This window comes from Battus philenor, unplaced genomic scaffold (assembly GCF_028537555.1).
Source record: "Battus philenor isolate CCGP_79_NKW_IND1 unplaced genomic scaffold, ilBatPhil1.0.hap1 SCAF_17, whole genome shotgun sequence".
In the NCBI taxonomy this organism is placed as follows: Eukaryota; Metazoa; Arthropoda; class Insecta; order Lepidoptera; family Papilionidae; genus Battus; species Battus philenor.
The window spans coordinates 8,548,467-8,663,592 of record NW_027181679.1 but is presented as its reverse complement, the minus strand read 5'-3'; the positions used below and the strand labels follow the sequence as shown (position 1 = coordinate 8,663,592).

General features: G+C 33.4%; 5 protein-coding genes across 10 annotated transcripts; 2 read left to right on the top strand and 3 right to left on the bottom strand.

Moving 5' to 3' along the window:
* Positions 1-2,551: 2,551 nt before the first annotated feature.
* Positions 2,552-46,035, bottom strand: Brf (Brf RNA polymerase III subunit). Its single transcript, XM_068762879.1, has 11 exons — positions 45,659-46,035; positions 43,610-43,834; positions 43,267-43,371; positions 10,320-10,469; positions 8,769-8,995; positions 8,277-8,406; positions 6,908-7,036; positions 5,915-6,145; positions 5,156-5,393; positions 4,605-4,771; positions 2,552-3,635 (listed from the first exon to the last, which is right to left on the bottom strand). Exons 1-11 carry the CDS (start codon positions 45,870-45,872, stop codon positions 3,511-3,513), a joined length of 1,941 nt encoding a protein of 646 aa, XP_068618980.1. The 5' UTR covers positions 45,873-46,035; the 3' UTR covers positions 2,552-3,510.
* Positions 30,915-42,725, top strand: lute (BTB/POZ domain containing protein 3 lute). 4 transcript variants are annotated; one of them, XM_068762882.1, is made up of 7 exons: positions 30,915-31,180; positions 38,959-39,113; positions 39,961-40,239; positions 40,316-40,463; positions 40,731-40,947; positions 41,497-41,862; positions 41,936-42,725. In XM_068762882.1, the coding sequence occupies exons 1-7, from the start codon at positions 31,074-31,076 to the stop codon at positions 42,428-42,430; spliced, it is 1,767 nt and encodes a 588-aa protein (XP_068618983.1). In that variant the 5' UTR covers positions 30,915-31,073; the 3' UTR covers positions 42,431-42,725. The 4 variants fall into 4 exon arrangements, with proteins under 4 accessions (XP_068618983.1, XP_068618982.1, XP_068618985.1 ...); XM_068762881.1 differs by having other exon boundaries at positions 39,958-40,239; XM_068762884.1 differs by lacking the exons at positions 30,915-31,180; positions 38,959-39,113 and adding an exon at positions 39,518-39,712.
* Positions 46,036-47,097: 1,062 nt separating the features above from the next.
* kay (transcription factor kayak) lies at positions 47,098-92,106 on the top strand. Of its 3 annotated transcripts, none has more exons than XM_068762958.1 (5): positions 47,098-47,498; positions 86,466-86,640; positions 86,870-87,425; positions 89,160-89,283; positions 89,870-92,106. In XM_068762958.1, the coding sequence occupies exons 1-5, from the start codon at positions 47,367-47,369 to the stop codon at positions 90,077-90,079; spliced, it is 1,197 nt and encodes a 398-aa protein (XP_068619059.1). In that variant the 5' UTR covers positions 47,098-47,366; the 3' UTR covers positions 90,080-92,106. The 3 variants fall into 3 exon arrangements, with proteins under 3 accessions (XP_068619059.1, XP_068619060.1, XP_068619061.1); XM_068762959.1 differs by lacking the exon at positions 47,098-47,498 and adding an exon at positions 56,169-56,424; XM_068762960.1 differs by lacking the exon at positions 47,098-47,498 and adding an exon at positions 83,675-84,081.
* Positions 92,107-95,253: 3,147 nt separating this feature from the next.
* LOC137920051 (sodium channel protein Nach-like) lies at positions 95,254-100,395 on the bottom strand. Its single transcript, XM_068763282.1, has 6 exons — positions 100,270-100,395; positions 99,286-99,452; positions 97,673-97,805; positions 97,422-97,558; positions 96,055-96,245; positions 95,254-95,381 (listed from the first exon to the last, which is right to left on the bottom strand). The coding sequence occupies exons 1-6, from the start codon at positions 100,393-100,395 to the stop codon at positions 95,254-95,256; spliced, it is 882 nt and encodes a 293-aa protein (XP_068619383.1).
* Positions 100,396-106,027: 5,632 nt separating this feature from the next.
* On the bottom strand, positions 106,028-112,919 carry Syt14 (Synaptotagmin 14). Its single transcript, XM_068763198.1, has 11 exons — positions 112,883-112,919; positions 112,630-112,812; positions 112,176-112,267; positions 111,023-111,229; positions 109,966-110,124; positions 109,392-109,500; positions 108,729-108,898; positions 107,376-107,576; positions 106,805-106,969; positions 106,273-106,447; positions 106,028-106,062 (listed from the first exon to the last, which is right to left on the bottom strand). Exons 1-11 carry the CDS (start codon positions 112,917-112,919, stop codon positions 106,028-106,030), a joined length of 1,533 nt encoding a protein of 510 aa, XP_068619299.1.
* Positions 112,920-115,126: the final 2,207 nt, after the last annotated feature.

Sequence of the window (115,126 nt, the reverse complement as noted above, 5' to 3'; positions counted from 1 at the left end):
TTGAACAGCCAAACATTCATGTAGCGACATGTTTGTGCGTTTAGAGTGTAATGTAGATACATACCTTAGTGTGATTCAATACTTTTTGGTAAATTAAGTCAACGTGATTCACTTTACTTTTTTATCTATAAATAAATGTTGTACGGAATAAAATAAATTAAGAGTGGAAAAAGACGCTTACACGATATAAGTAGTCAATAAAAACTGCAAAATTTGAATATCATTAATCGTTAATCTCTCTATCGTCTATTAGTCGTAGACATACACGGTAATTAATAATTAAAGAAATTAGGTAATGCAAATTGTAAAAGTTTGATGTCAACGAATTAGAATGTTACTATGTCTATATAGTATGCAGATCAAACAGGGTTATTCAATTTTTTCAATGAAAAGGAAATTGTAAAAGATGGACAAAAATACACTAGATTAATAAAATTAATTGAAAATATGGTGGTAAATTTAGGCCCACACAACCATAGTCATTCTCTGTTTTAGTTTCTAATACAGGAAGTGTCTTTATTCATACAGACCATCATATCCCTCACATGGTTTTTTTGTGCTTTTAACATATTTCATTCCTAGTGAGTATATTGTAAAAAATAACCTTAAACACATCTGCGTCTATCTAGCCTCTTGCAAAAGAGCATTTTGATTATTAATGAAGGTTTGTAGAACTATTGATGAATAATTTCATCATATGGACATTATATTGATTGTTCTAGTTGACTCACTTACCCCTCTCACCTTTTTCTAAAAAAAAAAATGTAAATTGATTGCAAACAAGCATATGCTTTATACAAGAATTTTTAGATTCTATTTGACATATAAATTAGGAAATTGATACATAAATATCCACATTACATTTTAAACTGTTAGATTACTATATTATTTTTATTAAAGAAAAAAGATAAAAAAACAAACAATTCATTTATAAAGGTTTACACACAAAATTTACACATTACTTAGTAATAATTATAAAGAAAGGTTAAAAAAAATGACCATGCAAACATATATAACTCTCATTTAAAACAAATTTACAATTATTGTTCTACATTTACAGCCATTCCAAATATATAATAAATATGTTGAAATTGTTCTAAATAATAAGATATAGGTATCAAAACCTAAATTTACAAATTAAAAATAAATTATCAATCAGCAGAGATGGTAATTACAACTAAATTGAGATCCAATTTAATTTGTTTTCGAAAATAATTACACTTTGTTTAGGTGTGTGCATAAAGAGCTAAGGATGTTTTGCCAATGACAACTTTTTTATGAATTTTCTTGTGTTAAAGAGCAAACTCGAAAAAGTGTGATATCATCATATCTGATAAACATTGCTGCTTGTACAACATTATTGTACATACATCTCAGACAATAAAACACCTAATCACAGTTATGACAACAAATTAAAAATAAATGTAAAATATATTACGTTTTTTTTCTGCTGATTTTAAATAAAATCCAAAACAAAAATCTTAAACGCCTCTTATCTTCTCAAGCTTGTTGTATATACACAATAAGCATATCAATTGTAAACTACCTTATAAAATGACTATAATTATATAGTAGGGCGGTCGACCTTCGGCTAGCATGCGATGATTCAGTTTTGTGCATATTTAAAAAAAAAACTATTGTCATGAAATTTAAACACCAGTCAGTATTAATTTACCAGCAAGCATTTAACAAAATTAATGTTGTCACCAGTTATTACATTTTGAAGGGTTACACGTGTTTTGTACTTTTAGTCATATATTGTAAATATAACATAAATTCTGTTATTTTAAAAATTTAATTTCATACATTTTTAGTATCGACCCGCGAAAAAAAACAAATGTTCGAAAATGGCTTGAACTAAAAGAGTTTGACCATCCCTGTTATATGGATACAGTACTTTCAATTCCGTACTAACTGGCACAGACAGCTGTACTTCGAACTAGTTTTAGGACATCTATTATCATTGTTAATAGTAATACTATGACTTTACATACTTCTATGGCCTATTATTGAATAGATCAAAAAAAATGTTGTTTTCTAACAACCTAAGGCTTTAAGGCTTTTGCTGCCAACTTATTTTGTTAACCAGACAGTGTTGCTATTAAGTTAATAGTAAGTTCATCCTTATTGGTTAGTAACAAATAAGGTTGTGCTTAAAATAAATTACATTAAGAATTATGTTCCTATGATAAGTATTTACCAAGAAATTGAGAAAACTAGATGAATATGATTATAATTTACTTGTTATATTATACATATGAATAGTTTCAATAAGCAAAAATTGTGATTTACACGATTTGACTAACATAAAATCTCAAGAGTAATTTTAAATTTATCCACTAAAAAATTCAAAGTTTATGTTAAGGCAAGATTAATTAATAAAATTATTATGTCCTTTTATAAAAGGAATTTATTAAATTGGCTAAATAAAAATATATACTTCAAATTACGATGTATTCAAATTTTCGGATGCTTAAATCTCTAATTAATTTTTTATTGACGAAATCAATTTTTTTCATAAATTTCCACAAAACATAATTAAACTACCATTACATCAAATTCAATTAGAATTTAAAACGCTTATAAAGAATAAATTGACCGAAAAGGCATAATATTCAATAAATGAATATTTAAATGACACTAATCCTTAACAAAGATGTTTTTTGATTATTTTGTTTTCATTAAAGTTATAACCGACACAAAATGTCTAAACATAAATTAAAATATGTTTTTGTGGAGTTTATACCTGCTTCTTCTCCACGACTGTAACACCTCGTTAGCAGCGTAAAGTGAAAAATGACAATCAATAAGACCTGTTAAATAAATTATTTTTATATTCAATATTTTATATTTAATAAAATATTAAAAAATTATTTTATATTTATCTAAATATCTTGACGATCGATAAGTGCTTTGCGAAGCTTATTTGGAAGAATATTTATTTAATTGGAATGCATTGTTACAAAATAGTACATAATCCTAATATGTTTAGTATTTTAAATATTTACTACCCCAAGAGCGTAGTAAAGAGGGGCAAGGTGGGTTTCATACCTCGGGCTCTTGCCAAATGGCCGGAAAAACGAAAAATTGCTTTTTAAAGAAAATTATTTCTGGAATATTTATTTTATATATGGTTTACATTCATATTTTTTAAATTAAGCCGGGGGAAGACTATCCAATAAGACTTTTTCCGTACTAATATTCTTAATCTACATTTTTATTGCTAAGTGACGTAATATTATATAATATTTCGCTAAAAAAATTATCTAAGCCTGTGACTATGAATGCATTTGAAGATTTTTTTCTTATATTCATACAAATATAGCTTCTTATAACTAATTGATACACTATTCTTTGTTACAGTAACATTAAGTACTAAGTGCACAACGTAATTGCTTTTGGTTTTATTGACGAACTAGTCGAATGCTAATGTTAGCCCTAAGCGAACGCTAAGTATAGTGTGTTTTACAACACACTCTAATGTTAGCTTACGCTAACATTCATTTGTTTTCAATATTCATCATAACCATAATAGTCGTCGTCGTCTCCATTCTGCAACATTGCGGCGAGCGACATCTCACTAGTGACCTCAGTCGTATCTGCTTCAAAATCTTCGTCGTAATCTTCAGCAGTTTCTGAAATAAATAGACTCATTAAAAATATTTCCATATAATATCACATATGATTACGACTTTAAATATCGTTATCATCATTACATAAGACGACCACTAATGGACACGGGCCTCCACCGTACCTTTCTAAAAGGATCTATGGGAAGCAACCTGCATCCAGCGTTTTGAAGACCCCAGTTACCATCTGTTCTGGGCATTATTAAAAAAAATTATTCTAACATGATCCGTGGGCTATTCGTGCCTGAATAAATCTCTAACGCTGATCTCTTGAAGAGTCAAGAGGAACAAATGGTTTAGCTTTTTTGGATTAGCTACACGTTTCGATTGGAAAGATAACATTAAATCTTTCTTAACAAACTAGGATGTGAAACGCATTGTCAAGTCATGGAGCATAATAAAACGCGGAGCCAAGATAAATCGACCAGGACGCAGGTTTATAAAGAAAGAACTAGTTGAAATATGGTTTAAAAGAAATATAACATTTATTAGGATTTAGTAGTTTCATACGAGAATTGAAAAAAGGTTTATGAAAACCTTTCATTTCTTTTTGAAAAAAAAAAATTAAAAAGTGACGCTTCTGTAATTAAAATTCGATATTTAAATAAAACCGTTGTTAGAGGAAGTATTAGGCCAGGCAGGAGTCTCACTGTTAGAGTTGATTTCAAACATAAGCGAGAAAAAATTTATTTCTGCTTGGTTACAATATTTTTATTGGCGGTTATGGCGTATTATTATAAGAATAAAAATAAACCGCGATGTAATCGGTAAAAAACATGTATTATGTCATGAATAATATTCGCGTAAATGTAAGATGTCATTATGTATATGTCAAATTAAACATTATTTACATTATTTGATTTTTTATTTTTCAACCTATCATTTGAAATTTATGGGAGAGGCTTATGTCCACAATGTGTGTGCTAGTCAGAAAAAAAGGTGTAATAAATAAACGAAGGTGAAGACCAAACTAACCAGCTTGTATTTGCGGAATGGTGGGCGCTGGCGTGGGCGTGGGCGGCGTAGGTACAGGCATGGGACTGCGTAACGGCGCGGGGCTGGGCGTAGGCGCGGCTTTCTTCTTACGCTTCCGTGGCACAGGAGATGCTGGCACAGTTTCTATTGGCGTCACTGGTTTTAGTCTGAAACAAATAAATAAATGTCAGATAACTTTTACGACGAACTTAAGTATTTAAATGATCTAGATTTTTAATAAGAACATCTTTAATAATTATCATGGGATAAAATATTCGGGGAATCAAAATAATGCTATTAGAGAAATATTAATGAAACCCTTATATTGAAAGTCTGTTGTTAAAACCAACTACTTTTAGTGTTTTAACACTACCGTCACTATTTATTCAACATATTATATGTATAACTGTTACTAAAAACTGTTAGTTTTTTTTTTTGCCAAATTTTCTGTTTTAGAATATTCAAAGTTCATGGATATCAATACGAATGATTGGATTTTGTTTAATGAAATTCTTAAATTTGTAACAAAACAATTGATAACATAAACATACTCATTAATAGGATTCTTCAAGGGAGTTGAGGGTATAGGCTTCGTGGCGAGTGTACCGGGCTGGTCTAGGCTCTTCAGTATGTCGTAGTTAATCTTGGAGCTGATTTTCTTCTCTGCTAGCATCTTCTCAATTGCCTCTCCGGCGGTGGCTGCATTCAGCGCAACTTTCTTCTTGTAAGAGCCGCGTACTTTCTTCTTTTTTCCTTCTTCTTTCTCGCGTGCGCGCATTTCTTCTTTTTCTGAAAGATATTGTACATAATTAAAACTGTTACAATTACATGTTACTTGAGGTACTTAAAAAAATTAAATATTTATTAAATATATACCATCCTAAAATAAATGTATTTTTTTAACTTGCAGGAGTTAATTGTTCTATATTATTTTTCCTTTATAACTGGGTTGTTATTTAATGGTTAATACAACCAGTGTTTAGTTCTAAGTCCTTTTGATGACAAAAGTGTATTCTTTTGAGTATATTTCTATTATCAACAAACTTAATAAGAATTGAAAATGTATTTATGGTTTTTTTTTAACTTTTGTCTGTCGGTTTGTTACAATTTCGACAGGAGTTATTTTGACAGGTAATGTAGTAAGAAGTAACTTGGGCATCTTTTGTTTCAAAAAAATCTTAATCGAAAATAAAAATAAACTAATTTTTTTAAAAAATCCACGCGGACAATGCGTTGCGGGGGTACAGCTAGTATTTTATAAAAATAATGACTTGTAAACAATTTATTTCATAAGGGAATTGTATGTTCACCTTTTTGTTCTTTCAAGTATCCAGCGTTGATTTTGTTCCACAACTTGGTCTTGTGCCGAGCCTCGTCCGGAGTCATGATGAGGGAGTCGATATATTCCTCATCTTTATCGCACAGCAACAACTCCTCCGCGCTGTGCAAATCCTTGCTAAACTGGGATTTCGGTTCGGGCTTCAGAAATTTGTCAGGCTTCTCGTCCGTTTGACCAAGACCTATCAGCGCCAAGTCTGGACCTATATTTTTATTTATTTATTAATTTAATCTTCATTGTAACCTTATTGGTTTTGTCAACCAATCAACTCAGGAGACAATTGATTTTTAAACTTAAAATAATACAGGATAATTACATATATACGAGACGAATGAAAGAAAGCGATATAGCCCAGCTGATTCGAAAGTGGCAATGCCTTAAGGTTCTTGAGTGGAGACCAAAAAGCGCAGCGTAAGACGTCCACCCATAAGGTGATCAAACGGCCTTCTGAGGGTCGTCGGAAGACGCTAGATGCAGGCCGCTTCCAACCGGTCTTAGCATACATCTGTTGAGGAGGTCATGTCCAGTAAAATGATGTTAATATATAATGGTTTTTACAATTTAAAAACCTGAGTTTAAAGCAGAACCTTGTTAGATGCATTTCATATGAAATATGGTAAAGTTAATCTCTATAACATAAGACAGTGCTACCGAGGCTTTGGAAGCAAATTATTGAGCACTATTATGTACGGGCGACTGTCGAAGTTATTATTTCGGTAGGTGTGTAAATTATCATGTAATATTATTAACACAAGAATTCTATAGAAGCATTGCAATGTAACAGACATTCAACTTGCTTCAGACTTTGCTTTATTTCAGTAACGGTATAGACAAGGTCTACTTCTAAAAATCTTTTAAAATATATATAAAACAATAAGTCAAATTCCATAGCTAACGTGATTATATTTGTACAATTTCTTTTAATTGAAACAATAAATTAAATTAAAAATTAGAATAGATTTACCGAGTCCTTTTTCCAATTTGAGTCTCTCCTGTTTGTCGGTAACTGTCTCCCGCGTGATCTCTCCTAGGAGGTTCAATGCGTTCTCTGTTGCGAATCTAGAAGCATCGACGTCTTCTGAAGACTTTTCCTCTGAAATAGGATATTTTTACAATTTTACTAGTTTCAAAATTCTCCGAACAAAAATTCACGTTTAAGAGAATTTCAATTCCACATATAACCACATTTAATCACCCAAATAAAAATCTAAGGAGAGGGAATAAAAACAAGTACAATGTAAATTATTAAGTAGTATTAATGTATGTTTCTCATCTATAGTGGATATGCCATAATTGCCGAGCTTGGCAGGCGGGTTAGTTATCGCAGAACGATGTTATGGTACGTAGAAGACATGTAGGCGTCCACCAGGTTGACCGACGACAACGTCAAGGTGGCGGGAAGTCTCTTGATACGAGCAGCGCTTCGAAAAAAGCCTGAACCTTGCAGTGGGCGTCATCGGCTGATATGATGATAATGAATTGAGAGATAAAAATGAGAATTCCTATTGTTTCTAAACTACATGTTATCAGGATGATTGCCCCGACGATCTTGTCAAAGGTCTTTTTTACTTGGTCTTTTTTACCGCTTCCTCGAACTCATGGCTGACGAATACGGAATCCGCGAGCTAATAAATAAATAAAAACCTATGTAAAATAAAAAAAAGACTTATATAGCTACTTCCGCTATGCAGCAGTAGTCGTGCAATGAAGTGCACCGCCCAGCCCGCTGATAAATGCGCATGCGGCAAATAATGCGAATTACATAATTACCACCGTTAATTCACTTAACACTTGTTTCATCGCTCCACGGGGCATCCTCGGGAGTAATGTTACACCAATTAGTGCCAAACACCCAGTGCCCTATGTCAGACGACTGACGTCTTGTAAAGACTAAGGATATGTACTCTGTTGCCGGAAGAAAGCGTGAACTTCTTCTCCGATGACCTTTAGCTGTATTGATGTCTGAGTTGAGAGAGGACTGCTCTGAGTCACGGGTGAGTTCTTAAGCCGATTCGGTTCCCGCGCATTCGTTCAAGTAATGGTTTCTCTGATGTTAGTCGTGTGGAAAGGAAGAGTCACACTGAACTCGATCGAACGGCATTCGAAGCTCGACTCACGCAGTAAACATCACGCATAGAAACGACCAAGCTTCATAATCCTCCAATCTAATATGTCTATATTTTTAAAATGCATCACAATATACACGGGATCCCGTAAACTGTTTTGACGTTTTATTTCAAATTATACATGCACAAACATTTGCTTTTATTTCAAAGAAATATCTAAAAAAAATTGTTACAAAAATTTAAAAGTAAAAGTTTGATATTTCGTACCGTTGCTGGTGGCTGGTGTCACACATGAAGCAGCAGCCTTTCTCCGTCGCGTGTTGTCTTTTTCCAATTGTAAATCTATTTCTTTCTGCAGCTCCGTTAGTTCTCTTTCGCCATCTTCTTCTTCCATCAACTAAAAATATGAAAATTGATCATATATATAAATTATACCAACAGATTCAGCTACGATAACGAACACAAATGCTGAAGGGTTCAACCAGAGACACTGTCTCATAGGCTCTTGCCTAATTACGCCATTGATCGTCTGCCTTAGCGAGCTACCAGTTTGGCAGTTTCCTAATTTGGTGAAACATTTATAGTATGGTCGAACCAAAACTGTTACAATACCGCTCGTTAAGTAGTTAATACAGGCATAGCAAAGGCATGAAAAATAAAATGGTAATCTTAACTATGCCGTATCGATTACATTTGTTAGCTACAATGTTTGGAGGTATAATAGATTAGAATGGTTGATATAAAAGACCTATAGAATACCTTTTGTAACCTATCCTTGTCTCTTTTCCGCGCAGCTCTGAAAGCAGGTGGGTCCTGTTCTTCCTCCAAGTCTACAGTCATGAACTCGTCGAGCGTCAGCGCGCTGGAAGGCGTGTCTCCGAATTCCAACAATCGCTTTCGGAGCGTTGACTCGTGCACCTTCACTATACGCACCACGTCAGCTGGGGTGCGGGAGAAATCGTGAAGCCGGGCGGCGATTAGCAGCGCTGAAAGTTTTAAACGTAAACTGTTAAGAAAGCAACGAGATTTAGTTAGTTCAACTGGAACTATATCTATCTATATTTACTTCAGAATTTCATATTGCAGATTACATAAATAATCCTTACCTTTCCCGGTTGAAAAAACATGTTCTATGTTTGTGTAACGTAAAAATTGTTCGAATTATTTTTTTTTATCTTTTGTTCAACTTCATTTTTCATTTTTATTTCTGTTTGCAATCACAATATTTTTATATCTAATTCTTTGTTTTGTTTTGTATAACGATTATAAATATTTTGCATATATCACAATGAAACTAACTTAAATTGCACTAGACTTGGTACATCGCAATATTATTAACTGTAATAATTGGAACCGAATACCGGATACACTCCTCTCTCAATTACGGAAATAAAAAATGAAAAACTGTTAGGAAAATAGTAAAAACAAGATTTCTCTTTTCCCTCGTAAAACACACAGTTAATTAAAACAACTATTATTACACAAATTATCGTGTAATATAACATTACAATGAAAATATAATCACATTATTATTGGTAGTGTAGTATTCGAAATGTATATTTAATATTTAAAGTCATCATTGTTTTATAAGGAAATTAAATCAGTAAATCAAGAGGAAATATGTTTTATTTAAAATATATGCTTTACATTTGGTCTGGGACATGTCAATGACTTTTGACAATAGGAAGTCTGCGGTACTATAATTTATTTGAATCTATCCATATTTAAATAAATACATATTCTCTTATACATCGAATTCGTAATGGTTGCTGATTACTAGATAGATGTTAAAACTGGTTTTAGTTTTATAATTAATTAATAAAATTTTCATTATTATTTGCGGTCCTCATTGAAACTAAGACAATTTCACAAAAAACACGTCTATTTCTAATTAAAGCGGGGCGGTAGAGACAACGATACGAACAACAAAATAAAAGGGACCACCAGAAAAGAAACGTGGGCTGATAACATAATCGACGTAGCAAAAGAAGGGTTACTGGTCAAAAGAAGCGACAGACAGACACAAGAAGGAATCCAATCAATGAGTTATATATCGAACTAAACACTAAATCATTATTATATTTACAATTTAAGAAATATTTTTATAAAACAACTATAAACATTTCAAATGTAAAAATAATGATATGGAATTTAAAGATCTCTTTATTATTTACATTTTAGTTATTTTTTATTTATAGTTTAACTTTTCACCTTTTTACGGTGAATGCAATGAATACATTGTTTAAAATAATAAAAATCGATCTCTATTCTCCATATGACGGGCAGAACGACATGAGGGAAGCTACTTACCGGCTCCACATATACCAGAGGGACGTCGCCCGGAGTGTATAGAATCCCTCTTCATCCTCTGCACTAGACGCAACGCAGTCATGCTAACTTCGTGTTGTTTTTCATCGAACTGAAGCTGCGAAGCGAAGCGAAGAATATAAAGGCAGGGGTCTGAAACATAATCACTACTGCATTATTATTCATTTAATTTTTTGGGAAACGCAAGACCGGTCATCATGGCGATTTATGCCTTGCAGAGGGCTTCTGTTGACATGATAATACTAACTACGAAGTATTTGCTTCCTTACATTCCTTCCCTTATTATTTTTTGTCTTATATTTAAACAATTTTATTGACTTAGATGCTTTCAAACGAGAAATGATATGTTTGCGGAAGACGGATGCGAAACTGTAAAACCTATTTGCTAGTTTCAAATTAAAATAACAACCAATAAAAATTAAAGAATTTGCAGCAAAATATTATGTTAAAATTAATGATTGAATCTTGTATTATGTTTTGATGATGTAAGCGGTATGCAAATTTATAATATACTTGCTAACCAACTAGTTGACCGATTGACTTGTTAAACGACAATATAAATTTAGATTTAGACAAACACAGTTGCACAGTTTTAATATATGCATACATTTTCTCTTATAAGAACTAAATAGATATATGAAATCGGTACAGTCATTGTCAAGTTCTGGCTTGACATAAATATTGATACAAAGAAAAACAACTTTTTTTATTGTACGTAACATTTATTACTCAGCAATTATTTATTGAGCCGTTATTCACACCTTAAATTATTTGCGCCTTCCATTACTTCATTTTCAACATGACCCTCAACTTCACTGTCGCTGTCTATATATCGATAAGATTTATAAAGAACAACAGTAAAGATTATATGATTCTTTCGTAATCCATAGGAAATCAATGCAAGCTTATTGTCAAAAGCGTAAAATCGAGTTCGTTCGAACTCGAGCTAATGCGATTTTCCTCCATATTTTTGGGGCTCAAATACTTCCGATTGCCAAATTTGCTGTCAAGACTGCCCCAACCGAATTCTACAATGAGTTTAAGTGAAGCGAGTGAAAGTACTTCCATAAAAAGGTATCTTATCGCAAATCGTAAATAAGATCGAATTACAAAAGACTATAGCGTCGTAGCAGTGCAAATCGGTCGGCCGCTGTATCGGCGCCGCTCGAGTACAAAGGGCTATAACAGTATTTTAATTTAACATAAGTACATTAATATGTATAAAACCTTTAAAATATACAAATCTTATTCGAAGTAGTCTCCATTGGCTGCAATACAGTCCTTGAAAAGTTAAGTTCAGTTATCAATAGCAACATTGTCTACATGGATTACTTTAGGGGCTCTAAATTATCATGGCTTTATAACCAGCTTCACTCTCTAAAACTGACCATAAATGATTATCTAAATGACAAGACTAGATGACTGCCAGTCTTCAGCTGTAATAAAGTCTGGAACGTTTATTTTTAACCAAGATTGGATTGAGCGAGCGTTATGACCAGACGCCGAGTCTTGATGAGAGGTCCATTCTTTGCTATTGGACAAGTTAAGTAAAGAGGCTTAACTACCTTCTCAAGAATAGTATCTTGATACACTTGTGCCGATGTTTTGATACCTTTTTCATAAAAACATGGCTCAGTCACTTCTTTGTAGTTAAAACCCCAAAAAAGCATCATTGAAGTCGCAAAATGCCTTCGCTGAACTCGGTCGACTAATTAGTACACTTTAAAGCTTTCAGTATAAACACGATAATTTTGTTTGTTAAAATATTGTTCAATTAAAAAAATTTCTCACACGTAAACAAAATTTTTTTGTGACCTTCCTTTGCGTTGCGCCTAAGTATTCTTTTTTTTTTTCATTTTACTACCGCATTTTAAAATTATCAGTTTAGAAATGACCAGGACATTTCTTTTTAGCTGCAAGTATCAAGTCATCTTTGAAAATACGCGACATGGTTCTAGATACTATCTTCACCGCTTGTGATAAAATCGTTTGCTTTCGAACAGGATTTCTTCGAATTCTTTAGCTTACTGTTTTGATCGCCATTTCGTACGAACACAACATGGACGGCCAGATCGTCTTCTGTCGCAAACTGAGGAGGTTTTATAGTACCTATTTATAGCCCAGTACATAAGCATTTGACTAATATCAAGCGTTTGAAGAATTTTAAAAATTGTATCTGGCACCATACCTATTTTATGTAATGTAAACACAGCGATTCGATTGTCTTTATCACGCCACTCCATTTTAATATCACAAAATATTTTACAATATATTGACGCGAAAATAAGAAAACACAATTAACACTTAACACAAGATAAAATGATTCCAAATTCAAAAATAGTATTTTGTTTATTTTTAATTGTAACAGTATTTATGGGCAGGCTAAGTACAAATTCAAACACCGTATAATTCAGCGCACAGTAGTATTTTATGATTTTTATTAATGACGATAGATAAAAATAGCATAAACGTTTCAAAAAAAAAACGTTATCTGTGTCTAATCAAATAATAATTAATAATATGATCTGTGAAACGAACAAGCAGAGTTCAGAAACGAATATTGAAATAATATTTCAAATTTATCTCTCTTTATAGTCTCTTTTAACCCTAAATATTCTACCATTTTGAAAATTATCATCTTAATGGATATATAAAATTTATGAGGAACTCAATAATCAATACATGTAATTACATAACATACTCACTAGAATACTCACATACAAATAAATTATATTGCATCGAGTTCTCTGTTAAGGAAAATAAGTTTGCCAAATGATGTCGCACACGATCATACTGGTTCACTGTTTAGAGAACAAGCGTAATCAAGAGTCCACGGGAATATAAATATTAAAACCACCAACGTAATGTACAAATCTCACTTCTTAAATTGCTTAATATTTCTTAAACAGTTTAACATATAGTATTAATATACAGCTTGATTGGTTATATGTGTAAAAGGTTTAAAGGCGTTAATATATAACTCATTTGCTACAATAACGTATGGTGCAGTTCTGTAATGGTATATCAGGAATAATAATTAATGTAACGATAATAAAATAAGGCACCACGTTTTCAAAATTTAGATTAATACATATTAAAATTATTATTATTTACTATACGTCCCTGCAGACAATGTTCTGCCAAAATTGATTGGCCTGTCGTATTACTATAGTTTTACAGTTATTGATTTATACAAAGAGGTAGTAGGTATTTTATTTACCCGTTTAAATCTTTTGCACCTATAACCTATTATTTTTATATATAAAGTATTATATTTCATAATAATAGGATTTTAAAGTTATTTCCAGATCATGGTAATGAAAACTAGACTCTCGAGAAATCATTTGAATCTATTATTATCTATGGAATCATATTAGATTATGGATGCAACATGCGTTGCTGGGTGAATTTAACGAAAGGTTTGGATTGAATAATAAGGTTGTATGTGTTACTTATTAACGTATTTACATTTCGTGAGAAAATATAATATTTATTAAATATAACGTACTTTGATTTTTACTTCGTGTTGTGCTGAAATTAAAATTTTTGTGTCTTTTATTTTATTTTGCATTTTTTATTAAATTTTTTCATTAATTCATGTTCATTCATGATCATATAGAGTGACCACGTGTGAACGTCATAAAAAGAATGGCAATAGAACCTAATTTCAAAGCAACTAGAACCAGATTGAGCTACGCATGATGAGATTCTTAAAAATACGAAAGCTCTAAACTCCACCCTGAGCTACCAGTTTTCTAGAATATTCCTTACACAAATATATTCAACGATAATTTCCACCGTACATTTTTTAAGTTAACGCATATTTAGTTCATAAATTTAATAGAAATTGTTGACATTCTTTGCCTTAAACGCAGGACTGCGACATTTAGTAATTTGGTCAATTTACGTAATTGTTGTTTGATTTCAAAAAAGTGTGTCGTTAAAAACCTAGATATATTTATTTACATAATTACTCATTGTATGATAATTGTTTAAATTAGCATTAAACCGCGGTTTACTTAAACTGACAATATATTGTAAACAGAACCCATCACCTCTGCATAGCATTAGCCTTTGCAATTATATCAATGAAAGCGACCTATATTTAAAAAAAAAATCATTACTACTACTAATCTACCTAATTCATTTTAGATGCAGTTAATATTTTAAAACAAATATTTGTTAAAGCTTTTTGTATAAATAAACAGTTTTCATAAAATGTCATGCGATAAATAGATAAGAAATAGCTGTAATATTAAGAATAGTTTTTAAATCTTGCTTTGTGTTTTGGCTAATTGACATATAATAATTGATAAATAATTGTCGAGCAGTGGTAGGCCAGCGGTTAAAGACTAACTTGCGATCATAGTTCGCGGGTTTGATTCCCGGGATCTTATAGTCACGCGTTTTGCATTAATTAGGATTGGCCACTGTTAAAAAACGAATTTCTAAAATATGAGCAGTAGCATTCCCTGTGTACTAATTTGCGATCCAACCCAGGCACCAGCCAACCCACCTACTCAGCGTGGCGATTATGGTATATTTCCCTATAGATCTTTTTGCGAGAGCCTAGGCCTTGAATTGGATGTCTGTGGGCTGAAATATCGAACGACGACGATATTATTGTAAAGCCAAATGTATGGTCAGACCGGCATGTATCTTTGACCCGAAGTCAAGTCAAAGAATAATCCATTAAGCGTGTATCCTGTGTACAGTTGTATAAAAAATTATTTACAACTGTAATTAAATAAGGACGTAAATAATAGCAATATACACAGACTAATTAACAATCAAGAATGTATTCTTAGTTTTATAAGATGCTGTATATACGTAGCAAATAAAATAATAAAGATAAACAAATGAGTTATTAATTGTAAGTATATATTATACCAATCGGACTGAAGACATAGACAACATCGCGAGAAATCGCTGTATACGGGCAGCGCAAGTTCGTTTATCGTCCTAGCAAAATTTGAGGGATACCTATACCTTGTAGTGCCGTCCGTACCGTCTAACGGCTGATATGATGATAATATTATACAATACTTAACATATATATTATATTATACTCTATACGCCAAAGATATTCAAGACAGTTTTAATTTTTTTTGTATTAGAGATTTCATCGTAGTTGGGTTCTGTAACTTGATTCTGCCAACAAACAGTTCTATAATAGTTTATGTATGCAGCAATGAGTATCTCACAAGAGGGAAACGGGTAAAAAAATCTATTATGCGTACCTGGTGCAAATCAGTGAATCGACACTATCGATCCGCGGGACATAGGTTACTGACTCCTGTCACAGAATATGCTAGTTTCACAGAGCAGTTTTCCTTCATTGTCTGCGAGCGCTTACCGATTTTAAAACTAAGTTTATTATAACTACTAACTTGCAACTTTGTTAACATCATCAAGTTTTAATACGGAAATTTTTGTTTAATATATTATTAATCGTCGGCGTGGGTAGGTCCCTAAGTGGATCAACGACACAGTCAAGGTCGCGCGATGTCGCTGGATACGGGCAGCGGAAGATCAGTCATCATCGCCATGCATCGAGATCTATTTCTGCAGTGGTCGTCTATCGCCACATACGATGATTATTAATAACGTTAATTTAAATTTGAATTAACGGTTGTTTACTTTTTATCTATACATGGAGTGTCCGCCGAAGCGATCTAAGAACTCGGCGGCTTCCCGATCCGGTAAAATAGTTGTATGTAGCGACTCGAGCCGAACCTCCCCGAGGAGGCTTCGACCTTAAACGAGGTCTTAAGTCAAGCGCCCTCTGCGCCCTGCTTCCTCAAACCTGCGAAACGTGCAAATGCCGTTTTGGCAGCAACGACAGTGCAGTCCAAAAAAGAAAGGTAACAGAAACAAGTAAAGCGTTCATAACAGGTAAATCCTGTCTGATTTTATCAGATATATTATAAATTTTCTTAATATATTTTTAGTAATATAAGCTATTACAATTGAATGACTGTAGGCGGACAAGAACGACGCTTTTCAATATTCATCATATAAATAAATACCTAATTAATGCTTTAATAAATAATCAAACTTATCTCAGATATGATAAAATAACGGATAAACACTTGCAGAAATTCTCGTTTTAATTTCACAACACACACGGGTTATTTCGGTTTGCCGTACACTTAAGAATATCTTGAACAAATAAAATTGCGAGATCGGAATATTCCGTTTTATGTACGCAATTTTCTTGTAGAATTTGCTGGGCATGCAACCAAAGGCTAGAGGAAGGTTGAATGTCGACATTATAAAAAGAAAGGGTTTGGTGTCAATACGCATACTTTAACACTCATGGGCACGGGATTTCTCATGGATATCATACATCATCTCAGTAACATATATAGCGTATCGGATTGGCTGTAGTGACAGTGGGGAGACTACATAAAGAAAACTTATTGTTACAGGGGATTCTACGATTCGACTGGACGCGGGGTAGGACGTTCATCCACAAGGTGCACAACAACCTTGTTAAAATGCAGGATGCAGGCTCCCAACCGATCCTACTGGAAATCTGTGGGAAAGGTTTATGTCCAATAGTGGACATCCTGTAACAGAAATGATGATGACATCCAGGAAAATAAATTATAAGATTATATTTAAATTTGAATATATGATTCTTGTCAAATTTATGCGTAAAATAATTGTTACATACTAACAAAGTACTTGCTTTCGCAAATTAAATTGAACGTTAATAATAGAACTTTGCCTTTGACAATTCCTAAATGAATAAAAAAAATCATGTAAACAAGTACACTAGTCAACGCCGACATTTTAAAATCGTGTTAAATAAGTCTTAAAAATAAATACACTATACTAAGATTTATGTTGTTAAAGATAAAACTTGAATTAAAGTTAAATTACTGTTTGAGCTAAGTTTCAAAACTATATGATATGACACCATGCACTGTTATTAATTATTACAATCGGCTTAGGCTTTATTACACATACAAGTGACGAACTTCGTGCTTTCTAACAGTCAAGGAATTTAGTTTTCAAATGATCAGAAAATAAATAAAAAATTTTACGGCTAGACTGATGTTTGCACTGATATTTTTTCAAACATGGATATAATTTTTCAATACTTTTCATCCGATACGGACAGACAAAATCAAACACAAAAAAATTATAAAAATCGTTCCAGCCGTTCTATAGTTATTAAGGGCATAACTAATATGACTTCGTTTTATATACATCCAACTCTTTTTTCACACGATTTTGGAATAACGCGGTGCATCAATGAGAATAAATACGCTTTTTTTACAAAAAAAAATTTCGATTTTTAATATTTTTTCAATTGTGTATGAAGGATGAATTAAAATTTTACCTTTCATCTTCATCATAAGCAACTTGAGAAACCAAAAAACATACTTATAGTAACAGACTTAAATAGATACAAAATTGGTTTTTATTACTAAATGTGCTAGCGACTTCGTCTTCATAAACGAGTACATCGCGATCATATTATTATATTACATGATTTTTTTATAAAATGGAAGTAGCCTAAGTTACTCCTTATTGCATCATTTACCTGCCAATAAAAGTCCCGTCAAAATCGCTCCAGCCATTTCAGAGATTAGCCGGAACAAACTGACAGAATTCTTAAAATATATAATTGTGTTAAAACGATTATTTTAATATTACAAACAGACACTTCAATTTTATTTATTTGTATAGATTTAACATGCATTTTATTTGCTTAAGCACTTATGGATTAAATTTTCGCTGTACACTTATTTAATTTTTTATTGAAATGGATTATTTTTGTTTCGTGTATATTTATATGAATGACTCATTTGTCGCTAAAGACTTAATGCCAGATGGGCTGACGAGATCGTGGCTACGGCAGGTCACGGGTGGGTCCAAGCTGCCAAAGTTAGAGAAAAATAGAAAGTTTTGGAGGAGGCTTTTACTCTGAGGGGGTCCATACAAACATAGTACAAAATTATGAGAACTATTGTTTAAAATTACTAATTTTAAGTCATTTGTTTGGAATAAAATAAAGCTTTATTATTATTATACTTATGTGACATGAATTTAATTATTAATACCTTTGCCTTTACCGGTTTTAGGAAAATACTTAGATATTTTTCATATCACACGACTTTTTAAGTTGTTGAACATGTCCCTAAATTTACCACAGGCCAAAAGTATTTTTACACCACGTTTTTTACACTCTAGTGTAAGGAACGTATCTAGCTTGTAAAAAAAAGATTGTATATAAAAACAGTAGTAAAAGCGAGATTTAAAAAAACTTTATACATTGCGCTTAGTACATGTACTTTATGAGAAGAATGCCAGGAGCCCAATTTGATTGAAACTACAATCAGATTGAAGTAGTGATATCCTTCAACTTGAAGCTACGATCTTACGGTTTTTTTTATATACTTTAGTTTTAAATTTAAGACAAATAGTTATCGCCATCATTGTACTCTAAACAATAAAACTAAACTAGCTAGTAGACTCTATAAAGTGTCTCACTTATTCATAAGTGAATGTATATAATTTTATAACAAACTACTACTACTAAAATGATGCGTTAAAATTATCTCTTTGTAAATTCAAGAAATTTAACACTATTCCTACCAGAACCAGTCAAATGACCGTTTTTAAATTTTCAATTGGTATTTCCTACATTCAACGTATGTGAATCGCCATTAAACTTTACCAATTTTCCTCATATATATGTGTGATATATTATTCAATATATTCAATATTTTTTTTATTGTTTATTTTCCGAGATAAATTTGTAGCCTGTCTTACCTACCACAACCGGTCATTTGACCGGTAGTACGATTTATACATTTTTGCGATAGCTTCTCTCTAAAACTCAATTTCAAAACTATAAAGTCGTTACAAACGTAAGGTAATGCAGTTATGACACGATTTTATCCGATAAGTGCCTCCCAGAAAATGGTTTACGTCACTTCCAAGTGTTTACAGTTCTCGCTCGACTATCGGGTTAGCGGTGTTTATTTGCTTGATTGATATCCGATACGGTCCAGATCCAGAAATCAACAAAGCCAACGGTTACAAACCGATAAATTTGCTATGATTTCCGAAGTTTGGTACAAGTTTATTGACAACAGTCAAAATTGTTATAAACCAGGACCATATATTACTATTGACGAACAATTGTTTCCAACGAAAGCAAGGTGTAGATTCACTCAATACATGCCCCAAAAAACCGGACAAATTTGGTATAAAATTTTGGTTAGCAGCCGATGTACGTAGCAAATATGTAATAAACGGCTTTCCTTATTTGGGAAAACATGAAAGTAGAGAACCCTCAGTTCCTCTTGGAGAGTTTGTTACTATGAAATTAGCAGAAACGTATGTAGGATGCGGAAGAAATATAACCAAAGACAATTTTTTACAAGCCTACCTTTAGCAACAAATCTTTTAGCAAAAATAACTACGATTGTTGGGACAATTAGAGCAAATAGCAAAGAGCCACCAAGACTGGCAAATCTGAAAAATGACGATATGTCACTTTTTTAAACCAAACTCTATAGCTCAAGTAATTGTATGTTGACAGTTTACAAAGCCAAACCAAGAAAGTTCTAATTCTCAGTTCAATGCACAACTCCGTGCTAATTGAAAAAGTGACACTCGAACACCGGAGAGAATTCAATTATATAATAGCATAGCACCAAGTTTGGCGCAGATGTGACCTACCAAAGGGCCAGAAATTATTCGGTAAAATCTAAATCTCGGAGATGGCCTTAGCAAGTATTTTTTAATATTTTGGATTTAGCCGGGATAAATGCATGGGTGTTATATAAAGAAAATACGGGAGGAGAAATTACAAGGCAGGAATTTCTATTTCAATTGGCAGAAGAACTTACCATCGAATACCAACAAGAGCTCGGCAAAGAAAATCAACCAATACCCATCGCAAGTACAAGTACAAGTTCTCGTGAACGGAAAACATGTCAGATAAGGTATTGTAAAGATAATAAGACGAACAAAATCTGTCCAAAATGTAAAAAGTACGTATGCGGAAAATGTACAGTTGAGAAGCCCATTTGTAAAAAAATGCAACGAAAAAGAATAGAATGTAGATTATGTACTCTTGAATAAAAGAAAATATATTTTTATACTGGTAAGCTGGCTATTGGTCTGCATTCAATATTGAAAAATATAAGTTGTGAAAGATCGGTCATTTGACCAGCCGCGGTAAGGATAGGTATACGTTAAGTGTCAATAGGAATAGTGTTAATAAAGCATATAACACTACTTAAGAACAGGTTCACGATAAAAATGTTTGGTAATGAGTTTTTCTATTTTAAAGAAAACAAAATGTCAGTATAACTTAAAAAAAAATAAAAACCAAATTGAGTGCTATTAGTTCGCAGTAGGTGACGCATTACGAACTCACGTAAACTTAATTGGTACCTGTCGATTATAAATGTTTATTATGATCACATATAATAAAGCTGTTATTATTTTGACAGTAATAGTTGGTAAGTTAATTAATGAAATTTAAAATTGTGCACATGTCTATTGTCCCTTAACTTTTGTATGATGTCTTAATTGGACTTAATACCGGTTTCCTTTCTAGTATTATAGCCGTGACATTTTTAAGAGCTTACTACATATTAAAATAAATTCTTTGTTCTCTGTATCGACATTGATACTAGATACTTCTCGTATAAAAATATGTCGACCTACGAATTACTCTTACGAAGTGCGGCAGAGACTAGAGATTTTTATTTCTATAAATGATTAAAGAAATAAATCTAGTTACCCGGCGATAGGATATCCAGGCGGGATACTTTGTTAAGGATTAAATACGCTGTAGATGATAATATGCTGTTTCATGTTATAGTGCCACCGAAATCGCTGTACCGCGCATTAGTTATGCACGCGAAGGGACGGGGTGGACAATCAGCCGTTATATTCCATCATTTTGCCGACAACGCTCGCGGCAACATCGCTCATGCACATTTTCGTTATCCGCCCCGCGATTTTTTAATGCGCAGTACAGCCGTTTTATGATAAATAAGACATAATCCCTCATCCGTTTCTTAACTTAATGGTATATATTATTTGTTATTTTATTAATCTTGAATACATGTTATAAAATTCGCAAACACAGTAAGTGTTTTCCAGGGCATACCCTTTCTGTCTAGGATATTACGCGTAAGTTACATACAAGCATTTTTAACATCATATCATACCGGACAAAACATATTGAAATACATTAAATAAAAGCTACATTTTTGGTGGATAGACACATTAGTTCAATTATTTACGGAAAATATTTTCTTAGATTAGCATAAGTTTATTTTATTAGAATAATTAAATATTAAAATTCAAAAGGTTAGTTTAATGTTAGAGAAGTACGAGTAAATCATTTTATAAAACTCGAATAAATGTCCATTCTGTCTTGATATCATCAAATTCAAAAGATCTTAAACTAGGTGGACCGATGACAAAGGTCGCGGAAAGTCTGGTAATGGTGGCGATCCTTGGAAGAGGCCTATATGCCTTGCAATGGGCATCTATCAGCTGACATGATGATGTTATTCATTATCGAAGTGTGAGTGAATTCAAATTCACTAGCAGCGTTGAATAAAGGGGGCGGAAAGCCTGTTGACTATCCGCGGCGCCGATAAAGAAATGAAATACATTATTTAATTTATTAAAAGCTTTATTTTTTTAACAAACAAAACTTTCACAGTTCTTTACTTGGCAATTTTAGTTTGTATTTTTTTACTAGCGGTAACTTCTTGTATTCTTGTATAACAAAAGACGCCAAACTTTGTTGTGCACAGGACGCTCAAACCACTATAAACGACTCCGTCGTCACATATATCGTACATTATTCATCACAAATCGTAATACAACAATAAAATAATCTTTTTATAAAACATGACCTTCATGTTTTCTATACCAATTTAGAGAAAATTCCATTAAAAAAAATATATAGTTCTATTATTAGTATCATTTTGTTTTATCTCGTCACGGTCTGATGCAAGATGAGCAGAGCGAATATGACAGGCAGTATAGTAAGTGTAAACCCGCCTTCAACAGTTTTGTGCTAAACAGGTTTTGCAATAAAAATTCTTTATTCAATATCAACAGTTTAAGGATATTTATTTTAAAATGTACCGGTTTTCTTACCAACACTAAATTAAAATTTTATTTGACTAGTTCATATTGTTTATAATAAACTCTTCACGATAATAGTTTACTTTTTAATAATTAAACGTTTAGCATTATGACATCGAGTCTGAAATGAAGCGATCCGTAGATGAAAGAAAATTACCAACATAGCGCGCAGAACAGATGACCGGTTGAGCTTAGGGTTCTGAATTAGAGACGGCAGATCGTGTGCCTGTAAGGTAGACAAAGGACCTTGGATTCTCAGAAGACGATAGATGTAGCACGCTTCCAAGAGACCTATTTTAAGCAGCGAACGTTGTATGGCTAAAATGATGACGATGATGGTAGAGGAAACGGCAAAAAACTAAGAGTTCGTTTAGCTTTACAATATACGGATCATGTGGAAGTTCTGACAGAGTCTATACGTGCGAAGTGACTCGGAGAGGGACGATAGTTAAGATAGACATTGAGAAGGAATGTGACTCTCATGTTCAGGATTGTTCTGCCAAGAACGTGCTAAGAAAACGAAGCTTGTTATTTATATTAGTTTGAAAAGTTAACACCTTGCGGGTTACGGCTTATGTCATTTTTCCTCTCGTCGACAAATTAATTATTGTATAATTATAACTAATCCACCTCCATTAATTGCTATCGAATATCGCTATCGGTGGTTACATTATAACAACCGAGACTACAAAAAACCATTTACTGATAATATACTTGAATAATTTTTTTCAATCATTTATACTGTTATTTTAAAATGTTTTTTACATGCAGATAAAGATCTATTCGTAACCGTGTATACGTTTTCCGTAATGTCACAATAATCTAAAGTAGCAATCTTACAATTGACAACTATTTATAGGTTAGTTTGTTTTCGCACTTAAGTTCTTGTTACCGGAAACCAATGTTAAATTTAATCATTAAGATAATTCACGACATTTACTTTTTATTTTGAAAACGTGTAGTTTGTATGTTTATACATAAAATTTCATTTGTGTCAATAAACAGCAAAATTATTAGTGTTATACTTTCTTGCTTTTAGGTAATAGACGCTCACTGCAAGACATAGCCGGGAGGGCCTTCCCCCAAAGATCACCACGATGACCGGGTCTTGTGATGCCCGCATCCAGGGATTTTCCCCGATTTTCCCTAACTATGTAGTCGCTCCACCCAGTGTTAGGTCTACACCAAGCCAGTCGAGAACCTTCCGACCCAACGGCCATCGTTTGCACGAGCGATGAACCCCGCCCACTGGCAGACGAGTAATTCATAGACTTACGTCAGGTACTTGATTCTTCTACGGTTCTCTTCATTTCTAATTATTTCTTTCCATTGTACTCTGGGTGACCTTGAGCCTTCTTATAAGGCCCTCCGAGGCCGGCCTTATCTCTTCTCGTCAACGACGTTTGAGATGTCATTATAACCTTTTAATAAAGCGATAAACAAAAATTTGCAAGATTTTTAGTCGAAAATCGTTATGGACGAGTGACCACAATGGTATAAAACAAATACTTCTATTCGGTCCTTAAGAGAAAAGCGTACAAAATTTACAAAATAATCTAATTTCAGCGCCGTAATCTTTAAATGTTGAAAAATCAAATACATAAACAGAAAATGAAATTCTTTTTAATTAGGCTGCTCCGTATCCGCATCATATCGATGGCCAGCATCTTGAGACAAGAGAATATATGCACGCTTCATAATATCACTACGCTATGTTCGCCTGACAGATATATTATTAGATTATGACATTTTTTTAATCACAAACCCATTGACGATACGAACAGGTAAGCCGACGTTGACTGGTTTGTTGTCAATTGGATGCAAGGCATTGTTCTCGACGTGAGCAACATCCTAATCTTACTTGTTTCTATTCAAATATATTGTCCTGTTAAATTTCAATAACAAAGCTTGCTATACGGAAATACAACTTCCTTTAAAATTTTACCATTACTTTGGTTTCATTAAGAATGAGGAAAGAGAAAGGAAAATGTTTTATATGGCTTGAACAGAAGTATTGTCTAAATTTTATATTATATACTTACTATAGTATTATTGATTTATACGTGTGCCTGTGATAGTCAAACTAAATTTAAGTTTGAGAAAGACGTCAATCTTTAGTGGGATACATATCCAATGGTGTCTAAAGACGGTCTGCAACCAATGCGTGTTACCAATGGTGACATAGGACACATGGCGGTTTTTCACTTTGTGCCTAATTGGGTAGCTCGGAGTATACTGCAACATTTATCAGGAATGAGAAATCCCTTAACGTAGGTTACAGACTTATCCCAGTTGTTTAGCAAGTTGAACTGGCAGCGGGCATGAAACTCAACGCGAAGTACCGATAGCCTCAGTGAAGTTATGGTTCTGGAGTAAGGACCACAGACTGTATGTCCACCAAGATGATAGATAGACAAATTTGTTAAGGTCGTCGCTGAAACGATAATGATTGTATTCTATAGAAGCCACTTGATAATGAATAAAGATCAAATAAAAGTTCAAAACATAGATTCCCAACGTGAACTGGTCCTGTAATAAGCTCTGGAGGATTTGATGTAGAGAGACGAATAATTATGAAATACTGTGCTATGAAAAAAAGTCAAAAATAAACATTTTTGGGGTAAATTTTCAGCATTTAACTAGCTTGCCACATTCAAAGCGTGTGTTATACGAATCTAATTTAATTTTCAAGTTTCCATTCACGCCATATATTAATTTTTATAACAATTATTATTCTCAGAACAGATATTTTTGCAACCAGCTGTATTGGAAAACATAGCATACAATAGATAATTATTATGTAAATAACCTTTGTTAAATGAGAAATATACTCGTCATTTCTCCATTCTCTAATAAAGAAGAAAAGAAGCGCATAGTTTAAGTTTAATGTCGACGAGTTGCTAACTGTTCTTATAATAAATACAATTATTATTATCGATCGGTATTTAACTGAAATAAATTAATAAATTGCGATCGTATGATTGTACAGAACAATTATTGAAATTTGAAATATATGTAGTTAAATAGGGCAAACTATCGTAATGTACATCGAACAAGGTTTCATAATCGGAAAACTACTAAATGTAATGATATTTTGATTTATATCTTAATGTTAAATAGTAATATTAGTACATTTTAAAATGATTTTTTTTAGTTTAATTAATTCAACGCAAAAATAAGCGATGCAATATAAGATTAAAAAATATATATATCGTCCCCGGCTGAACATACACCTCCCCATAGATTTCCAATAAGACCGTTTGGAAACTGCCTGCATCCAGCATCTTCCTGCCAGGTCTTAACAATGTTGTCAGATCTTGTAGTTAGACGACCTATGCTCTTACCGATCTGTGGTCTTCGCTCCAGAATCTTAAGGCATCGGCTGCCAGCTGTTCACTACCATTTCGACTTGCAAATCTACTGAGTTATTTCGGTTACTTTCGTTCTTGTACGGATCTCCTCCCTATGATTTCATAGAAAAATACCTTGAGAATCATTTGGTTGTCAAAACTAAATTAAAACTATTCCTAACGACACTTAACGTTAACCTATTCCTACCGCGGCTGGTCAAATGATCGGTGTTTCACAACTTATATGGCAACACAGATGGGCTTCTCAACTGTACATTTTTCACATACGTACTTTTTATATTTTAGACAGATTTTGTTCGTCTTATTATCTTTACAATACCTTATCTGACATGTTTTCCGTTCACAAGAATCTGTACTTATACTTGCGATGGGTATTGGTTGATTTTCTTTGCCTAGCTCTTGTTGGTATTCGATGGCAAGTTCTTCTGCCAATTGAAATAGAAATTCCTGTCTTGTAATTTCTCCTCCCGTATTTTCTCTATATAACACCCTTGCATTTATCCCGGCTAAATGCAAGATATTAAAAAATACTTGCAAAGGCCATCTCCGAGATTTAGATTTTACCGAATAATTTCTGGCCGTTTGGTCGGTCACATCTACGCCAAACTTGGTGCTATTATATAATTGAATTGTCTCCGGTTTTCGGGTGTAATTTTTTTCAATTTGCACGGAGTTGTGCATTGAACTGAGAATTATAACTTTCTTGGTTTGGCTTTGTAAACTGTCAACATACAATTACTTGAGCTATAGAGTTTGGTTGAAAAAAGTGGCATGTCGTCATTTTTCAGTTTTGCCAGTCTTGCTGGCTCTTTTCTATTTGCTCTAATTGTCCCAACAATCGTAGTTTTTTTTGCTAAAAGGTTTGTTGCTAAAGGTAGGCTTGTAAAAAAGTTGTCCTTGGTTATATTTCTTCCGCATCCTACATACGGTTCTGCTAATTTCATAGTAACAAACTCTCCAAGAGGAACTGAGGGTTCTCTACTTTCATCTTTTCCCAAATAAGGAAAGCCGTTTATTATATATTTGCTACGTACATCGGATGCTAACCAAAATTTTTACCAAATTTGTCTGGTTTATTGGGTATGTATTGAGTGAATCCACACCTTGCTTTCGTTGGAAACAATTGTTCGTCAATAGCAATATATGGTCCGGGTTTAAAACAATTTTGACTGTTGTCAATAAACGGTTTGTAACCATTAGCTTCGTTGATTCTGGATCTGGACTGTATCGGATATCAATTAAGCAAATAAACACCGCTAACCCAATAGTCGAGCGACAACTGTAAACACTTGGAAGTGACGTATACCATTTTCTGGGAGGCGCTTATCGGATAAAATCGTGTCATAACTGCATTACCTTTCGTTTGTAACGACTTTATAGTTTTGAAATTGAGTTTTAGAGAGAAGCTATCACAAAAATGTATAAATCGTACTACCGGTCAAATGACCGGTCGTGGTAGGTAAGGCAGACTACAAATTTATCTCGGAAAATAAACAATATAAAAATAAGTGAATATTGAAAAATATATCATACATATATATGAGGAAAAGTGGTAAAGTTTAAAGGCGATTCACATACGTTGAATGTAGGAAATTCCAATTGAAAATTTAAAAACGGTCATTAGACCGGTCCTGGTAGGAATAGTGATAAAAATAAATATATAATCTGCATTTTACGTGCAAACTTATCGGAAGTCTAAATACAATCGTGAGCATCTCTATCCAGAAGCGTGTATATTCTATATAAATATATTTATGTACACTTAAATCACAAAAATCTTTTCTTATGTAGATATTTCTTATGTAGATATTATATTCTTATCCTATGTAGACGACTATTTAAGGTTTATCAGGTACTACTGAAATTTTGTAAAAACTCATGACAGTTAATAAACACAAATGTCACTCACACTTTAAAGAATTGCGTATTTTATGATCGCTTGCACGCGATACACATTGGAAACAACTTTTTAAACTTGTCCTTGACTCCTAAACCTTTACTATAATAAAATTAATATAAAGTGCGTATAAATTCATCAATTTCAATTAACACTAGATGTATGGAGGCTATGACTTTTGGTAGTTCTTTTTTGCTTGAGGCCGTCTAGGATTGAAACATCACAGTGTCCACTTCTGCCGCAAATTAATTGTTGCTAGCGCGCTGTACCTATTGATATTACTGGGGTAATAATACGCGGAGATGGAAAGGGCTATGCACGAGATTTCTGTGTGAGATTAAATCAGGAATGAGGAGATCCGGAGATGAACGAAAGGGACGAAACTAGCCCAACGGAGTGGCAAGTTAAAGTGGCAGGTGGGACATAGCCAACCAGAAAGGATGGCCGCTGGGAAACTTTCTGGAATGGAAAGCCCACACAGCCCAGGAAGCGCAGCATAGGGCATCCAAATGATAGACAGACAACCTTAAGGTTTCAGAAGACGCTAGATATGTTTCCAACCGGTCCCATTGGAAATCAATGGAGGGAGGCATATGCCCTATGTCCACTGCTGGATATATATCCTGAGTACAAAACATAGTTACAGTTGGAATGATGATGATGAAAGTTTGTTAAAAGACGATTATTCTCAATAAAACATTTTGCAATCGTGCATGTTCAGTACTGCACTGGTGTCTGTAGTCGCATGACGCGCATGCGCAATGGGATCACGAAATGGTTTAGATGCAATGCTCAACGTACGTTGATTCTAATTTTTATCCCCGAACGGAATCGATCCTTGAATCATTTCAACTAATCGATACAATGATAATGTATCAAAAATATTTTTATTACAATACGTACTTGAAATGGTGAAAAATAGTATTCGAAGTGTTGTTTATTAACTGGTGTTGAATATCGTCCAATTAGTTCTTCCATTTACAAAGCGGAAACTTTAATTCTTCTCTATTTCGTTGGAAAACTCTTCACGGAAAGAATGTAATGACGGACTCATATTTGCTAACATCCCACGGTTTTCCTGATGCGTTTAATAAAAACTACGGGAATGCTTTAAATGTCCAGCGACGAATTATTTCATATAAAGGTAACCAAAAATAGTAATCTTGATATTTAAAATTAAACTCCCGCCCCTAACCTGTTTATGGGCATTGGTCTTTCACCACTGTCATTACAAATATTTTCGCAATTTCTTTATCTGGTTTTTTAAACTGGTTTACGGCGTGGTCATTCATGTCATTTTAACACCCAACTCTTATTACACCGTGGATACGTTCCTTAAAAAAACATTGCAAAAAAAATGATTAAAATAGAACTTGCGACATATCGTAAATTTCGTGTAAGTTGAGAAAACTTTATCAAACAAAACTTTGAAAAAACCGTACAATGAAAGTAATAAGAAAATGTATATTACATATTTATAAAATGAAAACTATGAAGTTTTAATAAAAAAAACAGTGTATAGTAAAAATTAAATCCACAAGTATTAGGGGGACAGGAAAGTAATATCGCTTTCTTAAGTCACACGACTACATTTTTAACAAGTTTTTATAATTATTAGTTTTTAATCAACAATTTATTCACCTTCGTTATCAATAATCTTTTGCCATCTAGTATACAAGTTTTCAATGCCGAAGCGGTAATAATCAGTCGGTTTTTCTGTAAAATCCGTCGACAGAAACGTCATTACTTTCCGGTCCCTCTAATACAGAACATTTAAAAATACATATAAAAAAAATTAGCCACTATTTATTGCGAATTAATAACAAACGTGCACGCTTATTATGGATTAAATCAAAACCAGGGATTATGTTATTCTACCTATTTTGTTTTATCCCTGAATAGATATATTTCTGTAAGCACTGTCAAAATTAATATTAAAAAATATCTACAAGGATTCGAGCAAGAACAAAAAATTAGTATGAACAAATGAATTTATTCTTATTAGCGAACCGCGTTAAATAAATAGCCAAATATCATAACAACCTATTTTGGTAAATCCTTTGTTCGTAACAGGAAGAGAACATTAAGATTTTAAACGGGTAAATAAACATATGAAGTAATACTGATACGTTTTATGTCTGCATGTTTATGGTGCGCTTACGGACAACAGTACACCAATAGCATGCTAATGCCCACCGGCGTCGTGACCGAGACGATCGATGGTCCATAAGCGAAACGACAGTATAAAAAAACACGTTACTAATATTAAATCGAGGTCAGAAGAGCGCCTTTGTTACTCAGACCAACGATTTTTGTGTGAAAACGAAAGTGCTTCACGATGCACCGTAAACGGTATTTTCATATATCAAATTGAATTGACGTCGTAAATAAATATATGTGTGGTCTCCGAATGATTGTCAAGGAAAGAAATACTAAAAAAAAATTATAAACTGTTTGTGTAGCCGCTACCCGCTTCGTGAACTTTATGAACGCTCTTCAAAAGCCCCTTATAGTTGAGCTTCCATGGAATTTGTTTAAAAATCTGTTCCTAGCTGACGTCTCCTCAGCAAAATAAATATTTCTACTAAAATTTTTAGTATCTAAGCCTTATAGTTCCAGACCTATCGTGATGAGTCAATACAAAGTAGAATTGTCAATTAACCAGATGTCCCCTGCCCGCTTTGCGTGGCCCGCACTGCATTTTGTGGGTTTCATTTTATAAATAAAATTTCTAATAATATTTAACAACTAAAAAACAAATTTCTGGCCAAGTTTAGTGCCTATAAGACCTATTTATGAAATAAGGTACTAATAATATGAAAGAGTGCATATTTTTTAAATAAACGCCTTTTCAAGCTCCTTTACCGGTGAAATTTCGTAAAATCCGATTTCAGCTGACCTCTACTCTACGGAAGAAATATGCCCAATTAATTTCAGGTCTCTATGCCTTATGGTTCCAAAGACATCGTGATGATCAGTACAATCCTGAACAGAGAAAAAGTTAGAGGCAGTTATTGTTTACAAATAAAGAGATAAACTATCAATTGAAATGCGACCGCGATTCATAATTGGCCCGAATGGATAAGATAGAGTGACATCATGCACTTTCTCGATAGCGGCTCATTGGAGACAGGTGTGCCTTGCGGGGTTTGCGCAAGAGTCGTCAAGCCGCGAGTTAACAGCGACCGAATCGTTCGAGCGCAGTCGCACGAGCGCATTCGGCCGTGCGCAACACACGCGCTCGCGAAAACTTGCCTCTCAGTGCTCCAGTGATACAGTGACCGCATGTGGACATGCACGTGAAAGTTCTCACAATTACAGGATGAAATGAAGGGCAGAGCCTTGCGAGCTCCTACTAAATTGCCAGTGATTTTGGGCAAATTGTTCCTGCGTTGGGTCTTCTCAAAAGCCGACATCGTATTCTTTATATACCGGTAAGGTAACATACAAAAATATTATACGGTATAAATACAAAACATGTTTACTATACATGGACTGTCTCTTTTTGATCTTATTGAAATATCAAAGTTACACGAGATGTTTAATAAACAAGTTTGTTTTAATAACAAAACAACTAACAATTAACTGCTGTCATGTGACAATACGCAAATTTAGTTCAAAAATATGCAAAAATGAGACTGTCAACGACTTTAAGAATTATATAAACGATATTATACAACATCGGTGAAACGAATTCAATGATTAGATATATTAATTTTCACCGGTTACTTAATATTCGAACAATTTAAAACGCATACGATTAATTGAATTATTTAACATTTTCGATAAGAAATTATTCAACATTTAAGTCGTTAAGTAATATTGCAATGATATATAATTGTATTGGTGATAATGTTCATACGCAATGCGAGTGGGAATAAAAATACACCGTATGATAAAGGTAACGTACAAAAATATGTGGTACGACATAACTGTTCATTAATGAGGAGAGTGTGCCTGTGAAACTCTCAAGTCGAAAGTACCAAACCGTAAATGTTCAAATAAAGCGAACTCATTTTCTGCTAATTACTACTAAAAGAAAGTTGTTTATGAATATACATTTTATTTATAAAACAACTGAACATATTTTTCTTTTTTGAGGTCGTGAAATGTTTATATGTCAACACATCATCTCATACCAGCTGGTACAAAACACTTTATATATATATGTATATATATATATATGTATATATATATATGTATATATATATATATGTATGTATATATATATGTATATATATATGTATATATATATATATATATATGTATGTATATATACAGTTTACGTAGATATATACAATAATTTATTGTTACGGGTCTAAAAAGCAGGAATAGCTTTTGTAGTAATATATATATAAATGAATCGGTAAATGTGTTGCTAAGTAAACTGAAAAACGGCTCTACCAATAATAGACCTAGCTTTTTTTTAGTCATATTTTTTTCAAGCACTAGGAAAACCTTGAAAACACAACACTTTTCTTTTCAATTTCCAATTCACAATATAAATTAAAACACCTATCCATAACTGTCAAACATTTTACGTTAAACAATACCAAAAAAAGTCCTGTTAGGATGTAATTAAAAAAAATCGTATACCATAAAGCATTGCAATGATAATCACAGTAACTTATCTTACAGTGTTCAAAACAGAAGACCGTTAAGTGAACGCTAGTTGTATCAAGTTAGTATTAAGGGATTAAATAGTTAAAGTTATCACATTGAAATACGATTCATTTATTTATTTCTTAACCTGTCAGGCAAATAACTTTTGACGATAAATATTAAGTCTGTCGCGGAAACAAATTTATTAATTCTTATATACGAAGCCTGTATCAAAAATTACGTGAATTATTATTTTGATTTTTTTGTAGATTATATTGTTATTCATATTCCTCTATCGTGTCAAGTTCAGCTGTTTCGAATATTTAGTTAATTTTTGACAGCTATTTTGCTTGGCCATATTTTGACACGTTTCCGTATTCTTGCCTAATCCAAAAAATGGATAAAAGAATGAAGCAGGTGAAGTTACTTTGGATCAAAACATTGATGATCGGTGGCACATAATATTCAGAAAGCTAAGAGGTAAACGTGCGAAGAGCGTGCGAGCGCATGAACAAGAGGCAAGAACAATGTTGATGTGAAAAAACTAGTATTGGCCAATCGCCCAATTCCGTGAAGTCGTTGGGAACATAAAGAAATAGATGGTTATTACCAATGATTTGAGCATGCGTCGTACTTACTATTCTGGGTTGATGTTGATGCTGTTATCGCGGGAGCGGAACTGAGTTCACGGTGCGAAATGGTCCGTGAACTTAAAAATAAAACAAAAGCTGGATAGACACATTCCTAGTTGCACGAAGTCGTTCGCACGTTGTAAACCGCTCTTCATGAGCAGAGCTGTGTAGCGTTGATCTTGTGTATATTTGGATTTGAATGGCAGCGTGGACCACAGGAGAGCCAAGAAGGAATCCGGATCCAAACTGGCCAACGCTGTTCGTGTTTAGGGTGCGGGCGGCCGCCCCCTAAAAACGGGTGCATGGGACATTTCGCAGCGAAAATCGTACTAAAATTACTTAATTTCAACCACAGCAACATCACATTAACACAGCTGTTAGCTGTGTAACATAGTGCTATCTGGAGTTTTGCAGCGCCATAGCTGCCTCAAAAACTGGTCCAATATACTTAAACATTGAATAAAGGATTCAAAAGAAGACCTCGAGCTTCGTTACTGTAAAATAAGCGTCTTTAACTTTCTACTTACTCAAGGCCTTAATTACGATGAAGCAGTGAATGCGAAAGAACAGTATTTGCCTAAAACAATACGCACAACAAAAAAGATACAAGCATGACAGTCGCCATCATATTAATTTAGTAATTCCAATATCAACGGCTCCCTTAATACAAGACAATATTACTTCACAATTTAGTTCAGAGGAAATAGACTCCGCATACATAGCTTACCTCTTGCGAAAAATCTACCATGAATAATTAGTCCTCCTCATATATAACAATATTAAAATTTTGATAAAAATCAACAGTTAAAAACCTATTTGAATACGACTGGTAGTTTTTAAAATATCGATGCTGAAGTCGCTAGGTGTGCGTTGCACACCGTTGTCACGCTGCAAAAATCACTCGTCAGTTCATGACTGAAGTCGGCATTCGGACAATGCACTGGCTATCACTAAGTCCTATCCTGAATCATATTGAGCATTTGTGGTCCGAACTCAAACTGTAGGTTCAAGCAAGAAATTCGGCTCCTGGGAATGTCGTACAGCTAGAGAAGGAATTGGAAGAAGAGTAGAAAGGGCTTCTTCAGCACCTGGTGCAAATATTAATAAGGTCGATGAAAAACTTCGAGACATTTTAAATACTAGAGGAGGGAATACAAGACATTAATTTAATAAATTTATTACATTTAGCTGGTTCTTTTCTGTTTTTATTTAATTTTCACCTTACCTAACCTTACCGCTCTGTTGATAGATTTTCATTTCATCATAAATTATTTCAAATCTATTAAACGGATTTTAAATATAAAAAAACCACTTTGATGTTGAAAGTTTAGGCTTTTAGAAAATATATACATTTTTATATACTTAATCAGAGCCATTTCGGAAAAAAAATGGGTACATTTTGTAGGCTTAGGTCAATTTAGTTACACACGAGTGTAGTATGCAATCGTAAACCTGTCAATACAATTTGAATAAAGATAAGGACATTGTATACAAATAATCCATTGTGCATTAAACTTTTTGAAACATTCACATTGCAACTGCTGACTAAATCAGCATGTTATTAATAATTTCCGATAACATATGTTGCAATATAATCGGCTGCACAAAAAGTTTAGATTGGATAAAGATGTTTTGATATTAAAGCTGTAATAGACGAAATTGACGTAAACAATTAATTATTAATATATTCGAATGCAAATAGAGGCAATTCAAAAATACAAATACGTAGAGTAATTGCCAAGAATCTATTAATGACAGAAATTTAAGCAGTTTTTAAAATAATTAAAACGTACACGGGTGATTTAATTTTGTCAGACAATTAACAGTCGTGTTGAAAATGCTGAATGCGTATCGAGTGACGATCTAAGTCGAAGTTGTTTTGGGGTCTATAGCTAGTTACTACGTCCAAGCGACTAAAGGGCAGGACTCCACATCCATCTATTAGGGCGAAATATCTATGTAGGGGTCCAAGCAGACAAGGAGCCCTTTACTGTAAGGGGTTTAAACCACTAAAGTAAGCAATAACATTTTATTACAAACAAAAAAGAATCAATTTCGTTAAGATACGACTACGCTATATTTATATGAGTACCTATGTTCCTCGATGACAAAAATAGTAGTTGTCTTTTTGGTATGCCATATGTTGTCGTGGGAAAATTGCACATGATTGTATTGTGTCTTTTTACATCAATTTCATATTAAACTATTTGTACGCCGATATTCTCGATACAGACAATTTGTCTGCGTCGACCAACTCTCGGCTCTTCTACAAGCCTTATTTCGAACACAAGTAGTGATGTGCTCGTTGAAATTTAGTTTGACAATTTAGGAACTGGATTGTTCATAAGGCGAAGACGGTGCTTATAGAGAGCATTTGGATGAATTTTTTTCCATCCTCCTTTTCCTAAAACAGCATCCAATGATATCAGCAAAGCTCTGGAGGAGTTGACATTGTCATCAGCACTGCGGGCAGAAATAGGAATACAGGTGTCGTTAGTGAGTAGGAATAATTCTACACCTTCGACACAGTACATCATTAAGTAGAGAGCAAGTAAAGTTCAAGGCATTTAACCCTTAAATGCATGGTGATGTAGATCTACATCGCACGCTTTAATAGCCTATGGCTCATTACGTTTTGTCCTGAGGTGTATTTATTTTACTTTTTAAATAAATTTGATATTTACACGTTGATTTGTGAACGCAAAAACCAAATATCGACAGGAAGTTTTTAAAAAAAAATCGTATTTCATATGTTTGGCGCCATACATTTATTACACTGGTTCCCGCGGCTATTACAATCAGTGTTTTTTGCAAAATAGTGTCGGAAGATACAACGAAAAATTGTTTCTGAAAAAGATAAAAGGTAAGTGTAACAATTTCATGTTATAATTTTGATAATAATTGTGTATTTTGCAAATTACTTGGTGTGTTTAATGTAGATATGCATCAACAATATTTTTGGAAATAAAATATTATTTATATTATTATGATTCTTTACTTTATTTTTCCCATTATCTGTATAAATTTTCCTATCCAATTTAATTTATTCGGAAGTAATAAAAAATTCATGCATTTAAGGGTTAACGGTCTGTAGCGCTTGGGCAGCGACTTGAAATAAAATAATGTACCAACTAATACATAATTGAGTAAAACTTCTAAATTGTATTGTTAATATGTATAAATTTTAGCTGTATTTATCCATAAGAGAAAATTGTGTAAGAAAAATTGTAAAAAATTATTAAACGCTGTCGTGCCTCGCAGCTGAAAGAAGAAAGATCCGTATCAAATAGCGGCAACCCTCTCCCAAATGTCTGCGTTTAGTAAAAGCGAAAAAAAAAATATTGTTAAAAAGACCCTGGCGATACAAATTAGAATTAATAAAAAAAAAGGAGTGCATGTAAAAAATCGGACCGAACACCGACCCTTGGGGTACGTCTGGTTGTATACGCTAGCGTACGCCCTCATTGTGATATTGTGTATACTAGATCCGACGATGATTAGATTGTACAAGTTATATACGAATTCGCTGTGCCAGACTTTCAGAAACTTTAGTCACGTCGAAGAAGATTGCTCTAATATGAGAACTTTTAATTAACTTTTTGACAATCTGACCTGTGCTGCACAAAAGCCAAATTGCTCTGAGAATTCGTCCGCCTCCATGAATCCAAATCCAGGCCAGGATCATCAGTAAAATGTATGACATTATTCACTAGAGGCATTCGTTATATTTGGATGAAGAATATGTAATGATCATGATGAAAAATAACTGGCAACAAAATATAATAAATCACTTTTACGTTGGTGCGATTTTAAACTATATTCACGATACCTAAAAAAAAAATATATTTGTTTATTGATGTACTTTCTAGTTCCGTTGTATTCAGTTTTTTTTTTTTTATTTATCTAGGTTCAAAATTGTTAGAAAATACTAAAAAATCCATTATGTTTTGACCATTTCTGTGGTAAATATAGGTAAATTTGAGAAAAGTGTACCGTTAATAAAAACTTGTCTCTAATTCTACGTAAGTTTTCAAAATGTCTGCAGTAATAGTATATTTAAATTATGAACAACATTTATGTATGGTATTCACACTAAACTTCAAACTTATTCATTTATTATAATCATTAGTCGCCTAATTTGAAATATTTTGCTACTAATATATTCAAACATAATCCACTCAAATATCATATGTGTGACTATGTGTGTCATATGCGTGAATGTGGAAATGTCATAAGAAAAATCAATGGCCAGATACAAAACTATCTACTGACAGCAATCATACTTTTGTGCGGTCTAAGCAGTAAATAAGCCGTGATTTATTTCACTAAAATTATCAAGTACGTGTTCAGGAAACACGTACGTTCATAGACAGACACTGGATAGACACTACGTGTAGTTTGTAGTAAAAAAATGCAGGAGGTATTATCGACAATACAATGTTGAACGATCATTCATCAAAACATTGCACTGTACGAGTATTTGCAAGTCGGAAGTGAAATTCCAGAATCGAATGTTTTAAAAGGCAGAAAAACTAAATTTGGGCGTTAATAAAAAGTCTGATGTTAGATAAAATAACTTACATAGTCCAATGGTTAACAAATTGAAGTGACGGTGAGCAGGCCACCTAGCCCCACGGTGCAGCAAGCGCAGCATAAAATCTCTACCAACACATTGAACAGTCAAACTTTTTAAGATCGTTGAAAAACGCTGGATGCCGCTTCCAACCGATCTTTTAGAAATAAAAGTCCAGCTGTTGCCGTCTCTCAGCTGAAATTTTCATTACGTTCAATGTAAATGGCTGTTATGACTTTAGCTTTAAATGGCCAAACAAGTCAATGAATCTTTCCAATCATCTCCGATTATAATCTCCTATAACATTTTATTCAAATTCGATTTTCTATGTTACAATTATACTTTCTATAGTAACCCACTCTTTGAATAATATAGTAAATCTAAAACATACACAGCTAGTTTCTTACGCCAATAACTCGAGTGTTTGCCTAATGGCAGCACATTCGCGTTACAAACATCAAATTACGCAGCTAATTATATTCATTTAATTGGCAGGTATGTAACGTTAATAAATACGTATAATACTGCGTATGACTTTGTTTTTCCGATGTTTCGGTTAGAATATTATAAAACTAGATTATCATGTTTGCGATAACTACATGAAATTGATAAAAGCATTGAATCCCTCAGTTTGGAAACTCCAAAATAGAGCAACAATAAATGGATAGAGATAGTTAAAACGAATAAACAAAATGCTTGCTGACTGACCATTCAAAATAACATTATTACGAAGAGCCAACAGAACATTTACTCAAAAAAAGTTCTGACAATCCTGCACGATCTTCTAGTCGGTTAAGACTAGGAATAATTATTCTGAAGGATGTAAACAGGCTGTCGCTGGGACTTACTACTAATATATCCCCGTAATATATATATATATATATATATATATATATATATATATATATATATATATAGTATAAATTACATAAATATACATAGAAATTCTTAATATAAGCGTGCGACATATGTATGAACACATTATCGAAAACTAACAAATGTATAAGTAATAACAATTGGTACTTTTATGTGAGGGTGCTAAAAAAATCGTGTCGCAATGTAAGATGACTGAGCGTTTTCAACAAAATAAAACAAAACCGAAGAAGCGTGTCATGGCTAAAAATTTATCACTTATAATGACAGAAATATGTTTATTTTACACTTTAGTATAATGTCGTGAATTTCATACGACAAAATTAAATTATAAAATAATATCGGTACTGATTGTCTTCTGCATCGATGCCTAAGACAGAATCAGTGAACTGAATTAAAAAGTTTGCTAAAATTTAGTTATAACGATAGAGCAGCACATCGTGTAACTGTAACATAACAATCACGCCACATGTATAATTTTAACAAATTACAAATATTTAAATAGTCTCTAAAATGAATTATCCTTTTTCAGATTCGTGTGGTATGCCTTTCAAACCCGGTCATCGATGAATAGTAGCGTGGATTTCTTTGAAAGTCTTATAGATGAAGACGGTCGTTTCGCTGAACTGAATTGTCAGGAGCCCAGTCATCGTGGTCACCGTGCCCGTACGAGGCCTTTAATACAAGGTTTGTTAGTTTAATTATGATAATGTTTTATTTATGACATCAAATTGTTAGAGAAAGACAAATACGTTAGAATAAATACTAAACACTTATAGCCTTTTATTTACTAAATTTATATAGATATATCGTTGTTTATAGACACCGTTTAAAATGACCTTTTAGTTCTATTTTGATACATTTTTCCATATCTTTATTTAAAACGTATTTATCTATGTAATGAACTAAATATATAGTGAATGCGAATCTATACAAAACGTTATAATAGTAATACCCAAATAGCTTTTAAATAAAAATCATCGATAAGTATTTTTAAATCTTGAAAAAAGCAAGGTTTAAGATCAACCAATACTAGTTTACGAACGTAATGTCAAATGAACGGTTTGCATTTACTTCATTGCGCGCGCAGAGCGGCCTCGGTTACAAGATGGCTGACTAACGTCATTAAAAAACGTCGTGTTCAGATGTTTGTAAATTAAAATATCGAGATATACGTCTGTGCACTATGTCCAATTTGTGTTCTAGAATCGTTTCAAAACCGCAAAAAAGGTTACAAGACAGTAGGGATGGTATATCTGTCACACAAACAAACACTTGGATGAACGGTGAGCTTATTGTCTTTGTAAATATTGATTAGTTTACAAAAACGTTTCAACGTTTTTCTTAGGCGCTTGTTTTAATAAAATAAATTACTGTTGTAATACATGTTTGCCGTATATACTCTACAATTATAAACAAAATAACCATCTTGTAATATTTAAGAATTAACGTGATATCTAATAAGATTAATATATGTCATTTATGCTAAACAGATAAAGTTAAATATATATTTTATTACATTTGTTCACAGCAGAAAACATTAACAATGGTGGAGGAGTATCGTTGTCCCCGCCACATACTATATCTCAACGAGAAACAGGCACACAGGTGTCTCAGTGTTATAGTGGACCTCCTTCTCCTTGTGGTTCATCGAGCTCTGCGCCTTCACCTACAGTGTCTCCCGCGCCTCCGCCTGGAACTGCTACTCTCGATCCAAACTGGCAAGCTACAAAACCTACTGTTCGGGAGAGGAATGCAGCTATGTTTAATAACCAATTAATGGCTGATATCACATTCATTGTCGGCAGTCCAGGTATTTAACATGTTTATTCTTTATCTATACTTAATATTAATAGCTGGAATTTATATATTACATCTGCTCTTTTTAGGTCATACTCAAATTATTCCAGCACACAAATATGTATTAGCTACAGGCAGCTCAGTATTCTATGCAATGTTTTATGGGGGGTTAGCTGAATGTAAGCCAGAAATTGAAGTTCCAGATGTGGAGCCATCTGCATTTCTCACACTTCTAAAGTAAGTAAAGAAATAAGAAGTTTTAACAAAACTGAATTATTTTTGTTTAAAAATATAATGACAAAACTAAACTTGTGTTTCTATGTAAATATTTTTGACCATGATATTGTGAAAATATTGCTAAACAATCAAACAATTTGTTTAAATTTGTTCATATTAAAAAATTATTCACAGTAGTAATAAATATGCTATGTTTTTTTAATCCTTAACAGTAAGTTTCCTAAATAATTTCTTAGTAACTTATAATTCAAAAAATGTACCTTTCAGATATTTATATTGTGATGAAATCCAGCTAGAAGCAGATACAGTTCTATCTACATTGTATGTTGCTAAGAAATACATTGTCCCTCACTTAGCTAGAGCCTGTGTCAACTATTTAGAAACAAGCCTTACAGCAAAGAATGCTTGTCTTTTGCTTAGTCAATCACGTTTATTTGAAGAACCAGATCTTATGCAAAGGTGTTGGGAAGTGATTGATGCACAGGTATGTGAGTCATCTGAAACTTTAGCAACCATCTGTCTTGAACCATCCTCATCTTACAGTAGTTTAATAATGGAGCTCTCTGAATCATCTAGTCAAAATTTTTCCAGTCCTGAATGTAAAGATATATCATGTGATAATCTTCACAGTTTTTGTAATTAATTGTTAATATATATGTTATTTTAAAAACCTTAACATTTAGAGAAGTAAATACTCAAAGTTTGGTTGTGATTAAAATCATTAAAATCGAATGATTTGTTGTCAACTAAACAGAAATGTTGTTCCTCATAACTTCAATTCTTGTTCATATATGTTATTTATTTAAATTTAGAATGTAATATTCCAATGTAATGGCTTAGATTAACTGCAATACATTTTGTAAGTGGTTGTTTGCATGATTAGTGACAAGCATGTAATTGTTGTTAGTGTCAAATGTGACATTGTAACATTTAAAACCTTTTATAACAATCTGAATAAACTATTGAACAAATTGTATTGCAGTTTTAATATACCTAATCACCTTAAATAACAATTGCTTAAATTTCATTGTAGGCTGAGATGGCCCTCACTTCTGAAGGTTTTGTTGATATTGATGTTTCAACTTTGGAGTCAGTATTAGCTAGAGAAACGCTCAATTGCAAAGAAATAAATCTTTTTGAAGCTGCTCTGGCTTGGGCCCAGGCTGAATGTGTGCGCAGAGACATAGAGACCACACCATCAAACAAAAGAGTCATGCTGGGTAGTGCCATATATTTGATAAGGTTCCCTACAATGTCATTAGAAGAGTTTGCAAATAGTGCAGCCCAACTGGGAATTCTTTCCCCCCAAGAAACAATAGATATATTTTTACACTTCACTGCTGCTAACAAACCACAACTGTCTTATCCTATTAAAGCTAGAGCAGGCCTAAAAGCGCAGGTAAATATCACTTTTTACTACATTTAGTTAATCTGTGATGATTATATGGCTCAATATTCAATTAATTTTTCAGATATGCCACAGATTTCAGTCATGTGCATACAGAAGTAATCAATGGAGGTACCGTGGTCGCTGTGATTCTATACAGTTTTGTGTAGACAAGAGGATTTTTGTTGTTGGTTTTGGTCTGTATGGGTCTTCTAATGGAGCAGCAGACTATAATGTTAAGATTGAATTAAAACGCTTTGGCAGAGTACTGGCAGAAAATAATACAAAATTTTTCTCTGATGGATCAAGCAACACTTTTCATGTTTATTTTGAAAACCCTATACAAATAGAACCAGAATATGTTTATACAGCATCAGCAATCCTTGACGGAAGTGAATTAAGTTATTTCGGACAAGAAGGCCTAAGTGAAGTTTATATGGGGACAGTGACATTTCAATTTCATTGTTCATCTGAGAGCACCAATGGAACTGGAGTCCAAGGTGGACAGATACCTGAATTAATCTATTATGGACCTACAGTCAATACTTCCATAACAAACCCCAATCCAAATGAGGACTGACAATTGACTAGAAGAAAATATTTTAATTATTACTCAGTTTAGTTAAGTAGATTTAGAATTCTCAATATAATTCAGAGGAAACAATTTCTTATATTTATAGCTATTACCTATCATTCCCAAATGTTAAATTAATTTGTTGGACATTAAAACTTGTGTATATTGTTAAACTAGAAAATAAGTACCTAAAAATGTGATATGGGTGTTGTAAAAGCTCTCTATAAATTCATAGGTATTAGACTTGATTTATTATACTTCATACAGAAATTTTCATTGCAATAAATACATAGCTTAATTTTGTATTTATTTTAATTATTATAACCCTACTTACACTTCTTCAAAATCTCTGAGGTTATGAGTATTATAATATAGTATACATACATATTGCTTGTTACCTTCATAGTACATTAATAATGCCAGAAACCTTAAGGATTTAGATAAACTATACTAATACACTAGTCATCCAATATTTTATTTAGATATCATGCATTTTTTCTGTTGATGTTAGTTGCTGCCTGTCCAAAGGGTTTTAGCAGCTTCATCATAATTCATGTTTTTGGCTCTGAAGGGTCGGCAAACTCAGATATCAAATTTTGATACTTATCTACATTTAGTTTATTGAATCTAATAATATAAGCATTTTATCGAATTAAATGCTTTTTATAATCTTTTAAATCTAAAATTTTTCTTTAACAGGTAAAATTAAAGTTTGTCTAGAAGTATGAAGGGTTGCTTATTAGAATCCTAGCTCCTTAACATGTAGCAAATAAAAATAAAATTTATTTTATTTATATTTTGGTTACAAAAGCTATTACCCACAAAAAAAAACTTTCACTTACCTGTTGGAGGAATGTTGATACAAAGTGCGCGTGACATCTTGAAATAGGTTCGTCCCAGTTGATAACAGCATATTTGAAGTGCATCACTGATGTCAATCAAAAGATCTGAGAAATTTATTAAAGAAATCACTTTTGAAATGTAAACAAGAAAAATTTCACACCTAAGCATTTTTAGTTAATTTATATGAGATACATGATTTCTCTTGTCTATTTGGATACCACTGTGGTAATTATATGTACTGTAAAACAGTAATTCATAAACATAAAAATAATTACAAAGCACTACATTATTATGGGTTGCTTACAGGTACACCTAGCAAATAATACTAGTTTAAAAGGATACGCTCAGTGCCTTCAGTCCTGCAAGTCATATACACACATGCAGCTTGAGTATGGCTTGATGGACGCCCAATGGTGAGATGTCGCGATAAGGCCATTTTGAAGAAATTGCAAGCAATATCAATATACTGCTGATTAAGGCGGAGTTGCTGGCACAATGCTGTGATTCCCTCTCGAGCTTTTCGTAAAGTAACTTCCCTTGATTCTTGACCAATGCCGACATTAAAGGCTATGAAAATTTTAATATTGTTATTTCACAGAGTAATGTTCAATATTAATTGGAAATCTAAAACCCTCACCAAAGTCTGTCATAAAAAACCGTATAAAAATAATTTGTAAAACATAATGAGTATAGCATTGTATGTATAATATATTTATTATCAATATAAAAATTGAAGAAATACTAAAAAAATACACCTTAAGTAAAAAGTTATTTACTGTATTGATTAAAAGTCTTCAATATTTGATTTTAAATTTATTTACAACTTTAAATTTTAAAATTTATTTGCAACTTTAAATAAATTTAAATGATAATGTATCAAACCAAAAAATTGTCTGAAAGGACAAATAAACCTACAAAATGTTAATAAAATATTGTAAATAGATTTGTTAGAGCAAACAAAAACACCCAGCTGGAAGCTACAGAGATCCTGAAGCAAACATGTTTTACAAAAATTTGTGTATCTCATAATAAGAATGCCAGAAAAGCTTAATTCCATAGGTGCTAGAATCTAATTAAAACTAACTATTATGGCATTCTCTCTTAACCATAAAGAATTAATGCACCCTGATCTAAGAAGAGTACACTCGATGGGTTTATTTCAGATCACTTTTCTAATTATGTTTAATAGAGTAGTAAAAAGTTTAAACTAAATAGAAACTTCTCACTGTGTGACATAAGTAATTTTTGCCTTTATATCGAAAGTCAACAAGTATAGCAAGCTTATCTTTATTTCTTGTGCTAATCTTATGTGTATTACTGCAGTGTATTCTTGTGCACATGTGTAGTTTTCTTATGCACATAGACAAGGTTATCATATATTTATCTATGTATTGCCATAATTTTTAATGTTTCTGTAATTCAAGGCATGAACAGCCTTCTTCTGTAGTATGAAAATATATACAACACAGTTACTCACACATACATCATAGTTTTGCTTTGAAGGATAGCCAAAATAAAACCCAGTTCCAACTAAACTGATTACTTTGTTATAGAACTGTACATTGGTAACCATTTTTAATATTAGAAAATGTGAATGTCATGTATTTAAGTTTATTTTCTTATTAAGTATTAAATTATTAGACTAAAATTAATGCACAACTTTCAAAAGAGCATTGTTTTTATCAACATTAAAACTGGAAAATGCTAGAGAATATCTCTCATTCATGTCTATCATTAGGAGTATTTGATTAAATAAGAACTAAATAAATTAAAATCTCCGTTTCTAATTCTGTATTGTGGCAATTTCCTAGGCAATGATTTGTGCTGTACACAATTAAATACTTTGGACAAATATGCCAAGAGCAACATGGTGAATCTTCCCAAGCCTTAAAAATATTTTGTATCTGCTTTGCCCTAACATCTGATTAAATAAACTTTTTAAACAAAATTGATTTTCAAGTAAGAGAGTTCGTTTTTAAAAAAAAATTATATCTCTTAAAATAAGCTTTCCAAAATATTACCAATTGTAGGTAGGACAAAAATAGATCTAAAGTAAGAAATATTTTACTATACTTCATTAAGTTGAAAAATGTTTCCTTAAAAATATTATAATGTTATAAAACAATACAATATCAGTAATCCATTCTTCTCTTAATGGATAAAAGTTTTTTTTTTTTATGGTAAACCAGGAATATTCTCCTTTATTTTCTTAAATTGAGATCTTTTATCGAGTTATTTCCACATTTTAATTCATCTATATTCATCCAACAGATCAATTAAAATGTGTAGAGAAAATCCAACCAGTTGGAAATGGAAGGGTCTCACCTTCCATTTCCAAAATATTTTCTTAAATACTTAGGTCTTTTAATAACGACAGCCTAAATAAATTACCTCTGCCAAAACCCGAAGCACCACCTTTAGATTCAGCAGAAACAAATTGTCCAATCGCTGAAGAACCGCCATGTGCGTTATCCTGAAATTCAACTTCAGAAACTATAATATTATCTTCTAGTACAGTTCCACAGTTTGTACACACCGCATCGCCTCGAGCTGGGTCTACTTCTATGTCTGATGACCCACAATGCTTGCATTTTTTACCAGACATCGTGTTTGTTTGGCAAGAAATACACGATTATTTTTTATATCGACGTCTTTAATATTTACTCAAAGCTATGGACCTTCCAAGTGATAGATTATTTTAATTTAACCTATTAAAGAATAATTCATCATAAAATAATTTTACTCTTATTTATAAAAATAAACGAGAAAAAAATCATCATAAGGTAACTATATTTCTGTTATGACGTTACTTTGACATAATAGTGACGTTGTTGTAATAAGACATTATGGTATTGAAATGTCATGTATTCTAGTGTAGTTCAAAATAAAGAACTCAATCACTAAAAATTCATTGCTTTCTTCTCTTAAATTAACTATTTTAATATTATTTTTTAGATAATATTTAATTTAATGTTAAAAAATCTAATGGAGAAAAATGACCTATTTGTTCGATCATTAAAATTATTTTGTTTTTCATATGGTGCTTATTACGTAAGCCATATACGTGAAATACAATTTAAATGTGTTTTTGAAGTCGTGGTAAATCAATTACAACTTTTTCGTCATAAAAAGACGTATATGCCGCAAAATTTTTATGTCATTAAATATTTATATTTCTACCATCTATATTATAATGGGTTTGATAATTTTCGATTAAACCTTTCTTAAACCTTTAGTTTTTGATATATATGAAAAAATCAATTATTTTTTAAAGTTTCAATAACTACTTTATATATTGCTAATTAATTTGTTTATTACTGTACAAACTTTTATCCTCTGATCATTTTAGAGAATGTCGCATAATTGACTGTATTTATTTATCAGGCTAAAGGTCCTAAACCCAAAGAAAACTTCTTTACTTTCTATTATATACGAATATTAAACCCTTATAATTTAGTAAGAACATATCGTTACAATAATCTTCTAATAAAAAGTTCCACACGAATAACCAGTTAAGGACTTCAATTTTGAAACAGAATCTTTACAAAACTAAGTAAATAGCAACTTTGCGTTGTTTCACCATTCTATTTCTCTTTTTTACGAGTGTATCTATTTCACTCTATCTTTGAAACAGGTTAATCACAAAACATGACGTCAATAGCTTGATACGCTGCCATTGGCTGAGTATCACGTCATGTTACTAATAATAGCCGATGAGATCACCCTTCGAATTGTTGAGACCGAACTAGGATGGCATATCTGAAAAGTATGTTCATATAACATAAAAGTGGGCGGTTAAGACATTTCGTAATACTAACGCGAGAAATTCTTAGGAGAAGGGCATCCCCAAAGCCAAGGCAACGTCACCGCGCAAACTGCACCGATGACTCATCAATGTTGTGCTCTCGTTTGTGGATAATTTCTTTGACGCGCTTTATTTTGTTGTTGTTGCTGTCATAATTAGAACTGTCAAATTGGTGAAACGTCGAGTGTTTCATAGTTGCTACGACATTACATCTACGCGATAACTTAATCGACAATTACGTAAATCACTCTTCGCGCTTGTGTTTGTATTTTGAATTGACAAGAACTTGAACTGATGACGATGAAGCTGGAAGTCAGTGATAGTCAATCAAATCACTCGGACTTTTCCTGCGATAGTCAATCTTCGCAGGGGTCCTCGACTAATGATTTCATAGCATCCGTGCCAACTACCAGATCCCTGCTTACAGTAAGTGACCTTTAACATCCATTTCGAATTAAAATACCAGTACATTTCAAACAAAATTTATATATCTGACGTGTTAAATATTTATTTTTTAATTAAAACTATAAAGATAACAGTGGATAAATTTGAATACAGAAAATGCGTATATTTAATGACGCCTACCATTTCTGCCCTTAAATAAAAAAAAATTACAATCTGAGAGCTTGTAAACCTTTTGTTATTGTATAATATGAATGAATAAATTCTAAAGCAGAATTTTTCGGTATGCTAGGATGATTGGACTGTTAAATTATTACCCCTTAAAATAAATAACATAAATGTTGATTATTCTTTAATAGTGTATAAAACACTAAGACAGATCAGGAACATGAAATTAGCTTATTTTATTCTTTCATTCATAGAAAAGAGGTATGGTATTGTGTAAACTAAATGTGAAACTTGTTACATGAAATATTATACTTAAAATCAGTTTATTAATTTTGAATGAAAATGGCTGATATACTTGTAATACTAAATAGTTAAACACTAGTGATAATAAAATCTTGTCAAGAGGAAACTTGCAGATAACAAGAACAAATATTCTTATGAAAATCTAGATAGTATTCTTGTAATTTGTGATTATCAAACCATGATAAAGTATGTAATGATAGCATACTTGTAAACACAGCTATTAGTCATTGTTATTTTTTAACACAAAGCATATGTCAATAGTGATGAAGTAATCAATATTTTATAACATCAATAATCATGGGCTATTCAGGTCACCATTTTTATAAATAACGAAGAATTCTTTGGAATAGTTTATTTGTGGATAACTTCAATATCTAAAGATCTTGATATTATTTAGAATCATATAATATTTAAGAGCATATTTACTTAGAGTTTAAGAATTGGCTTGTTATGTAAAGTGTTTATGTTATAAAAAATCAATAGATGTAATCAAACAAGTTAAACAACAAATTACATCCACATATGTGCGTGTCAGACTCCCAAGATGTTTCCTATTCTTAATTTATGTATTACTAGGTATTTGAAGCACCTTCACAATTTCATAATAAAAAATAACTTCAAATACGCATACCATATCCTGTCTCTGAAGATAATAATTTGATGTAGGTCCTTACTTAAGCCTATGGACTGCTATATTTACAAACGAAAGCAAGTTTTTGTCTACTATATACTAAAAGTTGTGAACTTATTTCTAAAATGTTACAAGATTGGTAATATTACAAGAATAGTGGTCATTATAATATGATTCTTTCTGTATCTCTGTTAGTGAACTAGCTACCTATTTATCTATTTTAATATTTAGTGTTATAACAGCATGGGTTGTTACTTTACGCTTCACTAGATTTGGAGGTCACTGGAATTTAAGATGGTTTAATTGTACAACCTTAGAGGAAAATTGACTCCTGAAAGGAGATGTTGGTTAGAGCTGCCATTCAAAAACCATTTAAAATTCTTATTTGTGGTGTAGCAATATAGCTGAAACACTGCTTGATTTGATACTATTTTAGTATTATCCTGACTGTCTGATCTATATTGGAACAAACAATTTATTCAGTAAAGCTCATATTTTTCTTACTTATCAAATATTGCTATTAATAGTGAAAAATAAATTCATGTTGCATGTTCCATTATGTAATACATTTTCAAAATCTGTGGAAAAGGGTTAAATAAACCATTGCTGATTTATCTATAAATCATATTAATTTATATATATATCTTGATTTCTTTTATACTGTTTGATTACTAGAGTAAGATAGGATCAAAATATAACTTTTATTATTATTGATTAAAATAAAATCACACATTTTCTGTAACTTTTCCTCAAAAGGTTTTGTGTAAAATTGAAAATAAACGTGCAATGGATTATAAACAGATTTATCTTATAGCTATTGCTTGGTTACAGTTTTTGTCATATTATATTCGCGACTAAGGGAATCCGTACATAGTAGACAGGAACTCAGAGGTTTTATGATAAATGAAGTATAAACTTTTACACACATAACTGCATAAGCTATTGAGAGAAAGCAATTAAGATCACTGGTTATGAATACCTATAATAAATTTTACTATTTATTCACTGTGTAGTAGTTTTTAAGAAACAAGGAAAATGTATTCATTAAAAGGGAGGCGACGACCTGGCCAATTACGTCACAAATTCGCGGAAAACGCGTACCACTCGTCTTCCAAATTATACTGCCAGGCATCATAATACTCTATGATAATAGTTTTTAAGAAAACTACACAAGTTTTAGAGCTACAAGGTTGGTTAGGATTGATATTTGTTTATAATAATTATGGCCTTAGTTTTAAGCAGAGTTAAACAGTTTTTTAAATTTATGGTATGTACTACGAAATTTGCTTTGTCATCGATTATATTCCCTTCTTACCATTTTTGATATAATTTAATGATTTTGTTGTACTTTTGATTTTTTGAATTTTTTTGAAACCATTTTTTATTTTACCTTTTACAGATAGGCTGTGACTATTAAAATTCTGATTTTATTGAAATAAAAAACATCAGATTTTCAAAAGAATTTAATTCCTAAAATACTACATAAAATTTTTATTATTGTTGTTAAAAAAATTAATTACATTCACTGTTCTCTCAATGCTTTTCAATTATGTTTTTTTAACAAAGACCTTGACAGTCACTTGTATTGACGAGAAATAGGCAGTGGCAATAAATAACATTATTGTCAACTGTAATAGAGACATGCTGCATTTGTAAACCAAGTAGTAGTAATGGTTAGTCAGACCGAATGGTCTGAATGAAAAGCTGCTGTTGCTATTATTGAAGGAGATCAGAAATTTCATTGATTGAAATATTTCTTCAAATATATGTATATAGTATATTGCATCTATATTTTTGTTCAATATAATGGATTTCTATACGCATATAAACTTATTCAATATAATATTCATGATATTTCACGTTATATAATTATTTTGAATTAAAAATGTGGCTGTTTAACAAAATTCCGATTATAATGTATCAAAATTAATTATTGTTTACTATGTGTCTCTGCAGAGTTTGTATTGCCAAAAGTTATTAGTCTATTGTATTCAATAAAAAAAAAAAACTTATTTCAGATTGATCACAATATACAAGTGATTGGAAATAGGTGTGAAATCTTTAAAATTTTTGGCTGACATATAACCTATACATAATAAATCACCCTCTATTAAATTTTTAACAATGCTCTTAAACTGCGATGTCCGTATTTACCAATTGTTATATACTTTAAAATCCATTTACGTCATAAGCCTTTCACTAGCGATAACTTGTGTATAGTTCAGAAAATTGAACGCATTTAGGTGATAATGTGACGGTATGTATGCCCAAAGTTCGAGCATAATTTAGCAGTGGGAAATGTAAGCATTTATAATAATATCAAAGATGTATCTGTATGTGTTTTATCTGCTATTAGTGTAGTTTAGGTCGCAGAGATATTTTGCAATCAAAGTTTTATCGTTAACTATAATATCCTTTCACTAAAACCGGTTTGTTGTACAGTGTTGTAGAGTTGCAACTTACGTCGTATCTGCATTTTGATCTGTTGTGTAAACCAATAAGTATTGGATTGAAGTAATTACTATTTAAACTTTAAATCAGATTTTTTAAACATTGTAATAAAAAATACTACACTTCATACAGAGGTACAAGACGCGGTCTTATCGCTCGAGGCGATCTCTACCAGACAATCTTTGGATGGAAATGAGGAACAGTTTAGGGTATACATACATACGAATACATACATTACTATATACACATTTATATAAACGTGGAAATTTTTTTTCTTGAATACGAATATATAACAAATACTACACAATATTTTATTGCAGAGGTCAGGGCTCTTTTACCATTTTTTAAATGCTGACAGCGATTTAGCGTATCTTATTGGTTCTGGTAACTCATTCCATAACCTGGCATTTTATTTTCACATTATCTTTGAACTGATTTTGATTATTAAAATAACGTCTATAAGATCAAAGTAATGTTATAACATATACCAGGTGTTTTAGTATATTAGTATTGTAACAAGATATTTATATTAGATACTGGCAATAATAATATATAAAATAAAAAATCGAATGTTATAATGATTAGCAATATGGTCTGATAATTTCATCATTTTTCCATAATTGTTTCGTAACCGTTGTAAACATGATTACGTAAATCATTAGAGATCGTTAGACAAATGCATTATGCTTAATGACATCTGAAATCTACCAATAATTTTATTCGACAAGGTATCGTAAATGGGTGTGTTATTGCGTCATTGTAAGTGGGGGACTGTAAGAAAGATGACTTGCGTATTTTATTGGAAATTATTGCGACTTTAAAGGACTTTCCTGTAGCATTACTTGTTTTTCCTATAGCTATATTATATTATTTTAGTCATAGTAAGTCTACTGCTTAGTATGATTTCCTTTAGGTTTCTAATAAGACGTAAAAGCGACCTGCATCTATCGTCTTCCGACGACTTTAATAATGTCGTCTGACAACTTATCCTACGCTGCACTTGCTGATCCGTGGTCTACCCCCCGGAACCTTTAGGTCCCAGCGGACAACTGTCCTGCGCTACATGCCCTGCCAACTGCCGATCTATCTTGCCAATCCGCTTGTCTATATCGGTTACTTTGGTTCGCCTACGGACTTATTTCTTTTGTCTTAAATCGTAGAGAAATCCCCGCATAGTAGCCCTCTATACCTCTATAGGCGACTGCGAGTTTGCTTATGAAGCCACCTTCAAGAATACAACTATCTTTACATGTACATCTTTTTGAAATAAAATTGGTTTACAATTGTATATAATATTTTAATATCTTTAAGGAGAGTTTTCATTGCAATTTTACAATCTTACTTAGGTAAGATTGTAAAATTGCAATGAAAACTGTTTTTACTGCAATGGGAGGTTTTATTTACGTGCGTGATCGCAAAAGTTCCACGAACGTGGTGAACTACCTTGGCAACCCTCCTTCATTGCCAACGTACCCTTGAACTCTAGCGAAATGATTCACCTTTAAGCTGCAAAGGTTTATCGCAGTTTAAATCTTCGTTAGTTGTTTTCGATAGAAATCATTTTGTAGCGACTTTTAGAGAATAATCCTAATATGAGTTTAAGTTTTGTAAGTAATAAAATGTTCGAGAAATTTGTTAGGATATTACACCGTCGGACATTTAACTGACAGAAGGAAAGCTGTGGTTACTTTTCGGCGATGAACAATGACGATTTTTTTGAGACGTACAAATTGTTACTTATTATTTTAATTAAAACAAAGGTAATCTTTTAAATATAAGTGAAGGGGTACAATAGCCCCTCCATGGTCTCCTCGCTGTGGTTATATAGGCGACGAAATTTGTATTGAAAATATATTTATCAACATTATTTTCGGACAAGATAGATTGTCTAGAAAAACTATGGTTTAATCATTAAATATGAATAATTTTTCGATGAAACACAAAAAATTTTCATGAATTTAAGTTACAAATTTTTAATATATTATGAATTACCAATATTTTCTTTAATTTTCCTTGTCGAATAGGATGATCGGCACAAAAAATATTAAGCCAACTTTATACAATATTACTTCGCGTTTTGTTCAGTAACATAAATGGAATTGATAAGATAATCGGATATACCATTACCATGAAATCACTAGGAAAGTATCACGCGATGTTATCGCAAGTTGAATTCCTGGATTCGGATTGGTATCCGCCCCATCTGTACGGTGTGTCGTGACGTAATGTTTTGATATCAACGGAAGTTGTACAAGACAGCTTGGAGCCGAAGTGTTTACCATTGATTGATGTCGCTCCACTAGCTTTATCGACTTGTATTATTCAAGTTATTTGTATCTTATCAAGTTAATGGTCTACACTTTTAATATGATGCTCGCAGTCCACGATCCTCTTATACAGGGTAATTGGTTATATGTAGATATTACTATCAATGTTACACCGTATCCATGAATCAATGGGTTCAAATGGAATATATAATATATCAGGAGTGGACAAACTACGGCTCGCGAGCAATTTGTTGTAAGTGAAATAGACCAAGGTTAAATTTCAATTTTACAAATGCTTATGTTTTCCTATTCGTGTAAATCATATGATAATATATAACCTAACTTTTTTCATTCAAACTAAATTATGTAAATACATTGTTTCAATTTTCTCAGTTCATGTTTCCATGAATAATTTTTTGTGTACGCTAACGTAGTTCGTGTTTTAGTGCTTTTTTATTACTGCTCCGATATGACCTTAGCCTTTCAATATAGCTCGTTACCAACATCTAAAGCCAATACAGTCTGGTTGTGAAAAATTTAGTTCGCAGAATCGTTACTTCAGCAACAATTTTCACCGCAGTAACGTGTTAATTCTCCTGCTGATTTATAATATAAAGGTAACAAGAAGCATCAAGTCCACTTTGATAGTCTTATCTCTATGAAACATTTGTCAAAGACAATCATTCTCCTATAAATGAAAGGTTATATTTATAATTTTAGGCTGAATCCTGTGTACTATTAATAACCTTGTTCTGTAAGAAGAAAAAAAACAGATGATGTAAATTGTAGATGTGAAGAAAAACTTAATTTATTTCATAATACATTTCTGGTTAAAAAATTGTGAATTCAAAAGAATGAAGGGTATTTGGTATTTAGATTGCCATAAAAAAAGTTTTTGTTTAGGTTTTAAGAACAATATGGGAAACAACATACAAAAAAACTTTAAACAGTGCACAATAACGCGCAAGCAGATTCAGCATAGGTAGGAATTAAAATGATATAGTACTAGTCGGGGTACGTCTTATTTACAAGTCACTTTGGGCCTGGGAAACGTAATTGTTTAATCAATCATCGACGATGTATAATAAATAGATCAAAATTAAAATGGACGGTAAAGAAATTTCTCTTCTGTCGGTACATTTAAATGTAACGTTAAGATAGTTCCATTAAATTTATTAATTTTACTTCCAATTAAAGGTAGTAATAAGTAGTTTTTAATGTTCGTTTAATGAAGCTAATAAGTTAGTAATAATCGGTTCCTAACTACTTTCATTTAATATTGAGAACAAGGCGAGATTGAATTATAAATGAGGAGATTTGTAGTTGAACCAAATTAACCGACGTAGCTCGAAGAATTGCTCGTGAAGCGGCTATGGGCGAGGCACATCATGCGCGTGCGCCTAACCGATGTCCGTTAAAGACGAAAGCTGTCGCCACGTTTCCTCGAGTCGAAGGAGCAGTATAGGCAGGCTCTCCACTAAGTACACCGCCTACATAGAGTCAGAGTGCACAGGACTGCTCATCATGGCTTTCTTTGGGGTAACCTATACCTTATAGTCCTAGTCTATCGGCTGATATGATGATCAACATTAAAAACAGTTCAATTTCTTTCACCGCTACTTTTGTGTATAAAACAAACCATTACGTCACTAAACACCCGAATTACACCATTGATAATATGTTACAAAATACTAGTACGTAATTGTATTATGTTAAAATATTTCATTCATGTCTACTTAAGTTATTACGCTTAAGTTCAATATTGCTTTGTCGATTCGTTAGTTTTTTTAAGTCAAGGATCCCGGATTTAGTTTTTCGCCTTCATTTATATTCGCTTACGAGTATTTCTTTTTAATGTTGCAATCTTTGTTCTAAAATAAAATCACTTTAAAAACTTTTCTGTTGTTCTTACACTTTTTGTCATTGTCATTACCATTAGTTTTAGTAATTATTAGACACTGAATTAGAATTACTATATATATGTAAACAAATCAAATGTTCATTAATCAGTATAATCCATTTTGAAAAAAATGATATATGTTCTAGTTCATCAATTCTATAGATAAGAGTTGTACATATAAAAAACTCTAAACGTTGTTATCTTATATGGCATTTTCATTTTTTATTAATTTCTTTTGAGATAGCTAAAGAAAATAATATTCAAAAAAATTACTGTACACGTGAGATTCACGAGAAAATTAACCGACCTTCGACAGAGAAGTCTGGCATAGTTCCGAGAGTACGAAGAAATCACTTTTGATATTGTAATAAAGATTGCACTCTATATATCTATTTCAGTATATTTAATGATCAAATATGATTAGTGTCGTAAAAAAAATTGTATGATCAACAGTCAACTCTTACTGTTAAACATGTTTGCGTAAGGAGTAATTGACTTATCATCAATAGATCGCGTGGGTCTTTTAAATACTTCTATAAATAAAAAAAAAAGTACTTTGTGTCTAGGCTTACTCTATTAGTTGTAGTAATATGTACATGTTATAGAGAGCAGATTTTTTAATTCATATTAGTCCGCGTTTATGCAATATACACATGTTATTCTGTTTTATTGATGAATCATTCTTAGAAAGACATTTCATTATTTTCATTTTAATATAAATTTCTTACTGAAAATCATCATGTGTGCTGCCAAAATATACTTCACGTGTTTGTCATGAGGTAACTATTTACTGAATCATGAGAAGAAAAGCTGAAAAATTGTTTTTGGCGCCACAAATGAATTCTTAGAACAGTTGCCGCTTAAGACATTTTGGCATGAGTACAAAATTCGCGCGTGCGCTCAACGGTGCCCGCCATCCTACAAAACCGGCTGTACTAGCGCGAACTCACTCAGTCTGATATAAAACATTGTACGAGTGTGCGCGTTTACATTTAGTAGGAACCGTATGACTCATACCTCTTATCAGAAGTGATTTAACACGCCTGTAGTTTTTGAACAATTTTGATTTTTGTTTTCAAGCGTTAAGTGTAAAGTCCTTCCGAGCTGAAAAATTACTGAACACTCATGTCTCAGTTGGTTCCATATCACCTTCTCAGCGGCGAGCAGGACGATAGTCTTATGTTTGCTACTATGTTCGACTATCAAACAGACGAATACAACAAGCCAGTGGTGAGTTCATTGTCGCTATAAATTCTTGACAGCTTATTTGGGTCACCAAACATTCGCATCCGTGACTTGAATATTAAACAACTTTCAAAACTTTTTTACTTGCTAATTTCATCATATATCTTTATATTAACTTATTTCAGTGCCTACAGTATTTCAAATTACTTGGTTATAATGCTGGTTTCTTTTATTGTTAACTTGGTACTACTTGCTAACATTTTTTTTTAATCTTAAATTTTTGGCAATAGTCTTTATGAAAATTTTTTGGTAATATAGTCATATTTTTTTGGATAATTCATGGATATGTACAAAATTTAGTTATAGTCGTGTGGATAGTTATGTACAATATTATTTTTAGAAACAATTCAGTAATCGTGGAATACGTTTATTGGCAACATTAAAAAGTTTCATATTTGTTACATAGATGACGCCACTGTGCGCGATCTGAAGATTTGTTGCGTAAATTGTAGACATTCTTATTTTCGAGTAAATTAGTTGTTTTTAATCGTAATGTATTAAATAGTAATTACTGTAGGATTGTTTAACGCATAATAAATAAATTAAATTTTTTTTGTTGAAAAAACTGTCTTACGTCATTCAAATTCGTTCTTCTCTTTTCCCATACGTGCCAATTTATCAATTTGATAAAGAAAGCAGTGAAAATTTTTGAGTACATACTCATGTTTTGAGATTATTTTATTATACATATTAAAATAAATAAATCATTATTGTTTTTTTTTTTAATTTTCTGGATATTTCGTTAGTTCAAACATTAACAAGTTTATTACGTATTTTGCTGGCCTTCTGGAAAATTCTCCACGTAATTACGTGAAATCGGGTTTTAGCTGATGTGATGTAGTTTTAGTCACGTAGATTATAAGTTGTTTTGGTAGACGTATATGTCACTTTTCGAAGATATTTAATTGTTTGGGAATGTTTTAAGTTATTTGACATACAAATAATAGTTCTGGTTAAAACTATATTCCGAGAACAAAGTAAACTATAACAAATATTCCGACACCGTTCCTGCACGTCATCGACCGCAGACTTGTTTACTTTCAAAATATGATTCGTGGGTATTATAGTTTATAGTATAATGCATGAATGAAATCCTTGGGTATTCCCAGAGTGGTGTACTATTGAAGGTAAAGAGAGGCGTTCAATTCGCAGCGGTGTTCTCCGTCTTACGATGAGATAGCTGTACTATTAGTTGGATATTAAACATTAATCATTTTTGTCTTATCCATTATAATAAATTATATTTTCTTAACATTTTAATGCACTAGTAGCTTTCACGTCTGTTGTGTACATGATAAATTATAGGTGTAAAAGCTTTGAAGAGGGTGAAAATATAAATCTTTTTTCAGCAAAAAAAGTTTTACAACTACTCGTATTTTCAATCAATATGGTAATCCTAATTTTGAAAACGCTTTTTTGCAATATTATCTTTACATTATTTTTTCAAACCATTGATTTTTAGATATTTATACCTATTCACAGAGTTCACAAATATATAACGAATCACTCTGTATACAACCTTTGTCTTGATATCTGAAAAAAAGTCTGTGGATTGTGCAACCGCGTGACCGGACTCGGGGCGACAGCTCTGCCGCTAACCTTTATGAGGCGAAAACATCAAGTCCGGCTGACTTGACCCACATCGCACTTGTGAAATTTCTCCCGCGCCACACCGCTTCCAAGAATGCACGTCCGCGCGGTATTCCCCAAACGTGGTCACGCCACAGGCGTTGAATTGATTTCCATTCTTTTTACCTGTTTTATTTTTTTTTATACATTTATATACGACTAATATTTTTTTACTTCACATTTTAGATTTTTTTTTTCATTTTATCGCTAATATTAATCATGAAGTTTTACGGTTCTTTCCTTTGTCCAATCTTTGAGTTTTCTTTATAATTGTTTATTTATTTTTTATAATTTTTAATCAATTTACATTAGGCGGTAGAGAAAATGATTTAAATGATTGAACTCCTTGACTCGAGCGTATGGTTTAGATTGACCAACACCTTTTAATAGTCCTAGCCAATAGAAGCCGGATGTGGGCAATTTGTTCTAATTGTCGTGGGTTAAGAATCGTAGGTACTACATACACTGTGCTCTCGCTACATTCGCTCTATATCGTATTGGATGTTGGCTGAATAAACGCACCAAACGTTTGTCATTATTAGTTTTTTATACTATACACATTAGTGTATAGTAGATTAGATTTAGACACCGCAAGAATTATCTTGCGGTGTCTAATGTAATACACAATAAGAATATTCTAAATCATCCACAAATATAGCCGAAAATTTGAAGTAAACCAATTAGTGCTCTTCTACTATACCGGCAGGCGCAAATTAGGACGTCCACCTAGAATTTAGGAAGACGTTAGATGCATGTTTCCAGCCGGTCTTATAAGGAGTCTTCGCGCGGGGTCATGTCTAACTGTGGGCGTATTACGGCTGAAATAATGAGTTTTTTTGTGTATTTATAACTCGAACATTAACAATTATTAAAGATTTGACGTACTGGATATCTCGTTTATGACTTACGTGATCGTCCAACAGTAAACTTAAGAAAGGATCGATTTACGACCGTACCGACATTAGTATCAGTAAACGCCATAAAGTTAAGCGGTCATTTAAGTAGCGCAAGTCGGAGTAACAAAGGTCTAAAGTGACTTCTTTATTGCCTCCCGTTACCGATAGCTCGACCAATGTTATCCGTTTTCTTCCATTACGCAAAGTGCGCCCATTGTCTCAGGCGACTGGCCTTTTTAAATTTTAGATTTTGTACGACTTTTTTGAATTGTTAGTTATAGAAAATGATTTACTTTTTAAATACGTTTCTAGCTTTTAGTCTGAGTTCTAAAAATATAATCTGTCTATACCCGTCAATTAAAAACATTTTTATTAACTGACGGTTTTTTTTTGTAACAGTTCATCTCGGCCATTGCCACCTGTTTTGTCTTAATACAATTATTCACAATTACAGACGTGAAACTAAATAGCGTGATACAAGTGACATTTAAATCGTTTTGAAAAATAACTAAAAAGTATTCTATGACATAATCTGTGGTTGGTATGGAAAAAAGCAGGTTATATTATATATATATATATATATATATTTTTTGTCTTTCAATAAGAACGTTCATCGATCCTTAGCGAAAATATGAAACAGAAATAAGCTTTCCACACATTTTGGGATTCACTCATATATAAAAAATAATAAGCTAAAAGATTTAATAAGAAGGTTTACTATTTTAATAAATATATTTATTGCACTTAATAATATATACAAAATAAGGATAAAAATGAACAAGATCGAAGTAAAGTACTCATTAAGTAACTAAACTAGACTAAGTGTATACAATTTTAATTGTTTAATTAATCAAAGTAGATAAAAAAACAGGACTAATAATAAATACTTCCACTTTTTTTTTAAATAACAAAGGTATCTGTTGATCACGTGTGTTTGACTGATCTCTTAAATTGTACAATTTTTATTGTGTATGTAAGACTAGAACATTGTTTGATTTCGATGCGGCCGCTCAAAAACGTACGACGAGGACACGACGAATCAATGGATACCATTGTTACTTTATTTAGTTCAATTTGCGATACTCGGCGCTACTAGATAAAGTTTTGCAGGGTTATTTGTTAACCTTCTTTAAACATTCAACCTTTTTGGATTTCCCAGTCCTTTAAAATGTGGGACACGGTTTTTTTTGGTAAATTTTTATGACGCACCTTTACCAAAATGCATTATATATTGTTACTCACTAATCCAATTATTAAATGTTTGGTAAAGAACCGTTACCCCAGATACTTATTATGAACACGTTATAATATATTATTTAGGTCGTTCATGATATTTTGTGAAGTTTATCCTTATATAGGTTACTTGCATAGAGCATTAGCTACCTCAATGTAAAACATGTATATATAATGTGTTTGTCGAACAAAATGTCAGATTAACGATATAATTAATTAATTATATCTATATTAGCTTACAGACGAATAAACTGCACATTTTTAAAATTTAGGTCTTATAGCTACAAAACTTGCTAGATTTTTTTGTCATGTACTAATTTCCCTCCATATTTTACGTCATGCGAAGCAGGCGGGTAAAAAAGATAAAAGGACTTTTTTTAATAAAATAGGGAAAAACTAGTTCTAAAATCAAAATAGTGACAGACATATGAATTATATGGTGTTTTTAGTTCAAAGTGTAAAAGAATTCTTTTTAATTTTATATGGCAACACAATAAGCCCGCAGCCGTGTTAGTGGCGCGCTTTGTTACCTGCCACCGGAGGCAGTCCGTCATCTTCCCGCGCACTTCGCTTGTCACATTTCAACTTCTACCACCCACGACGCTGTCACCGGCTGACTATCTAATGTATATTTCTCGTATAATAGATTCACATTATGGCGATGCCCAAAATGTCTAATATTTTGTATAAAGTTGTCACATTAATTTTAATTTTTTAATTCTAATACAAATTTGAAAAAAAATACTCCTTAAATACACTTTAATATTTGGTATGACAGCGCGACAATCAAGTTATGTTAAATTTATCCTTTTATAATGAGAAAACAATTCCAATAACATCGTCTTGTTAGAATGGTAATTATATCGAAAATTCTATTTATTATCCTTATGTAAGACTTTCCTGTTCTATAAGTATCAAATGAAGCGGCCGTAACGAATGCACGTTTGAATAACTCTAGCTCGGATGATAGATGTAAATACACTCATGGTTCTCGCATAGAAGGTCGATTTGTCGTTGATGGATGGGCCTGTGCGTTCCTTTCGCCACGCTCCTTAAGAAAGGACAAACACGTTCTTTTACAAGCATAAAGTGTTGCTGTGGAACTCTCCGGTGGCTATTAAATTTGATGCGTGTCTTATAAAAGACTTAATGACAGTGGAATGTTGTGTTATTGTATAATCTCTTTGAATACTTTTTTCTTATGATATAAAATAACCTGTCAGATATTTTTATTTTTTCTTATATTTTAAAATTTAAATTATAAGCCTCAGTAGTTGATTTATAAACGGCTACGCAGTGGCTAAATGCAATAAGACTATAGTATGGTTTTTAAAATACGAAATTGCTTTGGGATAATTATAAAAAATATTTCTGAAGCGTTCTCTTCAATAAAAATGATGAATGTTCCGACGTATTTATACGCTCAAGTATTTATTTACAACATAAATTAGGAATGTATGTATATTAAATACTTTAAAAATTTACATTACAGTTACGTAGTACAACTTGTATGCGTCGACAGTGTTCTTTTACAACAAACCTTTTCTTGAATTTAGGCAAAAAAAAAATAACACCAATTGTTTTAACGACCGTTACATCTCAGTTTAGAACGCCGCAAATATTTATTGCTGTTGACACAAACATATTGTCCACTTGAGTGTCTATTCTTATATAATACGTTTATAATAAGGGTCTTAACTTGCCGAACAGTAAAAATTCCGCAAACGACTCAATTTCGTTTACGTTTTTATTCAGAAGCTTTTAAAGTCACCGGTCAGACGCATTGTTTGTTTTTTTTTTATGTAAGGGTTTTAAGGCACAGTTAAGGTGATAGTTAGGGCCGAGTGAAGTGCGGTGAGTCACGTGAATGGCGCGCTTGGCATTCCGCCGACAGGACACACGTACCTACCACATACCTACTATGATCTCTCGATTATATAAATTCGCCGACATCGAAATTATCATAAAATTGCAAATCGTTTAAAAATATTTAGACACGGGTCAACCGATCAACCGTGATAAATCATGGGACTGAATTTTGTTATTGAATCCAGAAGAATTTGTTACTAAATCTACAGAATATTAGATTTAAACAAGACAATATTCTGCAGAATTCTTTAATTAAGCAGATGTTGTTCATACACATAAGAGAAGCAAGGAAAAGTACATTATGAATCTACATAGGAAAATTATTGTTTATTATAATTTCTAGATATGTTATATATCGTCAATTTATGATTTGTAGTCTGCATTTAAAGCGTTAACATTATATTTAAGGTAAATATTTCAATAAACACTGTTATAACTACACCTTCTATGTTCATAGAGTTAATGCTCACTAAGTGCTCGTTTCGCTAATGATACACAGAAGGTTAGATTTGTATTATAATTGAATGGAATGAAGGCTGAAGGTCATCCACAGAGTAATGTAGAGGGTTATGCTTGGAGTTTCTCTGTGAGATCGAATCAAAAAGTAGAACAACTTCAAAAGAATTTAAGTTACCACCGGAGCTCTTAACTTAGTGATGGATCCGAAAAGTCCTAGTGACAATCACGAGGCGACGGACGCAGCGTGGATAGGTACTCAACTAGGTGGATCGGTAAGTAGCTGGATGTTGGCAGCGAAATACCAGTTGAGTATCGAGGCCTATGCCATACAGTGGGAGCCTATTGCCCGATATGATGATGATAGGTGAAAAGCATGATGTTTCAATGATAAAATGGCTATGTAAGAGGTAAAGAAGAGCTGCCGTGTTCGGCTGTGAACTTGCGAACGGTTATTGTCTCTATTATAAAATAAAACAAAGGGTTCGCGATAAGTTTGCGCGTGTTTTCTTTGTTTAACAAAGCAATAACAATTACGTCACAATACTGAGCTCGCGGCCAATATCTACGGCAGCTGCGGAGTCCTTGTACCGATTATGGTCATGAATCGTGCTTACCGCGCTGTACATTACTGACATTTTCCACGTTTCCGCCTCTGCGGCCATATTCGAAGATGTCATAGTTACGCACGTGCATTATTATAAAATATTATGGCCTACATTACTGATTATAACTGCGGCTATTAAGTCAGGCAATGGACCGTGAGAAATATGAATTACATTCATTGAAATAATATTCTTAGCTTGTGTATATTTTTCGCGGAAAATGCAATACGATAACTTCATTTACTCGTATGTTATAATAATTATTTAACAGTTTTTTTCATCATTTTTGTGGGAGTCCATGGATATGATGACAGAATAGCGTAGAGTAACGTTAAACGATGGGTTCCCTTATAATATTAAATTATATTTTAATGATATAGTAATAACTTGTTTTTTTTTCTGTAAAATATTTTCACAGAAACATTACTTTCGTGTCCCTCTTATATATGCGTATAATTTACTTTTGGTTGAAGGAGCGTTTGATGCGTGACAATGCACGGGGTATACCGCAGTCTATCGGATACCATTGAATTGTCATCTTAAAGCTTTCATAGGAACTGGATCGTGCCAGCTTCGCGCTCCGCCTCGGACGAAAAAATTGATGGACGGCACAATAACATCACTCCCAATACCAATGCCATTACTTAATGAACCCTCGTCAGTTGGAAAGGTCAAATTATTTGAAGAGATTAATCTCGTTATTTATGTGGGCCTAAACGCTACCCAGCGGACTTAACGTTGGAACGACCAATGAATACACAATGCATCGCTTATTTTTTAATATTATACCTCGGTTACACGTATAATTATAAGATAATTTCATTTGTTACATCTGTTTACGTTGTTTTATGCGAGGTTATATAGATAAATAAATATTATAGGCATGAAATAGTGTTTCTCAATGATGGTAAATTAATTGATTTTAAAATTATTTTCGCGGTATTAACAGAAGTTAATCTCTCCCTTTCTCTCTACGTACGTGATTTACACCTATGTAGTGACTCATCACGATACCAGGTAGAGAACAGCTAAGAACGGATTTTACTAACACTCGCCTGGGTGTTGAGAGGTCGTTCATTATCTTCGCGTTGATGGTGGGGGACAGTTAGCAATATAATATATGTTAATAGTAAATATTTGACAACTTTTCTATATTAAACAAAATATTCTATAAGTCCATTTATTAGTAAGTACATCATCGCTTATGTTAAAATGATTTATGTGTAAAAGTTACGAAGCGTAGTTCTTTGCTCTTGAGCTGCGGTTTGCGAACAATACGCTCGGTCATGCATACCTTGTCGCGAAATTTTCCCCGGCCGCATTGGACGTGGTTAATCTATTACAAATTGCTTCTCGAAATATGCCTACAATGAAACCTGACACATGGAACATAATAAGTAATTACATATTTATATAATACAGATAACAAATCTAGATTCATGTGCACCTTTGAACGTTTTTTAATTCATGGGTTATGGATTCGCATGCTGAAAAAACTGTAAAGGTTAACAGCTCTGAAAATCACTGGATAGGAATGACATTTTATACGCTTATTTGTTCATGCACCACCCACCTAGACTAAAGAGAAATATCAACCACAAATAAACAAACATTGTTCAATATTTAAAAGTTACATAACACCGTTGCCTTAAAGTTTGAATTACCTATTGTCTCTTTATTAAATTCAAATAGAATTTTTTTTATTTACTAAAGCTCCGAGTGCGTTTTTTGTAAATGATTTGTAAACTTAACTTTGTTAACTGAGCAAATGCAGCGTTGTATAATGCGGTATAGGTTGTCTGCTTGAAGGATAATTTACACGGGCGTGCCGGGTCGAGAGTAATGCACTCGTAAACATTTACGACTTCGGTTGCGTTTTCACTGGCTCCGATGCTGTTTAAATCATCGTTCCTTAAGACGACACCGTACCCCGAAATTCGTCCTCGGTACACAATGCTCGGAAATCGTAAATTTTAAAATAAAAATTTAAAAATTCATTTCAAATTTAAAAAAAACGGCGATATTGAAAATATAAATATGTTACAAAGTATTACCGAGTGATTAATATCATTTTTAAATTATTATAAAGGGCAGTTAATATACATTAGTTTCATGCACGGATATTGATTAATGATGACCATAGATTATTTATTTGGTACTTAACGGTCCCAATCGTTGCCACTTGCAAAATTTATCAGCGTTTGTTGATTTCGAGATAAACGAATAAGCGGCCAGAGATCGTAAGATACGTATTTATAAAGGTTGTAGCTTGTATGTTCAGAATTAATGTGTTTCAACTGACTGGTTACTCGGCGCAATTCGCCGAAACCAATTTTGTATTTAGCTACTCCCACGCACTTTGTAATTTCCGATTCGTTTCGAAAAAGGTCACATTTTTTTTAATTTGCTCTTTATTATTTGAATTCTTTTAAATATGTAACGTCATTTTAATTTTTTTTTACTTAATGAGGGTCAGATTTTTTTACTACGTACCAACTTTTTTTTAGTTGCTATCAGGAATATTAAAAATATACATACTACTATTTACGAATTATATTATATCGCTTTTATTAGAATAACAATAAGGTTGCCAGTAAAAAAATAATTATTATAATCAATAATTTTATTGTTGTATTTTGTTACACTGGATCAGATAGAAAAAAGGAGATCCGTACATTAAAGTCAAACTTTGTTTTTGCATCGACCTCTTTATCGGAAACATAAGGTCATGTATTTTTGCAAATTTTATTTTTACTACACGATTACGAGTAGTAGTCATGAATTTTACTTCAGTAGGAACTCGATGTATGTTACTACTTACGACTTATATCATCTGATTTTTCATGAATTAATTTTAATGAGAATGTTAATTCTGTACCACAATTACCAGAAGAATATAAAGTAATATTTATTTTCGTAATTTGTATGTTCGTTGTAGTTCCGAACTGCGGAAGGTCATGCCACTTGCACCGCGGTTATTGAACTTTGCTAAGCGGAGATTAGGAAGCAAACACACATCCCATGTGCTACGCAATTACCGCAGTTGTTTTTGTTTGTTTCAACCTTGCTGCGATATTTTGAGTTTCGACACCAAACCTATCCATAATGATATGATTTTCCTCAATGTATCTCTGTCGTCCTTCTTGCCCATTGGTAGTTGGTCAGTTTTTCTTTACAAACTCGTTTGTACTGTATATAGGTTAAATGATAGTCTTTACATTTACAAACATTAGAAGTATTAGTCTAAAAATGGCAAGAAAACTCCTAAAAATATTTCAAAATATTCTTCTTTCTGGCTCATGTTCCATGAGTATTGTATATTTTTTGTGATTATCTTCTAACATTTTATTGTAAGTTATTCTTATCTCGTCGGATTTTTCTCATGTCGGATGTTTCCCTCTGGAGCTAGCCCATGTCGTCGGGCGCACATTTCGACACTGCAGCTTCATAGGTGGCCGCGGCGTGCTAAACTGCCCGTGCTCGACACGCTTGCACTAATTCAATTATTCTGTTTATGTAGCGAGTGGATCGCGTTGCATATTGAATTTCAGGCCTCCTCGCCCCAATTACGCGCCCACCAAAAAGGCTACCTCGGTCTGTCTCTGCGCCGGTTTCATAATAAAATTTCCTCGTCTTTTTAAGGACACTTCGAAAGTCGATTCCGGTGCATTGTGAAATTGCGTAGGTGCATAATACGGGCCGTCTGGCGTCGCCGGGTGCCGGGGGGCGGCCGGTGGTGTTTGCGATGCACTGTTCGGCGCCGAGTGGGGGCGTAGGCGTCGCCGGGGGGCGTCGCGCCAGGCTTATCAGACGGCGGCGGGGCCGGCGCGCGAGCCTCACTCCACGCTCCGTCGCTGACCGCGCGCCTCGCTTCGTACGCACCGGCTCTAGATAACAAAAACCTTTGTCCGGCCGTACCATAATATTTACATACCTCCGCCCGCGCTGCTCTAGGGGTTTTCCAGACATCTGTCTGATTGTTTTCATCGCGCACGCGTCGCGCCCCGCTGTGTCAAGTTGCGACAAGTTTTTTTTTTTTTTTGTTGAAAGTTTAACAAGGATAGTTTACCTGTGTTGTGCAATATTTTGGATTGCCTTCGGCGGTGCTCGACGGGAGTTGGTAAGTAATATAAAGATATTGAAGAAACTGTGGCTTACACGACGGTCTTGCGTTAAAGTTGAGGCAGGGTGGGTGTTTCTGCGCGTGATGATGAGTGTCGTACGCTGTTATGTGATGAGATGCGCCGGAGTGCGGGCGTCGCGACGCTGCGAGCGTCGTGTCATCGCTCGCGGTCAGTTGAACGAACCCCGGACGGCCGACGTCAACCTTGCCATAATCGCGATTATTTGCATCACCATTGTGCCCACTGTGGATCGCAAACGTGCCACTAATTGTCTCGCTAAGCCGACGGATGAGCTCTTAACTCGTCTCACGCAGACTCGTCGGCGAGCTAACAGTTGCGTTCCGAACTCTTCTGTTATTCAACTGTTAACACCTCGTCCACTGCCGGACTGCATTAAGTACATGTGATTAAATGATTATATTTGCTGAAAGTGGATACATTACAAAGTTATATTAATTGACAGCATGTGCCTAAACTGTCTGCGTTAGAAAGTAAACAACGGGCGTTAACTAATTATCTTTGATCGTGAAATTACCCGTTTGGAATTCTTCGATGTTATGTGGTTGTGTAAAGTTAACCAGTGCGTTAATGTACGTCTAATCTTGACACGGTATAGCTCTGCACCGGGCTTGCCGTTATCTCTCTTGTGCTATTTCTAGAATGCGTATTCTAAAATTCGATATCTAAGAATAGGCGCGCTAAATTTACACACCGTGACTGGGGCTGTCTGTTAAAAGAGCTAACAGATCAACTGCAACACCTGGGATTTCTATTTATAATTTATCTTCTGACATAAATTTAGTTTAATTATAATAAAAAAATATATAATATGTACAAAATATAATTACACAATATCCATATTCAGCGACATTAAAAAATATCTTGTGATATGATCTCGATTACCATCAATCAATTAGAACTTATCAATAATAAAGAAGATGATTCTAGAGCGTGTTAATTTTTTTTTGTGTAATTTACTAGGATTTTAACAATTGTTAGTGTTTTAAACGTAAAAAATGTACATAGATAGTTCTCAGTATCCAGTATCGAATGATAATCTTAGCGATAAGATTAAAAGCAAAACGCGGCACTAGTTGAACCTGTACAATAAACAATAGCGTTAAAGTACGTTAATGGCCAATGTACACAGCGATAACGACAAGGATTTCAAATTTCCTGGTAAGGGCACTTCCAGCAACGTCGGGCACGGTCATTTATCTATGTTGACCGTAATTTAAAAGAAACATTTTTTTCGCTAAACTATGATATTACTATGTATTAAATAAATCATTCTTTTTTCAAATAATTTTTGTATGAGCTTTGATATAAATTAGAAGATATTGGTTTCAAATCTTTTCGTCCTTTTCTGTACATTTTTGTGTAACAATTGAACGTTTCACCAAAGGTATCGATACCATGAATCTTTTTAATTTCAATGCAATACCGACTTATGTTCCCGTTTTAAAATTTTACAGAAAATTGATTCTAAAAAAAACACAAAGGTTTATTATTCAAAGTGCATCGCATAAAACGTGCTGTAGCTCTTTATAGAAAATGTAAAAAACAACCGCGTAAATTTATGGAGGCAACCTTGTCTATAAATCGCTAAAATTATTTTTACATCGCGTTGATTTGTGAAACCTTATTTTTTTATTAATCTTCTGATAAAAATTAAGTTGTTCACATGTGTAGTTCAAAATTTGAAATTTTTGATACCATGTTAAGACAACGTGGGAAGCAGATTACTTTCTATTTTTTATCAGTTGATAATAAAAAAAATACGATGTCTGGTTGTAATATCAGGTGCACGCGACTAAGTAATTAGCTCAGATAGCCCTCATGGTATACGTGCTTCGGCGAACAATCTGTGATCCTTGGGCTTTATGCCAAATTGACGTCTATTACGTTGTATGTAGATATGAAGCTCGGACGAGCTGCCGCGCCACGGTCATGATTTAGTGCGTTCTACAGAAACAATTGTTTTCGGTTTCTATTCTAACAATAAGTTTATTATCGGTTACTATATAAAATGTTTAAAACTATGATATTTCATTTAAACATTCCTCATCATTCCTTTGACATATAAACGGGCTTGATGATTTATTTTAATAAGTAGAAATTAAAGGAATATTTATTTTAGTTTTTCCGTTATTCGTTATTACTTTTATATATCTGATTATAAAATTTTTTGTTTACTCTGCAATTCGGCAACCATTATATTTGTACACGAAAACAACACGTTTATTTTAAATATCTTTAGGTTAATCAAGGCACTTTGCACTTAATTATTGTAAACAAACAATAATATAAATACAAATTTCTTTTTTAGTCGTCTTTCACATTTTAAATAACTTTGGAGTTTTGTTTTGACAATCCGCTCTAACCATTGTCTATTGCTATAAGATCTTCTTAAGGCTGACCATATAATTACCATTAAATATCAGAAAATTTTTACTTTGTCTTTTCTTTCTTTCAAGGCCCCACGTTTATTAGCTATAATGAATACCATTATACATATATATTATCATATAATACCATTATCATATCAAGAGGTGAAAGCCCTGCTGCCAGTGTACGTGTAGTAAGTTTTAAATGTACATTAAATAATAATATTTGTGTAGTGGTAATTGCTATAAAACTTCGTATCTTCTTCATTAACTGATGATAGGATAAGTCATAAAAATAAGAGTTTATTGACATTTTAATCAGTGTGAGTTAATGACGACTAGCACCCGGGGATACTTTACATACAACTCAAAATTATTTTTAGAATTTAAACATAAATCTGAAATTTACGCGAGTTACATCCATGAAGAAAAAAGTTGCACAATATTTTGCAATTTTCTAAGAATCTCTTTCTTTTCTTTAAGGTTGTTACTCTAAGCTGGTACTCTAAGAGATTTAGGCCTGGCAATCTGTTAATACTAGTAAGAAAAACCGTGGCCTCCGTCAAAACAAATTTTATAAAAACGTCGTATCTCTCACGTGGGTTCTGTAAGAATTGGTTTGAGAAACATTTAGTATTTTTTTTTACTTTTAGTACATAAAGAATTTTGCCGGTATTTCAAAGATAGGTAAGGATTCGATAGAGCCGATTGTGAAACTTCGCGATAAGTGGCCGTGTTCGTTGGCGACTTCGTGGAAAGGCGATAGCGCGACGGGGACAGACGGTTCTGGTACCTTTCTTTCAATCGTTGATAAGCACCGACGTTATAGTTAAAAATATAATAATTCAATATAAAATATAATAGTTTTATATATTAACTAATATAAAATTGACCTTCCTTGGTATTTAAACTATGTGTGACATTTTCACTTTGTTTAATTGCCTGTAAATAAACGTAGTGTGAAGGTTTTACAATATTTTTTCGTTCGTAAAATAACATATCGTCATTATTTTAGGATATAGGCCTACCGCATAGAATTAAAAAATTAATATTTTGAGGCTTATTAATACAAAGATTTAAAAAACGTCACAGCAAATCTTAAAACTAGCGCATACGTGAATGATAGATGTACATAATATCTCTATTTAAATTAGATAGAGGTAAATAGCGGAAATTAACTATTTGTAAAATATGATTACTTAATGAAAAAATGTGATAACAAATATATGTCAGCTGTCATCCCTTAGTAAACAGTTATATGAACGCTGTTACCGTACCATACCATCATCTCATTTGTAATGAACGCGGCAAAGGCATCAGAGTAATTTGTGTAATGCCGTAGCAAAAACTCGATTTATCCTCGAGCGAGACAGCGGTTGGCTTTGACGTCATCGGTTGGAATTATCTGGTGGTGCTTGTCGGTGCCAGGGTCGCTGCTACGGCCTTTCCGCGCCCAGCTGATAAATTGGTACTCACAGCCGCGCCTGCGCAACGTTACCCTTCCTCTTTTAATATAAACTTACATTTAGTGTTTTTATGTTATTTGTGAAATATTTTTGTGTTGAATTTTTATTTCCGATAAATTGTTATAAGGTTTTATATTGTAGTCTAAATAGATTTATCAGTCCATTATTTTAGAATTTAATTGCAAATTAAATATTTACAAGATTAAAACACAAAATTCAACAAAAAAAAGGCAAAAGTATCTTTCTTCTATTAATATTTACATGCATGTAGGCGCTTTTATGTTATAAGTAAATGAATATTAAATATTTTTTATTAATTTCCAAAGTTTATTAATCCTGTATTTCACAATCTAATTGCGAGTTAAATATTTACGAAGTTAAAAGTTAGACATACACATATTGGGCAACACTCAACTCGGAGCAGTCACCTCGATTGTTTTCCATCGAAAAATATTACAAGCAATAAAATATACGGTCCCCCGCAATGGAAGCCTGAAGCGTACCTCAAAAGAAATTTGCATAAGTACCGCCAAACGCAGCGCCGAGACAAAGCCTTTGTCTGTCTATTCGTCTGCGCGTACCGCAACGACGCAATACATACGCTCTGCCCTGCGTAATTTCAACACTTCGTTTTTATTAACACTATACATATGGATCTATAAAAAGCACATGAGTACAGACCTACACAGTATAATGGAAGTATTTCTTTAAGCCATTATCCGCAATTGGTAATATGATGATGTGTTTTAATATAGGTTATGTGCATTTTTATGTCTTCGACATGATTTTTTATTTTATTTTTATGGTGCATTAGCAGCTTCAACAAAAACCTTACAGAAAATCTTAATGTTACTGCATACGTTAATGTTAAAATGTACATAACTTCATTTGAATTAGGTACTTCAACGTATCCTAATTGAACAGACATTGGTTAAACAAATATTAAAAAACACAAAAACAATATGATATTGAACGTTCACTCTCGTATGTATTCTTCAGAGATTATTTTAACGATCAAAAGCGGCATTGACTTTTTAAATTCTAGAAAAGAACGCGACTTCATTGTTAGTCTAAACCAGTAGAGGAATAAATTATCAGAAACATTTTGTGATTCTGTTGAGAGGCGTTGTGAAATGACCACAGTGCAGTAAACTTTTATTGCAGTATAGTGCTACCGCTGTACCGCGCCTTAGGCATACGTGCGGCTTGACGTGGGGACTATTTGCTGCTTTGTTTCATTAGTTAACTTATGCGCCACGTGCTCTTTGTACCTTGACCTCTTTCTCGCGGCTTTTTTCTGAGGCGAGGTACAGCGGTTTCGGTAGCACTATAGAACCTGTTATCGTGAATGTTTTTCTTAAAACGAATAATGGAGTAAGTTGATATATGTTTTCATTTACAGCGCATTGTTAAATGCATTATGATATGTATTAAATAATGTTACGACCGATTATCATATTATTATCAACATGGTTCAAGTCGGCACTTTTTGAGGGACGTTTATTTAAGAAAAAATCTATAGTCAATGTTATGATAAGAACGCCAGAAGTGTCAGCAACAAGCTCATGCGGGTTTTTTGTTAAATTTTACAGTTACCTTAATACAATAGTAGAGCTAATTAGTAGATAAACTTCTTAAATTGATTACATGACAATTCAGAGGCATGTAAGTGTATTTTAGTTTCCCACAAGAGTTACTAACTATTAGCACTGGAAATATTAAATCAACTATACTATGCCAACTGGTACTATTAATATGAACCAAGAAAAAATAACGAGTATTATGTACTAAAAGTGGTTTTCGTGGGCCTTGCAGCGCAATTTAAACAATACGCGAAATAAATGTAAATTTCAATTTTTTCTTAGATTTATTTACACAAAGTATTTATATATCAACAAGGCTTATATTTACGTTAAATGAAGTTTAAAATACGTAGTCATCAGTTTTGAAAGAAACATGCCGTTATCCGATGCAGAGCGATTTTTCAATTGCGACATTGACTTCCACTTAATTATTTCGAGATAATGCGCATACGTAAGCTATAACCGTGTTATGTTAGAGAGTATGCCATTTGTTGCAGCTAAATGTTATTTGCATAACAATATAATATGTTAAGATTATACAGTCTTTGTTCCACGATCGCGCAGCTGTCGCTTATCGTTGTGGAACAATAATATTCCGATTTAAAACACTTCTCGGAAACAGATAACCTGGCATGCGCTTCTAAATTGTGTAATGTTTTTGATTTAACATCGTATATATTTGAATACTTGTAAAACGTTTGCACCTTAAGAGATACCGAGTTAGGTTAAACGACGCCAATCATAGGCATAATGGTATGGAAATGAAGTACTAAAATATTCAATTCATCCGGACTGAGGTTATCAAGGAAACAACTAAGTGCATATGCTTACATTAGTTCTTAGAATGTTAATAACTAGCTTTAGCATTATGGCGAGGCATTTAGTATTACTATTCAAACACAATAGTTACAAGACAAAATACTTAGCGTATAAAAAATGTAAGCGAGCTCTGTTATAGTTTTTTTCGGCGCAGTCTGCGGTCGCGGTCGGCGCCGCGCGGAATGCCCGCCATTTCCGGACGATATCCGGTCCTCCGAATGGCGCCAATTGCGGCCACAGATAAGTTATCTAAATTACGTCGCGAACATCATACGCAGCGAACGTGCCAACATTTCCACGAGTTAACAATAAACTTTAACTGTTAGTTAACCAGGTCTGTGCCAGTTTTTCCTGTTTTCTCGCTAACTTCCTTGTCGTTTAGCCTTCGACCGTCTACCTAGATTGTACCTATACAAATTCAAATTTAAGAATTCTTTATTCAACTTACGATGGATTACGTGCCTTGTTGACAACAAGTTGAATCTACTGCCTGTTTAGATGAAATGTTTCAGATCTGAGAAAAACAGCTTAAGGAAACTCAACGAAAATGTCATTGAATTGTAGTTTTTTGAATATTTTTTGAGATTCTATCGTAAAAGCATATATATTGATCCCACTAGGAAGATTTGCTAACTCGATTAAGTCGAGAGATAGGTAATAAAATATATATAATACAATTGTTATTTTATTATTATTATTTTCATGTATTTTACGGCTTAAAAGATGCAACGGGTTTGAATAACAAGTGTGACGTTAGCATAATTTTCACTGTGCTGATTCATAGACGCGTGAATCACACGCGTAATCGAGTTTTTGAATCGAGGCGGCCGAACGAAATACTCAAGCCGTAGTGACCCGCGATAGAGCGAGTGCCGATGAGTCACGCGGGTTTTCCGCGAACCGGTGGCGCGGTGCGTTTTTCATGAAAACGAAGGTCGATCCTTTCGTGAGGGTTCTCTTACATAAAAACACATTTCCTTATAAATATACAGTATATCGACATATTTTATTTTAACTTATACATTTCTTCAAATCGAAAAGTTTTTATATTTCTATATATATATCATTCATTGTATGTGAACCCGCGAAATCTGCAAATTCCACTTACGCAGTAGTCTATGTCAAATAAAATAAAAAGGATTTAAAAACATAAAATGAAAACGATCCTTACTTTTTAATTGCATAATATTTAACTTTTTCGTAACAGCCAACTGAACTGAACTAATGATTCATGCTCTCTGTGAATATCAAAAAATAGTTTACACAAAAAGTCTATTTCTTATATCAGTTAGCACAAAAGTGATAATGAATAGATCGTGCCAATTTGATTTGTATTCATTGCAGTGTTTGTGCGCTTTTCACTTTTCTTGGCAATGGGAAAGCAGCGATGGTTGCAGTAGGTATAAAAACCTTATAAAGGTTAAGGGAAGGGTTCCTGGCGCTGTGCCCAGCGTCGATTTGTTTTATTATTCGCCGGGCGACGGTCATTGTCGCGCCAGTCGGCGCCGCGTCGCCACCGCATGTGTTACTTACTGCCACCATTGTACACGTTTATTTTAAAGTTAAATTAGTACCATCTACGTACTAATTATAAGTCTCTCGAGGCTTTATCGTTTCATATTCGTCGGTATAATTAATTTGAAATAAGTAATGCTTGCAGATATATCACGATTGAAATGATGATACATTTTTAAATCTACATTATTTGCATCAAGAGAGACTTGCACGTGGACAATTAAATTATAATATTGTACAGAGGCTTATTGACGTATGTAAAAATGTTATATAAGTTAATAATAATAATGACACATTAAACGTTTTAGATTAAAAAATGTTATTAAGATCTTCTGTCGTAGTCTGAAATAATCTCTTACGTGATCATCTGTCGTAATTTGTAGTAGTCTGTCGTGTCGTAGGATCTTTAAAGAAAAAATGTGCGAATAAATTGATCCGGATGTTCGAGAAAGATGCATTTAAATTTGATAGCTTCAACTTAAAATATGGTTCATCCATTATTATCATCTAGGCCGCATGATGTCCACTGTTGGACATAGACCTCCCCTGTAGAACTAATTTCAATGAAACATTTTTAAAGTAGCTTTCAACATCTTCCGAACTCCTTTACAATTTTGTCTAGAAAGTTCTGAATGAAGAAAGTTCCACGTGTTCCATTGAGCTTACCGTGCTTCTGCTTCAGAACATTAAGGCCCCAGTGGCTATCTGTTTCCGAGCGCTATGTGACAAAGCCACTTCAACCAGTCTGTTCAATCTACCAGGCTGTTTATCTTTGTGTATATGGGTAATTTAAATAATTTATGCTATTAGTTATTTGTTAGTTAAAGTTAATAATCCCTTTTATGGTCACACAGTTACATGTTACCATGTTGCCGAAATTTAGCAACTTGGATGTAATGGATAATACTTGTTAAGTTGTAAATGACTCTTGTACCTGAACTGTTAAGTAGGCGTAACCTTTAAGTTAAAACTATTTAACTGTCAATGTAATTGATTCACCAAGGATGTCTGTGAAGAATATTCTCGATAAATGCTTTTACCGCTGTCTTCTTGTTCTATACCCGTTATAATACCAGTGAGGTTATGTAACAATTTTGTGTTAAAGAAATAAATTTCTGCAGTCTAGATTTTTCTGTCGAATTTCTTAACCTGCACTACAAGGTGTACCATTGGTTGTACGTGAATATTACGTATCTATTTCCTTTCCTATACTTTATTGTGATAATGTAATAACAAAAGTTCGTAATTTTTGAAGTATAATTTAAATTTGTTAGTATAATATTTATTAATAATTAACCAAGAGATAATTTAATTTATATTATACATATCTAAGTGCAAGTGTTACTTAGGTGCATGTTTAATAAATGGCTTTTCAAACACTCCTCCGCCCCAGAGATTGCCTGAGTATGTGAGATATAAAACAGCAGCGGACAGAGGTTGCGTAGAATCGGTTCAAGGAATCCTCTAACTCAGGCAACGCTATTAGTGGGAGCAATTAACGGCCAGTTAATGAGCGGCACACAGACTGCCAGATACGGCGGTGCTCCGGTATAAACAATCTGTTTTATATACGGACAGCTCCCACGAAAATGTACTTTAATCGTATCACTCCAGCGTACATTTTTGTTAAAACGAAATTAAACACACTTCGAGTTTAGACGCATTCGTATATTATTTTAAAGTGTATCTTTTTCATAAATTGTTATCAATTTTTATTGTTCGATTGCATTAAGTTGACTTTGTAATTTTTCTCCGGGTCAACAGCCTGATAATTTCACAAGCGTTATTATTTTTGTGACTATAAGATCTGCAATAATTTTTATTGGTAATTATTTTTATCGATTTGTCACTGTCGAATGCTTATTTTCGAAATCCTAATATTATAGGAAAAATCTTTTTAAATCTTACTCCGGGAGTGACTGTAACTGTTTTAAATAAATATATAAGAATCTTACTGGTGAATTTAAAATTAATTACATCCTAGTTATCATCACGGTTTAATTGTAATTCAATAGAATCAATTTTAAATCTTGCCATACCCTATTTTAGATAGTTTAAGTACGAAAAATTCCACCCATATAATCTTCATATATCATGGCGACGAGACCGACAGTGTTTTGTACACGCTTTTATATAATGTGGTTTAGGAAGTAATTTCGTAATTATAATGGTCATATGGTCTAAGACCTTTTGATATCTTTCTAATAGTAACATGAATCCTTCGTCAAATATTTGATCTTTGCTGACAAAAATTTGACTCAGGTGGTTATTGATTATGAGTTTTAAGTAAATGTTTTTTGTTCAAAAATTTTTTGCGGTGACTGGAATAATAAGAAAAAGCAATATATTTTTTGTATTAGAAAGGACAAATTATTATCACAGTAAACATCCGGCGATATAAGTTAGGGCATATTGTAGTGAATATTGGAGCTACTTAATTTGGTAACGGCGGGCATGCTATACGCAGCTGCTTATCGTCCTATTCCATTTCGCGCCTTTCCTCGTTTATTTCCTGCTCGATGCTTGCTCAAACTTAACCGGCCATTGGCCTTGTTTAATTTTATGTGCCCACCATACGTCCCGTCCCTTGAATTAGCTTTAATTATTTTATGGACATCTCCGTTGAAAAAATTTCGTTGTTTCATGCGCTACTAAGTTTTATTGTTTCTTTTTCTTAATTTCCTAACAGTACAATGATTAGTAATCTCTTTATTTTAATAGATTTTTGGGTACTTACGTATTAACTTCACCGCAGTAAAAGTTGTAATAATCAATCTTGTTCCCATACAGTTATCTTAATTAATTATATTTTAGGTTACATACAGGCGGCCCTTATTAATACGTAAGTATTTATTTTTGTGTTAATAGTTAAAGTAATGTTTACAAAGTGTATACTGAATACCACAACGAACGAATCAACCGTTACTATTAAGTAGTTTTCATATCGAGCGCAGTAGTATAAAAGATCGTAATTTCGTGTAAAATTTTGACGGCGTAGTTCGTGGGTGGGCGTGGCACACCTGGTCGGGTCACGCGGCGGCCACGTGCGTTTAGTACGGGCCGCGTCGCACATCAACATCATGCCAGACCTTTCCACTGTGACGTGACATTAAATATACGCTTTAAACCAATTCATACTTCACCGCTACCGCCCTTACATAACGGGGAAAACTTTATACAGATTAGTTATATCTTCTTACAAATATATGATACACCTAATCCAAAAATCAAAGCGTTTTCCAATACCGATTATTACGTATTAAATTATATATTGTTTAATGTCACTGCAGACTTTGTACAATCAGAAGTTATTGGCTTGTCGCGTTCCAATAAAAAAATAATGTAACATGTTGTAAAGGGTTACTGGAGATAGGTATTTAAAATTGTTTTTTGTCAAACGAGCTTTACCATCATTCCTATGAAGCTTTTACGCATATTACCTATCATACGAGCATAATAGAAATACACTAGTATAAACTTCGTATTACCGACTTAAATATCAGAAAAATCATTAATTATTGAAAAGACCATCTTCCTGCAACATAAACAAACTATTTTAACGTACAACAGTACGGTAAAATTTGTGTTTGTACGCGAAATACGTGGGTGTTGTTTATAACGCAATAATTCTAGAACTTTCCAAACTGTTATTGCCCCGCCACTGAAAAATACGAATTATTCTGGTAACTTATCCATCATTTTCAAGTCCCTGTACGTATTGTAAACAATGAGAGGGTTACGATAGAGTTAATTATATTTAAGACTTACCATAACAAATTTTTATTTCTATGTTAAAAATATTAGCGATACAACTATGGATAGCATTTTCTTTAATTTGTGTAGATATTTGTAAAACCTTATTAAAACAATTGTAGAATGATAATATAATTATCTATTGCGTGTTGTTTATTAGACTTACATTTCTCTTTGTCTTATCAATAATTTATTTAATGGAGTATACTACTGTCTGATTGAAATATTGCATGATTTTGAGTATCGGTTAAAGTTATTCATACGTTATTTATTTAGTAACCGCTTGTGTCTGCATAACATAATTGTTAAAAAATTTAACGCTTTTATGTAAAAAAAAAAAACAAATTGTCTTGTAAATCAAATAATGGTTTTTATGACATGATTACATTATCGTCGGAAGACGGTGGTTTCATACATGACGAGAAACGATTCGTGTTTCTGATACTAGGCTAAATAAAACAGTGACCGATGCGTTCAGGAAACTGAAAACTAAACGACATTAGTAGGCGATTTGAGGAAAATACGACTGGTCCGATAACGGTGTTGGCCGGCGCGCGGCTAGAGGAAAATGTAGTTTGGTAGATAACAATATTAAATTTAACTCGAGTTTTGTGTCGGGTTATTAGGCACGTCCATCCGCGAGTTGGACCTTGAACTCGACTTTTTTAAGGTCGTCGGAAGACGTTTGATGTGCAAGCCGCTTCCATCCGGTCCTATTAGGAATCTATAAGGAAGGCCTATGCCCAGCGATGGAGTTCCTACGGCTAAATTAACGATAAATGATGATAAGGTATTTTGGAGCAAATATTTAAATTATACTTTCACGGTATAAAATATAATTTTTTTTATATGAACCTCAATTTTGCATGCATTTATTCATATCATGTTGTATTATAATTGTTTCATACCGGCTACTGATAGTACTAAATATGAACTCGAGTTTATAGTTTAAATAACGTGCCGGTGTTTCTAATGGGTGACGTTCGTCGTGTGTTTTAGGTTCACAATCCCTCTGATAACAGAACACGGGTGTTTACATATGCCTTTGCGCGGATACGGATTTATCGAATATCTCTCAAACATGAAAGTATCGTATTTCGAAAGATTTTCTGATACCTCCCATGTTATTTTATTTTACGAAATTAAATGTGAATCGATTAATGTTAATTTGTTTCTTGAAATGCATCTGGTAAGTTTTGTATTGTAGTTATTAAAATTTTATTTTACCTACATTAATGATCAAGGTAAAATTAATTTATGCAACTTTGGAAATTTTAGTAGGACTTATAGATCATCACTATGGATGTCCCCTATTATTTGAATTTATTATAGTTATTGGAAACGTAAGAAATATTATCATGAATATATTGTGAGGTCACTGTAAGAAGATTTCTTTAAACCATTTTTCCAAGAGGGTCCGCGTCGGATGGGATCTCTTTTGCAAAACAAATATGTTCTCAATTTTAGTTTTAATCGTAGATCTCTATTTTTACCCAATATTCTCAAGTATTATCAAACTCTGCATACGAGTCCGATATATTATTTCAACCCAATTCATTTTACAACACAGGAGGCTCTTAGTGTTGTGTTTTGTTAAGCAATAAGTTTTACTGTATTATTATTATCCTTTAAGTGATAATCTTGATAATTAAAGAATGTATATTTCATCATCATCACAGCCTTATAACGTCTACTGCTTGACATAGACCTCTCTCATTGATTTCGAATAAGACCCGAAAAAGAACGCTGCTATATTTAATTTTCGATTAATCCAGAGTACAGTGTACCTCGTTACCAGTCAAACATATTCCAATATTTAGAACCGAAGCGTAGGAATACCCACATTATTTCAATTACTCTGTGTCATACATTGCATAGTACAAGCGCCTACCTCAAGCATATCCGACGTCACGCCCAGATATAGTGGTGATGTCACCTTCGCTGACGGATTACTTTTCATTAGCCGCCGAACCACGAGACCGATCGTAGTACAAAATTTGTATAATTCGAAGGTCCTTTTATTTAATAATAAAATATAAATTGCTCTGACTGGTATATTAATGACTTAAGTGAAATTGATAACAAAAAATATCCGACAGAGTTTGTTCTGGGCTCATCTCAAATGTGCCTGGAACTCTCAAATACTTATATTTTATTTAAATTTATAGATATGTAATTGACCAATGAAATGAGTACCTATAACTACCCAGATAAATATACATACTTATATATTATATTTAAATTAAAAATATGTATAAAAATAAGTTTTAATTTATGTGCGTATATATATATATATATATATATATATATATATATATATATATATATATATATATATATACTTTGTCGGTAAATAATGTAACTAATTTGATTTTGGTTGATTAATACTTTAAGGTTTTTTTTTTTAAATATTAGAGAGAACGGAGTGATGTTAATGGCCAAACGATCAGGTCACAGATTGCTTCTATTAAGTTGGTATTAAACGCATCAATGCGCATTAGAATTCAGGGGACAGAGCCCGCGTCCCGTACTGTGCGGCACGCCGGGCACCCCGCTGTACTCTCGTCACGTCGTCGCGAATCAATCATCGTACATTCTAATTGCCGCGAATATCGTATTAGAAACCAAAACCCGTATTATTTGAACCATACAGCTGGTTTCGCGTCATTGATATTGCAATTAATTCGTTTGCAATGATATTATGATTGCGGCATTATCTTTTATTTCTATCGCTGCATGCGGGCTGCGCAACACCAGTTATTTTGGCGGTTTTATACCTTACAATGGACAACAATCAGCTGACACGATAATTATTTTTTAACTAAATATATATGAAGATTTCCTAGTGTCATGTTTTAATATTAAAAATATATATTTTTTTATTAATTCTACTTTGTATCACTAGTTTTTTTTTTTACAATATTTTTTTTTCGCTTTTACTAAACGCAGACAGTCGGGAGAGGGTTGTCGCCATTTGATACGGATCTTTCTTCTTCCAGCTGCGAGGCACGACAGCGTTTTATAATTATTTACTATAATTCTTACACAATTTCCTCTTATGAGTAAATACAGCTAAAATTTGTACGTATTGAAAGGACTTTGCAGTGCTGCCCAAGTGGCAGTTGCATATTACGCGGGTTAGACACTTCATAATACTATCTTATTGGATATACACGTATATTAATATGTTTAATTTGCAGAGTCTGGTTTAAACTGTTTGAAGCCCGAAAACATTATTTTTTAGTGTTTCGTTGGTTCACGTGTTGTTATAGCACAATTTTACATATGATTTTCGTTTTTAAAAAATTATTTCTCCCTTCGCTGTTAGACCGTAATTAAAAGTAACAAGGAGGAATGCAAGTTAATAAATAAAGTTTAATTAATTGCTAGGTAAGCACCGTGAACAATTAGAGGCGGTGTGGCTGCGCGTCGGTTTGAGACGAATTTCATTTAAGCAATTGTAGTAATTGAGCGGGCGGTCGCCTTCCGGAGCGCTTTGTCCCGCCAGTAATGAGCGTAGGAATATGATTGACCGGTAATTGCGAGCAAAATCAATCCTCGTTCGTAATGCGACCTGCTTGCATGTGGGAAGTCCGCGTCAACACTAGCTTTCTTGATTCATGCAGCGTTCTTAGTTAATGTCATGCACAACCTTTATATTTTCCCATCTCTTCCTCTCAGAGACACTTCCGCTCTTTGATTTAGTGGTTATTTCGTGAAAGCATTTACTTGGTGGATCCATCTCAAAGCTGGTAGACCTCTGGATCATGAGCCGTTCACTCTACTTCATTAGTGTAGTTATCTACAGGTGTCCGCCATAAGTTACTACTAATCAGGAGAGTCCAACTTGACATTAGTTAAAACGAGAATTAGATTAACTTCCCTAATAATGTCTACTAATTTTCCAAACGCTCTGATCTAAGAAGAGCTTAAACTAAAGCGAGAACGAAGCGAAGAGCCTAAACTCAGACGGTTGACTTTAATAACAAGCACATTGTTGTTCTTATCTCGTAAAGCAATCAATATCAGAATAATTTATATTTCGAAATTGTTGCTGTATAACCAATACTAATAATATTAAACAAGATTTTATGAAATAATTTTCTTTGCAATTAAAAGTTTCAAATTTCGATGCACAAATTAATTAAATGAATATTGGTTGGTCACTGTAAATGGTATTACACCTTTTATTCCGTTTAGGTTGACCGCTCGAGATAAACAAATAGTAATCAATTATAATACTTTTACCTACGATTAAGATTTTATTATTGTCACAAGCTTAAACAATAAAAACGCCTAAAGATTGAAACTTGGGGAATACAATAAAACGTCATTTTGAATTAATATCTATATTAGAGAAAACCATGCCTTTGCCTTATGTGGAACTAATAATTAAGCTAGGTAACAGACAGTAAATTTGAACAATCCACGCCAAATTTGGTTGTATGCGAAGGAGCCTCGCGCCTACATTACGCGTCGACCTTGGGGCAAGGTCCAGCCGAGCCTCCCGCCTACTGGCCTGCCAACGCTTCTGTCTGACACCATTTTTATTACCTTAATGTTATGTAACTGTAAAAAGAAGCGCAATAAATGTATTATGCTAAATACTACGAATTCGTACATTCTTTGATCTATACATATAACACTTTTCAATTTTTGTAAGCGATTAAAAATTTCATTAGACATTATAAAGATCAAAAACTGGGTTCGTACCGGCGTGCGTAACGATGACCGATAAGGCTCTCGTGTCTGGTTTTTTCAGGCGTCGGCTTTTATCTAAGATAACCGAGAGCATGCGATGCGAAATGATGCGAAATATTTCCGGAGTTAGAGGAGTGTTCTATAAATACGTGATTCGACGTCGCTCGTGGGCGAGCGTTTCGGGCGAGGGCGGCCCGCAGTAGCGCGCGATCCGCCGCGGCAGCACGCCGCACGCAGCACGCGCGCGCAACGAACGAACGAACCGCACTCGGCGAAACCAAACGAGACCAGCGCAACCAACCCGACCAGACCCACAAACCCGGCGCGACCAGCGAACGCCTCGCCAACGAACCATCCATCACCGGACGACAGACCGCCGGTCGGACGCAAGCGCAGCATCCACTGCACACCGAAACTTTGCGAGGGCGGCTTATAACGAACAAATCGACTAACTAACTCGAACCGCACGAAGGTGTCGCGGCGCAAAAAGCGCAACACAATAGAGTAAGCGTCTAATTATAAACGTGCTTGAGCGACTTCGGGATGCAGAACATTGATCCTCTGGAGTTCGCCAACATCCTGGCCACGGAGCTGTGGTGCCAGCAGGTACTTTGCCGCAAAGCTCTCCCTCATCTAACACTTCCCGCCAAAACAAGCCAACACAACAAATTTACTAAAGACGTTAGACTAACTAGAATGTATGTCGAAGTGTATATATTAAGGGTGGGCTATATTTGTTACACCTCAACCCGTTGTGTTTATTTAATGCCGATTACCTAATTCTCGCATAAGTGGGACTGCGGTGGAAGTAGGCCAGACATGTCAATTTTGCACGTTGCAGCACCTGTTATGTATGTTGTGATACTTTATGCAATCAAAATTACGGACCCATTCTAGAAAATTCTACATATGTTCTAATTGAAGACATATATATTACGTATAAATATTACGATTAGGTGCCGGATATTTTTTAGTACACTGTAAAAAAATTACAACGGACAAATATTAAGAAAAGTTTTATCTAAATCTGTCAGATTTGTTCAATCTGTTAGTAACGATAGGAAATTTAAATTTTCTTTTTCCAAGTAATCCTTTACTTTCGCCCTCTTTAGAATAGTCAATTATGTTAACATTATAAACAAGCAAGTGTAGTTCGTCCATGAGTAAGTTGCTTAGAAAAACCGGCCTGAAATTCTAGTTGTCCTTTTGAAATAAAATATAACAATTTTTGATGTATACATTATTATATCAATGCTGAAAATGCGTCAACAAACTAAGTTCCACAAACTTCAGTTTAAAATTCTTGAATGCTGTAATAACATTTATTTAATAAAATATCTTTCAATTAAATTTAAAAGTAAAAAAATTTATGTCTGTCATTATGAATTGAGTTAGAAATTAATCGCATGTAGTATAGTAGGGTAATGGTCGAGTAAAACGTTCATATCACTAGAAGATGTATCACACAATTCCCTGTCTTAATTTGTTTCAATTGGCATTACGAAAGATGCAGTCATGTGCTAGGTATTGAGTCACTTTGCCGGTGTATCTAACGTGATAATCTTCACCTGCGTTACGGCAAAACGTAAACCTTATAAAATTTAAGCTCACGGTTATTATCATAAACAGTTGGCCCATATAAACAGATTAAAATATGTTTATTAAAGTATTTACACGCACATTTGAATCGTACTGAGGAGAGCCGGCCAGACACTTAACAGTTGCTCCTGTTAAATTAAATCATATTATAGTGGCAACTATGTAAATAAGTCAACAAATTAGTTTCACACATTTCAAGTAATAACTAGTAAATGTATGTTCGTATAATAATTTTCAGTTTTTATTACAAGAAATTTGTAGCTAAATGAGAAATGAGTATTTAAGCATCCAGGGAACACAGCTCTTAGTAGCTTCTTGTTTATTTTATCTATTTAAAATAAGGCGAGGTGAAAGATTTATGTGAACGCTTTTAACATAACATCAATAAGTTGATGTTGCCCCTTAACTGTCTTGTTCGGAGATAACCGGCAAGAGTGCGAGAAATATCGACATTGTATTTGTAGCCCGATTCCGGGATCGTCGAGGTACTCTGGTGTTTTTTAACTACATTAATAACATTCTTTACACTCAAACTAATTGTGATAACGTTTGATGGATGTGTAAGAATTTGTATCAAACAATCCTTAATGATAGAAAGCTTGACGCATTTTTATAGTATCTACGAAGTTATCAAAAATGAAATATAAACTATACACGTGGTACTACATAGGTACAGGTGTAAAAAGTTTAAAGACCCAATACGGAGGTATCAAATTAGCTGTAGAAGATTCGTAAGTTATATTAAATTCGCGTGTTGTTATTACAGTTGTGTATAAATAATGCGCCGATAAAACTCGATCGGTATGTGGAAGCAAATTAAACAAGATAACAAATAAACATTGGCATTGCGCAACATTGGTGCATATTATTATTATTACTATCCGTCATTATAATCAACTATGTTCTCTAGTCGGACTTTGTCGAATATATATGCACGGAAACAGTTGCAGACCGTTATTTCAAATCATTATTTACAATATAAATATACTAATGCATTCAATTTAAACATACTTTTTTAAATACATACTTCTTAATGTATATCGGTGAGATTGCCTTAAGTCAAAAATCGAAGTATTTTCAATTATTTAAGTTTTCTAACTTTTCAATAAATTTTAGCGGTGTAAAATTTAGATTGTGTCTTAGCTACAATATCTCTATCTTGTATAAAACACATTTAAATGAAACGGTTAATATTAAGATATGACACAATAATTATTAAATGGTCAAAGTGAACATCTGCCGATTAATTTGTAATTTATCCACTTTTGAAACTATTTAAAATTAAGTACATTATTGTTCTGTTTTTAAATTGTGTCTTTAGGGGAAGAACTTACCATTTTATTTTTGTAAGCGTAGCAGGTGACGTAATCAATTTTTCTTATCTTCCCCAGTTGGCGAACCTTGAGGGCCTCCAGTCGGGGGTGCCAACACGCACCACGGCGACCATCACGCCCACGCAGTTACGAAACTTCGAGCAGACTTACATCGAGCTGACCAACTGCCGGGGCGAGCAGGCCAACCACGCGGGCTTCGTGCCACCTTCCGTCACGCACGCCAACAATTACGGTTGGTACACCATACTCCTCCCAATGCCTATATAGTGCCGTGAACTCATAAATGTAATGTCTTATAATGTTCCCAGTTTTGAAACAGGACTCATCCTGAAAGAGACTAGAGACGGGTTGAAACTGTTTTTAGATTTTTTCTCATATGATACATCGGTTTTCTAACAGTGTTTTCTATTATTGTATCGTTTAATCGGCATACCTAATCAACATTTTGTAAATAATTTCAGGCATCCTGAATACGGTGGGCTACTGCGAGTCGGGCCCGACGACGGCGCTGCACGTGTCGCCGGGCCCGCTCTCCGCCAGCGATAGCAGCAGCAGCCCCGGCCTGCCCGCGCCTAAGAGACGTAACATGGGCGGCAGGCGACCCACCAAAACTCCACAGGACCTCACCCCCGAGGAGGAGGAGAGGCGCAAGATACGCCGCGAGCGTAACAAAATGGCCGCCGCGCGCTGTCGCAAACGCCGCCTCGATCACACCAACGAACTCCAAGAGGAGACGGACAAGCTCGAAGAGAAAAAGCAGTCGCTGCAGGACGAGATACGCAAGCTGAAGGCCGATCACGAACACCTGCAGGCGCTGCTGCAGAACCACCTGCAGTCGTGCCGCCTGAACAGACGGTCGACGAGCCCCCCCGACGTAAAACCCTTCCAGGACCCGTACGCGTACGCCGATGTCCCGGAGGATGGAGTGCGTGTCAAAGTGGAAGTTATGGACCCCGCGGTGGATCCGGTTCTCGGATTAGATAACGATATCTTCACATCGCCGACGCCTGACAAAAGGTACGTTTGCATGTCTTTGTTAAAACATATGCAGTTCAGTTAGTATTAATAGCTTTACCTGTATCTATATTGTACTTATGGTTGATCTTTGCATGAGGCTGTTTATGTACCACCGAATGCATATCTGCCTCCAATCATTAAAACGTGAGCCTCGCTATCTTTCATTTTGTAGCACTTCATTTGTACCACCTAGTTAAATCGACATTTATATTCAAAATGTTTTGGTACCCCTATAAATTTTGTAGGTGTTATATATAATCAAAGAGTAATGTAATGTAATAATCTTTTCAGTGTTAAGATGCATTGAGCTTCGGTTTAAATGAATAAATTCATTTAAAAAGTTATACATCTATTTAGTTTCGTAGTAGATAATGGATGGAAATTGTCTATTTCAAATTCCGTGGCCCGATTGACTTTGTGCCTTCGTGTATTGTGTTAAAGCTTTTTTTTATTTGTAATCGAGATATATGACTTGCTAATTACAACTGCTCAGAAGTGCTTGTAAATCGGGCCGGATGCAAAGATCCATTCAAATTAATTGGCACGATCAAGCATACCGCGAATAAAATGGCGTTGTACAATGCTCTGCAACCAGAAAACCAGTTTGCGGTGTTGCATGGCCACGGAGTTTTTTGCATATTCGTGAGAATGAGCTAGGGCATGCCGAATGGTTATTGGATTCGGTCGCTGTCGGCTGTGTTATTATACGTTCTAGTGTGACTTATTTGTGAAGGATATGTGCAGAAGTGATCAACATTCAAATAAAATAAACTTAGAACAGTAATTTATATTCCTGGTATTATTCATAATATTGTATACGGACAAGACTTTTGCATTAGCATATATTTTGCACTGGTAATCTCGTCCACAATTTTTATAAATAAAACTAAATCGCTATTGCAGCTAAGCCGAAAACATAAAAATCGCTCGCCTGATTCTATCATAGTAAGTGTGGAGAAAATTGGGAATATTGCAAGGGAAAATAATAATAATAAAAAAAATCTTTTCTCATGCAAATCACAGAGTAAAATAACACATTTGTCTTATTTTATCTAAGTGTATAATGCATAAAAATGAAAATATAATCAGATTATTACCGAAGCCTTTCATTTTATTATTAAGACATTGAATAAGAATAAGGTGATCTCTCTGAAATGTATTTTTTTTCTATTACTGCAACATGCCAATAAAAAATTAAAAGCTTTGATTAAGTCGGGGAAAGTCTTCGCAAATATTATGTATAAACTTTAAATCGCTTTGGATTTACTATTCGTATCTGGCTGGTTTTGATCATATATGAAAATGATGTTATCAAAAGACTGTCTAAACTATTTGCCTTGCTGTTTTGATCTGAATTTTCAAAATTTCTAAAGCAACGGCATTATGCCAATATTGTCATCATCATGTCAATCAAAGGACGCACTGCAAGGCAAGAAGCCTCCCTCAAAGATAGTCAGGACGCTGGCGCTGTTGTTGTGATATCCAGAGCCTTCCCGGCTTCCTAAATACTATAGTAATTTGTTAGTAAAATTGGAAAAAAAAAATTGTCTCATATTTTCATACAAAATGCACAAGCACTTTACCCCGACTATTATGAGTAAGAAATATGAGTCGCGTGTTGTAAATGACTATGTCAATAAAAAATAAAATTGTACAAATTTGTTATCTTGATAAATTTTCGATTTGTTCTCGCATAAAGAATGTGATATTTACGAGGTGCTACGTTTGTTACAGAATAATGCTGTCGGCGGCAAACCCGGCGGTGGTGACGAGCGGCGGATCGTTAGACACGCCACCCGCTACGCGCCCCAACCGCCCCAACTTCCTGCACGTGCCCGTCAGCCTCACGCCCGCGCAGGTAAACCTCTTACTGTATCTGTGTTATACAAAGCTACAAAAAAATGTGAACAGATCACTAATTTCACATATAAGATTATGTAGCCGTGTATCGAATGGAAGCTTGAGCTACAGTCCCCTTTTGGGGCCTTTGCTCCCAAATATACCTGGAGACTGTTATAATACTTACGAGGGGTAATAAACAGTAGGTTTCATTTAAAATTCTGATATATCAGCATTAAAGTATCCTGATGATGATAGTCACGTTTTCTTAGGTTATAGCATTTAAGAGTTTTTAGATGATCAAAATATGTTGCACTCGGTTTGTTGCTTAAATTTTTATATGCAATTATAAATATACCATGATCATTTGAGTACTATTGATATGGTTGATATAATGTTTTTATTAAACGGTGACAAATTTCATTTGTTAAGAGCAGCCGTTGAGTCTTTTTAGTAGATCAACATTACGTGCTTGTGGTAATTAACTATTTATAATATAAAAATGTGCACGTAAATGTTTACTTGAATACCGATATTGTTAATTTAAACTAATGATTCTAGTTATATAAAATATACAGCATTCAGACTGTCAATTATTTTTACAGATCCACAACAGCAAAGCACTGGGCAACAATAAGATCCCGGGCATCGAGATCAGTACACCAAGCAACGGCATCCCGTTCAACTTCGATAGCCTGATGGAGGGGGGCACGGGCCTCACACCAGTGCACCCGCACCCGCACCCCTGCGCGCAGCAGCAGCGCGCCGCGCCCGACCTCTCCTCCCCTGACCACGGCAGCCTGGTCAGCCTTTGAACAACGCACGCCGCCTTCGACGCTATCCTCACCGACTGAAGGGACAGATTCCCATGTACTGCGACCTACAATATTACACCACCGCATGTTTCGGATAATTTTTCAAAGAACTCTTGAATTCTATAAAAAGCAGATATCTGAGCTCTGCTCATTGTCGCTTTTATACGTGTAATTTATAGCAATAATATGTGATTATCGATGGCCTTGTTGAATTTAAATAACAACGATTAAATCTGTGAAATTTGTATTTATACCGTTGTTGAGTATATTCTGTGGAAATATTAAAAAAAAAACCTTTTCATTTGTGGTATTTTATTGAAATATTTGAATAACGAAATTGTCAGATAGTTTTAATTAATGTCGCAGAGTCGCCGATATCGGTAGTTGATATATATAAAGTTTTGTAGTCGGCAGGCGGTTTCCGAACGCTTTTATTTGTAAGCTGTGTGCCTTACTGGGCCCTACGTGTGACGTACAGGCCGGCTCCCAGCGAACCTAGTTCGTGTAACGAGTTCTCGTGTCTACGCAATACTTATTTATTCGAATCTTCATTAAACCTTCTGTACTTCTGTATGGAAATCTTCTTGACACAGTTTCTGCGTATTTCCAGCCCAGCTGCGGGCTACTCCGCTATTCGTTACGTAGCTCTTATATTTAAGTGACGTAACTTGCTCATTATGTGCTTTTGTATTTATAATTAATAGTAGTAGCATGGTAATGTATCTATGTACTGTTGGCACTGTGTTGCCAGAACTTGAAAGTCAATTGATGAGCTGTTATACTATATGAGAAAAAAAATATTTTTTATACAACAGATTTGTATTCCCGCAGAAATAATTGTGATGTATTAAAATAAAACAGAGTTTTATTTAAAGCATTTCAGGGATTTGTTTCGTGTTGTGCTTAATCTAGCGAGGCTAGACTAGTAAATGTATTTATAATGTAAGTCGTGTAAAAGATCTCTTTTACGAATCCGATGCACGTTTATAGCGGCACAAATTTTCTTGAATGTACGCAATGTAGTACTTTGTCATAATAAACTTCGTGCCATTCGCTACGTCTACTCCGGAATACAATAATTAAAGATACGAAAAGATTAGTTAACCAAGCGACTAACAGCAATAATACTTAAAGGTTTAATATATTGAATGTAAGTTAGCTCAATGTCGATGTGAAGTCTTACCGTTCCATTGGATTAGGTACAGGTAGTGTATCGATCGTTATTGTTAAGGAATTTGTGATACGTCCAGTGATTTGCTCTCGACCGCGGGGGCGATCCCTTATTGTGTAATTTGACTCGTGTCACTTGCGTCTAATTTATTACTCACATTATTTATATCGAAATTTTCTTATAAATTTATGGAATATTATTATATTTTTGAATTTATGATTTTTGGTCCTATGCATATAATGTTTGTGAACTTGTGAAAAAATATATCCTGCGAGCGACATGAGTCGTTTAGTTGGTACCAATAATGACTCCTGGAATTAAACAATACGTAGTGTAAGGCAATAATTAGTTTAAGGCACTTAACAATTTTATTATAAAACGCATAACTTAGACCAAATTATTACTTTATGTGCTTTATCGTAGTTTTAATTAAAATCTAAGCCAAAAATTGATTTTATTATCGTTATATTAGGAGTTAGATTTATCCGCCATTTATTTCCGTTAAAGTATTATTGGGATGGAAGGCGAGTAAAATGGAGTATTTATTTAGTATATATTTTCACTAGTACCGCTCGTTGCAGAGCGCAACGGAGGATTTTGCCTGTACTTTTTTTACATATGACAATTTTTCATTAGTCTACATTCAAAATATTACGCATAATATGAATAATTTAGATAATAAGAGAGAAGTAATTTTTTCTAGAAACTTTTTCGCATCGCAATTGTAGAGTACTTTTGTATTTTTTCATGAAAATTAGCAAAGCAATATATTTGATAAAATTATTGAAACATGTCGAATGAATTGTAGTCAAATATTATATATTTAAATCGGAAAATATAAATTTGTTTACGTACACCGGAAATTTGTTTTTTTTATTTTCATTCCCAAACATTTCAGACTTTAAATTGAGGTAATTTATTTGTTATAGGAAAGTTGTATATTTAACTACAGGAGAATGCCTTGCATATGTAATAACTTTATGGCATATAAAATACAAGTGTTAATGGCGCCAAAAACTGCATAAATTCAAGTTAAATGTTATCACCAACTTTTCAAGATTTCAACAACACGTATACTTAATATACTACTTTCAATATTATTGACCTTCTTTTTGATGTTATGTGCGTATAACACTGGTAAAATTTTCATGGTTCTAATACAACATAGAGAATAAAATAAATTATATTTTGTCAAAAAGAAAATGTTAAATATAGAAATAGCCTGATTATTACGAATACTGCATTTTTAAAACATATATTATAAATAATCTTTTATGATTCTTCTAATGATTTGATTATTTCATTTCAATTTTTTTTAAATACTGGGAAAAATAAAACGCTAAGTCATATAAATTTTTTTTATTTCAATTACAAGTCTTACATAAACGAATATACAGCTTAAAAGGAAAAAATTAAAAACCTAGTTTGTGATATAATTAATACTAATGGACTCTGTGATTTCGCTTATTGTTTTAGCGCTTGCGCATGAAATTCTTGATAGCTATATATACATAGAAACATATCTCTATTAAACTGATGAAACTGCAACCTAGACATAGACCAAAAACACCGCCTAGGTTAGCTGCAAAATAAAAAATTAATCAGAGATTATCAATCATTTATGTAGTGTTAAATTATTTACTTAATTCTCTTGCCTAACTATAAATTTTAAAAAGGTAGTTTTTTTTAGAGACGAAAAATTATACACGACATAAGTGAATAGCGGACGTTGTTTTTACATCTGTCTTAATAACTACAAAAACGAATTAGTTTCGATAAATAATAATAGAATAGAAAAAAAAGTTTTAATTTGAATTACCAGGGCCACTCACAACAGCACAAAAGACGACGACGTGAGGGGTCATCGTGCACGCCCAGATGATTTTCCCTCAAGAACAAAAGCTTTTTTAGAACAGGAATTTCACAATTGCACAATTATTTGTATATTCTACAGCTTTGCGGTTTCACAACGCAGAGGGCGCTTCGGCTTGGGCCGCTACATACTATAATTTCACGCAATAGGGAGGCCGCCGATCTCTTAACCCTTAAATGCATAATGATGTAAAACTGCAACATACCACTTAATCGTAAAATGAATACTACACTTAAGAATAAATGCATAGTGTTGTATATCTGCAACATAAGTTTTTTTTTTAAAAAGTAAGTATAAAAAATATTATATAGATTTTTTTCTATTTTTTCCAGCATTTTAGTTTACTTATCTGCAAGATAATTTTTTTAAAGTATAAATAAAAGTCGTGCATTTAAGGGTTAAATCGTTTCCGCGGTTGTCACATGAAGTGATTATGCTCTAGTGCTCCGACGAGAGGATTTCGGTTTGGGTTGTCATTTGTAGATATTTGTTTAGCCATTCCATTTAGTGTCCGGCTGGTTGCTATTACTTGTTTTGTTACTGAATTTTGCACCCAGTGAATAGAAAAAAAACCCGTCAAAATGTAATTTAAACTTGCATTGACTGAATGACTTAATATATTTCACAGTGTGTATAGACCAATCAAATTCTTCAATCATATTTTAGGATCAAATTTACGGATCACTATGTAAATCGTATCTATATAATTTGTTTTTTTTTTTCCAAATTATGTAATGGCGATTATAAGATATAAACAAATTAATAGTAATAGGAACAAATACGTCAAGACAATTTTGAAACAATCTATACCAGTGCGTGTTATGTAACATTTTAACAAAGCATCAATTTTTGCGTTAACTAATTGTTTATCTGATAACTTGTTTACAGCTCTCAGAGCTTTTGATTCTGAAGGATATCTTATTATTAAGAAAATATAAGTAATATTTAAAATAATACGCACAGGCTAAGTCGATGAGAGATATCACTGTCTCCTGTTTGTTCTTTTTATATACAGAAGCGGGAAAATAAAAATGCATTACAGTTGTGCTGTCGTTATATGTTATTCCAGAGCTAAAAAAAACAAGTGTGTGTGCATAATGACGTTTTAACACAGATAAAATGAAATATATATATTTATGAATATATACCAACTATTCTAAATTTGTTGTTTGCATTTTTAACGAGTCTCCTTGAACAATTAATATAGTATGAAAGCAAGAGCCGTACCATAAGGTTTAATCCATTCAAAATTCTACATAAAAACCTATGCGATTGTTTCCTAGAGAGCTCTCAGGCCTAGTTATTCAAAGGCTTAGCGCTCTTAACGTCTCTAAGCTAACCACCTTCAAAATGCTGAAACTAAATGACAGTGCTCATTAAAAAGGCCGTATTTTTCTGCATTGTTCTCCAAGCTAGTCATCCACTCTTCTGTAGTTTGAACACTTGCTTGTGGTGGTTGCAAGTAAGGTGACTTGTTTAAATGGTGGCGCTGTCATGCTTATCCGGAAATTTGCGAGTCAATATTTTGTATGGGCAGTGGGAAATTGACAGCCAGCTTGGTACCGTTGCTTCGGTAACGTCGAATGCAATTCGCGGTTTAAACCCGGATCTCAAAGTGTAATGTATGTTGAGCTGGAGAATTCAGTAAAACCGGAATTTAAAGTTACTATAAAGATTTGAGACATGATTACGACCGATTTTCGAATGTCGAGCGAAGCGACGATCGGGCGGCGAATGTATTCCGCGAAGTCGTGTATTAGTTTTGGTAGAGCCACTATGAGAGAAGCAAAGATTTCACCTCATAATGGACCTAATACCTAATGAGCCAATGTAGTTTTTGTAAGCAACTGGTAATCGAGTGAACACTTCGATATTCATAGTACAAGATACGAGTATTATTACACTTGGATTTTCCTAACACCAGACTTTTCATTAACCTTCCTATACCCGCGCGTTAAATACAATATAAGTTTCCAATAGGTTTTTCCAAAAAATTAAAATTACAGATTTTAAGGTTTCGGTCCGTTACACCGTGCGGGTATAGGTGTTACACTATTTAGCGCGGGTACAGGAAGGTTAATGATTAACGTTACATACTGAAAAATGATACTCTACTATACTAGATACTCACTAAAACTCTGCAATCGAATGTTCTGCGGAGTCGAGGTTACCTACGATAGACTCCACATGGTACTCCCGAGATACGCAGTTCCTTAGGCATTGGCACCTCTTTATACTATTCGGAATGGATATTTTCGCTGAAAGAGAATGCACTCCATTATCGAAAATTTTTATACCTCTATACTGTTCTATCTAAAATATAAAAAACGTTGATTCTTTAGTTCATTTTATAAAGAAAATTATACTTTTATCTGTAGATTAATAGAATAGATACGAATTCTTGTAATAAAATTTAACAAGCTCTCGTAGAATAAAATTCAAAGGTTTTTTAATATAACTTCTCATGAACTTTTTTGATTACAAAAATATTTCACTATTAAAATATTTGTAATTTATTTCACGATCATCAATTTTAGTTATTCAATTCATATTACAGGTGATACGTAGTTAGTGTCTTCAGCTCATAAATAAACTTGAAAGTTTTTTTTTACGTATTTCTATAAAATTTATTTTTACAATTAAGTAGATGAATGATGAAAGATTTTGTATATCAAAATCCTCACCGGAAGATGAAAGTCGTGTTCCTATCTATATTTAATAACATTGAATTCAGTACTCAATTTTTAATTTGTCTTCTGACTGAAATATCATTAAATTAGAACCAAGAACAAAACTATTTAATCTGTAATGTATTATGAAAGTATGTTAAAGGTGTATGTATTTTATTACGATCATCTTAAAGGAAGTTTATTAAAAACATTACAACACAAAACAACATGCAAACAGTGTAAATATAAATTATTAATTTACAAGTTTTTTTCTGGATGCAGTCCAAGCTCGTGAGATTGCAGATTCGGTGCTCCTTCGCCCCGGGCACATAGGGTAGAGTGCATTGACATTTTTTCTCGTATTCTGTTATACGGCACGCCTCCGCGCAGTCCGTACGGCGGTACTGCTTGAAGTACGACAGGGGGTGCTCGTTCTCGAAATAGCACTGACGGCTGGAAGGACGACGATATTCAACACGGTCTCATAATTAACTGGTCGCTTAAAAACTGTGATAGATTTAAATCATATTTAAATTCAAAAATATATCATATTATTAAATGAAAACATAAAAAATGTTAAATCTTGATATTCATCATAATCACCATTAATAACTTTTTTACGTGCACGTCTGAACATAGGCCTTCACTATAGACCAGCAAGACTGGTTGGAGCGGTCTGCGTCTAGCGTTTTATGAAGACCTCACCTAGGTTATCTGTTAATCATGTGAGTGGTCACCCTAAGTTGTGCTTGCTGGTCCATGGTCTCCACTCCAGAATCTCAGAACCCCAGCAGCCATACCTTCTGCGTGCAATGTGGTATTCCCGTCATAATAAAAGATATCTTTTCATATTTTTTTACAAATTATACTTTCGCAATCCCGTATACCTAGGAACCACTAGGAAAATTCGATCTAATTATTTTATCTTTGAGCCCGTAGCTTCTATTTTTATAATCCATTCATTGTACGTATTTAACTATTTCATCCATCTAAACTCCACTTTGCTTAAGGCCAGACGTGATTTATACACTATTGAATAATTAATTACTGCAACATATTCTCTTCTTCGTTTGCTATTGCCAGGGGAAAATAGTACAGGGGCGATTCATAAAGTTAGGCAACTTCTGGATCTTGAGCCATTCATTCCATTCTTGATAACAAGTCGCCATAACGTCGACTTCCTTACGAATACCGTTTAAAAATTAATTTAAAATCTGAGAGCACGTCAAATTGCTTGATCTTAAGTATCTGAACACTTTATTTTTGAGTCCATGATGTCTGCAACATTCACTTCAGTACTCTTTCTAAGTTATTGCGCACGCACTTTTACGGTTATGTCTCTGCACCGTGAAGCAAACTTGAAAACACTAAATATCTTTCAATGGGAGTTCCTAAAGCTTTAATCACACTGTTATAGGCTCTAATCTACTCGTAATAAAATCAACACAAAACTATGAACTTATGTTTAGTATTTGTCAGGAATTTGGCTCGCGATTCTTTATAGATTGGTTCAGGTAAAAATATATCTGAAATGCTATTATTTATATTATCTAATCTTATAAAATATTTCATTAGACTTCTGTTGGAAATTAGTATCGTTAGCAAATGTTTAATATTAACCGTTCAGACCTTGATACGGGAAGTTGCTGCACGTCATCAGAACAGTAAGTGAACGAGGCTGAGAGGATATGAAAGACTTCGGTGTTCGAGTAAACAATCGTTGACTCGTCGCTCACGGGAAAATCGCTGCAGTCCGTAAACATTACCTATACACAATAAATGTGCAAGTTATTATTATATATAATATTTTGTACGGATTTGTAACAAGTATTGAACTTACTACCGCTGAATAGAAAAGCTTCGCTTAAATGTTAAATTACCAAAGATGCTCCTGCGTATAACACGGTACCAGTCACTGCGTCGTTGGGGTTGGAATCCGTCACGACAGACAGTTTGTTTAAAAACCCTGATTTGGTAACCATGCGAGGAATGAAATCACGCTTTATTTCATTTCTGGAAAAATTTAAATTTATGTACTTCGTCTATACATAGGATTTTATTACAACAGTATTTATGTATAGTTTCGGCATTCGAATTATTATGAACTGTGAGTGTATTGTTTTCTGCTTTATATATAGTATGAAACTAAAAACTGCAAAAAACAAAAGTACAATTTAGAACGTCCGTTTTGAGGAAGTTTTGTTGTTATCGTTTAATAGGTTCTTGGGAAAACGCGTTAGTCGCTAATTTGTCCGCACATCGCCATTTTTTTTTCTAACTTTAATGACTGATTAATTTCTCTTTTTCAGAAGCATGCCATATTTTTCGAGTATAATGTTAAAGTAAAGAAAAGTTATAATTAGAAATATAATTTTAAAATATCCTTTAATAAACACTATTTGAAAATCCAATATTAAAAAACAATTTCATGTCTTTAACATTACAAAACATTTTAACTGTAATTCGATCCTGTTAAAAAGTAAAAATGTTTCTGATATTCTCAATTTGAATTTAAATATTTTAATAATTCCGCCATTAAGAAATATTCAATTGATACTGGTATAGATTGTAGCTTTCAATTTAAATAAGGCTTTACATTATAACGTCATAATAATCATAAATGAGAGGTGGTTGGCTAGCTGAATTTTTAGCTGTTTTAGCACGCAGAACAGCAATCGAAAAAGAACTAATAATTCTCCTTCAAAAGGGATCGATATGATACACATTCCGGAGATATAAATATATATATATATATATAAAGACCGATTATAATAATTAGATATCTATAATTTGAAAGTATATCTTTCATCGACTCTATATGGAACTATAAGATAGAATATTTATTTTTTTCTAGGATATCAACTCTTTTTTATATTAATTCCTAATTGAAACAGAGTTAATTAAAATAGCTTCGAATTATTTATTATAACATTTAACATGAATTATATTATAATATATTGAATGAGAAACAACTCAGATTCTTCTTTTTGCTTTTAACTATTTTTTCTCCTTTATTCGTATTATTTTCCATTTCGGATCATTTATTGTTATTACTTGTGTACATCTTGAAAAGAATTATTGAAGAATCTATTTGTATAAACGGTAGTTTGTGTAGCGTCGTATACGAGATATGATACGTATACTCGTATAGAAAATGAATGGGATAACTTTGAATATCTATCTATATATGCTCCTTAATAGTGAACGTGTAGTTGCCGCAATTGAACCTAGGTGTGTTATCGCCAATTGATAACTTGTGATCTTCGACCAACGATTAAGAAAGGAGAGAGGTTTTAAGTTGAACGACCTCTGCGCCTTGCCACCTCAAAAATTGACCGCGGAATCTGTTAATGTACTTGGGCACAAGTTTACTTCACAAAATAATAAATCATTTGATTTATAATAGAGAACCTCCCTCCCTACGCCTGCGCTTTAAATTCTACTCTTAAATATGTATTGATTATTTTATTTTTCAAAAATAAGAAAATAATACCTCTTGTTGTATTTAAACACATACGCACTATTGAAAGCACAACACATCCCATTTTTTGTGAGTACAGGAGCGAACAGTTCTTTGCAGGCAAATAAATTCCCTTCGAAGTAACAACGCTTGAGAAACTGTTCGCAGCGTTGCGGTAGTAAGCCGAGCACGTTGGCGGTCTAAAACAATGTTCATAATCATTTGTTTTAAACTAATATAAACTATACAAAACGCATGACAGACGGTGTTAATACTTACACTATAGCGATTTTGTGTAATGATATCTTGTAAATGTATTAATTTATTAAGATCAAGTTTATTAAAAATTCCATGGAAGCCTAGAAATTGATCAATTACATCATGTAGGTCGAAAGTCAGATTCCCGTCTCTGTAATTTAGAATCTATGTATGTAGATACATATTATAGACTTTAAATTTGGTAAGAATATTCATATTGCGAGCCAGTTTTTGAAGCGAGGATATATATATGGTGATGATATTTAATTATTAACAAAATATTTTCGTTACGTATTTTATTGAAAGACATATATTAAATGACTAAATTATGGTCCTCTCATAAAATGTTGCAGAAATTTTATCATATCTTTATAGAAACATCTAGTGCAGGTTTCAAGTGAGAAATCTAATCAAATTTGAAATGCACTGTTTAGTTATACTAAAATAAGGCGGTAATTTAAATGGGGTTATACTTTATCCCTCTTTAGTAGTTCATAAAAGAACTAGCTGATAGTCATAGTATATAATTATTGTGAGTTACAAGTTGTGTAAGTGATAACTTGATAGAATCATTTCATTCCAATTGAAAAATGAATTAATGTAACAAATTTAGAGTGATCGCTAAAAAGCTATTTGCAAACAAACAAGCTATACATTCATCCATTTAAAGCTGCCATGATGATATCCAACTAGACCTCTACTTATAAAAAAAGATGACGGTGGGTCGGGTATGAAATGAGAATAATTATTTTATTACACCAAAGTTTTTCTTAGACGTTCCGTACTGCTGATTGTGATTTGAGTGGGCGAGCATATTATTATAGCTGGATAGGGCATGTTGTCGACGTGCTCGAACTGATTCTCGATTGTTATTTGCGTCGGCATCTCCAAGAAGCGTAGGTATAGAAACATGCCTAGCTGACAAGCAGCGGATAGACTCAATAGTATAGTTATTGACCAGAAGCATCTGCGGAAAGATAACATTTTTTTTTCTATTTTTTTAATAAAAATAACTCATCAAATAATGTTGATCGCCTTTCTAACTACGGATTAATTTTTATTATAAAATTGTAGTTTGCTGTTACCTTGTTACACAGTCAGGGTATATGTAACAATATTTTAAACCCAACATACTTCCATTCAAACAATAACTTTTCACGAGCGCACGAAAGTTACCTTTCATTTTGATGTAAAATTTCACAAATTCAATATTACCAGTATTCTGAATTAAAGTGTAACTTTGTAAAAGTGTGTTCTATTTATAATGAAGTTAGCGTGATTCATTTAAAAATGCTTAAAAATTTATTTCAGTGCATGTTAGAAGATAAACTGCATTAAGGTATTTTTGTCACGCATCACATAAATTAGTTTTGTTAGAAACTTTTCTTTATTTTAATTCAAGAACTTATATTTAAAGTCCATACAAGTAAATGACTGTTTTTATCAGTTCACTGAAGAAATTAGATAAATTAGGTTAATTCTGGCACAAGGTGATTCTGTAACTTTTTTTTTAATGAAAAACTAACAATTTACCATTACTTATTATATTTCTGTATGTATATATATATATGTCGGCAGATAGTAGGTAAGATTAAATATACCTGAATAGTACCAAGGCATCGTTGTTAACTCACCTTGTGTGTATAAGGATGTTAGGTTATACAAGTAAAAGGTTTGAATTGATAAAGTGATCAATCTGAAATATATATTTTTTTATTAGTATGCGACAGGCAATAATTTCTGCTAGTATATAGTTAGCAGGGACACATAGTGAACATTAATTAAATTTAGATTTTTTTAAAATGCCTTTACTTATTGTATTATCCCGATGTTATTTATTATATCTGATAATTTTATGAAATTGAACTTTATTGGCATTTGTTTCATGACGTGCACAAGTGTTCACTTGATCCTGTGGAGAATAATGTAAATAGATGAATATATAGATAGAGCTTACTATATATTAATTTAAAACTGTTACACCTATAAACAATCACTTATAAATCCGATTTAAACCTATGTACTGATTCATCACGTTATTACGGAACCAAAAGGCTTAATGACTTGAAAATTAGAACATATGTTTTTTACGTCGCGCAGAGGCCAGCTAGGATCATGAAGTTCTACCCATAAGGAGTTGAGGGTACGTTTTTAAGTTCTCGAAGCGAGGGATAGCTAGTGCATTATAAATTACGTAGGAGCGTTACCAAGCTACTAAGAATAGGTCATATTTGGTTTAAACTCCCTTATACAAATATTTAAAACACTTATATATAACACCTATATTTTGAAATATACCTATATTTTTTAACACTGTCACGTGTCGATATTTTAATTGTGTTCTTAATTACCGTAATGTAGCGGAGTGTCCGTCCAGTCACGCGATAATGTCATTTATAATTATTATAGATAGTAATTTACATGTCGGCTTGTAGTTAATGTTCCGAAACATTTAAATACACAGTCCAAACCACCTATGTTCTTCGATGCCTCTGTTCAATATATATGAAGAAATTGTCTATTTGGTTGTTTTCTTCTAAATTTGATTGTGGATTATATTTTTCCAAGTAACATTTCTCTCCCGCACTCATTTTTTTTAAATATTAGGGTATTATGGTACAAAAAAGTTTTAGATATTTTCTTATATTATTTATAGAAGAGAAACTGGTTCTGTAAACTACTACAGGGTGTTTGGATATAGGTGCAAAAGATTTAAATAAATGAATGTATCGCACATTTGCTGTCAATTATTGTACAGTACGCCCTATCCAACAATGAATGGTTTTAGAATAAATAAATAACCTAATGATAATATAATAAGAAAAAAAGGGTTCGAAATTCGGATTACAACATATTAATATAATTATCACCTCCCCCTGCAGACTGCACCGCCAAAATTTAAAGACGAGACACATTTAAATAGAAAAAAAAATATTTATTACAAAGTTACTGGAAATATTTACAAAACTTTTTGCGGAAATTTACATTTACTCCCTTTAAAGCTTTTTAACTTATTTACAAACCTGTGCGGCTTATTATAATAATTACTGTAAGAGTAATTAGGAATAAAAAGGCGTTTAATAATAATGTCTGTGTGAACAAATGGGTGTTTCCTTTTATTTATATAAGCACGCACTTATTTTTGAATGCTAAACAATATTTTAGATTATGTGGCTATGGGCATTTCCACAGGCAGTAGAGACGTGTTTATGAAATAAAATTTAACTTCATAATTTAGTATGAAATAATATTAATATACATAGACTTTGATCGAAAATTGTTTACCAACTTTAAGCTCTCTAATCAGGTTAGTCATTTTAATTGTTTGATTTAAAAAACGTCGTAAATAAAACACACATGTAGAAAAATGTATAAAGTGATTTATTAAAAAAAATTATAAAATAACGTTTAGGTTCAAATGGTATTAATCGTAAAATTTTTGTGAGTTATTCTTTGTGGATTATACATTTAAATGCAAAACTACAACGAAAAACATAAAAGATGTTTTATTTTTCTGGTGGTACGTACGTAGAAAGCATTAGTTACAGCTTATAAAACATGGAAACAAAGTAACTTATTCTAAATAATTGCATCTCTCACCGCACGAATTAGCGACATAATAACTATTTTATTTTAAATAGTCCTCTCAAAACGATTCATGCCATTGTGCATTGTTACTAACTTTGCAAGGAAGTATGCATTTAATCTCGCGAGTTGAAATCAAGTAAATATGTTGTGTAAACCGTGAATAATAAATATGAATATAACATTAAGTGAATATGATTAATCATTAAAAGCATCCACACAAAATTTTTTGGTTACACATTTACCTTTTAATAACAAACTTTAAGCACAACAAGTAAGTTAAATAGTTGTTTTTAATTAGCATATAAAATTCTTATAAAGAAAAATTTTAGGCGCATTTGAGCCGCATAAGAAAAAAATCCTAATATTGTTACTAATAAATGTTAAAAGTTGTTATATATACATATACATATTCATACATATCAAAATATATACATATATACTAATCTCTTGTCGGTAAAAGTTTTATAATTTAAAATAATAACGGTATTTTGAAGGTTACTGAATCGTAATAGCATCTTCTGAGGTTATTATTAACATAATTGTTACATAGCTCTGCTAAAAATCGCTTGTAGAGTTCAATTAGCTATAGTAATCTGTCGGAAGCTATTAAATATCTTATTTCTGTGATATATTATCATAATATAATGTTTGGTAAATGAATGTTAATATACGAATAAGTAATAACTATTCTTAATTTAATAACATTAAATGTAATAAAAGTATGAATGCTACCTTATTATATAACTCTTATTGGTCAGTTAAAAGCAAAGCGGGACTTTGTAAAAGAATAGTGAATTAGCCCTCAGATTTCGAAAATCATGCCTAAACCAAGAGTTCATAGAAACTGTAAGGGCCAATAAGGCTAACAACGATTTATGTTACATAGACTTGTTAAAGAGAGAGAATCATATCCTAAGTTTAATGACTGATTAATTTCTCTTTTTCAGAAGCATGCCATATTTTTCGAGTATAATGTTAAAGTAAAGAAAAGTTATAATTAGATATATAATTTTAAAATTTCCTTTAATAAAAATTATTTGAATTAGCAAAATCCAATATTAAAAAACGATTTAATGTCTTTAACATTACGTGATCAAAACATTTTAACTGTAATTCGATCCTGTTAAAAAGTAAAAATGTTTCTGATATTCTCAATTCAAAATTAAATATTTTAATAGTTCCGCCATTATGAAACATTCAATTGATACTGGCATAGATTGTAGCTTTCAATTTAAATAAGGCTTTACATTATGACGTAATAATTATTACAAATGGGAGGTGGTTGGCTAGCTAAATTTTTAGCTGTTTTAGCACGCAGAACAGCAATCGAAAAAGAACTAATAATCTCCTTCAAAAGGGATCGATATGATACACATTCCGGAGATATATATATATATAAAGACCGATTATAATAATTAGATATCTATAATTTGAAAGTATATCTTTCATCGACTCTATATGGAACTATAAGATAAAATATCTTTATTTTGGTTTCAATAAATTCTATGTAGCAGAATTTTCTTCCCTCTTTTAAATTTGTCTTTGTCTTTTCTGTCTGTCACATATTTATTCCATCCTTACATTAAGTTTACATACAGTCAACATTCACATTTTCTGTGCTAATAAGGAAAAATCACCCTTTTTTAATTGTTGGCTCCAAGATGTGTCAGAACATAAATCCAGAGATATATATATATACAGACGTTGTTTTCTTTAAGAAAGAGAACCTAAAGTTTACCCTTTAAGAAATATACACCCGATAATCAGGTCTTAGAATAAATATCGCTATGAACATATCAAAGCTTGTGGACATTTTTTCTACTTAATAGTAACAGCTAATAAAAATGTACATTTTATGCACTAAATAATTAGTAAACGAAGAAATGCTCTAAAATATATTTAATTAGTAGTAAAAATTAATTTAAAATTAATAATTTTTGTAAAAAAGATATGCATCGAGTACATATAATCCATTTAGCAAAAATAATGCCACGTTATATTCTTATAAATATTGAATTTATTGTAAATAAACAGCTCTAACGGATTTTATGGTACCGCAGCTCAGCTATTGCAGTTTTAATGTTTCCTTAAGTGGATATGAAAACTTGTTGAAGAAAATTACTCTACGTATATTATTAAAAGATATGACAGATAGTAAATACGAAGCAATTAATATTCAGCTTTAAGAAAAATATGAATCTTAGTTTGGAATCATTCAGGTCACTTGTATAATTTTATAATATCAATAAATACATTTCTAATACTTTACCCTATCTCAAGTATTGTGCGCACGTAGTCTTCATTTTTTTAAAAATGCTACAAAATCTTATTTAAAATTGTTCAAATAAATTATATCACACTAGACAGTAAATAGAATTGGCATTAAACTTTCCTTTTTATATAAATATATACATATACATATCGACATATAACCTTTTTGAATTAATTTGAAACAAACACTACGTAGGTAAAAAATCTTGACAAATATTTTTTTAACATTTCATATTAATTAATATATATACTTTAGTATTTCTTAACCCTCTTGTAAATCTCACCTCGCGAAACTTTCAATCAGTCGGAACCGTGCACATCCATCAAATAAGATTTGTGAATATTAAAAAGACATCAAGAACAAGTAAAAATCTTATGATTTTTTTAATCACCGACTTTACAAAGCCTTTTGTGGTGCTCGAACAATTAAAGCAACACGTTGGAGAACGTCGTAACATCTAACAAAGACCTATAAAAGGTTATGGTCTGGAAAGCGACAGACCGTTGAGTCGATCGACGACGACGGCTCCGCTTGGGCAAGCGACTGGCGGCGAGCGAGCTTGTCGCAACGCAAAAGCACCGGCGAACGATGCGGCCAGCCTCAGTGCCAGTACATATTTTTCAAGTGGGTGTCCCTCACGCATTAAGTCGGTGACCGTCAGGAGTCCAGCAATACGTGCCACCGTTGTACCTAGAACATTTAAATAATGTGATATATTGTAGAGCAAGACATGGGGTACTGCTCAAGAAGATATATATAAATATTAATTATTAATTTATGGGTCCCGGCTGGAGAGCATTGACCTTAACTATATCATCAGTCCACCCAGAAGTCTGTTAACTTGGACATGCAGTCAGTCGAACGCGTTGTTACTAAACAATATTGAATTTACTCGGTTAAGTGAAAACTCACCTGCTCTCCCTGTCGCTCGCACAGCTCTTGCCAATGACGCTCCTCTTCTCGGCCCGAGGAGCTGTGTCCGAGAGAGAACCAGCCGACCATCTCATTACGCTTCACACTGCGCCGCCACCACACCGACACCATCAGCGTCACTTCCGTTAGTTGGAAAAGTGCCACCTATTGTTATTTAATGTAGGAAAGTATAGTTAATTTGTCAATTAAAGTATGACATATTTTATCAAAAAATCAATGGTTTCAGAAATAATAAATAACGCAATTACAATTTGAAAAAATTCAAAATTCGAATTTAAAATAGTATACATTAAAATTAATTATTTTTATCTGTCCCTGCAAACTTTGAACTGCCAAAAGTTCCCGTAGTAATTCAATATTAAAAATAAATAAATGTCATTTGTTTCAGAGTGATCACTTTACCCATGTTGACAAAAAGCTTCTACACCTATATATATTGTATACACTACTACATTGTGGATCGATAGATCTAGCAAAATAAAATAATGCCAATTTCATCACCTGGAAAATGAATAACTCCTTATAAAGCGGATTGGATTGTGCCCGTCTGGTCGTCGATTTGCACCGGCCCATTTCCATGCCCAGCGAACTTATCAGACACAGTTTAACGTACGTGTCCGGTGCTTTGTTGGGCGACAACTTGCGAAAGTGCGTGCCTTTAATTACCTGTGAAATGATACATTCATATTTATCCTTTGTACGGGGCAACATTAATTGTTTTTTTTACCAAACTGTTCACCGTATATTCTATATGTTTAAAATGTATTAAATACACCAGTATTTTAAACACTTTAATTTTAAACAACAAAAGAAAACAAACTCACTACAGTCGAGTTTTTTTTTGTGAACATTTTGTCAAAAAATCTTTTTTTCTTTTTACTTTACTTTCTTACTCTAGTCATTAGTCGATATTTACATTAAGTCTATTTGTTCTACTTTTTAGGTAAATTTCAATGCAATGTCTTCGATTATCATGAAAGTCATCATCATCAACATGACAGCGGACAGACGCCCACTGCAAGGTATAGGCGTCCTTTCGGACCGGTCCCATATAATATGCATTTCAACGAACCTCAACAGACAAATGGCCAGTAGTGGAGTTGTATTGCAGGCCCAGCAGGAGTTCAGGCGCGGAACGTGCGCTGCAGCAGGACGAGGCGGAGTCCGAGCGCGCCAGGCTGCAGGCCTCGCCGCCGCCCGGAGACACTGCTGTGATGGAGGACGGGCTCGCCAGCACCCCCGTCACAGAACTTTCCAACTCCAGTTTAGGTACCTACGTTGAAGTATATTAAAACGTTTCGTTTTGCCACTGCCAATTTGTTAGAAGGTGGATGTTTTTCGTAATGTCGACTATCGGATGGCATGATCATGAATATATGACACATTAATAAAAAAAACCTCTTTGGTGTTCGACACCGACATACACGTTCTATCGCACCTCACATATGTGCACCGCAAGACGGGGGAGTACCGGCTACTTCATTCCGTCAGTCCGCCATCACAGCGCGCGACGGCGACCATCATGTTCGTTTTATTCCACTTTGCCGCTCTTTTCTAAAGCGTGGTTGGGTCCGAAGCGTGAATAAAGAAGGCCAGAAGAATCCAAGAGTCCTTCATGATAAATATAATAACCAGTTCTCAAACTTTATTGTCACTTATTATATTAAACTATAGTTACATAGGACTAACATGTATAATTTAAAAAAAAATTATTGATGACAATACAGAGCCATTACGCCGTGGCTGTTGTAAGCATCATTAGTTAAAGTAATTTATTATTCATTAAAGTTGTCAGTAATTATGATAACTTTAGTCAGCCCTTATTCTGCCAACCACAAGAAATACTGAAACCGGGAGACTGCACCAAGTCTGTTTTATTTAAGTTGATAGCCCGCGTGGTTTAAGCTTGTAACCTTGTAAAAAAGCTTACGTTACAACAGCGAAAAAATTACAATCAATAACTGAACAACATTTACATTTCAAAAGGCGTTGTTAGTTTGTATTTGACAATAAGAATAATACGTTTATACTTTTTATTTCATGAAGTTGGGTGATGCTCAGACGTTATTAGTTTTGTTGAAAGTAACCGACGTAGCCCAGAGAATTGGCAAGTTGAAGTGTCAGTTGACAGTTTGCAGTGCTTAAAGTGCAGTGGACGGTCTACTGCTGAAATGATGACGCTGATGATGAACAGTTGCTTGAATTATGTGTTTTAATCCTTAAAATGCCGCTTTATAAGTGAGCGTGTCATCCATCAACAAGGTTGGTCGTTACTTTTCAATTAAAAATAAATAAAATGAAATTTGTGAACTATTATATACTGTGACTAATTTTGAAAGTTTTGTAATTGAAAAATGTTTTAAGCCAAATTAAGTAACATTACAATGATCGAAGCTGTTATGTTTTGAACAAAAATATTCATAACCTGTAAGCTGGGCTGGTGGTGTTGGCGCGGTGTAAGCTGCAGCCACAGGTTGTTCTCGAGTTCCAGGTTCAAAGCCGCGAAGCTGACCGCCGCTTCTCCAAGCAGTCGCTGTCGACGCATACGTTCACATCCGTAGATTCGAATGCGCAAACCAAGCCCGTGTACGTCCTCTGTTAATTAATAATTGACTAAATATTAGGGGAAGATCTTTAATGCAAGAGAGTATCCGCGTAATTACACACAGTCGACTATTGTGCTGCCGAAACCTCTGTATCGCGCTTTAGGAAAAGAAGGCGAGATATCAGAGGTCAAGAAAAAAGAAGTATGAGCTACGCCGCCGTGCGCGTTGACAGCAAACAGACGGAACGGAGCAACCGATACACCCCCAAATCTTTCAGCATGCTTACCTAAAGAACAATGATTTCAGTAGCACTAAAGTGAGCCACACCACGTTTTTTCTTAGAGCGGCAAGTGAAAACGGCAAATGAACGAAGTGCATCGTCCGTTTCGGCGACGTTCTTCAATGCGAGCCGAATGTCCAACAAGACGGTTGTTCAAAGGAAGATGACTTCGCTCATAGCGTTCAGTTGAGCGATAGGTATGTAGTTTTTGTATGGCAGCTTCATTATTATGTAATAAGATACATATAATATCGTTACGTACCCGGATTTATCTTGTGCAGAACGAAGCTCTCCATGTACTGGGGGTTCTCACCATTGCGGATCTTTGATTTGTATTTTTGCTTCTTTAATGGCAAAAGTACTATTCTGGCCTGCATTAATTATATATATTATATTATTAAAATCCGTTCAAGTAGTTAATGTTATAAAATTCATAATCAAATGTAGTAGAGTTATAGATAAACAACATTGGTTATTAGACCGGCATAAACAAATATTTATCAAACCAGAAAAATTAGAAAAATTATTTTATAATTATGATCATAACAGCTGAAGCATGTCCGCTTCTAGAAATAGATCTCCCCGTAGATTTCCAATAGGACCTGTATGAAGCGGTTTCCATCCAGCGTCATCTGTCAACTTTAACATTGTTGTCTGTCCATATTGTAGATAGACATCTACTCTGCGTCTGATGTCCGTGAACTCTACTCCAGAATATGTTGCTGACGAGCGGATACAGACGATTTCCAATAGGTCCTATTATAAGCCTGTTGGAGGGGCAGATGTCGAGGAATGGATGTCTAATGCTGAAAGGAAAATGATGATGTGATGTCTACCTGACTCTGCAGAACTTGACCCTGCGTTTTCTGCGGCAAAGAACGGGCTTGCAGAACGTGCACGGTCATGCTGCGTACCGGCGCGTCGTATAGCAGCGTCAGCTCCACCGCCCCGCGTTCGGAAGAGCTATTGCTTTCGCCACACAGGAGCGACGTATCCTGCAATAATTTAATATACCACTACAGTACAGAAAATGTTTACTATTATCTTATTGTATACATGGTGATTGGTTATAGGTGTGACAGCCTCAAAGTGATGAATTCGTAGCTCATTTACTCTCAATGAATGCATGGTACAACTAACCGAATAATCAATGGTTTCAGAAATAATTATTAATGTAATGATGATATAGTAAGAAAATGTGTTTTTAAAATTCGGATAACTACATATTAAAACTAATTGTTGTTTACTATCTGTCACTGAAGATTTTGTACTACTATAAGTTGTTGGCCTGACGTTCAATGGGAAAATAAATAAATTATACATGTTTCAAAGTGATCACTCTAATTTTATGGTTATTGGAAAAAGGTATAAAAACTTCGAGGTTATTGGCTGACGAGTGGCTATGCAATCAAACAAAATAAACATATGTCGAAATCAGCATTCACTTAGTAACTAACGAAACTGAAAAATAAAAGGCAATATATTCACATACCATATTTCAGTATAAGTTTATCAATATTTATTTATGTATTTTTATTTAACTTACTAACTCGGTTAGTTGAAAGTAAAACAATTTTTCTTTTAGCATTGTTTACCACGACAACTTTTTTTGTCCAAAGATTATATAATATCCTTATATTGGTTATAAATAAAAAAATAAACAGTGAATGAAAGTTCAAATTGTTACTCAATAAACATCTAGTTAATGATAAATGGATAAAAAACAAGATTAAAAATTAAAAATAAAAGTCTGTCTTTTCTTCTTGAATTCCAATCTTGAACATTGATCAGCGGGTCTAGTTCAAATTAATATTGTCACTACAACATTAAATTATAAATTTGGCTTTATTGAATAGTCGAGCTAAAAAAATACTTTACAACAAATGACATTACGTTATGGGCAATAATATCGCTGTCGACGCTGCTCTGGGCTTCTAAAGTGTGGATGTACTCCGTCTTCTTAGGAACAACTTCGTCAATTTTCGTCTCCCGTAAGCTGGTCTCACGCAGGGCAGTCTCCACAAGCTGCACCTCTACCTTCGTGGTCGTTGGAACATTTTCATTTTTCTCCTCATAGTGACACTCTACTTCTTCTTTATCCTGAAATATTACTTTGATTAAATAAACTAAAAACTACAGTCTTTTTGTCTGAATGTCCCATAAATCAACGTCAACCTTAAGTCGAGTGAGTTAGCCCGGGGAATACATTTCTTTTTCAACACATCATCGTTTCATCATCATCATTTGGAAGATAAGGTTTAAAAAGATATTTTGCCGTAGCTATTGCAAATTTGTCGTTCGTTTACATAAGGGTGGGTTACGGTAGCAACACAGTGAAAAAAATTGGATAAAATTAAAAAGATGTTATGTTTTATAGTTATAGTAACAGAAAAACGGGGCTCAACGAATAGCGATAATTGTAAAAGTACCAGTCTGAGATTGTTCAATTATTTTAAAGTTATTACTATCATCTGATTTCGGTTTGTCATTGACTCATGGGGCAACGAAGTTTTATTTTAAAATTAAAGTTCGTAACATATAAACAAGATTTTAGGATGAGATAAATATGATACATAAGTCACGTCGATGTAGCAAATGTCGAAAAAATATATTATTCATACGATTATTTATATTAGTGAAGAGGGCTATGCTTGGTATTTCTCTACGCGGCTGAATTACAAATGAAGTAGACAAATGAAGGTAACCCAGCGGATAAGGGGGTTAAAGAGCCCCTGGGGAAGCTATATAGCACGTCCTTTAGGATTTTATCGTTTTGGAGTAGACGCCACGCATCAGCAAATGCAGTAGAAAACGTCCATGATGGAAGATTTCGTTTAGGTGCTCGGAAGACACTGGATGCAGGGTGCCTCCAACCAGTCTTATTGGAAATCTGTATGTGAGGTCTATGTCAGTGTACGTCTTACGGCTACAATGGCGATCGTGACGACATTTACTTTCTCTGAAATATAATGAAGTGACAAAATCTATACACTAAAAATAAAAAATTAATGAATTAAAGTATCTACAGAGACATCACTATATTTACCTGCTGAATGCGCAAGCGCAGCTCCTCGTCCGAGTCGGAGGCCTCGAACGTAAATATACGTTCGGGGTAATGGTTCGGTTTCGACAAAGCATCTATAACAACACAGTACATACAACTTAATATTACACTTAATACACTACTTTTCTATCACCATTTATTGGTGATACTAACTAGCAACATTATTGCAGCTAAACTATATACTTTATTAAAAAGCAGATGTTTATAATTTAATGATTTCCAAAAAAAAACAAATACCATAAATAGACTTCGACATTAAAAGTTGACACAACACGTCGCCTAGGTGCTGTGGTCACTACAAACGAGTTATATTAATATTTTATTGAACAGCGCTCTATGTTGGTTCAAGATCGTTAAATATGCCTATGTGCAGAAAAAAATTAAAAAAGTCTATTAAAATTTACTAAAGTAAATATCAATTTTGTAAAAGACTTACCGAACTGAGCATTGTCAACAGACAAGCAGGGGTCCGCGACTTGAGCGTTTACTTTCAATATATCATCGCAGCATTTGCGAGTGAACACCGCTGAGTAACACCACCGCCTCCCCAGGAACAAGAGAACGAGTAGGACCACCACAGCGAACGCAGCTACTGCGCTGATATACGCTGTCGCTTCCACTGGACAATATTTTATTATTATTACTCACTCGACTCAAAGAAAACAAATGTCAGAACAATGTTTATGTACCATTTGTAGGGTTGATGCCGCCGATGCTAGCCACCATTCTGATTCATCGATGATCCATCACCCCGAAAACTCAGCCCGCCGCCATGAAATTATTGCAACCACTTTTGCTACACATTGAGATGTAGCTGACGTTGTTAATTTATTAAAAATGAGACTATTTTTGGAAGCAAAAGGAAGAAAATAATTGGGACGTGTTGGCACAGTCGGAGTGTCAAAGGCGCACATGCGCAGTGGAGCAGGGGCACGCCGGGGGTGTGTGAGAACTTGCGCGCCGGTAGCGGCGAGGGTCGTACATTACAGGTGTATCTTTGCGTAGCTATATAAAGACGGGACACCGTCAAGGCCGAAGACCTCTACGTTAGTAGCCCTTTGAAAACGAGTCCTTTGTGATTCTATTGTGTAAAGATTTGTTTGTTTTTAATATCGACAATTTTCAATTATGATGGTAATGCATTTTGAGATTATAAAGTATGCTAATAAAAAATTGAAAAGGTAATTAATAAGTATTAACATGAAATAACAAAATTCTTTTAAATATACCGATATTATTAAAATGATCCTACTCAAATAATAATTTAAAACAAATCTTAGCCAAAATGCCAAATATTTGAACAAGCAACAATGTAGAGAAAGAATATTATTATATCCGTAAACGTAAAAATTTGCTTATTCTAAAATACTGTTATCTTTTACTGCTTTAATTGTGGTTGTTAACCCTACTACAGTTTTTCTCCAAAATTTGTAACCCACTGAATTTAAGTCTGAATGCGAAGATTGTTAAAAGTCGAAAATGCTTATGTTACAAAACATGTTTCAACGATCCTTCTCTTCCATGTCCGTTAATTATTAAATAAAAATTTTTGTTTTTACTGTAAATTTGCAATAAAATATCTTTAATGCTACTGCTTGAATCTGACTGATCTTAATGACATTTTAAAAACAAAAAAAAAATAGTTTCCCGCTATTTTTTTATCGCTTGCTGAACTCCAAAGAGTTTGTAATAAAATGAAAAAATCCTAGACATTATAAAGTTTTTTTTTGTAGTAAATACAGGAATTATATCCAAGTCGCTAAAGAATTTTCGATAAGCTCAATGTTAGTAAGAGTGATATAAAATTGATTTATACGTTTTTAGGTAAGGAATATTGATGTGACTCGTTCTGTTCGACATAAATGGAGAAAAATCGATGTCACTCTTGAAAAAGTGGAAGCAAAATCGGCTTTATGGGCTTTATATTTGAAATGTTATCTCAAAAACTTTTGAGACATTCGAAAAGTAGTATGAAAAAAATTGTGTATCATTCAAGCTTGTTGAAAGTAATTTAATGAATTGTATACGCAAATGCGATTGCTTTATTGGCTGGAAACAAACCTAATCTTTAATGAAAACAAAAATATTGACGATGAAAAGGGATTCAAAAATTAAAAACGTACGTGAAAGTTCTAAGGACAGCCCAGCTCTATAAAATGTATCGAAATCCGGAATAACTCGCAAACAACATCATTATTTTATTCATAGAAAGTCTAGTGCTGAAAATGGAACTCACAAATTTCTTAAAAGAATTTACAGGAAGATTTCCAATAGAACTGGTTGGAAGCGACCTGTATCCAGCGTCTTCCGAATACCTTAACAAGATCATCTATCTGTCCACCCAGTGGGTGGACCTCCTATTTTGCGCTTGCTGATCAAGTATCTCCTTTCAGGATATAAAAGCTCCAGTCGTCATCAGGTCTGCGCGCTACGTGGCTTGCCTACTGCCACATCAATCTGCCAATCCGTCGCGTTTTTGTTCGTCTACGGATATCCTAATCACTGAATTCGGTGTCCTAGAAAAATCTCTAGCAGGTGATGCAGTGTGTGGTAAAGATCGAAGGGCATGAAATTCAAACTTGAGTTTGATTAACACAAGGTGATTGGTTAAAGGTGTAAAAGCTTTAAAGAGTTGAACGGATAGCTTATTGGCAGTTAAGTAATGTATGGTACAACAATGATTATTTCTAAATAATAAAAAGTAATAATCTTCCTGTTTGATAGTGTTAGTTGTTTGCACATGTTTAGTCCCCTCAGAGTTCTCCTCAATGGGGATGACTGCAAAATATCTTTTGCAGTTTTTTAGCCAAGAGGCTACGAACTTCTACAGCAATAGGATTATGTGCCTACTTATAAATCGGCCAAATTCATCTAAAAAAGATGTCTTTAAATTATAATCTTAAAAATAAACTATGAAAATTAAGCCGTGAATA

Excerpts from the sequence above, each read along its gene's own strand:
- lute (XM_068762881.1), top strand. The coding sequence starts at position 31,074 with ATGAAGGGCAGAGCCTTGCGAGCTCCTACTAAATTGCCAGTGATTTTG. Across the intron at positions 39,114-39,957 it reads TACGAGGCCTTTAATACAAG|CAGAAAACATTAACAATGGT; the intron begins GTTTGTTAGTTT and ends ATTTGTTCACAG. Across the intron at positions 40,240-40,315 it reads ATTCATTGTCGGCAGTCCAG|GTCATACTCAAATTATTCCA; the intron begins GTATTTAACATG and ends TGCTCTTTTTAG.
- Brf (XM_068762879.1), bottom strand. The coding sequence starts at position 45,872 with ATGTCTGGTAAAAAATGCAAGCATTGTGGGTCATCAGACATAGAAGTA. Across the intron at positions 8,407-8,768 it reads ACAAGGATAGGTTACAAAAG|TTGATGGAAGAAGAAGATGG; the intron begins GTATTCTATAGG and ends TCATATTTTTAG. Across the intron at positions 6,146-6,907 it reads CAAATTGGAAAAAGGACTCG|GTCCAGACTTGGCGCTGATA; the intron begins GTAAATCTATTC and ends ATAAAAATATAG.
- kay (XM_068762958.1), top strand. The coding sequence starts at position 47,367 with ATGACGATGAAGCTGGAAGTCAGTGATAGTCAATCAAATCACTCGGAC. Across the intron at positions 47,499-86,465 it reads CTACCAGATCCCTGCTTACA|TTGGCGAACCTTGAGGGCCT; the intron begins GTAAGTGACCTT and ends TATCTTCCCCAG. Across the intron at positions 89,284-89,869 it reads TCAGCCTCACGCCCGCGCAG|ATCCACAACAGCAAAGCACT; the intron begins GTAAACCTCTTA and ends TTATTTTTACAG.
- LOC137920051 (XM_068763282.1), bottom strand. The coding sequence starts at position 100,395 with ATGCCGACGCAAATAACAATCGAGAATCAGTTCGAGCACGTCGACAAC. Across the intron at positions 97,806-99,285 it reads GTGTTTAAATACAACAAGAG|AAATGAAATAAAGCGTGATT; the intron begins GTATTATTTTCT and ends AAATTTTTCCAG. Across the intron at positions 97,559-97,672 it reads TATACGCAGGAGCATCTTTG|GTAATGTTTACGGACTGCAG; the intron begins GTAATTTAACAT and ends TATTGTGTATAG.
- Syt14 (XM_068763198.1), bottom strand. The coding sequence starts at position 112,919 with ATGGTGGCTAGCATCGGCGGCATCAACCCTACAAATG. Across the intron at positions 108,899-109,391 it reads TCTGCACAAGATAAATCCGG|AGGACGTACACGGGCTTGGT; the intron begins GTACGTAACGAT and ends ATTAATTAACAG. Across the intron at positions 106,448-106,804 it reads AGGAGTTATTCATTTTCCAG|GTGGCACTTTTCCAACTAAC; the intron begins GTGATGAAATTG and ends AAATAACAATAG.